This window comes from Pan troglodytes, chromosome 4, assembly GCF_028858775.2.
Source record: "Pan troglodytes isolate AG18354 chromosome 4, NHGRI_mPanTro3-v2.0_pri, whole genome shotgun sequence".
Lineage (NCBI taxonomy): Eukaryota > Metazoa > Chordata > Mammalia > Primates > Hominidae > Pan > Pan troglodytes.
The window spans coordinates 176,361,209-176,489,175 of record NC_072402.2 but is presented as its reverse complement, the minus strand read 5'-3'; the positions used below and the strand labels follow the sequence as shown (position 1 = coordinate 176,489,175).

Genomic DNA, 127,967 nt, shown 5'->3' with positions numbered 1-127,967 from the left:
CCCAGTTCAAGCAATTCTTGTACCTCAGCCTCCCGAGTAGCTGGACGACAGGCGCACACCACTACGCCTGGCTAGTTTTTGTATTTTTAGTAGAGACGGGGTTTCACCATGTTGACCAGGTTGGTCTCAAACTCCTGATCTCAAGTGATCCGCCCACCTCGGCCTCCCAAAGTGCTGGAATTACAGGCGTGAACCACTGTGCCCAGCCCCAAACCCAATATTAAAAGTGGGCAAAAGATGTGATCATACCCTTCACCAAAGAACATACAAGAATAGCAAATAAGCTCATACAAAGTTGCATGACATTATTAGTCATTAAGGAAATGTGAATTCAAACTCCAGTGAGATACCACTTAGCACCTACTGTAGTAGGTTGGAAAAAGATCCCCTCAAATATGTCCAGCTCCTAATCCCTAGAACCTGTGAATATTACCTTATACAGCAAAAGAGACTGTCAATGTGACAAAGGTGAGGATACTAAAAGGATAGTGGACGTGGTAATGGATTAGAGTTGGAGGCATCAGCATGAACTCCTGTTGAGCTTATTGTAGGTACAAATCACAACATAGAAATGTTTCTAGACAGGTGTGTATACATAGGTTCACATACACAAATATGTTCTTGCTCTGTTAGCTGACAGGACCTAAAAGCAAAGATGATCCAGTAGCAATAAGCAAACCTAGGGCAAAGACCTTGTTTTCCAATACCATTTTCCGATAAAAGGAACCACAGCTCCTTGGAGAAATAGATTCTAAAACAGAGACAGGAAATGGACAAGGTGAGCCAGGAAGAACTGGTAATGCCAGAAAGCAAAGAAGTTCTCAAAATAACAACAACATAAACAAGTGATGGGGATGTATCAAGGGACCAAGGAGCCAAATGAGAGGGCTCCTCATGAGCAAAGGTGGAACAATTTGAGCAATAAAATAATGTTGGGTTACAACCCAAAGTACACAATCCATATATGGGAGTCTCCAGCAGCATAAATGAGCAGTGTAATAAATAAATAAATAGGAGAGGACAGGCAAATCTCTCATGCAAAATAATTTAAGGCGGGGTGCCCTGGCTCAAGCCTGTAATCCCAGCACTTTGGGAGGCCAAGGTGGGAGGATCACTTGAGGCCAGGAGTTCGAGACCAGCCTGGCCAGCATGATGAAACCCCGTCTCTATAAAAAATACAAAAATTAGCTGAGCATGGTGGCGCTCACCTGTAATCCCAGCTACTCAGGAGACTGAGGCACGAGAATCGCCTGAACCCAGGAGGCAGAGGTTGCAGTGAGCCGAGATCTTGCCACTGCACTCCAGCCTAGGCGACAGAGATTCTGTCTCAAAACAAAACAAAATAAAACAAAAAGAGAGAGAGGGAATTTAAAATAGTTAATGCGAATACTCTACCCTCCAGGAGGTGAACAGAAGTCTCCATTCCTTAGAGTGGGCTGTGCATAATGACCTCCTTATGAGCACAAGGTGAAAAGAAGAAAAAGGAGTAATTTTAGAGTGTAGCAACATGACGAACGCTTCCTCAGTCGAGTGACTAAAGTTAACATCAGCAGTTAAAGTCCTGCTGCTGAAAACGACGCTTTACCTCCACAGTCTTTCTTCCAAAAATTCATAACTCCAGCCTGATAATGAGAAAAACATCAGACAGTCACAATAGAGGGTCCTTCTACAAGATACCTGACCAGGACTCCTTAGACTGTCAAGGTGATCAAAAACACGGAGAGTCTTGACAAACTGTCCCAACCAGCAGGAGCTTAAGGAGACACAATAACTAAATGGAATGTGGCAGCCTTGATGGGACTCTGGAACAGAAAAAGGACATCAGACAAATACTAAAGAGAGGTGAATAATAAAGTACAGACTTCAGTTAATAATAATTTAGCGATATTGGTTCATTCATTGTCTTGTAGGAGACCAGAAGATGCCACCCCAAAATATGCCACTTTAGCATAAGGCTTGTTTTGAGCTGGAGGCAAATGAGAATTAACAGGTGCAGACAGTTCTGAGAAGGGAAGACTGACACAAATCCCCTCTCCCGGGGAAGTTTTCTGGCCATGAAGAAGACTGGAAAGTCGGCTCTGAGATGGACGATGCGAAAGGAAAAGAAAAACTTGGGACCTGATTCACTATATGCCAAAAGAAAAAAAAATTCAGCTGAGAGCTGAGTCATGCCTCCCTTTTGTTCCTAAGGAGACAGCTACAGAGAAAAGGTTAACTACGTCCACAGGTTACTCCTCCACGCTCACCTTATGTCATGTAAGGTGCGGATGTACTGAGCTCGAGACAAACACATGATTGACTGAGACTCCCCTGCCTGCTCCTTTTCTCTTGCAACATGTGGACTCAGTAATGTGACCATATCCTCCCTCTTTCCCCTCCAGCCCACTTTTCCTTCTTAAATATTCAAGGCCTCAAAATCATCTGGAGAAAGACACAGACCACAGACTATTTGTTCCATATTTATTTCTTCCAGGCATGTCCTTAACCTAGGCAATATAAACTTCTAAATTGATTGAGACCTGTCTCACATACGTTTTGGTTGACAACCTGCACAGAGAAACCTTACTCCATTGGTTTCCTCCAAATATTGACCTTCTCAGAGTCTGCTGCTCCTGGAAGCCTAAAGCCCTTTTCCTTTGTCTTGCCACTTCTCTACAAATGTGTTGTTCTTTTTTGAAGAAGCTGCATAAGCTCAAGTTCTAACCACCCCCTTGAGTGACCGTCGCTGAGTTCGCTCGTGTGCGTGCAGTGCACGTGTTAATAAACTCCTGTTGTTTTTCTCTTGGGAATTTGTCTTTTTTTTTTTTTTTGAGATGAAGTCTCACTCTGTCACCCAGGCTGGAGTGCAGTGGTGCAATCTCGGGTCACTGCAACTTCCACCTCCCAGGTTCGAGCAATTCTCCAGCCTCAGCCTCCCGAGTAGCTGGGACTACAGGCACGCACCAACATGTCCAGCTAATTTTTGTATTCTTAGTAGAGACAGGGTTTCACCACGTTGGTCAGGCTGTTCTCAAACTGCTGACCTCAGGTGATCTGCCCACCTCGGCCTCCCAAAGTGCTGGGATTACAGGCATGAGCCACCGCACCTGGCCGAATTTGTCTTTTGTCTGTCTAATTTGCAGGGCCCCAGCTGGAGAACCCAGGAGGGCAGAGGGAAAAATTTCTCCTCCCCTGCAGTGTGAAATGCACTAGATTGATGTGAGATGTTCATAATATGAGTATGGGTTATAAGGTGACTGTACACTTTTTGTAACTTTTCTATAAATTGGAAATTATTCTAAAATTCAATTTTTATTAAAAATCATGGCTGGGTGCAGTGGCTCACATCTGTAATCCCAGCACTTTGGAAGGCCGAGGCAGGCGGATCACGAGGTCAGGGATCAAGACCATCCTAGCCAACATGGTGAACTCCTGTCTCTACTAAAATACAAAAAATTAGCTGGGCGTGGTGGCGTGTGCCTATAGTCCCAGCTACTCGGGAGGCTGAGGCAGGGGATCGCTTGAACCTGGGAGGTAGAAGTTGCAGTGAGCCAAGATTGCGCCACTGTGCTCCAGCCTGGGCAACAGAGGGAGACTCCGCCTCAAAAACAAAAAATAAATAAATAAATAAAATAAAAATAAAAATGAGATTTGGCACAATGTGAGGAGTTACTGTAATTTTAAACAAGTATTATATATGTATGAACATTTTATAGTATAATTAGCATTTCTTTGATTTATAAAACATTATCTCATATGCTTATTTTCATTTATTTATTTATTTAAAAAAATTATTCTTTCTTTTCCCAATTATGTCTTGAGGCTGTAGGGAAAAAATGAGAAAAACTTTAATAGGGACCAAAAAATTTACTGGATATCCGGCCTGGAAAGCCCTCAGGGACTACCTCAACCTTTTATTGTCTTTAAGCTATTTACAACCCTGGAAATTGTAGAAAACCTCTTTTTTTCTTTTTTTTTTTGAGATGGAGTCTCGCTCTGTCACCCACGCTGGAGTGCAGTGGTGCAATCTCGGCTCACCGCGATCTCCGCCTCCTGGGTTCACGCCATTCTCCTGCCTCAGCCTCCCAAGTAGCTGGGACTACAGGCGCCTGCTGTCACACCCGGCTAATTTTTTGTATTTTTAGTAGAGACGGGGTTTCACTGTGTTAGCCAGGATGGTCTCGATCTCCTGACCTCGGGATCCGCCCTTTTCGGCCTCCCAAAGTGCTGGGATTACAGGCGTAAGCCACTGCGCCTGGCCAGAAAACTTCTAATTAAGCAACTGCTCTTGTTTATAGAAATGCAGATTGATTGTGTCTGGTAGAATGCAATTGCCACTTCTCTACAAATGTATTGTTTTTTTGTTAAGATGCTGTAAAATATCTTGTTGCCCTATGAATAGAACCTTTGTGCATCTATTTGTAAATTCATTTCAGCTTATATATGTGCGGTTCTTTGAGTTTTCGTTTGAACTGATTTTAAAAATCTTACTGATTCCCTCATTAGTTAGATAAAAATCTTGCCATCTGTCCATTTTATATTTGTAAGAGAGTCATAATATTACCTATTTTCCTTTATTCTATAACAAGGACTTAGTGTTTTCTTTCGATATTTGTTATCTTTTTGTTACAAATATTATACTAGTTTTAAATTTTTCTTACAATCTTTCATGACATGCTGAAATTTAAATGCCTTTGTAATTCATTCATAACAATATCTTCTGTGTCATTTATTCAATTGAGGAAAGTATAGAAAAAGAACTTGCCCATCCAGAGACCAGCTCTGTCTGGCATTTTATTCTAGCTATATTTTTCAGTGAATTATCTATATCAAAGAAACGCATGCACGTAGTATATACACCAATTGGTAAGGGAAAGTTCCATTATCAAACAGCAGGCCTTTGTACCACTCCTCCCCAAAGAGGCTACCACAGCTAGAAGGTAGCTGTTTCAAGCTTATTTGTTTCTTCTGGAATTTACATCCTTATTTCCAAATTAAGAAACAACAACAATTATGCTGCCTTTTTTCTGCTTTCATGTATTAAATATTGACACTGTTTACTCTGTGGTTTATTATTTTTTAATTAGGAAACATTCGATGCAATGCTTGAGAACGATAAATCAGTTTCTTTTTCACCAATAGAAAAAGTACAAGTAACTGCTTAGAGGCTTGTTGTGAGGATTAACTGAGGTATAAAATATAAAAGTGATAGAGGCAGAAGGCAGGGAGGGGCAGGCTCCCGGAGTAACCAGTCCTGGGTAAATCCTTGGACTGAATTGAGAATCCTGCTTCCCATTTGGCATGCCCTCCTCTGATTGATCTCCATCCTTCACCTGTTTTACATATACCTACCCTTTCCTAATTGGTTTTCTACACTATCATGCCCACCTTTGAGTAGTATCTTCACTTTAACCTTTTGTGCATACTCACAAACCAATCAGCACGTGCTCCCTATTCTGAGCCAATAAAAAGCCCCAGGCTCAGCCATATGGGGAACATTCCTGCCTTCAGGTAGGGGGACCACCCCCATGTTACCTCCCCATTAAAAGCTGTTTCAGCGCTCAGTAAAACTCCCCACCTGACTCACTCTTTGAGTGTCTGCATGCTTAATTCTTCCTGGTTGTGAGACAAAAACCCAGACTTAGCTAAGCTATGGAGCAAAAATCCTGCATCAAAAGCACTTTGGACAGTGGCAAATAGCAAACACTAAATATGTATTAGGCATTATCATCTTATTATTATTTTCATTATTGCTTATTATTGTCCCCATTCTCCACCACCACCAGTGGTAACCATCCTCCTGGATTTGTTTTTCTCATTCCACTGATTCTTAAAAAATAAAATTTCCAAATATGTATCCATAAAATATCTGTCTAATTTTCTGCAGCTCGCTGTTTTGCTCATCATTGTGTTTGTAAGATTCAACTATTTTGATAGATGTCACTGAAATTCTTAATTTTGATTGTTCTTTAGTATACATTGTGCAACTACACAACAATTTATTTATTCATTATTCTGTCAGTGGTCATTGTGAGTTTTTTCCACAAACAACACTCATTGAATCCTGGTGTCCATATAATGAGAAATTTTTTTGGGGGGTGGCATTTGCAGAAGTGGAATTGCAGGGCTTTGGGTATATGCATTGTGAACCCCAAATATCTGAGACAGTTCTCCGTTAATTTAGAAAGTTTATTTTGTCAAGGTTGAGGATGCGTGCCTCAGGAGGTCCTGACAACATGTGCCTGACATGGTCAGGGCACAGCTTGGTTTTATACATTTTAGGGATACATGAGACACCAATCAATATATGTAAGATATACATTGGTTCCATCCAGAAAGATGGGACAACTCAAGCAGGGAGGGGGCTTCTGGGTTATAGGTAGGTGAGAGACAAAGGGTTCCATTCTTTTCAGTTTCTTTTTTGTTTGTTTGTTTGTTCTGAGGTGGAGTCTCACTCTGTTGCCCAGTCTAGAGTGTAGTGGCATGATCTCGGCTCATTGCAACCTCTGCCTCCTAGGTTCAAGCAATTCTCCTGACTCAGCCTCCTGAGTAGCTGGGATTACGGGTGCTTGCCACCGCACCAGGCTAATTTTTGTATTTTTAGTAGAGATGGAGTTTTGCCATGTTGGCCAGGCTGGTCTCGAACTCCTGACCTCAAGTGGTCCACCTCAGCCTCCCAATGTGCTGGGATTATAGGCATGAGCCACCATGCAGGGCTGCATTCTCTTGAGTTTCTGATTAGCCTTTCCAAAGGAGGCAATCAGATATGCATTTATCTCAGTGAGCAGAAGGATAACTTTGAACAGAATGGGAGGCAGGTTTGCTCTGAACAGTTCCCAGCTTGACTTTTGCCTTTAGCTGAGTGATTTTGGGGCCCCAAGATTTATTTTCCTTTCACAGCATCTTCAACTTGACAATATAATGCCAAACTATGATGTGATTAAACCAATCTAGAGTAAAAATGTTTTATGAGAGTTCTTCACAATTCAATCAGGTGGAACAAAAAAATTAAATGGTAACTCCTCATTGATGTTTTAATTTTAATTTTATTGATTGTTAAGGAAGTTGAACTTCTCCTTTGTTTACGGTCAGTTTGAGTTTCTTCTTTTGTGAAGTGCCCTGAAGTGTTCTGACAATGTTTCCATTCCGTTGTTTGTGTCTTTCTCACTGATGCATGTCTTATACCTATTATGCATATTGATTATTTGTCAATTATCTGCATTGCAGATGTCTTCTGGCAGTTCGCGGCAACAATTTTCATTCCCTTTATGGTGTATTTTGGTGAACAAAAGTTTGTAGTTTTATAGGCAATTTAGTAATTCTTTTCCTTTTGGGCTACAATGTTTAGTGTTTCTTTAACCATATTTAACAATCACTATACTTAGTTCAAAGAACATATTCTCATACATTGAAAAATCTTTTAATTTTCTTCTGATATTTGTCTTTATCCATCTAGAATTAATTTTATGTATGGTATGAGGTAGGGATCCAATTTCATTCTTTTTCATTATGGTTACCTAAATTACTCAAAATCTTTTATTGATAATTTGTCCTTTTCCCTATAATTTGAAATGTCAGTTTTCCATATATATGGATTTCCATTAATAAATTTTCTATGTATATGTGTAACTTATTTTTAGGACTCTCTATTCTATACAGTTCATCTATATGTCTAAATCTGCACCATTATTGCTTATAAATTAATATAGCTTTGTGATACATCTTGATACATCATCTTGTTTTATCCTTGAAGAGGCACCTGATTATCTTTAGTCCTTTGATTTTCTACATATATTTTAGAATCAGCATGTTTCCCTGTGAACGCCTTTGGGATATAGTTTGGGGCTACATTGAATCTGTAGATCAATTTGAAAAGCAGCAGAATTTTTATATGACTGAGTCTTCCTATCCATGGACATTTTAACCACCTAATTTATCTAGTTCTTCTTTAAGTCTTTAAATAAAGTGTCTTAAGAGTTTCCTTAAAGATTTTTGCCCACCTTTGTTTAGATAATTCCTAGTTATTCTATATATTTTTGTAGCTCTTATAAATGTAATCTTTTTTAAGATTACGTTTTCTAACTTTTTGTGGCTGGTGTATAAAAGGCAAATGATTTTAGAATTGCTCTTATATTTATATATTATTTTCTATGTAGGTATCATGATTAATTTTATGTATCAACTTGACTGGTCCGTGGGGTGCCCAGACATTTGGTCAGACAGTATTCTGAGTGTGTCTGTGAGGGCATTTCCAGATGAGCTGACATTTGAATCAGTAGACTGAGTGAAGCAGATTGGTTTAATGCAGTGTAAGTGGGTCTTAGCCAATCAATTGAAGCTCTGAACAGAACACAAATGTTGACCTTCTCCCAAGTAAGAAGGAACTCCTCTTGCCTTGACTGCCTTGAGCTGGGACATCAGTTTTTTCTGGCTTTGGGCTCAAACTGAAACATCAGCTTTGCATGGGTCTCAAGGCTACTGGCTGGACTGAAACTTACACCATGGGCTCTCCAGATTCTCAGCTATTTGGACTCAGACTGAAACTACACTACGACTCTCCTGGGTCTCCAACTTGCCAACTGTAGATCTTGGAACCTTTCATCCTTCATAACTGCATAAGCCAATTCCTTCTAATAAATCTGTATAATATATCTGTCTATATAATAAATAACTATGTACTTACATAACTCTGTATGTTACGTCTATCTATTGTATCTATCTATCTATCTATCTATCTATCTATCTATCTATCTATCTATCTACCTATCTATTCTCTGTGTCTTTAGAGAACCCTGACATAGTAAGCAATCATATCACCTGCAAATGATGAAAGCTGTGTATTTTCCAAATCAATCATTTTATGTCTTTTTTTCTTGCACTGACTAGTGCCCCCTAGAGGGAATGATAATTGGAATTATTGTCTTGCTCTGATTTTAACTTCAAATAATTCATCATGGAGTGCAATATTTTCTGTAGGCTTTTAGTAGATAACTTCATCAGTTTAAAGAAGATCCTTAGATTATGAAACATTTAAAATTATGAATGAATATTAGATGTTATCAAATGCTTTTTCTGCATCCATTTAGATAATCATGTTTTTCCTTTAATCTGTTAATGCGGTGAATTAGATTTCCTAAGTCATTAATCTGCTAAAGTGCATTTCTGGGACAAACCAGACTTGGTTATGACATTGTATGTATTTCAGTTTGCAAATATTGGACTAGGATTTTTGTATCTGTATTCCTCAGTTTGACCTGTAAATTTTATTTCTTGTACTAAGTATTAGCCTCACTAAAGGCATTGTCAAATGTTTTCTTTTCTTCTATTCTGAAATTGTTTGTGAAAAAATATATTTTGTTGCAGCACATGTTTCTGTATTGTGGATTAGTTTGATGATATGTGGAAAGTGTCTTGGTTTGTGCGGGATTTTCCCCCCAGCATATTAATATTTTACACTCAATGTAAGAGGATCTGAATGCAGGCAAAACAACACAGCTGAGAGAGTACAACTTGAGAATATGGGGCTGTGCCTGTTGTAGCTTTGACTCACAGTCTCTCTCAGCTTAGTGTGGCCCCTTGTTCTCTCACAAACACTTCTGTTGGGTCTTCATAACCCAGTGGCATCAACCCTTCATCACATCCTTTCCCTCCAACATGCTCTCATCTTTCTTAAAAGGTCAAGTTCTCAGTTTACTATAGTATGTATGTATAAATATGCACATATGTACTTATGTTTTTAACAATTTATTATGCCCTTTTAACTTTGCTGTTATTTTTCATTAAGATTGTGGTTTTCATTAGTGTTCTGGTTCCAAACCTCCTTATGTTTTGAATGGTCTGTTACAATCCTATTATTCCAATACCTCTGTTTATTTTTTGTCTGCAGTACAACACAAGAATTTTCAGAAATACCTATACTGTGGTCTAGCAGAAACACCTTATTCATTCCTTGATTATTTTTTGGCATTTGTCTGAGCCTGGATCTCCACTTGCTGTACCGTCTGCCTGGTAGCCATCAACATTGCTTTTTTCACACATTCCTTCCGGTGTCTGCCCAAGTATTTCCTACCATAAAGGCCTTCTATATACTGAACTTGGTATCCACATGCAAAAGAATGAAGTTGGACCCCTACCTTACATCATATACAAAAATTAACGCCACTTGTATCAAAGACCTAAATGTGAGAGCTAAAGCAATAGAAAACTATATAGGTGGTGGTTCCCCAACACTGCGAATGCCCTAGGATTACAGAATGGAAAACTACAACAACCAATCAGGTAGGACTACTCATGGCCAAGCCCTTTTAGGAATAAAAATTTGGGTAGCCCCACCAGGTTAAGATCCACAGCCAGCTGAAGTGTGTGCTGAGGGCAACAGGAATATGGAATGGGTAGTGGAAGAAGATAGTAATAAGTACTACCTATGACTACATGACCAGTGATAGAAATGAGGACTGTACTTGAGTATTTTTTCCTTGTTTGGTTATGAATATGTTTTGGAAATATTTTTTCCCTCTCTTATCCCTCATCATGTAACAATGTGTTTGACTTTATGTCATAGTATTTAAGTATGGTTAACTTTACATCATAGTATTTAAGTTATGGCACATCAAGCAGAAGAGCAAACATCACCTAAAGACTTTTCATCTTCTGGGGAAAGGATTAGTGCACTTTCAGTTGTATGCAGGGGTTTATCATGTTAGGCAGAAGTATGACCTTTAGTTGTCTTGGTTTGGAGATTGAATATGGTTTAAGCAGATACATATGCATGTCAAGTTGACATAGACTTCTGATGATTAATTCTATGTGTCAACTTGTCTAGCCCACAATACTGATATTTAGTTAAATATTATTTCAGATGTGTCTGTGACAGTGTTTTTGGATGATATTTACATTTAAAACAGTGGGCTTTGAGTAAAGCAGATTGCCTTCCGTAATGTGGGTGGGCCTCATTCAATCAGTTGAAGGCCTGACTAGAACAAAAAACAGACCTCACCAGAGCAAGAAGGAATTCTGCCAGCAGATGGCCTTCGGACTTGAACTGCAACACTGACTCTTCCTGGGGCTCCAGACTGCCAAAGTGGCTAGGCTCCATAATCACACAAGCCAATTCCTCAAAACAAACCTCTCTCTCTCTCTCTCCCTCTCTCTCTGTGTGTGTGTGTGTGTGTGTGTGTGTGTGTAAGAGTTCTGTACAAATTATAAATGTTAGACCCTTATCAGATGTATAGAATGTATCAAATGTTTAAAAATATTTTCTACTGTTCTCTGGTTTCCTTTTTTAGTTTCTTGATAGTTTTCTTTGATGGCAAAAGTTTTACATTTTGTTTTTAATTTACTTTGTTTAATTAAAAGTTTCCAATTTATTATTTCTTGGAGTGTTTGTGCTTTTCATACCATATCTAAGAGATTGTTGTCTAATCCAAGGGAATAATGATTTACATCTATGTTTTATTCTAAGAGTTTTATAGTTTTAAATCTTACATTGAAGTCTTTGAAACATTTTGATTAAATTTTGTGTATGATGTGAGGAAAGAGTCCAGATTCATATTTTTGCATGTATATCCAGTTATCCCAACACCGTTTGTTAAGAGACCATTTTCTTCCACATTAAATGGTTTCACCACCCTTGTCAAAAATCAATTGGCTGTAGATTTTGATCCCTTCCTTGAAAATCAATTGACTGTAAATATGTTAGAATATATTTTTGGACTCCTAATTTTATTCCATTGACCTAGATATCCTTACGCTTATACCACACTGTTTTGGTCAGGGCCCCTTGCAATTCCATATATATGTGAGGATTGGCTTTGCCATTTCTGAAAAATATTAAATCTTCCAATCCATGAACACAGGGTATCTTACTATTTATTTTTTCTTTCATTTAATTCAGCCTTACTTTATAGTTATTAGTGCCCAAGTCTCTCACTGTCTTGGTGAAATTTATTGCTAAGTATTTTATTATTTTGAATACTGCTGTGAAAGGAATTTGTTTTTAATTTACTTTTGAGCTTAATTTATTTAATTTACTTTAATTTACTTAATTTAATTTTTATTTACTTTTGAGCTTATTGCTGATGTATAGAAATATATCTTATTTTCATATATTGATCCCATACACTGCAAATTTGATGAATTAATTTATTAAGTATAGTAGGGTTTTTTGTACATTCTGTGTGATTTTTCCAAATAAAGGATCATTCATCTCTGAATAGAGAGTTTTACTTCTTCTTTTCCAGTATACATGGCTTTTATTTCCTTTTCTTGCCTAGTTGCTCTGGATAGAACTTCTGGTACAATGTTGAATAGCAGTGGTGAAAGTGGGCATTCTTGTGTTGCTTCTGATTTTAGGGGGAAAGCTTTCATCTTTTACCATTGAGTATGTTAGCCATGAGTTTTTCATAAATTCCCTTTATTGTGTTGAATGAGTCCCTTTTTTATTCCTAGTTTTCTGAGTGTTTTTATTCTAGAAGTATGTTCAATTTTTTAAAAATGCTTTTCCTGCATTGATTGAGATTGATTGAGATGCTCATGTGGCTTTTTTCCTTCATTCTACTAATGTGGTGAGTTATAGTGATTGCTTTTCATATGTTGACCCACCTTTGCATTTCTGAGATTAATCTCGCATGCTCGTGGTGCATAATCCTTTTTATATGCTGCTGGATTCAGTTTTCTAGTATTGTGTTGATGATTTTTTGCATCTATATTCGTAAGTGATAGTGGTCTATAGTTTACTTGTATATCTTTGTCTGGCTTGGTACCAGGTTAATGCGGGCCTCATATATAGAATGGTTGAGGAAGTGTTCTCTCTTCTTTTGTTGTTGTTCTGTTTTTTTGTTTTGTTTTTGTTTTTGTTTTTTTTTTGAAGAGTTTGAGAAGGATGGGTGTTAACTGTTTGCTAGAACTCACCCAGTGAAAGAAAGATTTTTCCTTTCTGGGAGATTTTTGATTACTGGTAACAATATAGGTCTGTTAAGATTTTCTTTTTTTTTTTTTCTTTTGAGACGGAGTCTTGCTCTGTCACCCAGGCTGGAGTGCAGTGGCGTGATCTCGGCTCACTGCAAGCTCCGCCTCCCAGGTTCACACCATTCTCCTGCCTCAGCCTCCCAAGTAGCTGGGACTACAGGCGCCCGCCACCACGCCCGGCTAATTTTTTATATTTTTAGGAGAGATGGGGTTTCACCGTGTTAGCCAGGATGCTCTCGATCTCCTGACCTCGTGATCTTCTCGCCTCAGCCTCCCAGAGTGCTGGGATTACAGGCATGAGCCACTGCGCCCGGCCAGGTCTGTTAAGATTTTCTATTTTCTTCTTGAGTCAGTATTGGTAGTTTGTGTGTTCCCAGGAATGTGTTCACTTCATCTAGGTTATCTAATTTGTTAGCACACAATTGTTTGTAGTATTTTCTTATAACTATTTTTATCCCTCTAAGGTCAGTAATAATGTCCCCACTTTTATTTCTAACTTTTAGCACTGGGGGAGCACTGAATTAGGTAAAATAAAGACACCTTTCAGGTAGGGTCTTCCAGTGAACCATCACATGGGTCTGATAGGGGCAACTTTGCAGCCTTATGTTTTAGGGGAGTCTCATAAGCAACATTAAACTGGATTTTGTTTCACAAAAACTTGAGATTTTTGTCTCTTAAACTGAAACATTTAGCAGAATTACATTTATTTGAGTTACGAAGTTACTTCAACTTAGTTCTCACATCTTACTTTTTGTTTTCTAATTGTCATACTTTTTTATGTTTTAAAATAGTTAAATTGTGAAAAGTAACACATAAATTAAAAAAAATGCAAGACCATGAATGTTCAGTGTAATAGAAGAGTGTAAATAAAACACCCACATAGGTGGGGCACGGTGGCTCAGGCCTGTAATCCCAGCACTCTGGGAGGCCGAGGTGGGCGGATCACGAGGTTAGGAGATCGAGACCATCCTGGCTAACATGGTGAAACCCCGTGTCTACTAAAAATACAAAAAAATTAGCCAGGCGTGGTGGTGGGTGCCTGTAGTCCCAGCTACTCGGGAGGCTGAGGCAGGAGAATGGCATGAACTCGGGAGGCGGAGCTTACAGTGAGCTGAGATCGCACCACTGCACTCCAGCCTGGGTGATAGAGCGAGACTCCGTCTCAAAAAAAATAAATAAATAAATAAATAAATAAATAAAAACACCTGCATAATCCCTCACAACCCACAAGTGCTCTCACAAGTCACCTCCCAGTCATGATCCTTCTTTGCATTTCTTTGTGCTTTTACTACGGAAGTGTGCATCTCTACATACTGTGATTTACTTTGCCTGTTTATGGATATTATGAAAAATGGAATTACAGTATGCGTGTTCAATTATATGGACGATTAATCTGTGCTATTACTTGTCACTTTGGCTCACTCCTTTTTCTATATAATATTCCATTTCAGTGCATGGAATACCACAAGTTATTTATTCATTCTACAATGTACCTTTCATTTGTTCCATTTTTTTCTCTAATAAATAACAGTACCTTGAATGTTCATATGCATATATCTGTGCATTCATTTCTCTAGGGAATATACCTACAAATATAATTGCTGAGACCTAGGGCATGTGTATCTTCGACTTTAGTAAATAATTCAAGACTGTGTTCTTGCAGATTGCACCAATTTACCCTCCCACTGGCAGTGCATGAGGGTTCGTATGTTTCATCACCCTTAACACAGAGAATTTTGAATCTCTTCAATTTTAGCCTTTCTGCTGGATAGTTCATTGTGGTTTAAATCTACATTTCCCTAATTTTAACAAGGCTAAATTTTTTCATATTGTTATAGATATTTTGATACCCTTTTTTGTGAACTGACTGCTCAAATCTTTTGCCCATTTTTCTAATGTGTAATTTTTGTTTTTATGATTGATTCGTAGAAGTTCCGTCTGCATGCTGTAGCCTAGCGCTTTGTTGGTTATATGAGTTATAAACATCTTCTCCCACTTGGTGGCTTGCCTTTTCCCTCTCTTTATGGTGTCTTTTCCTCTCGTTTTGTTTTCTAGAAAAATACTGTTATGAACTCTTATAAACCTATCATCTAGCTTTGATCATTATCAACATTTCATCCTTATCCTTATGCTGTCTGTAAGAGAGTTCTTAATTTTAAGGTTACCAAATGTATAGTTCCTTTCTTTTATGATTAGTTTCTTGTGTGTTCAGTTTAAGATATCTTTCCCTAAGGTCAAGAAATACTCTCACCTACAATCTTTGACCTATCTATTGGTTTGTGATATGGTTTGCCTCTGTTCCCCATGCAAATCTCATGTTGAAATGTGATCCCGAGTATTGGAGGTGGGGCCGGGTGGGAGGTGACTGGATCATGGGGGCAGACTTCCCCGTTGCTGTTCTCATGATAGCGAGCGAGCTCTCACAAGGTCTGGTTGTTTAAAAATGTGTAGCACGTCCCCCTTCTCTCTACTCCTCTTGCTCTGGCCATGTGAAGACACGCCTGCTTCTCCTTCCCCTTCTGCCATGATTTTAAGTTTCCTGAGGTCTCCTCAACCGTGTTTCCTGTAGAGCATGTGGAATTGTGAGTCAATTAAAACTTTTTTCTTCATAAATTACCTAATCTCAGGTAGTTCTTTATAGCAGTGTGAGAACAGACTAACACAGTTTGCATTTCCCATTTAGGTAAATAATGCATCTGAATTGATTTTGGTGTGTGGAATGAGGTAGGGGTGTAGTTCCTTTTATTTTCATAGGGGCACCTAATTTTCCCACTTCATTGATTGAAAAGACTGTCTTTTATCCACAACTCTGTAGTGTCATCATTCCCAGGCTTTTTCTCTTGCTGTGTGTGTGTGTGTGTGTGTGTGTGTGTGTGTGTGTGTGTGTGTGTGTTGCTGTGGCCTCCAGCTGGCCCTCCAGAGCCCTGTCTCAGGTTTAGTGGTTGCAGTCGTTGGGGATCCTGAGCTAAGCCGATGCTGATCATGAGAATCCCAGTCACACAACTGCCAAGTGGCTTCCATCCCTGGCCGAGCCCGCGGGGCTGACTCTGGTCACACGGCTGCCGAGTGGCTTCCATCCCTGGCAGAGCCCGCGGGGCTGACTCTGGTCACGCGGCTGCCGAGTGGCTTCCATCCCTGGCCGAGCCCGCGGGGCTGACTCTGGCTATTGCCTGTGATGGTGTCTGTGCCACAGGGGCAGAGGTCAACAGTTATGACAGAGGGGCAAAGCCAAACATGTTTATTCACTGGTTTTCTATTGGTGCTGTAACAAGTTACCACAAACTCAGTTCATGACAACAATGCAAATTGATTCTCTCACAGTCTGAAACCAGTTTCACGGGATGGAAATCAGGGTGTCAGCAGGACTGCCCCCGTCCAGGTGCTCTCAGGGAGATCCACTTCCTTGCCTTTCCCAGGTGTCAGAGCTGCATTCCTTGGCCCTTTCTGCATCTTCAAAGCCTACATTTAGCATCTTTGCATCACTCCCTGCTGCCATCTTCATGGCACCTTCTCTTATTCCTAAGGGCCCTACGACTACATGGGGCCCACGTGACAATTCAGGATCTCACAACCTTAATCTGATCACGTCTATAAAGTCCCCTTTGCTATATAAGGCAGCACTCACAGGTTCTGGGAATTAGAACTTGGACAGAAGCAAGGGTATTATTCAGCCTACACATGTCCCTTTAGGAAAAAGTTTTCTTGGCTAGGCATGGTGGCTTGTGCCTGCAATCTCAGTACTTTGGGAGGCTGAGGTGGAAGGATTGCTTGAGCCTAGGAGGTGGAAGCTGCAGTGAGCCATGATTGGGCCACTGTACTCCAGTCTGGGTGACAGAGCAAAACCCTGTCAAAAAAAAAAAAGCCCCAAAAAAGTCAAAAAGAAAAAGTTTTCTGAGCCATGTTGTGAGTAGATGTTCACTGTAGATCTGGGATGACTTCTCGGAGATATATTCTATGGCCTTGTTGTATAGTACTTTGATTTCTCTAATTTTGAAGAAAATTTGTGTTCTGGTTAAAGATCTTCCTGTTTAAAAACAAAACAATATCCCCTAACTAATGGGTTCCTTAAAATGAAGTTTCTCAAATATATTTCATGTTTGAAATCCCTCATTGCCCTGTGGAAAGGCAGCTTAAATAAAACACAGCCTTTATAAACCAGTGTCTGGTGCATTGTGCACTTAAACATTTCTGTTTCAAAACGGAGGCGGTTCCTCCATTATCAAAACTGTGAGCCCAAGAGTTGGTGTTCATGTTGAACTTCAAGCCAATGCCAATGACAAGCAATAAAAACCACATGGACTGGTATCATGAAAATGATGAATTCTAAACCCCAATATGATGCGTTCAATTCCTTTGGAAAGCTGTTTGGGCCTTTTACTTAGGATAAGATTCAGATTTGATCAAATTACTTTATGATTTTCCTTTTGAAAATACTCCCTCTCGGCCGGGCGCGGTGGCTCACGCCTGTAATCCCAGCACTTTGGAAGGCAAAAGCAGGCGGATCATGAGGTCAGAAGATTGAGACCATCCTGGCTAACACGGTGAAACCCCGTCTCTACTAAAAATACAAAAAATTAGCCAGGTGTGGTGGCGGGGGGCTGTAGTCCCAGCTACTCTGGAGGCTGAGGCAGGAGAATGGCATGAACCCAGGAGGCGGAGCTTGCAGTGAGCCGAGATCGCACCACTGCACTCCAGCCTGGGCGACAGAGCGAGACTCCCTCTCAAAAAAAAAAAAAAAGAAACATTGAATTGAAATTTTAAAACACTAGAATTTGCCATATCAAGTTTTCCACTTAAAAGATGTGGACACTGATGGCCGGGCGTGGTGGCTCACACCTGTAATCCCAGCACTTTGGGAGAGCGAGGTGGGCGGATCACGAGGTCAGGGGTTCGAGACCAGCCTGGCTAATATGGTGAAACCACGTCTCTACTAAAAATACAAAAATTAGCCAGACTTGGTGGCGGGCGCCTGTAATCCCAGCTACTCAGGAGACTGAGGCAGGAGAATCATTTGAACCGGGGAGGCGGAGTTTGCACCACTGCACTCCAGCCTGGGCGACAGAGCGAGACTCTGTCTCAAAAAAAAAAAAAAAAAAAAAAGATACGGACACTGAGGCTAAATAAAGGTACAGAGACTTGCTCAAGGTCACCTTGATAAAAAGTGACCGGGCCAAGATTTAGACCTGGGCTCTGTAGCCCTGAGTGTGCACTGAACCACCCCCCTATAGTCCCACTGGGTGCCCTTTGCTCTTTCCCCCGGATGCCTCAGGCCCAGTCAGAGGGCTATGGAGGGAGTTGTGTCCCCAAATTCTTACGCGGAAGCCCTACTGGCAATGTGAGTGCTGTAAGAGCGGATGGAGCTGTAACAGGGGATGAGGTTAGATGACGTCGCGAGGGTGAAGCCCGAATCCGATAGGACTGGTGGCCTCATGAGCAGAGGACAAGAGGACTCTCCCTCCTCCTGCACACACCAAGAAAAGGCCACATGAGGACGCAAGGAGAAGAGGATGGTCTGCAAGCCAGGGAGAGGCCCGCCCCAGAACCCACCACGCTGGCACCCTGATCTCAGACGCCCAGCCTCCAGAGCAGTGGGAAGACAAATCTCTGTTCTTTAACCCTCTGTCTGTGGGGCTTTGTTATGGCCGCCCAGCTGAGGAAAACAGCCACAGGGTCTGCAAAGCTATGGGGTGTGACCACAGGGCAGTGCGTTTGTGGCATTCAGACCCACACTTGTGCCGTGGTGAAGTTCAATGAACAGAAGCTTGTGACAGGCTCCTTTGACGACACTGTGGCTTGCTGGGAATGGAGTTCCAGAGCCAGGATCCAGCACTTTCGCGGGCACACGCAGGCAGTGTTTAGCGTGGACTACAATGATACCTTGGTGAGCGGCTCTGCGGCCTTCACTGTGAAAGGATGGACTTTATCTACTGGGGCATGCCTGAGCACACTCACTGGGCACACGGCATGGGTCACCAAGGTAGTTCTGCAGAAGCGCAAAGTCGAGTCTCTCTTGCACACAGCCCTGAAGGATACCTCCTCTTAAGTGCAGACAAATATGAGATTAAGATTTGGCCAACTGGGACAGAAATCAACTGCAAGTGCTTAAAGACATCATCTTGTCTCTGAGGTTAGAAGTATCCGCCTGCAGCCAAGACTTCGTGTTGATGGCAAATACATTGTTTGTAGTTCAGCCCTCGGTCTCTAGCAGCGGGACTTTGCCAACAGTTATGATATTCTCAGGGTCATCAAGACTCCTGAGATAGCAAACTTGGCCTTGCTTGGCTTTGGAAATATTGTTGCCCTACTGTTTGGCAGCTGCCACCTTGTACATCATGGACTTGCAGACCCAGAGCCTGATTAGTCGCTGGCCTCTTCCAGAGTACAAGAAATCAAAGAGAGGCTCAAGCTTCCTGGCAGGCGAAGCATCCTGGCTGAATGGAGCAGATGGGCACAATGACACGGGCTTGGCCTTTGCCACCAGTATTCCTGACCACAGTATTCACCTGGTGTGGAAAGAACACAGCTGACACCATGAGCCCCCACCACCGACTGACTTTGGGTGCTAGGGCGGGGGTTTTGGGGTGCAACCTCTATGCCAGCTGACTGCATGAACCAAAGTTCTCACCTATGGTATCATCATGCAGTGCACGTCATTTATCTGTTTGCCAGGGGGCCAGGGCTTGGGGTGGGGGAGGGCTTGTTTTACTGACACACATGTAGCATGCTAATGGGGTACATCATGGACTTCATTTGTACTCAGTTAGGTTGGTGAGTGTAAAAGGATCCATTTTGGTTCATCTTTCTTGAGTGGAATATTGGTTTTATATAAAGAAAGTTAAATGATTTGTTAATCTGCTGATTGGTTGCGTATGAAATCACATTGTCTGTTATTAAAGCTTTTCACCATAAAAAAAAAAATCTCTGTTCTTTGACTGTCTGTGTGGAACTCTGCCATGGCAGCCCAGCTGAGGAAAACAGTCCCAGGGTCAGGGAACAGCAGGACTTCTTCTTCGGGCAACCTTTTAAATGACGTCCTGTGCATTTTGTAAAAATTCTGTGCTACCTCATCGAGCCTGAGCAGCTGTATCAGGATGCTGTAAGAGGGCCCTATGGCCTGTGCGAGGTGCACTTTGGCCTTCTGCCCCTGCACGGGGCTGAATAAATTATGCTGAATGTTCCCTCCTTCCTCAGTCCTTGTTTCTGGGCTCCTCTGGTGCCTACGCTCCTGCTTCTCCTCTAACTCCTCGGCCACCCCCTCCCAGTCTCCTTACTTCTGCTCAGACCCGCATGTTGGGGTTCCTGGGGCTCCAACCTCACTGTCTGTCCACACTCTCAGCCCCAGGGAACTCCTGTGTCCCACGGCTTTAAACACCACCGTGGCGATCCCACCTCAGCTTTCTCTCCCGCCTGGCCTCTTCCCTCAGTTCCAGGCTCATGAACCACGAAGCCTCCACTTTCCTGCCCAAACCCGAACTCTTGGCTTCTGCCCTCCTTGACCTGCTCAGCTGTGTCTCTGGTCCTCATATTCTCAGGGAATGCCCCAGCAGCTATGCCATCCTCCACCCCTCCAAGAGCCAAATCTCCATCAGGACTAAAATCCTGCCACCCCCCTCCCCTTCTCCTCCAGCCCCCTGCTCACAGGTGTGCGTGCCTCCCTCCTACAGGGCGAGGACCCCCTGCCAGTCCCCCAGCTGCTGCCCCCGCTTCCTGATGGTCTGTCCTCCAGACAGGGGCAGTGGCTGCCTTGGTCATGCCAAGCAGGAGGCTGCTGTGTGCTGGGAGCTGTCAGGCTCGTCCTGAACAGGGAAGGGCCCATCCCCCTCCCAAGCCCAGTTTATGCAGTCCTTTGCAATGTCAGGCTCAGGGCCTGGCACCAGCCAAGCTCCCCAGCCTTCCCACTGTTAAAATGGATAGGAGCAGGGCTAGGCCCAGCCTGTTGACTCTGGGCTTCCACCAGGAGAAGTGGTTCTGGCAGTAGAAACTATCGGGGCCTGGGAGAGGCGGGGGAAGAGAGAAAGGTGGCATGTTTCTTGCTTGCTCCCTCTACCAGCCTTGTCCAAATCCCCGCAGCCACCCTAATCCAGCCTGTCTAATGGAGCCCAAGCCGGCTCAGGCCCTCGGACGACGAGCCTGCTAATCCCTGTGGCTAGGAGCTCACCACCTGTCTCCAGGACGCCCTTTGCTCTCTTGGCATCAGAGAGCCAAATCCTGGGCCTCGGATGGGGGGATGATAAAAGCATCTTTTGGCCAAGCCCCCTCACCTTGGCCTCCACGATGAGATGGGGAGTTAGGTACAGAGAGCGTTGGCACAGTGAGCACCGCAGCTCGAGCGGCTGCCTCAGACCCAGAGCCCGAGGAGACTTTATACGGAGCCAGAACGACCCCGCGGGGTTCCATCCTCCCAAGCAATAGGCGGGAGTGCGAGCTGCGAGGAAAGCCGGCCCCTCCCCTCCCTCCCTCCAAGGCAGTGTGGGCTGTTTGTTTCATGCCATTCTGGGTGTGAATCCTGATGCCCACACATGCCAGCTGCATGCACTTGGGCAACTCAACTCACTCCTCGAGGGCTGTTTCTCGACTGCAGGGTGTTGTAAGTTCGCTAATACTAAAGGCTTCTCCCTCCTGGCCCCTTCCTGCCCCTCGCTCTTCCTCCTCTTGCTCAGGCCCTCCCAGCTCAGGCAGCCCCTGCCCCCTGCAGGGTTCTGCAAGGAGAAAGCTGGGGAATACCTTAGGCAACTGCAGTCAGGAGCACTGGTGGCCAGGACAGAGACAGAGAGACAGAAAAGGGGTCAGGGACAGAGAGAGATAACCGCAGGGAGAGGCAGGAAGGGACAGAGACAGAAAAGATTTCCAAGAAGAGGACAGAGGCAGAAAGCCAGAGACAGAGACTGAGAAACAGAGACCTAGAGGCAGAAGAAGACTGACATAGAGATGGACAGAGACTGTGTCAGACACAGCCCCAGAGAGACAGCCAGACAGTCTGAGTCAGACGCAAACCAAAGACAGGAAAACAGGAAAACAGACCCAGAGATTAGGAGAGGGAGGGGAAGGAGATGCGGGGAGAGCCAGCACCGCCACCCCCCACACTCAGGAGGGGTCTCCACCCTCGGAGCGGTCTCTCATCCCTCCCTAGAATCCTTAAATCCTCTCTCGCTCAGGGCCTCGGCCGCATCTGTCACAGACTTGTCCTGAACCGACAGCGGCTGGCGCAGGTGACTGGCTTGGAGGGGAGCCTGGGTGTGCGCTGGGGATGGACCCCGAGGAAGAGGGGCCAAGCTGTCGGGAAGTGGCAGGGCTGGAGGGGTGGAGGCAGTGGTCGGGCGGGACCCCGGGCGATAGGGTTCAGCGTTTGTAAGAGCGAGACGGAGGCCGGGGCAGGCCGGCTGAGCTAACTCCCCAGAGCCAAAGTGGAAGGCGCGCCCCGAGCGCCTTCTCCCCAGGACCCCGGTGTCCCTCCCCGCGCCCCGAGCCCGCGCTCTCCTTCCCCCGCCCTCAGAGCGTTCCCCGCCCCTCTGTCTCCCCGCAGCCCGCTAGACGAGCCGATGGCGCGGCCCCGGAGAGCCCGGGAGCCGCTGCTCGTGGCGCTGCTGCCGCTGGCGTGGCTGGCGCAGGCGGGCCTGGCGCGCGCCGCGGGCTCTGTGCGCCTGGCGGGCGGCCTGACGCTGGGCGGCCTGTTCCCGGTGCACGCGCGGGGCGCGGCGGGCCGGGCGTGCGGGCCGCTGAAGAAGGAGCAGGGCGTGCACCGGCTGGAGGCCATGCTGTACGCGCTGGACCGCGTTAACGCCGACCCCGAGCTGCTGCCCGGCGTGCGCCTGGGCGCGCGGCTGCTGGACACCTGCTCGCGGGACACCTACGCGCTGGAGCAGGCGCTGAGCTTCGTGCAGGCGCTGATCCGCGGCCGCGGCGACGGCGACGAGGTGGGCGTGCGCTGCCCAGGAGGCGTCCCTCCGCTGCGCACCGCGCCCCCCGAGCGCGTCGTGGCCGTCGTGGGCGCCTCGGCCAGCTCCGTCTCCATCATGGTCGCCAACGTGCTGCGCCTGTTTGCGGTGAGGGCCGCGGGGCCGGGCTCGGTGTCCAGCGTCTCTCTCCCGTCCTCGCCCTGGGGTGGCCCAAGTCTCCTTCCTTTACTTCTTCTGGAAGAGTCTCCGTTTTAATCACTCGAATTCACACAGCGTCAAAGAAGCCCTGTCAGTTGAGCCCGACGCTGGCCTGAATCGGATCCACCCAAACACTCCAGCCGCCCTTGTCTACCCCGCCCCGCAAGGGCGCCCCTTCCCGGGCGGGTGCCACCTACGCCTCTGGCCGGTTGGCTGGGGAGGGCGGCCTGACTTCAGTCCCCATTTGCCAGCCTGCTCGGGTGCCCTTGTTCTGGGCACAGCCCCTGCAACCATACAAGGTGCTCCTGCGCCCTGGGCCTGCGGAGCGCTCGAGTGATGTTTCAACTTGGAGTTTTCTTTGGAACCCGGGCCCTTCTTCCAGAGCAGCAACTGGGACGTGTCCCTGGGCTGCTGTGGGGGATGGATAGGCCTGAAAGGTCTGGTCTTTCTCTTTTTTGATCATTTAAATTTATTTTCAAAATGCCTTGAACTCTCCCTCAAGGGGCATCTGAGAGCAGGGCGGGGCGTTCCCTTCTGAGCTCTGGTCTCCTGCACCCTGCCCTGCGCAGGTGCCCGGGCTGGCCCTGCTCTGTCCTCAAACGTAGGGAACTGTCCCGTGAGGGGCAGCGTGTTCCTTGCAGTCCTAGGGGCCAGCAGAATCGGGATTAGGAGGGCTTTGGCATACAAGTTTGGGGGTTTTCGATTTGGTCATTCACCGGGGGTTGGTTGTGGGACAGTTTTTCTGGGGTTCTGTGGCGGGAGGGGCCTGTGTGCATGCGGCTCTCTGTGAAGGAGGAAGGCCTAGCCTCCATCTACCTAGGAGAGGAACTTCTGTTTCCTGAGAGCTTCTCCGACTCCCGGGCGCAGCGTCTGTGTTTGTTCCAGGTGTGCGGGGCCGCTCCCTGTCGTCTGCGCACATGAAAGCCCCCATCCCTGTTTCCTCGGATTGGCAGTGTTGATGTGACATCTCCACGCTGGCACCAGACAGGCTGTGTGGCCGCCCAGGGGTTTTTCACCCACCTGTATGTGTCCCCAGCCCTGCCTAGAGCTCTAGTTTCTGTCTCTGTCCTCTAGGTCGAATGCAGAGATTCCAGACCCCAAGGCCTTCAGGGGCCCAGTTGGGGACTCAGGCGGGCAGGACTCTGTGAGCCCAGGGCCCGCTGCTGCCAGCTCAGCCCAGATTGAGGTTGTGCTGCCCGGCTAGAAATGCAAACATTAATAAAAACTGTGCAAAACACAGCCACAGGCAAGAAGCTGCAATTCCTGGTCTAAAAGAACTACATTCATTTCCCAGCCACATGACCGTGCGGGCAGGCATTTTACATTAACTTCCCTCGGGAGGTCCAGGGGGCATGGGAGGGTTGTTCCCAAACTCAAGTGTCCAGGAGAGCTGGGAGGACCACAGCATTATTCACTGAGTTGTGGCCACTGGGCCTTTCTCGTCTCTCGGTCTCCTCAGTTGTTTCTCTCTCTCTCTCTCCCTCTCTCCTTCTTGTTTCTCTCCAGCCCCACCTTCCCTCTTTCTTTCTCTCTCCCTGCCACTCCCGGCTTCCTTTTCATGCTGTCTCTATACTTTCTATCCTGCTTCAAACAACCCTGGACCAGCCCCCCTCCCTCCTTCCAGAAACTCCCCCTCTCTGGCCTTCACACCAGCTCCTGCTATAGCCCCTCTTGCCCTGGAGCCCCATAGCCCCCTCTTGGCGGCCTTCTCAGCCCCGTCTCTCTGCCTCCACACTCCCCGGTCAGTTCAGCCTCTGGTCTCTGCTGTTAATCACTCTAATGCATGCAGAGAAACCCAGTTTCCAACAAACCCCATCCTAGGCCAGACACAGCTTTAAACCGAACACCCCCTGCTGCTCCCCTGTCTGCCCTAATCCCTCCTAGGGCTGCCCGTCCCTGCAGACCACCCCTTGGTGTGAATCAAGAAAACATGCTTTGCCCTGGGGCTGACTAGGACAGGCAGATGTAGCTGGATGGGCTGCAGGCCCTCTGCTGGGGGGTTTTTGTTCAGGACACAGCTTGTACCAGTATATGTGGCGGTCCTGCCCTCTCCCCAGCCCTGCATACCTCCCACCTGCACAGCATTCACGGAATTCTCAGGCCCACTCGCAAAACACAGACCTTGCCCACAGCTTCCAGCCTTTCCAGGTGGCTGCTCCAGCCGGCCCCAGGTCCCCACCCCAACCCTTCCATCTCCCATCTGTGTCCCAGGTCCCTGCCACACACCTTCTGTGCCCCGTCCGTGTCCTGGGCCCCCCTTGCCCTCCCTCTCTCGAGTTACTGACCTCCATCCACAGCCCAGCTGTCCTTCCTGCCCCACAGATACCCCAGATCAGCTATGCCTCCACAGCCCCGGAGCTCAGCGACTCCACGCGCTATGACTTCTTCTCCCGGGTGGTGCCACCCGACTCCTACCAGGCGCAGGCCATGGTGGACATCGTGAGGGCACTGGGATGGAACTATGTGTCCACGCTGGCCTCTGAGGGCAACTATGGCGAAAGTGGGGTTGAGGCCTTCGTTCAGATCTCTCGAGAGGCTGGTAAGCTGGGGGCTCCGAGGCACCAAGGAGTCTACATAGTGTGGGCCCGGGGCCCTCAGTTGGGGCAGAAGCAGAAAGATGGGGGGCCCAGGTCCATGCTGGGCCGAGGTTGCCTGGCTGGTGCTCCATGTGGGCGGGACCTCTTTCTTTTGGACGACTCAGCCCTGCCTCAGGCTTGGCGGAGGGTGCAGGCCAGACTTCACCCCTGCAGACCCTTCAGCCAGGCTACACAGTCCTCTGCAGCGGTGGCCAGGTGGGTGTGTGGGTGGGTGGGACAGAAGCTGACTCTGGCACCCCCAACGCCCAGGGGGGGTCTGTATTGCCCAGTCTATCAAGATTCCCAGGGAACCAAAGCCAGGAGAGTTCAGCAAGGTGATCAGGAGACTCATGGAGACGCCCAACGCCCGGGGCATCATCATCTTTGCCAATGAGGATGACATCAGGTGGGACAGTGGCACAATCACCGGGCCCCTGGGGCTCTCCCTGAGGGTCCCACCCCTCCTCTTGCACATCGCCGCCTTGCACACTCTCCCTGCCTCCCTTTCCCCCGCTCCCCGCACCCCCCACCTTCCCTGCTGCTGCCTCTGAGTCTGGTGCCCAGGCTCAGAAGCAGCCTGGTCTGGGGAGACGCCACAAGCCCAGACTGAATAGCGCACAGAACATGTGTCTGTGTTTACAGCTCCTGGGGGTGTGGGGAGGGACCTCTGGGCAGACCCTAGTGCAGAAAATGAGCTGTGAGGGAAGGAGCCCAGGGTCCATACAGAGGCTGCGGACCCCAGCCCGAGACCCACCGGCCGGAGTTCATCTCCAGCCTAGGAGGCTGGGTGTGACACTGGTGGAGGCATGTGGGGAGGGGCTGGCTTCCAACTGGATTTTCCCCCAAGGAGTCCCTCTGAGCCCCCTGAACAGTGGGTTACAGTGGGCAGAGCAAGTGGGCAGGCCTAGGGTCAGAGGAAAGCCCAGGGAAGGTGCCCTAAATGCCCCCGGCCCCGTTTTTCCTGAGAAACAAGGATCTGGTGAGTGATTATAGAGCAGGGGAGATGGATAGAGTGGGAAGGGATGGGGGCCGAGCTGGAGGAGGCTCCCAGGCCCTCCCTCACCCCAGCCCTGCTCCTACCAGGCGGGTCCTGGAGGCAGCTCGCCAGGCCAACCTGACCGGCCACTTCCTGTGGGTCGGCTCAGACAGCTGGGGAGCCAAGACCTCGCCCATCTTGAGCCTGGAGGACGTGGCCGTCGGGGCCATCACCATCCTGCCCAAAAGGGCCTCCATCGACGGTGAGTCCAGGGGCACTGCATCCCCCACCCCACGCGTCTCCCCAGCACCCCCTCTTGGGGATGCTCATTTTCTGCATCTGTGTAATTGGTGCCATAATCCAGATCCCTTCTCAGATCCCCAGATCCTATGAGTCCGATCATCTGTGGACGCGTCCCTCCAAGCAGCGCTTGACTGGGATGGCGTGCGAGGAAAGCACGCTCCACTCACTGGACGGGGAGGAATTGTTGGGTTTTTGGTTTTGTTTCTTAATTTAGTGCCTGTATTTCTAGTGCTGCCAAAGACATTCTAATCTGAGGGTGAGGGTGGGAGGGAGAGAAACCAAGGATACGGAATATACCATCCTGGTGATCAGAGTGATGAGGCCCCTGCACCCCCAGTCCCACCTGTGGATCTGGATGAATCCAGCAGGAACAGATGGCTCACTTTACAATAGGATTGCTCATTTTCCCCAAGGCTGGACCGAGGACACCTTGATGACATCCTTCAGGGCTATTTTATGAAACACAGACCCTGGAAAGGCTGAGCCCTGGCTGCTAGGGCCTCTTAGCCTTAGGGGGATATATACCATCACACCTTTTATTTCAGCTACGTTGCATCTGGGTGCAGGTGGCAGCCTGGACTGAGAGTAGTTTTAGCGATAAAGGCATCTCATCACAAGACAGGAGGTCTGAGAGTTGGTGACTTTAGGCGTGGGGCAGTGAGTGAATGCGCTCTCAAAGCCCTGGGCTCTGTCCATTCCTTTGTTCCACCATTCCCTGTGGTTGCCTTGGGTCTTCCTGCTTATGGTCTCATAGTCACAAGATGGCTGCTGAGGCTCCACCCATTACATCTTCACAGCAGCATCCTAACAGGAAAGAAGGAGCAGGGATAAAAGTCTTTCAAATGGTGAGGCTCTGAGTTTGCATCAGCATGTAAGTGCTACCCTGGAACCTCCAGTTGGCTCTGAGTCCACCAATCAGAACTTGGTCACCTGGCCACTGCTAGCTCACCTGGCCACTCCTAGCTCACCTGGCCACGCCTAGCTCACCTGGCCACGCCTAGCTGAAAGTGAGCAAGTGGCAGAGAGACACAGGAGAAACACAGCTGGCTCAGGTCAGCGCCACCCTCCCCCTTCTTCCCTGTCTGTAGGATTTGACCAGTACTTCATGACTCGATCCCTGGAGAACAACCGCAGGAACATTTGGTTTGCCGAGTTCTGGGAAGAGAATTTTAACTGCAAACTGACCAGCTCAGGTACCCAGTCAGACGAGTCCACCCGCAAATGCACAGGTGAGAGCTGCCCAGGGTGGGGAGGGTGGGGAGGGTGGGGAGGGGGAAGGCGGGAGGCCGGGTTGGGTGCATGGGGGCCGGGCACACTTTCTCTGGGCATCCCTAGGACAGGCGAGGAACGCATCGGCCGGGACTCCACCTACGAGCAGGAGGGCAAGGTGCAGTTTGTGATTGACGCGGTGTACGCCATTGCCCACGCCCTCCACAGCATGCACCAGGCGCTCTGCCCTGGGCACACAGGCCTGTGCCCGGCGATGGAACCCACCGATGGGCGGACGCTTCTGCAGTACATTCGAGCTGTCCGCTTCAATGGTGAGTGGGTGCCTGCCCCCCTGCAGCAGTGAAGGGCAGCTGGGGGGCTGGATTTTTCTGTGAGGCCTGGGACGACCTCAGGGTGGAAGGGCTGGGTGAGGCTGAGCGGGGGCGCCTGGGGCTGAGTGCCAAAGACATGAGACAAGTTCCGGTCCCCACTTTTTAACACTGCTCCCTCCCCAGGCTTCAGTGTTCCCTGCGCTGGTTTGCACAGTTCAGATGCTGGGGAGCTTCTCTGATCCCTTCTGCCAGGAACCCCCAGTGGGTCACACCACACTCCCCTCCACTGCGCAGAGCTTGAGGGCATCTGGACCCTGGGGGTGCACGTGGGGCACAGTTAAGACTGCGTGGGGCGCCTACCCAGGGACATGCCGCCCACTCTGAGTCATGCGCCGGGCACAGGCGTGGGTCCGACCTGTCCCTTGGCACCAGGCTTGGTGTATGGTCAGGGCTCAAAACTGTGTCTTCTGAGGAGACCCCAGTGGACTCAAGCTCTGTCCATGGTTTGTGGAGAGATGACTTTCTGTTCAATTACTATCCTTTACACAATTCAAAACTCCGCTCTTCCGCTGAACACTCACTCACCACCTTCTCTCTGCCATGCTCTCTGCTAATCAATTCCATTTAATATGACTCCAGAGCATCTCTGCAGGCTGGTGGAACAAGCTTGTAAGAAAAATAGAGCTCACTCTTCAAGTCATTCCAATTTCATACTGTCACTCAGACCTCTCTCCATGTCTGAACTCATCCTCTCGCCTGGACAGTGAAACTTTTTTCATTTTTAATTGTGATAAAATACATATAATATAAAATGTATCACCTTAACCATTTTTTAGGTGTAGAGTTCAGTGATATTAAATACATTCAGTCTGGGCGCGATGGCTCACTCCTGTAATCCGAGCACTTTGGGAGGCCGAGACAGGTGGATCACTTGAGGTCAGGAGTTCGAGAGCAGCCTGGCCAACATGGTGAAACCCCGTCTCTACTAAAAATACAAAAATTAGCTGGGCATGGTGGCGGGTGCCTGTAATCCCTGCTACTCGGGAGTCTGAGACAGGAGAATTGCTTGAACCCGGGAGGCAGAGGTTGCAGTGAGCTGGGATTGTGCCACTGCACTCTAGCCTGGGCGACAGAGTGAGACTCTGTCTCAAAATAAATAAATAAATAAAAATAAATTCACAATGTTATGCAACCATCACCACCATCTATCCCCAGAACTCTTCATCTATGAAACCATAACTCTATGCATTAAACACTTCCCCATCCCCTCCTCCCGCCAGCACCTGCAACCGCCATTCCACGGCCCCTCTCTATGAATTGTCTACCCTCGGTACCTCCTGTGGTGGCATCAGACGGTATTTGCCCATGTGTGACTGGCTTGTTTCACTGAGCATCATGTCCTCCAGGTCCATCCATTTTATAGCATGGGTCAGAACTGCCTTCCTTTTGAAGGCTGAATCGCATCCCATCGTGTGAATGGCCCCGTCGTGTTCGTCCATTCTTCTGTCAGTGGACGCTCGGGTTGCTTTCATCTTGTGGCTATGTGAATAACGCTGCTGTGAACGTGGCTGTACAAGCATTTCTTTCCACCCGCTTTCTAGTCTTTCGAGTATCTACCCAGGAGTGGAACTGCTGGGTCATGTGTTTAATTTTTTGAGGAGGCTCCACACTGTTTTCTGCAGCGGCTGCAGCCTTTTCCCACCCACTGTGCACAAGGGTTCCGATTTCTCCGCACGCTCACAACACTCGTTATTTTCTGGTTCTTGGCTAGAAGCCATCCCAATGGGTGAAGGGGGATCTCCCTGCGGCTTGGATTTGCACGTCCCTTATGAGCAGTGATGCTTGTTAAGCTCCTCCTTTCTCCTGCTGGTCCTTGGGGCCTCCCCAGGAGGCCAGCTCTGCTGGGCTGGAGGACCACCGAGGATGACAGACTCTCTCTCCAGGCAGCGCAGGAACCCCTGTGATGTTCAACGAGAACGGAGATGCGCCCGGGCGGTACGACATCTTCCAGTACCAGGCGACCAATGGCAGTGCCAGCAGTGGCGGGTACCAGGCAGTGGGCCAGTGGGCAGAGACCCTCAGACTGGATGTGAGTGTGCAGACCGAGCCCCGGGTGGGCATGGGCCCAGGATCCCGGAGGCAGACGCCCCAGCCTGTGTTTTGTGCGTCCCAGGTGGAGGCCCTGCAGTGGTCTGGCGACCCCCACGAGGTGCCCTCATCTCTGTGCAGCCTGCCCTGCGGGCCGGGGGAGCGGAAGAAGATGGTGAAGGGCGTCCCCTGCTGTTGGCACTGCGAGGCCTGTGACGGGTACCGCTTCCAGGTGGACGAGTTCACATGCGAGGCCTGTCCTGGGGACATGAGGCCCACGCCCAACCACACGGGCTGCCGCCCCACACCTGTGGTGCGCCTGAGCTGGTCCTCCCCCTGGGCAGCCCCGCCGCTCCTCCTGGCCGTGCTAGGCATCGTGGCCACTACCACGGTGGTGGCCACCTTCGTGCGGCACAACAACACGCCCATCGTCCGGGCCTCGGGACGAGAGCTCAGCTACGTCCTCCTCACCGGCATCTTCCTCATCTACGCCATCACCTTCCTCATGGTGGCCGAGCCTGGGGCCGGGGTCTGTGCCGCCCGCAGGCTCTTCCTGGGCCTGGGCACGACCCTCAGCTACTCTGCCCTGCTCACCAAGACCAACCGTATCTACCGCATCTTTGAGCAGGGCAAGCGCTCGGTCACACCCCCTCCCTTCATCAGCCCCACCTCGCAGCTGGTCATCACCTTCAGCCTCACCTCCCTGCAGGTGGGTCCGTAGGCTCCCAAGGGCCAGGGCAGGGAGGGGGACTGTCCACAATGTTACAGAGCCAAAAAAGCCAGGCACAGTGGCACACGCCTGTAGTCCTAGCACCTTCGGAGGCTGAGGTGGGTGGATCACCTGAGTCCAGGAGTTCGAGACCAGCCTGGGCAACATGGCATGACCCTGTCTCTGCAAAACATATGAAAATTAGCCGGGCATGGTGGTGCGTGCCTGTAGTCCTAGCTACTTGGGAGGCTGAGATAGGAGGATCACTTGAGCCCAAGAGTTGAAGGTTGCTGTGAGCCAAGATCGCACCACTACAATCCAGCTTGGGCGTCAGAGTAAGACCCTGTCTCAAAACAAAAAGATAAATGCCGTTTTTAGAGTCACTCTTTTCTATTTTGGTTCCTGTGTTTTTTTGTTTTTTTGTTTTTTGTTTTTGAGACGGAGTCTCGCTGTGTCGCCCAGGCTGGAGTGCAGTAGCGCTATCTCAGCTCCCTGCAAGCTCTGCCTTCCGGGTTCAAGCCATTCTCCTGCCTCAGCCTCCCGAGTAGCTGGGACTACAGGCGCCCGCCACCACGCCCGGCTAATTTTTTGTATTTTTAGTAGAGACAGGGCTTCACCGTGTTAGCCAGGATGGTCTTGATCTCCTGACCTCGTGATCCGCTCGCCTCGGCCTCCCAAAGTGCTGGGATGACAGGCGGGAGCCGCTGCGCCCAGTGAGTTTTTTTTTTTTAAGGCCACAGGAAATGGAGCCCCTCCCCTCCGGTGACAGCAGCTCAGTTAGGGCCGCCATCTCCCCTGCTGGGTCCTTGAAGGAAAACGGGGCAGTAAGGTGGGGAGTGTGGGCCTCCAGAGATCTTTCTGTACAACAGTGAAGTTATTTTCTAAACCAAACATGCTCTTCTATAATTTGGCTCACATATGGAAACAGGACAAAGAGCTATCTGACCGGTTTTCCTGTTTCCACAAGGGAGTCTCTGCTGCCCTGTTCCCTGGGGCAGTGTGGATGAGAGGCACAGGGTCCAACATTTTACTGTGGAGTGGAGCGTCGAATTCCATCCAGTGGCCAGCGTTTCGTGCTGGCCATTAAATAATGGAGCTCCTTTGGGGGATTTTCCTAAGACAGTAAAGTTATTACAGCCTTGGAGACAACTCTTGGAGTCTGGGGCGCCCTGGATGTTTTCTGTGTGAAGAGTATGATAGACAGATGGCTTGGGGAGGGTGACCTGGTGTGACACTGCAGGGCCAGCTGGGTTCTCAGGGCCAGGTGGAGGGTGGCCTCAGTGCGAACACCTGCTCACCCGTTTGGAGCACTCCCGGTGCTGTCCACTCCCGGCGAGCCCCTTCTCTATTCGTTCCACACACGCCACGTGCCTCGGGTCATGCAGTTCTCCGTGACTAGGAGGTGCTCCCGTCTTCCTCCACGTAACAGGGCCTGAGTGTCCCCTGGTCAGGCCCAGGGTCTCCGTGTGCCGCACATCCTGAGAAGGTGCCCTCTACGTCCCGGCCTGAGGTGCTCCTGCTCCCCCACCCTCAGGTGGAGATGCTTAGACCCCGTTGGGGACCCCCAGCTCTCCTCCCCAGCCTCAGCCATTGCCCACCCCACACTGTACCCTCTTTTCCAGATACAAGGGATCTTTAAAAACACACAAGCCTGCAACTGGCCTAGGTGTTTTGCCATGACTACCACGTCATGACGGGCTGCAAAATGGCATCTCACTGTGGCTTCAATTCGCCTGCACTTAGCACCAGTGTGCCGGCCATGGGGCTTTCCTCTCCTGGGCTCAGCCTGTTCCTGTCCTTTGCTCATTTGCTGTTATTTTGCAGGAGTCCATTCTGAGTGAGGCGTGCTCGCTCGCTCCCCACTCCACGGGCTGCGGCATCTGTGGGCCGCTTTGGTGGTTACCGCTGTGCAGCCCTGGGCTTGCATTTTTGTTTCTCATGAGCAACTTTTTTTTTTTTCCCACCTGGAGCCTTGTTCTAGTAGGAACTTCCAAACTTATTTTGGAAGTTGGTCTCGATCTCCTGACCTCGTGATCCACTTATTTGTAAGGTCCTTTGTTCAGGGGTCTGCTGCCTTTGGGAGAAGCACAGAAAGCTGCTTCTTCTGGGTGGGCAGATGACTGCAAAGCATCCCTTCCAGCAGGATCACATGGCCCTGCTCCAGGTGCTCAGCATGGCACTGGCACGCAGGCTGGATTCCAGCTCTACCCCTGCCCCCAATCAGGCGCTCTTGTACAGTGAACAACCTGCACGAACGTGTGGGGCAGCCCTTCCAGGGTCCCGCCTTTATGCAGGTGGCTTTGTTCCTGTTTCCCAGCTTTCCTTGGCTTGAGGTTGTGCTTCCTGTCATGTGAGGGAGGGGTAACTCCATCTCCTCCCTGTGAGGGCCTGCACAGACTCCACTACTCCTCGGCATCAGCTCCCATTCCTGCTCCTCCCCACTGAGTGCTCCTTTGTTTCTCTTGCCTGTGGCGTGCCCTGATTTTGAAGCTCAGTACACGTGAGGAGGCTAGAGAGGCGATGCGAGTAGGGCCTCAGTTCCAGAGCTTCTGGCCGCAGCCATCTACCTTGAAGGGGCACAGTAAATGGCATTGGTAATGGCTAGAATGCATGAAGAGGACACCGAGCTGCCCCTTATGCACACTGCACTGATGTTGCCAACATATACGGGCGGCACAGCCCTTCTCCGCAGCTGCCAGGTCACGGGCCTTTGGAAGGACCCCTCTTGGGCTGCCCCTGCCTGGGCTGCCATCCCCTCTTCTCCACTGAGTGCTCCGGAGAGCCACCACGAAGAGGTGGAGCATCCCCTCCATAGGCCAGAGCCTCAAGGGGATCCTGACCTGCAGGGGCCTCTGTCAGGGCTGGAATGGATTTGTCCCTGGAAAATGCTGTGTCTGATGCAGTGTTGGCTCCTGCAGGTGGTGGGGGTGATAGCATGGCTGGGGGCCCGGCCCCCACACAGCGTGATTGACTATGAGGAACAGCGGACAGTGGACCCCGAGCAGGCCAGAGGGGTGCTCAAGTGCGACATGTCGGATCTGTCTCTCATCGGCTGCCTGGGCTACAGCCTCCTGCTCATGGTCACGTGCACAGTGTACGCCATCAAGGCCCGTGGGGTGCCCGAGACCTTCAACGAGGCCAAGCCCATCGGCTTCACCATGTACACCACCTGCATCATCTGGCTGGCATTCGTGCCCATCTTCTTTGGCACTGCCCAGTCAGCTGAAAAGGTAATGAGGTCCCCAGGAGGTCTCGCTGCCTGTTTCCTGCCTGTCCGGCTGGTCGACTCATTCATGAGATTAAATGCTTCTTCGTGCTTTTGTTTATCTGGCTGCTTGTTCATTCACTCATTCCCTTCTTACTTTGTTCATTCATTCACTTTTCCAAGCTTCTAACCCCTCTTCTTAACTTTCACTCTTCTTTTTTTCTTTTTTTTTTTTTTTATCATTTTCATTTCTTTGAGAGATATTGCCTCACTCTGTCACCCAGTTACAGTTAGCTTGTTTTTTTTAATTCAAGTTCTTCATATGCTTTTTTTTTTTTTTTTTTTTTGAGACAGAGTCTCACTCTGTTGCCCAGGCTGGAGTGCAGTGGCGTGATCTTGGCTCACTGCAAGCTCCGCCTCCTGGGCCAAGTGATTCTCCAGCCTCAGCCTCCCCCGTAGCTGGGACTACAGGTGCCTGCCACCACGCCTGGGCAATTTTTGTAATTATAGTAGACATGGGGTTTCACCATATTAGTCAGGCTGGTCTCAAATTCTTGACCTCAAGTGATCCATCTGCCTCGGCCTCCCAAAGTGCTGGGATGATAGGCGTGAGCCACTGCGCCCAGCCTTCATGTGCTTTATAACTGCCAACCCATTAATGCGTCAGCCCATTGCTGCATCATTTATTCATGTATGCAGCAGAACATTTTATGCACCTGTCATCCATTTATTTGCCCATCTGCTCCTGAAGTTTGTCTCTGCCCATTTATTCATTTGTATGTATTTGAAACGTGCTCATTCACTGACATGCCCCGGCTTCCCCAGGTGTCTCTCTGTTAATAACCCCTCCTCACCCCTCCCTCCTGCCCACACCAGAGCTGCATGGAGGCTGCCAGCCCCTCAGGCGCGGGGCCCCTGCTCATACTGTTGTCCTGGTCTAAGTGCTCATTCCCAGTTCCCCAGCTGAAACAGACTCAGCTCCAGAGTATGTGGTGAGGACTGTGTGGAGTGGGGCAGGGAGAGCGGGAATGAGTCCCATCTGGTCCCCTCTTCCATGGCCTAGATCTACATCCAGACAACCACGCTAACCGTGTCCTTGAGCCTGAGTGCCTCGGTGTCCCTCGGCATGCTCTACATACCCAAAACCTACGTCATCCTCTTCCATCCAGAGCAGAATGTGCAGAAGCGAAAGCGGAGCCTCAAGGCCACCTCCACGGTGGCAGCCCCACCCAAGGGCGAGGATGCAGAGGACCACAAGTAGCAGGGCAGGTGGGAACGGGACTGCTTGCTGCCTCTCCTTTCTTCCTCTTGCCTCGCGGTGGAAGCTGTATAGAGCCCGGGTCCACAGTGAACAGTCAGTGGCAGGGAGTTTGCGAAGACCATGCTCCGTGTCAGTGGGGCTGGCCTTGAGAAGGAACTGGACCCAGCTCTGCCCCGATTCCAGCATGTGAGCTTCATGCTTCCTCACCACAGACCAGACTCACTTCCCATGGGCGAACCTTGGCCAGGCATGGTGGCTCACACCTGTAATCCCAGCACTTTGGGAGGCCGAGGCAGGTGGATCACCTGAGGTCAGGAGTTCGAGACCAGCCTGGCCAATGTGGTGAAACCCTGTCTCTACTAAAAATACAAAAATTAGCCAGGTGTGATGGTGGGTGCCTGTAATCCCAGTTACTTGGGAGGCTGAGGCAGGAGAATCGCTTGAACCTGGGAGGTGGAGGTTGCAGTGAGCTGTGATTGTGCCACTGTACTCCAGCCTGGGTGACAGAGCAAGACTCTGTCTCAAAAAAACAAAACAAAAAGCACCAAAAAACCCCCCAAACCTGAAGAAATTCAGATACACGTGTGTAGTGTTAGTGATGTGAGAACAAGGAGCAGGGGTGCATTTGTGTTGTGTTCAGGTTGGGGATGGGTTTAGGAGCTCCAGGTTGGGAGCAGTGACAGAGAGTCATGGCCGTGGTGAGGGTGAATCCCAAGTGGATGGCTCAGGACGGGTATGGAAACCCTTCCTTCCCCATAGGTACTGGGAAGTCCATTTGCAAGCTGAGCGCCAGGCCTGGGGAGGAAGAGGCTTGGGCGGCAGATGCACGCACATTTGTTTTTCACTGATAGTTTTTACAAAAAGCTTGGTTTAAGTTATGGGATTTTATGTCCCTGGGAGTAGAATTTACATTTGTTAAATTGACCACTGTTTAAGATCAGTATACATTCTCTAGTCTGTGATGTCTGGAGCTAGTTTTGAGGGTGAACCACGCTTTATCCAACATACAAACTTTCCCATACAGCTTCTCTGGTGCGCAGTTGGTTTTGGCCTTGGGACTAGGTGTTGCTGCAGGTTGTAAGTAATTAACTTAAAAGCTTCTCCTCTGACGAACATTTTTGTTGCGCTACTGACTCTCCTTCTCCACATTTGTTGTGTTCCTAGGGCTTCTCTATAGTGCAAATGAGGACGTTTCATTTGTTGCTGAATGCTTTCCAGAATTATTTATTCCACAGGGGTTCTCTCCTGTGCAGCTCTCTCATGGGTAATGGGGCGTGTTTTCTTGCCAAAGGCGGTTCCACCCTCGTGATTGTATAGGGCTCTTCTCCTGTATGAACTCTGAGATCAGTGAGCTCTGATCTCCAAGGGAAAGTTTTCCTGCATTTGCTGTTTTCTCATGTCTCTCCCAGTGTGAATTCTTTGGTGTGCAGTGCGCTCTGGCTTCTAGCTGAAAACTTTTCCACAGTTTTACATTCATGTGGTTTTCTCCACTGTGAACTCTATGATTCAGAATCAGAAGCAGTTCTTAGTAGAGGCATTTCTACACTGATTGCACTGAGGATTTCTCCCCAGTGTGAAGTTTCTGGCGTAGAGTCCTGGCTTCCCGCAGACGACTTTCACACTCTGCCATGTTCATGCCTGTGGGCCTCTCTGGCAGGAACTCTGATGCACCGCGAGGCCCATGTACTCCTGTGGCTTTCTCACATTCGGTCTACTTGCAGGGTATCTCCACAGCATGCACCATTCTGGGTACAGGGGCACATCCTCTGTTACTGAAGATGTTGTCATATTTAGTACCTTCACAAGGTTTCTCTCCTTCCAGAGTTTTCTGATGTACACAAATAACTGACTTCCACAAGAGGGCTTTTCCACACTCGGTGTGTGCATACGGTCTCTGCCTGTGATCATTTCTTTATGTTATTATTTTATTTTTTCGAGATAGGGTCTTGCTCAATTTCTTAGGCTGGAGTGCAGTGGCACGATCATAGCTCACTGCAGTTTCGACCTGGGCTCAAGCAATCCTCCCGCCTCAGCCTCCTGAGTAGCTGGTGCGCACGACCATACCCAGCTAATGTTTTATTTTTTGTAGAGACGAGGTCTCACTATGTTGCCCAGGCTGGTCTCGAACTTCTGAGCTCGAGCGAGCCTCCTGCCTCCACCTCCCAAAGTGCTGGGATTACAAACGTGAGCCATCGCACCTAGCCTCTTTGATCATTTCTGCGGTGTTCAGTGGAGGTTGACAGCTCCCTAAAGATTTTCCTGTTTTTTTGCATGCATGGGTTTGAATTCTTTGAGGTCCAATCAATTTATCTGGACCCCTGAATAAAGTTTTGTGGGTTTTCTTCTATGTGTGGAATTTATAAGGCATTCTTCCAGTGTGGTTTCTCTTATGTCGAGTGACAGCTGACCTGCACCGAAGGTTTTGTCCCATTTGTTGCCCTTGAATTATTTGTATGAATTATATGTTCCAGTGAAAATGGAGTTCTGGGTTGGATGCTTATTCCATGTTTACACAATTAAAATTGCAGTGTTCCTCTCTGGGATGAGAGCTCTAAAGCAGAGTAAGATTACGTTTTGATGTAAGCTTTACCCACCTATTTATAAGGTCTCCCCTGTGGTCCACTGTGTTGAGACTTCTACAGAAGAGCTTCTGTATAGTAACCATATTCTTAGGCTGTCTCACTTGTGTGAATCTTCTGACACATTTATTATAGCTTTGTCCCCTTTCTTATCCTTTTTGCTCTTTAGAAATTTCCCCTTAATTTATTACATTCATTGCTTACTGTAAAGAGTCCAGGTAACTGACTTTATTCAGTTACTTCCTGTTCAATAAATTTAACTTTTCCCAAAAGTTTGATTTAGGTCTTCGATTGCTTCTTTATACAGATATTGTTTCATAAAACTTCGTCAAAAATGGAATAAAATGCACAATTCCAAGTGAATCTTCTCATCATTTTATAGAATGAAACTGCTTCACACATACTCTTTGTTATATTGATACCTTTGTTTCTAAACATGAAAAATTCCAAACTAAATATTTTCTATCTCTTGGGCTTTGACGGGGGAAAAACTGCTGTAGTATGGACAGCCAGAGTGGAATACTGATGCTTATTACAAGTAGCTTGGGGGGTTTCAAAAATGACATTCCACCCTGTGGAGAAAAGGCTGAAGAAATGTAAGGGATAGGAACCAAGAAGGAATAAGGCTCTGATAAGAAGAAACTGACCAGTTGGATAGAATTCTAAAAGGCACGCCAAGGGTGTAGAGAAGTAAATTAGTAAAAGGACTGGATTTGGCTGAGTGCAGTGGCTCATGCCTGTAATCTTGGCACTTTGGGAGGCTGAGGTGAGTGGATCACTTGAGGCCAGGAGTTCAAGACCAGCCTGGCCAACATGGCGAAACACCATCTCGGCAAAACACCATCTCTACTAAAAACACAAAATTAGCTGGGCATGGTGGCACATGTCTGCAACCCAGTTACTCGGGGGGCTGAGGCTGGAGAATCGCTTGAACCCGGGAGGTGGAGGTTTCTGTGAGTTGAGATCGTGCCATTGCACTCCAGCCTGGGCAACAAAGAAAAACTCTGTCTCCAAAAAAAAAAAAGAGAAGACTGAATTTGAAAATTTTAAGCCTCATCACTTCATTTGTGGATTACTGTTTTACTCTACTCAGGCTGCTATAAAAGAGTACCATAGACTCAGTGGCTTCTAAAAAACAGACATTTCTCATAGTTCTGGAGGCTGGAAAGTCCAAGAGCAAGACACCAGTGGATTTGGTGTCTGGTGAGGGCTGCCTGCTTGTTCTTAAACAGCACTTCCTTGCTGTGTCCTCATATGGTGGGAGGTGTGAGGGCACCCTGGGGTCTCTTTTATAAGGGCTCTAATCCCATTCCCGAGGGCTCTACTTTCATAACCTCCCAAAGGCCCCAGCTCCAAATACCATACAATGGGGGTTAGGATCTCACCATATGTATTTTGGAGCAACATGAATATTCAACCTAAAGCAATTATTCTGTCAGAATACTAACTAGTCTTTCTGCTTCTTGTATCTTTTCCCTCTTATTCATCCTACATAGTATTATAAAAATCACCGTTCCATGGCACCGTGGTGCTGTGTCCCATTGCTAGGGTCCCAGCCCTCTCCTGTCACCTCCATCTGGCTGTGGTTTATTCTCAAATTTACCTGCAGACTCTCCTAACAGAAACAGCAGAGAGGGCACATTAGTCTAGGGGAACACGGCCCCAGGCACTGTGCACTGATACAATCTGCCAGATTGGGTCTGATCAGAGCTCTCAAATACTGAATTTACCTGTAGTATCAACATCTGAGTTATTTTTCCCATTCTGGTCTGCAGACAGGTAAGACAGGTAAAACTTCCAGGGCACACAGACCTTGTCTTGCCCATGCCCTGTGTACTTCTTTAAGTCAGCTTTCACAGCTTGACCTTGCACTGTGTCATGGTTAAGTCTTCTTGAGGTCAACTCCAGCTCTGCTAGATGAGTGACCTTGGGCAAGATACTCATTCCTCCCACAGTCACTAAAAGCCAGAGTCTCCTTAATGCACCCTGCAGAGGTGCCCAAATTGCTGGCCCCATTAGCCTACCATTGATCCTCCCAGTCCTACCAATCACTGCCCACACAGACCCCACTCATTAACCCAGCCCCACAGCTGAGCAGTCCCAGGACCCCATCTCACTCCCAGCTAGCCCCTCCTCACTGCCCCCCACAGACTGCTTATTCATTTTGGTCCCACAGGTACCCTTGGGTGCTTACTCTGTGCTAAGCACCTGGGATACATCAGCAGACAAAATAGACAGGAACTGCTTCCCTCATAGGACTTGCACCCTAGTGGTGGAGACACACAATAAACAACATACAAAACTAACCAATAAATGACACTGTATGTTAGAGGGTGATGTGCTGTGGACAAAAGAAAACAGCAGAGCAGGGTACAGAGAATGGGGCAGCTGGCGGGGGATGGCTGCAATTCTGAATAGGGCAATCCAGTACAGGCTTCATCTGAAGGAGGTGGGGAGTGAGCCATGGGGATATCTGGGGGATGGGGTCCTGCAGGCGGAGTGGCAAGTGCAAGGCCCAAGGGCAGGGGTCGGCCTGGTGTTTTGGGGACCCAGCAAAGAGAGTGGCATGGAGGAGTAGGGAGAGCGGGGGAGAAAATGTGAGGAAGGCAGCAGAGTGGAGCAGTCAGGGCTCTCCAGAGAACAGAGCCCAAAGGATCAACAGATTAGACGTAGATATAGATTAGATAAAGATATAGAGAGAGAGTTTTGCTCCGAAGGCCTTCAACTGATTGGAAGAGGCCCACCCAGATGATTGGGGGTAAATCTCCTTTACCTAAAGTCAGCTGATTGTAGAGGTTACCCACATCTACAAAACACACCTTCACAGCAACATCTAGATCAGTGTTTGATTAAGTAACTGAGTACCATAGCCTGGCCAGGTGACACATCAAGCTAACCGTCACCTGAGGCACTGGGGTATGTATACCATGTGTGGCCCTGTAGGCCAAGGCCACTAAAATCAAGGACTTTAATTTACTCTGGGTGAGAAGAGGAGACACTGGAGGGTTTTAATAACAGTTAGAGGGTCTGACGAACAAAAGGACCACTCTGGCTACTGTGTTGAGAATGTTTTAGCAACATCTTTTGTACACATGTCTTTCCAGAGTATATTACATGCAGAATAGTGTAGTGGACACCTTTATTCATTGAAACAACACATCTTAATCACGCACCAAGCTGCACTCTTGAAACATCTTCTATACATGTGTTTTCAAAAAGTGTTTCACATGCAGACTGGTTGTAGTGGTCACATTCATTCACTGGAGTAATACTGCTCTCAAACGTGCACCACTGGCATTCTTAGAAACATCTTTTTTTTGTTTTTGAGACAGAGTCTCACTCTATACCCCAGGCTGGAGTGCAGTGGCGTGATCTCAGCTCACTGCAGCCTCCACCTCCCGGGTTCAAGTGATTCTCCTGCCTCAGTCTCCTGAGTAGCCCGGCTAATTTTTGTATTTTTAGTAGAGACGGAGTTTTGCCATGTTGGCCAGGCTGGTCTTGAACTCCTGACCTCAGGTGATCAGACTGCCATGGCCTCCCAAAGTGCCGGGATTACAGGCATGACCCACTGCCCCCGGCCAGAAACATCTTTTGATGTGTCCTTATATTTTGGGAAAAGAATAAAAAGGAAGAGAGAGAAGAGGTGAGCAGAAATTTGGCAGCCAGAGTGACCAATTCCTGAGATCCGTGGTGGTCCAGCTTATTGGGTAAGGGTTTGGGTTCTATCACAAAGCTTCACACTTAAAACCCTTCTCTTAACTCTCATGTTGTGATCTTGGACAAGCTACTTAAGTCAAAGATTCCTTGTCTGTCAAGTAAGTATGATACTCATATCTAGCTGATAGGTAATCATCCATCCCTACAAACCTAAAGGTTTTTATAGAAATTTCATGGCATAATGTAGGAACAATGCACAGTGTCTGGCTCATAACGAGTGCTCAATGAACCTCTCTCTCATGCAGTAATGGTAAGTACAGAAACCATTAGAGGCCGGGCGCGGTGGCTCACGCCTCTAATCCCGGTACTTTCAGAGGCCAAGCTAGGTGGATCACGAGGTCAGGAGATCGAGACCATCCTGGCTAACACGGTGAAACCCCGTCTCTACTAAAAATACAAAAAATTAGCCGGGCATTGTGGCGGGCGCCTGTAGTCCCAGCTACTCGGGAGGCTGAGGCAGGAGAATCGCTTGAACCCCAGAGGCGGAGACTGCAGTGAGCCAAGATTGCGCCAGTGCACTCCAGCCTGGCGACACAGCGAGACTCCATCTCCAACAACGACAACAACAACAACCACAACCACAACAACCACAACAACCATTAGAAAGGCTAACACAAGTTCATGACTAAAGAAAACCTAAAAGACAAGAAGGACCAACCATGACCTGCTTCTCAAGGAATAAGCATTGATGCATCCTTTACCTATCTTATCGCCAACTCGGATGAATTCTTGTACCAGCTGCATAACTATACTCCCAAGATCCAGTTTCTCTCTAACTTCAGGCATCCACGTTTTCCTGCCATAGACTCTTGTAACAAACCTCTTTCCTAATAAATCTGTTTAGTCATGACATCATCTTCACCGCACCATCCCAGCCCAACCCCACTGTCTACTTCATAAGTTTAAACTATGACCCTGGTGACAAAAGCCTCCAGGTTTCATTCTCTGCCTATGTACACACTGATATATAAAGAATGGCAGAAGTAATATAAATGGATAGGATTTTTTAAATTCTTCAGTCGACCTCTTTTTTTTTTTTTTTTTTGAGATGGAGTCTCGCTCTGTCGCCCAGGCTGGAGTGCAGTGGCGCGATCTCTGCTCACTGCAAGCTCCGCCTCCTGGGTTCACGCCATTCTCCTGCCTCAGCCTCCCGAGTAGCTGGGACTACAGGCACCCGCCACCACACCGGCTAATTTTTTGTATTTTTTAGTAGAGACGGGGTTTCACCATGTTAGCCAGGATGGTCTCAATCTCCTGACCTTGTGATCCGCCCGCTTCGGCCTCCCAAAGTGCTGGGATTACAGGCGTGAGCCACTGCGCCCGGCCCAGTCAACCTCTATTTTTTTTAATCAGTAAAGACACTAAAAACTGGAGGATAAAAGATTTGCCACTAGGTGTATTACTGAGGTGAATTAGCAATTGAACTTCAGGTGGTTAAATACTTTTTCCAACTTTGGAATTTCTTCTTCACTGCAAGGAAAATTAATTGAGAAAGAAAGAAAAATAAATGGAAACTTTTCCATTTTTTAATGCTCTGGTAAAATGTACATTATTATAGCAATTATCTGCAGCTTGGAAATTTGAAATACAAAGCCCCAAACCAGACAATAGCTTCCTCCGTTTCAAGTCCTGCCAAGGCCCCCTGCATGAACTAATGGGCCTGTGTGGTCTTGCTGCTTCAGCTGACAGAAGAAAGGAAAGGAAAGGAACGGGAGGGGAGAGGAGGGAAGGGGAGGTGTGGGGGAGAGAGAGAGAGAGGGACAGAGACAGAGAGAGACAGAGAAAGGAAGGAAGGAAGGAAGGAGGGAGGGAGGTGGGGAGGGAAAGGAGAGGAACTGCAGCCGGATCTGCTGTCAGCCACCACGATCAGAAAGGCCTCTGGGTTTTTTTGTTTTTGTTTTTGTTTTTTACCTATTTACTATTAGGAAAGAGGTTTGTTACAAGAGTCTATGGCAGGAAAACGTGGATGCCTGAAGTTAGAGAGAAACTGGATCTTGGGAGTATAGTTATGCAGCTGGTACAAGAATTCATCCGAGTTGGCGATAAGATAGGTTAAAAACTGCTGCCTTTCCAGGGAAACAGGTCCTCGGGGTCAGCACTCCGCCTGCCCTTCCCCCACATCTTCCCCCTGCTCCTGGTTCTCTCACCCCCACGTGGCTCAGCCTCAGGCCTGGCCCAGAAAGTGTGGATCTGAGAAGGGGGTGAGCCACCAAAGGCCGCAGCCTCAGCCTCAGCTGCGTCAGGCCTGGGGTCATCTGTGGTTTGCCTGCGTGGGACCTTACCACACCCTCTCTTCTTTGGAGAAAGACCCTGGGTTTTTCTTGTGGACCCCTCACTTCTACTCTTGGATCATGTGGTGTGGGTGAACCTCACCTCCTTAGGTTCCAGGTGAGCACGTGGCCCCAGCCCTCCCCACCCACCAATGCCAGGCAGCACCGACTTGTCCATTAGGTACAGTAGGGACAGTGCCTGGGGCCCAGAATGCTTCTAGAGGCTCATGGAAATGTTTTAAGCTCTCCCCAAATTGGAAAGAAAAATGACCTTTTAGGGTCAAAGATTTTGTCTTTATACCAACACAGTTGTAAAATAGATTGTAAAATGTTGTATAGTCATAAAATAGTTGTGAAATATATTGTGTATATATTTAAAATTTTTCTGTATATTATGTTTTAGCCAGATGCGGTGGCTCACACCTGTAATCCCAGCACTTTGGGAGGCCAAGCTGGGCAGATCACTCAACATCAGGAGTTCGAGACCAGCCTGGACAATATGGTGAAACCCCATCTCTACAAAAATACAAAAAATTAGCCAGGTGTGGTGGTGCATGCCTGTAATCCCAACTACTAGGGAGGCTGAAGCAGGAGAATCACTTGAACCCAGGAGGCTGAGTTTACAGGGAGCCGAGATTGCACCATTGTGCTCCAGACTGGGTGACAGAGTGAGACTCCATCTCAAAAAACAAACAAACAAACAAAAAACAAACCTTTTGGCTGGGGACAGACAGAGCCGCCCTTCCTGGGGCTGGCCAGTTCTTCTTCTTTTTTTTTTTTTGTTCAGATGGAGTCTCGCTGCCCAGCCTGGAGTGCAGTGGCGCCATCTCGGCTCACTGCAAGCTCCACCTCCCAGGTTCACACCATTCTCCTGCCTCAGCCTCCCAAGTAGCTGGGACTACATGTGCCCGCCACCACACCCGGCTAATTTTTTGTATTTTTTTTTTTTTAGTAGAGACGGGGTTTCACCGTGTTAGTCAGGATGGTCTCAATCTCCTGACCTCGTGATCCGCCCGTCTCCGCCTCCCAAAGTGCTGGGATTACAGGCATGGCCACTGCGCCCAGCCGGGGCTGGCCAGTTCTTAAGAGACAGCAAAGACTGAGCTGGGCACGTCTTTGATATGTAGTAACCAGCCAGAGCCAGGCCTCCTCTCTCAGGCCCACACACACCAGAAGCAACATTCCTCTGCCTTCATCACCCCAGGGCCGAGCACCAGGCACCTAGGGACACCCCCATCCTTATAGCTTAGAGCTTACTGAAATGACACAAACTAGCCAGTCTAAACAATTCACCCACCCTGCCTTGCCTTTCCCTCAGACACCCAAAGAAAGGCCCTGGCTTCATGCTTCCCCCTACTCCCCGCCGACTCCTGTCTTCTGCCTCCTGAACACTCAGGTGCCTCGCCCACATGGCCTTGTGTGGCCTGCCCTGCCTCCTGTCTCTAGGAATAGTGAGTACATTTGTTATCCCGAGCCTCTCCTCTGCCTCTTTTGGCTCCATCTTAACTGACTACCTCATAACAATACAAAACAGGATGGACGTAACGGTTTCATGCAATTGTGAGGATTAAATGAATGAATATACACGAAGTTCTTACAACAGCATCTGGTGCCAGGCGTGGCCTCACATGTGAACTGCTGGCCCCGGTGATGGGAAACAGCTCTTTACATTCCACAGCATGAACACGCTGCTTTCCAGGACCACGTGGGGCTTCGATGGTCATTGTGGGGGGCTCGGGCCAGGCTGGCTACAGAGAGAAACACTTGGAATGCTTTTGGCCATGCATTAGTGTCATCTAGATAACCAGGTGACAAAAATGCAACTTGTACATCTTAGAAACTGGGCACTTTTCTCATTTTATTTTCAGAAAGACACACTGATGAATAATTATTGTCAACAATTTCTTAAGGATAGTGACGCGGCCAAGGCAAGTGGATCACGAGGTCAGGAGTTCAAGACCAGCCTGACCAACATTGTGAAACCCCGTCTCTACTAAAAATACAAAAATTAGCCGGGCGTGGTGGTGGGCACCTGTAATCCCAGCTACTTGGGAGGCTGAGGCAGGAGAATCGCTTGAAAGAAAGAAAAAAAAACAGTGACATGTGGTACACAGGGTGGCAGACGGAACACAGGGAGTGTGAGTACCACCCAGTGCTGGCACCTGCAGAGGAGGACCGTCAGCACTGCTGAGAGGTCCTTGAGTGATCAGAAACAACCAAGCCTCACGTTCTTTTCCCTTCACAAACTGTTATAAAAATATTTAAATTGCCAAAGATATATTTAGCAAGAGTTGAGGTGGGCCAAGAAGCAGGGAGCCCTCCCACTGCGAGACAGAGGGGGGTGAGAGATTGACGTCTCCACGTTGTACTGCCGACTAAGCCAGTGCTACAGGGGAGGGTGGGGCGAAGTGCGAAGGAAAGGAGAGCAATCAGATAGGGGGAGGCTATGGTGTTCTTGGATTAATTTTGAATTAAATTGTTTTCTCCATCAAAAGCACTCAGTTTAAAGCAATTTTGTTCCAAGACTCTGAGGCTCGGCCACAGTAACCTGGAAGCCTGAGTCTGCTGCAGGGACAAATGCTGTTCTAGAAGCAGTTAGTGAATATGGAGGAAGGTAACGTCTTAGAGAGGGCGCTGTCAAAGCCAGGCAAACAGGCAGGCAGGGAGAAAGAACCCAGATGACAAATCAGTCAGCTGGAGATGAGGGGCACCCGGCAGGAGATGGGCAGAGGAATCTGAAAGGGGAAATCCAAAGCAACTGTTTTTTTTCGGTAACAAGGAGGCAGTTTCAGTGGCTGTTCCCAGAAGCCCATAGAAATGAAGAAACTATCAGTCTAGATGCCAATTCCCTCCTCAAACTGGGCAGAGTGGAGCTGGCACTGTGATGGGTCTCGGAAGGCTCCGAGGTGGGAGGAGAGGCCAGGAGCTGCTTCTCAGGCTCTTACCTTTTTCTATGGCCCAGGTGAGGGGCGGGGAGACTGGCCTCATGTGAAGGTCATGGTCGTGGTGTACCAGAGCAGTCTTGTGTACTACATGAAGCAGGCGCAGGCTGGACGTGTGAAGACAGAGCTGCTGAAGGTGGCACATCACCAGGTGGCCAAGTCTGTCCCTGAAGAGTCCCAAATCGTGGTCCTTCATCTTGTCACAGCTGGGTATGTCGACATGGCCATTAGGACTACAAAAGCAAGGTATGGAATGAACTGCTCTTCCTAGGAAACACAGGTTCTTTGGGGATTAACCCAGCTGAAGGTGGGGCACAGAAAACTCCCTCTCAGTAAGTACTGAAATGTCTAACACCACACAGATCAGCTGGTAGAGAAGATTGTGGCTGAAAAAGTCTTACTGCAGGGTCCTCAGAAATGTACTTTTAGGGGTTGAGCTGGGGCAGGTCAGAATGCCCAGGTAGAGAGAAGTATCATCCACGTGAGAAAAGTATGACTAGGACCCAGGCAGTGTCCCCTCCCCTAGTTGAGAAGGCCATGCAGTGAGCTCGTAATCCTACAGTATAATACAATAAAGCCACTGCCTGGCCAAGTACTAGTACCATAAATATATTCAAGTCCGCCTGGGCGTATCTAATAGGCCAGTGACTTACTTTTTGCCTTCCCAGACAGGGATGAGTGAACAGGCATCTCGGAGGACTGATTTCATGAAAACCCAAGCCTGATGAGAGGTGAACTCAGGGAGAGTGCACTGTCTTCTCAGATGGGGGCCTTCAGCCTGCACTTAATGCTGCTGACGCATAGTTCCTGGAGCCGCAGCTGAGGTGAATGAGACTCAAGTGGCTGCAGGCCTTGGCCCTGGCTCAACTGTAGGCACATACCAAGTAGTGGTAGTTCTCATGCGTTCATTACAAATAGACAAAACCACCAACCAACTCAGCTTAGAAACGTGCTTCTCAGGCATTCAAGGTAAGGGGGTGGTAGTTAAGACCTGGCACATTACATGGATGGGGTGAAGACAGACATCTGTAGCAGTGAACATGGTTTTTTCAGGTTTACTCCGGAATCTGAGAGTGTCAGCTGCGTGAAGCTGCAGATGAACTTCTGAGGACGTGGGACACAGGCAATCCCAAGAAACCTCTTGAAATACTGCTTCACATGCAGCTTAATAGGGAAGAAAGTCTGAGTTGCTGATCAGCTAACAGGAGATGCTGGCCCACAAAGGTGGCCTTTATTAGATGAAGGCTGAATTTAGATTACTTGGACTTTGAAGCTGCTGGAAGCTTCCAAGTCTATGTTGCAACCCAGAGCCCACTGAGTTCTACCATGATATAGAATATCCTCTTCTGTAACATGGGGGTGAGGTGCTCCATTCTGAGGGGTCAGGGGGTTGCTCAACTTGACGGACAGCACTTCCACATACCAGGAACTTGCCACTTCACTTTCCAGAAAAATTTGCTTGGCCTCCCATCTTCATTGCATGATATATTCCAGCTTGCAGTAGTGCAGGCTCCTCCATTCCTTGTGGTAGGAAAAGGGAGAGGGCCCTCAGAGGCTGTGTGCGTGTGCGTGTGTGTGTGTGTGTGATGCACAGATGTTACTTATCTGTGTGATTTCTACTGAAAGCACTGAAGATTAAAGACGGGGAAGGTGGCCGGGTGCGGTGGCTCACGCCTGTAATCCCAGCACTTTGGGAGGCCGAGGTGGGCGGATCACGAGGTCAGGAGTTTGAGACCAGCCTGGCCAACATAGTGAAACCCCAACTCTACTAAAAATACAAAAAATTAGCTGGGCATGGTAGTGGGTGCCTGTAGACCTAGCTACTCGGGAGGCTGAGGCAGGAGAATCACTTGAACCCAGGAGGTGGAAGTTACAGTGAGCCGAGATCACACCACTGCACTCCAGCCTGGGTGACAGTGCAAGACTCTGTCTCAAAAAAAAAAAGAAAAAGAAAAAGAAAAAAAAAAAACAGGGTAAAGGAACCATACTTGCAGGACGACTGTACCACTCAAACTTTTGAACACGGACATGGCCCTTGCCAGAGAATATCAATGGTGCTAGTGACGACTTCTTGACTCATGGAATTACTCAACATTTTTCTCACCACTGTCAGCATGAGTCTTTAAATAGTGGAAGGCCCAGATGGAGGAGAGGAAATGACCACTTCCAAATGCAAAAGCAGAAATTCAAAGCTGTCTGCTTTCCTATGAATATAGAATTACTACCTCCAGAAACCTAGAAAAAGCAGGGGAAGGACCAGGATGCAGCAGTTTATCCTGGGAGTAGTAAATGTACTCTAATGCAGTGGACACAGTGGACTGTCCAGCCGGGGGAAGACAGTGGGTCAGAGCAATCTGAGAACTGGCCTGGGGGCTTTCACCTCTTATATCAATTGCACATAGAGAAACGGGCAGCGACAGATGGAGGTGACTGGGAATAGTACAACGTAAGTGGGTGGGATCATTGCACCTGAAGCTGAGCAAGTCCCTGACTGATGTGTAGAGTCACTAAGTACAGAACAATTGGAGGGTAAAGGCGGCACAGGCAAAGCCCCTCCTTCAGGTGCCATCCCAGGATCAGTCAAGCTGAAGCCCAGAGGAAACGTATAACTCAAGAATTTTGATCAAGTTGTGCCTTCTGGATAGAGATACCAAGTTCTGAAGGCTGGATTTGGGTGTGATATTCAACATCATGGACTGTGTCTGAGACCAGACCACCACACTCCCCATAGGGGCAATGATAGGTGGCACCATGCAGACAGTTAGGCGTTGCTAAGTCAGAAGAGGGTCATTTGGGGCAAATGAATCATCTCACAGGGATTCTACAGGGATGAAGCCAGCAGACAGACCAGAGAGATCCGACAATGGATGGTTTGAAGCAGAAGGCAGGAAGCATGGTTTAAATAAGTGTGGGTGATGCACTTTCTCTACACTGGGTGTCGGTGGTGTGGGTGAGGAGAGGACTAAGGCTTCCATTAAAGCTGGAAACTCTCTTATGTAAGAGAATCTAGTAGAGTGAAATGCTTGTAGGCCATTTTACCTTTTTGTTCTTTTGCTTTTCAGCTTTAATTTTTACAATTTCAGTTTCTGTAATAGTCAAAATGTAATTTGATAAACCAATTTTAATGCTGTTAATGAAGCTCCATTTTGGTTCTGATACTTGGTAATTCAGACAAATCAAACAGTACTGCTATTTGAGGCAGTATTAAAGAATGAGGAGTGTTTGCCATTCTTTTTTTTTTTTTTTTTTTTTTTGAGACTGAGTCTTGCTCTGTCGCCCAGGCTGGAGTGCAGTGGCGTGACCTCAGCTCACTGCAACCTCTGCCTCCCGGGTTCATGCCATTCTCCTGCCTCAGCCTCCTGAGTAGCTGGGACTACAGGCGCCCGCCACCATGCCCGGGTAATTTTTTATATTTTTAGTAGAGATGGGGTTTCACCCTGTTAGCCAGGATGGTCTCGATCTCCTGACCTCATGATCCGCCCACCTCGGCCTCCCAAAGTGCTGGGATTACAGACGTGAGCCACTGTGCCCGGCCGAGTGTTTGCCATTCTTAAATGCCCAAACCCCATGACACTGTGAAACCTGACCCTCAGTAAATAAAGTGACTATCTTGATGCAAGCTTTCATAGTTATTCTCTAGAACGGATTATCTCACATTCAATAATTCATCTACTCAGTCTCAAAGGTCTTCCATACAAACTGCATTCATATCACTTCTCTCCAATATGATGTCTCTGATGCTGAATGAGGTTTGCAGTCTGGTTAAAAGCTTTCCCACATTTATTACATTTATAGGGTTTCTCTCCTGTGTGAATCCTCTGATGTTGAGTCAGGTGAGTGCTTCGGATAAAGGCTTTCTCACAGATTTTACATTGGTAAGGTTTTTCCCTAGTATGAATTCTCTTATGTTGGGTAAGGGCTGAATGGTCACTGAAGGCTTTTTCACATATGTTACATGTATAAGGTTTTTCCCCAGTATGAATTCTCTGATGTTGGGCTAGTGCTGATTGGTCCCGAAAGGCTTTCTCACACAAGCCACATCTGTAAGGTTTCTCTCCAGTGTGAATTTTCCGATGTCGTGCAAAGGATGAATTATCCCTGAAAGCTTTCCCACATTCATTACATTTATAAGGTTTCTCTCCAGTATGAATTCTCTGATGTTCAGTAAGGGAAGAGTTCACCCTGAAGGCCTTCCCACATTCATTACATTCAAAGGGTTTCTCTCCAGTGTGAATTCTCTGATGCTGAAGGAAACTTGTACTCTGATTAAAGGCTTTTCCACATTCATTGCATTTATAGGGTTTCTCTCCACTGTGGATATTCTGGTGTTTGGTAAGGTGTGCCCTGCACACAAAGGCTTTTTCACAAATGTTACATTTAAAAGGTTTCTCTCCAGTATGTATTCTATGATGATGGGCAAGGTGTATATTTCGGATAAAAGCTTTTCCACATAAGTTGCATTCAAAAGGCTTCTCTCCAGTATGAATTTTCTGATGGTACGTAAGTGAGGAGCTCACTGAGAAGGCCTTGCCACATTCCTTACATTCATAGGGTTTCTCGCCAGTGTGAATTCTTTGGTGATGGATAAGGTGCGTACTCTGGTGAAAGGCTTTCCCACATTCTCTACATTCATATCTTTTCTCCTTAATATGAATTTTCTGATTTGCATTTTTTTCAGTATGAATTTTCTGATGTTTATTAAGAGTTGAACTCTTAGAGAAGACTTTTCCACACTCACTACACTCAAAGGCATTTTTGCTAGGTTGAAATCCCTGACTTTGAGCACTGTGAAGAGATGAGCTCATAGTGCTCCCAGATTCATCACATTCCTGTGATGGGGTGTTGGGGTGAGTGAGTACCACTCGCTGCAAACTGATCTCCTGGCCTCCACATTGCCACTCCAGCAGGCTAGCACACTTCCAGTGACTACTGCTACTGAATCTTTCCTTTATTGTCCATGGATCTAATTCTTCTTCAGGAATCTCTGCCTTGAGAGTAGATTTCTTACTGGCAGGCATAGTCATCCAGTCTGAAAGACATTAAAAATAAAAATGTCTGTTTTACCCTAGTAAAACATTTGGATGCGGCAAGATGACGAGCCTCTTCATAATGTTAACAGAAAGATTTCAAGTTTGAAGATTTTCTGAAGTAACAACAAGAAAGGACAGAAAAGAGGGGTGAACAGGGGACTACAGCAGGGGTTGATCTCATGTATAATGTATGAGGCAGGAGAGCTTTGAAGCATGATCTTAGAAGTCACAGGCGGCTGGGCGTGGTGGCTCACACCTGTAATCCCAGCACTTTGGGAGGCCAAGGCGGGTGGATCACGAGGTCAGGAGATCGAGACCATCCTGGCTAACACGGTGAAACCCCGTCTCTACCAAAAATGCAAAAAATTAGCCGGGCGTGGTGGTGGGAGCCTGTAGTCCCAGCTACTCAGGAGGCTGAGGCAGGAGAATGGTGTGAACTCGGGAGGCGGAGCTTGCAGTGAGCCGAGATCGCGCCACTGCATTCCAGCCTGGGTGACAGAGTGAGACTCTGTCTCAAAAAAAAAAAAGTCACAGGCCTGGGTTAGAATTGAGTACAACACATATTTTCTTTGTTATAATAGAGAAGTTATCTGATTTTCTAAGCCTCAAAAAAAAAGAAAAACCTGATAAAGACCACATGATGCTAACAGACAAGAAGAAAAGTACCCTGTCGATTCAAATGAGATGATTTTTAAAGCCAGCCAGATGTGGCCTAAAGAAACTGCTGAAAATAGCAGTTGACACTTGGTAGGAAAAACCTTGACTCTAGAGTGAATACTAAAATCAAGATATAGGCTCATTTGAGCATTCAGATGAATAATAAAAAGCTAGGCCGCTGTACAGGCTGTGTGAAATGCTCATATCTACTAAAAAAATAAGGACCTCCTATTGCTTGTGAGGAAGCAATGTCTCCAAACCCATATGAATAATGTGACACCCATGGGAGGGAAATGTGCCATGAGATATTTTGTGGCAAAGTTATCTCAGGATAAACGCTGCAGCTGCAAGCACTGCCGGCAAGTATTCTCAGGGCAAACAGCAGAGGGCCTAAAATGTAAAACTAAGGGCTAGATTCCAAACACAGACGATGCAGAATTCACGAGAAATCCCATCAAGAACAAGCCATCCTTATTACCTCCTTTTCCCACTCGCTGCAGAAAATCTTCTACAAAAAGGCACTCCTGGTATCATTTTAGATTCAAAGAAACAAACCTCTTTACTTACTAGGAAAAGAAAGGTAAACAGGCACATTTCAAGACTAAAATCCTGTTGAGCTCGGAATAATATATCCTTGTTCAAAACAAAGAATGGTCAAAGTTAAACATCGGTATTGCCAAATGTCAAAATGTTAAGGACTGACTTCCACTTCTGGCCCAAATAGAGTAGCCTGTGGCAGACTAACATTTCTGCAGAAAACAACTAGAAAATCTGAATTGGAAAAAGTTATCTGTCTGAAGGCATCAGATGTCACCCAGGCAGACTTTATAGTCTAATATTTGGGAGAGAATGAAAATATAGAGAGGTGATCTCAATACTCAGTGGCTTGTTACTCAAACATTTTATTGAATTCTTAAGCTTTACAGGGCAAAAGATTAAAGTTAAGCAGAAATCCAAAATTTTCTAGTCTTTTAGTACAACAGAACCAGGACCTTCCAAGGAGAGGTCATCATAACATGTGAAGCTCTCAGCTGGGACTCCTGCAGGGCTACAAAACTAGTAGTACGGGCAAATGAGCAGTTGACATAGCTTTACAAATATTGTGACCAACCTCCAGCTATTACAGGCCTTGGCTGGACTAAGATGGTTTGCCTGCACTCTAGCTGCTACCAGGGAAGTTAAATCTTCTCTGGAAGAACAACATCTAGAGCCTCTGCTCTCCTTCACACATAGTGTCAGGGATACAATAAAAAAGGCCAGCTGTGCTAAGAAATTCAATGAAGAGGGAAAAACAGACAATAGAAAAAGAACCATAGAACACAGATACCAGAGTTATCAGATGTGAACCTTAAAATAACTGTGATTAATATGTTCAAGGAAACAGGAATGAGAATTACAACAAAGAATTAGAACCGAATAATCAAATGGAAATTCTAGAACTGAGAAATACAATAACCAAAATTATGAATTCAATAGTCTTTAACAAGATATCAAATATAGCAGAAAAGAGGAATAGTGAGCTACAAAAATACATAAGCAGAAAATATCCATAGTAAAACATGGCTAAAAAACTAAACATTATTTAAAAACAAAAAGGTTGAAAAATGAACTCTGAGAAGGGCTATAAACTCCAAGGATAACTACAAAGAAAATTCACCTGGGCACCTCAGCTAGGCACTACTGAAAACTGAAGATTACCTTGAAAGTTGCTTGAAAAAAAAAAATGATACACTACCTTTGAAAAAGCAAAACTAAGACTGGCAGTGTCTTAATGAAAACAATGGAACCCAGAAGACAATGAAGTAACATCTGAAGCGTTGAAAGAACCGAACTGTCAAGCTAGAATTCAACACACAGAGAAAATATCTCTAAAAATTAAACATGAAGTAGATATTTCCATACAAATAAAAACAGAGATGGTGTCACCAGCAGATCTACATTAAAAGAAACACAGATGTGTTCCAGGCAGAAGAAAAATAATTCCATGTGGAAATATGAAAATGTAAGAAGGCATGAAAAGCAATGGAAAAGTTAAATATGTGGATAAACAAAAATACAATTGATTATATGAGACAATAATTATAATGTCTTAATGGATTGCAAATATATGTGGAATTAAAATACATAGCAAAAATAAAGGTAGAAGGAAGAAAATGCTGTTAATTTTTTTTTTTTTTTTTTTGAGACAGAGTCTCACTCTGTTGCCCAGGCTGGAGTGCAGTGGTGATCTCAGCTCACTGCAACCTCTGCCTCCTGGATTCAAGCGATTCTCCTGCCTCAGCCTCCCGAGTAGCTGGGACTACAGGCGCATGCTGCCATGCCCAGCTAATTTTTTTTGTGTGTTTTACTAGAGACAGGGTTTCACCGTGTTGCCCAGGCTGGTTGCGAACTCCTGAGCTGAGGCAATCCGCCCGCCTTGGCCTCCCAAAATGCTGGGATTACAGGCGTGAGCCACCACACCTGGCCAAAAATGCTGTTAATTTTTAAGATTGTAACAATAATTTTAATTTTATTAAAAGTAAAAATTTATTTTGGACAGTAATAAGCTGGTTTTATTTATTAACAATAAAAGACTAAGTAAAGAAGGTTAATTAACAAGCTAATACAGAGTGAAAATGGCACAATAAAAGTATGTAATCCAATAGAAGGAAGGAAAAAAGGACAAGGAATTTAAAGCAAGTAAGTGAAATATAAAATAAATAATAGGATAGTAGATATAAAATCCCATACATAGTAACTTACCTAAGTTATTTTTAAAAACTAAGATTGTGGGCCAGGTGTGGTGGTTCTTGCCTGTAATCCCAGCACTTTGGGAGGCTGAGGCGGACAGATCACGAGGTCAAGAGATTGAGACCATCCTGGCCAACATGGTGAAACCCCGTCTCTACTAAAAATACAAAAATTAGCTGGGTGCGGTGGCACGCACCTGTAATCCCAGCTACTTGGGAGGCTGAGTCAGAAGAATTGCTTGAACCCAGGAGGCGGAGGTTGCAGTGAGCTGAGATCGTGCCACTGCACTCCAGCCTGGCGACAGAGTGAGACTCTGTCTCAAAAAAAAAAAAAAAAAAAAAAGATTGTGAGATTGGATGAACAAATAAAACATAATTGAATATCATTTAGAAAAGAAATACCAAAAATGTAGACACTGAAATAATAAAATAATTAAAAAGGATATATCATACAAAAGAAAAGTGCTATACCCATACTAATATCAGACAAATCACACAGTATTGGAGAAAACAGACTTTAAGGTATTTTATATAGACAAAAGGGTCAATTCTCCAGGAACATACAACAAATTTTCATTTGTATGCACACAACATAACTTTAAAAATGTATAAAGTAAAAATAGAATAAAAAGGAAAAATAGATAAATCAATAATCATAGTGAAAAATGTTCATTTGGCACCCTCAATGACTCAGAAATCAAACCATTAAGAAAAGGAATGGGCTGGCCAGGTGTGGTGGCTCATGCCTGTAATCCCAGAACTTTGGGAGGCCAAGGCGGGTGGATCACCTGAGGTCCAGAGTTTGCAACCAGCCTGACCAAGGAGAAACCCCGTCTCTACTAAAAATACAAAATTAGCCGGGCGTGGTGGCACATGCCTGTAATCCCAACTACTCCAGAGGCTGAGGCAGGAGAATCGCTTGAACCGGGGAGGTGGAAGTTGCAGTGAGCCAAGATCTTTCCATTGCACTCCAGCCTGGGCAACAAGAGCGAAACTACATTTCAAAAAAAAAAAAAAGAAAAGGAATGGGCTGGACACAGTGGCTCATGCTTGTAATCCCAGTGCTTTGGGAGGCCAAGGCAGGAGGACCGCTTGAGTCTAGGAGTCCAAGACCTGCCTGGGCAATATGGTGAAACCTCGTCTCTACAAAAAATTTTAAAAATCAGCCAGGCATGGTGATGTGTTCCTGTAGTCCCAGCTACTCAGGAGGCTGAGGTGGGAGGATCGCCATGAGCCCAGGAGTTCAAGGTTGCTGTGAACTATGATCACACCACTGCACTCCAGCCTGGGCAACAGAGCAAGAACTTGTCTCAAAAAACAAAAAAAAAGAAAAGAAAGAAAAAAAGAAAAGAAAAAAAGGGGCCGGGCACGGTGGCTCATGCCTGTAATCCCAGCACTTTGGGAGGCCGAGGAGGGCAGATCATGAGGTCAGGAGATCGAGACCATCCTGGCTAACACGGTGAAACCCCGTCTCTACTAAAAATACAAAAAATTAGCCAGGCGTGGTGGTGGGTGCCTGTAGTCCCAGCTACTCGGGAGGCTGAGGCAGCAGAATGGCATGAACCCAGGAGGTGGAGCTTGCAGTGAGCCGAGATTGCGCCACTGCACTCCAGCCTGGGCAACAGAGCGAGACTCCGTCTCAAAAAAAAAAAAGGAAATTATCTCAACAACCCAATAAACACATTTGACCTCAAATTCTCAATTGTCCCCCATTAGTCTACACTTTCAGCCCAATTCTTATCAAAATTCCAGCGGGAATTTTGTGAAAATCGAATAGCCAATTCTAAAATTCTAAAAGAAAAGGACAAAACTGGAGAATTTACGTCAGCAAGTGTAAGGCTTATTATAATGCTCGAGTAATCTAAAGCAATGTTGTGTTGGCACAAGATTAGACAGAAAGAATGAAAGAGAATAGAGTCCAGAAACAAATCTGTACGCAAACAGACCAATGGAACAGATTATAGAACCCAGAATCAGACCCACGTACATGCAGTCACCTCATATATGACAAAGGTGACAGTGCAGTACAATGGGGGAAAAGATGGTCTTTTTAGCAAGTGATCCTGGGTCAACTGGATACCCCTATAGAAAATAATGAGTAATCAATCTTCCATATGGACTGTAGATTTAAGTATTTAAGACAAAATACTACAGCTACTATAGGAAAACACAGATCTTCATGTGCTTAAGATGTCCTAAATAGAACACAACAAGCGTTAACCATAGGCAGAAAAAGAAAAAAAAAAAGACCTCTGATGAATTCAGGTATCTCAAAATTCAGAATTTCCATTTATCAGATGACATCATTATCCAGAGTGGGAAACAATATTTGCATATATATGACAAGATTCTGCATTTCAAATATACAGCCCTATAAGCCAATAACAAAAGATCAGACAACAAAATAAAAGTGGGGCAAAGATGTATAGATACTTTAAAAAGAGGGTATTGAAATTCTAAAAGTAGGAAGATCAACTTCAGTTATAGCCATACATCCTCTAGAATGGTAGAAAACCTTTTGTAACCATAATACTACGTGTCTAGGAGTTGCTATGGAAACCTTGCATTTCGCCGGTAGGAGTATAAACCAGTATAACCACTTCAGAAAACTATTTGGCTATGTCTGTTAGAGTTCGCATATGCATAATCATAGCACTCCTAGCTATTTAATCAAGGAAAATGTGTACCTATGTTTTCTAAAAGTTGCACAAGAAATGTTCATAATGGTACTATTCGTGATAGCTCTAAGCTAGAAATAAACCAAATGTCTAGCAACAGTAAAATGTACAAATAATGACAGGTTTATATGGCGAAACATTATATAGCAATGAGAATGAACCAACTATTGTTCCAAGTGACAACAAGCATGAATCTCAGACATACTGTTGAAAGCAAGAAGCCAGACACAAAAGAGTACATACTGTATGATTTAAAGTTTAAAAACAGGCAAAACAAATCTATTGCCAGAGTAGTTGTTACCTTTACGACAAAAGAAACTGCGAGGGGTTACAAGGTGTGCTGGTAACGTTCTATTTCTTGATGTGAGTGCTGACTACACAGATATATTTAAACAGTAAAAATTCACTGAGTTGGACATTTATGATCTATGTACTTTTAGTATAAAGATGTATATAGAAAACAGTTTCTGTATAAACTTCAAAAAAGTTTGCTTTAAAAAATCTAGGGGACGGCTTTCAAAAATAATAAAAACACCAATTTCTAGCTTTCTTTTCTATCAGCTATTGGATACTGACATCTATTAAAACCTTTTATTGATTGTGATTAAAAACACATCATCTATGTATAAGAGAATACATGACTTGAAATATTTTTTGAGGGTAATTATTTGACTTTTTAAATATTTTATATTACATGATAACACTCATCTTCAAATAGAGTTTACCAAGAGGGGAGTCAGATGCATCCCGGTTTGACCACACTGAAAATTAATTGAGGTGTGAATTAATCCAGTTCAGTAAGACTGGTCTTACTGGCACTGATTTCGCCTGCAGTACGAAAGAGCACTCTGGTGTGAGCAACTCAGGCACACTCACTGGGTCCCAGGTCACTTCAGGGTAGGCTAAATTAAGGAGACCTACCCCTACCTACATTGGAGGTCAGGAGATCGAGACCATCCTGGCTAACACGGTGAAACCCCGTCTCTACTAAAAATACAAAAAATTAGCTGGACATGGTGGCAGGCGCCTGTAGTCCCAGCTACTCGGGAGGCTGAGGCAGGAGAATGGCCTAAACCCAGGAGGTGGAGCTTGCAGTGAGCCGAGATCGTGCCACTGCACTCCAGCCTGGGCGACTGAGTGAGACTTCATCCCAAAAAAAAAAAAAAAGATGGTTTTAAAATCCTTAATGTAGGCTTTGAAGTGGCATGCAAGTAGTATGTTCCAAGCCTCCTATATAATGTTGTCAAGAGGTCACACCCAGGGAGGGACCAAACGCTAGACCAATTCACTCCTCAATCACCTAAAGTTTCAAGGATTGGTCCCATCAATTTTATCTCGAAGTGGAAGTTAGGACGAATAAAATAAGAAAGACTGGGCCGGGCGCGGTGGCTCACGCCTGTAATCCCAGCACTTTGGGAGGCCGAGGTGGGCGGATCACGAGGTCAAGAGATCGAGACCACCCTGGCCAACATGGTGAAACCCTGTCTCTACTAAAAACACAAAAATTATCCGGGCGTGGTGGCAGGCGCCTGTAGTCCCAGCTACTCGGGAGACTGAGGCAGGAGAATCGCTTGAACTCGGGAGGCGGAGCTTGCAGTGAGCCGAGATTGCACCACTGCACTCCAGCTTGGTAACAGAGTGAGACTCCATCTAAAAAAACAAACAAAAAATACAAAAAATTAGCCGGGCATGGTGGCGGGCGCCTGTATTCCCAGCTACTCGGGAGGCTGAGGCAGGAGAATGGTGTGAACCCGGGAGGCAGAGCTTGCAGTGAGCCGAGATCACGCCACTGCTCTCCAGCCTGAGTGACAGAGCGAGACTCCGTCTCAAAATAAATAAATAAATAAATAAAATAAAATAAAGACTGGTTTAAGGTCAGTTTACCCTGACCTTAGGTGCCCAGATCCTCTTCCCATCCTTTTCCCAACTCAAGGGAACTGGGGGATTTGCCCTTTCTCAATGTGGCAAAAGACTCGAGGCTTTTTTTTTTTTTTTTCTTTTCAGGAGAGCAAAACAAAGTTGCTCTGGACGGAAGATGCCTGGGGCGGGAGAACTGTGTTGGGGCGGGAGAACTGTGTTGAAGACTGAAGCCCCACTTACCCAGAACGTCCAAAAAGGACGTTAGTCTTCCCACTGTCTGGATAGGCAATGAGGGATTACTAGCTGTAACTGAGGAAAGCTTCTCACAAGAAAGAAATACCAAAATCATCAAACAGAAAACTAGAGAAAATGGACCCAATGATGGGAGAAGAAAATGTCTTTGAAAATCATTATCTTTAAATGTAAGATATTTTAACTGTAAAACAGGAATAAGAGCTTATTTTTGAAAAAGGCAATATTCAGAGAAACAAGAGTTCTTGGAAATTAAAAATGATTAGAGGATTCAAAAACAAAATAGAGTTCCTTTTGTAAACAATTAGAAAACCAGAAAAAAGTAGGAAATGACTGTTTTGAGGTAAATGACAAATGTGGTGGAGGACAGTGGTTCCTGAGAGAAGGGAAACAAGCCAGGTAAGACCTACAGATGCCCCAGTTTAGTCCCTGGAGGCAGACTCCAGGTCATGGCACAGGAGCAAAACAGAGCCCAGGGGTCTCAATAAATTGAGGGCACAGAGATCAGGGTTTGGGAAGGCCATGGCTACAATCTGTGAGCCACCAAAGAGAAGAAAGCCACAGAAACTGAATTTGCAGTTTAAAACTGTCCCACAAGTCTTCTGCTCCTGGCCCAGAAGACTTCACTAGTTCTGTCAAATATTTAATAAAGAAATAACAGCATTTTGACACAAATTTTCCCAGAAAACAGAAGGAGAAATTTCCCAATTCATTTTGTGAGACTAACATTACTCTGAGAGCAGAGACAGAGATGTTATAAGGAAAGGAAACTATAGACTAATATCACTCATGAATATCAATGCAAACTCTTTAACAAAATGTTCACAAATTCGATTCAGCAATACTTAAAAAGGATAGTAAGTCGAGACTAAGTTATGCTTATCCCAGTAATACAACTTTGACTTGGTCCTTAAAAACCAATGTAATTCATTTTATCAACCACAGCATCATCTTAAGGACTGAGAAAAACAATTGACAAAAATTTAGTATCTATTTGTGATAAAACTCTCACATCAAACCAGAAATGGGCATAAACTTCCTCAACCTAATAAAGAGCGTCTACAAAAAGCCTACTGCTAACATCATAGTGATGGTGAAAGGCTGAATGCTTTCCCACTGAGACAGGGAAGAAGGCAAGACCACCCCACTACAGCTCCTATTCAACTTTGTGCAGGAGGTCCTAACCAGTGCAATAAGAAGCAACCAGATAGATCCCATATACATGGCTGTGGGAATACAGAATGGAATGGTTGCTTTGAAAATAGTTTCACAGTTTATTACGGAGTTAAACACACACTTAGTATACAACCAGCAATCCTACTCCTAGGCAATTACCCTAATGAGAACATATGCCCACAAAAAAACATGTAAACTATCCACAAAAACTTACACAAGAATGTTCATAGTGGCTTTAGCCCAAAACTGAAAGCAACTCAAACCCTCACTGGTGATGAACGGATGAGCAAACCGTGGTACATCCATACAGTGGGAGGCTACCCAGCAATGGCAAGGAACTGCTGACATGTGAAACAACAGGGATGAGTGTCAAAGACATCATGCCAGTAAAGAAGCCAGACAGAAAGAGCACGCACTGGGCAACTCCATTCACATGAAATCCTGGAGAGGGGTACTCGCAGTGGCAGCAAGTAGGTTAGTCGCTGCCAGGCCCTGTGGGCAGGGGAGGGAATTAACGGCCAAGGAGTAAGACAGAACTTTGGGGGATAAGAAAAATGTTGTCTTCCTTGATTTGGTGATGGCTACAAATTGTATAAATTTGTCAAAACTGATCAAATTTTACACTTCAAATTGGTGAATTTTATTCCATGTAATTGTAATCTGATGAAGCTGAGTAAGAATTATTTTAAAAATCTCAGTAGAAGAGTTGGAAGACAAAGTTGTGGAAACCTGTCAAAAAGCACATACACAAAAGTGCATAAAAGATGAGAATTTTGATAATAAGAAAATTAGAAGACCAATCTAGGGTGTCCATTATTAGTATGAAGTATTCCACAAAGAGAAAAAGAAAAAAACTGAAGGTGGAAATCAAACAATAATAGAGAAAATGTCCTAGAGTCAATGGGCAGGAACTTTATTTTACTTATTTATTTTTATTTTTTTAAGACACAGTTTCACTCTGTTGCCCAGCTGTTGTCCAGCCTGGCACTCCAGCCAGGCTGAAGTGCAGTGGTACAATCTCAGCTCACTGCAACCACTGCCTCCTGGGTTCAAGCGATTCTTGTGCCTCAGTCTTCCGAGTAGCTGGGATTACAGGCTCCCACCACCACACCCGGCTAATTTTTGTATTTTTATAGAGATGGGGTTTTGCCACGTCAGCCAGGCTGGTCTCGAACTTCTGACTTCAAGTGATCCACCTGCCTCGGCCTCCCAAAGTGCTGGGATTACAGGTGTGAGCCAACATGCCTGGTTGGGCAGGAATTTTAGACGGAAAGTTTCACTAAATGCTCAGCCAAAGGCTCACCAATGCTCGGTGGATAAAAATAGAACCACAGTAGGGAACATCACTGGGAAATTTAAGATCACTGGAGTAAATGAGAAAATCTTGCAAGTTTTCAGAGAGGAAAAACAGGTTACAAATGATTAAGAAACAGAGTGATTTTGGATTTCTTAACAGCAGCCTGAGGTCCAGAAAACAATGGAGTAATGTCAAATTTCTGAAGGAAAATGATTTCCAGTGCTGAATTCTATCCAGTTGAATGATCCATAAAGTGTCAGGGAGTAAAAAAGACATCTACAGACAGGCTAGGGTAGAAAATATGCATTTCCTTGCATTCTTCCTGAGGAAGCTACAAGGAGATGTATGCCACCAAAAGGAGAGAGCAAACCACGAAAGAAGACACGAGACACAGTGAACAGCGTAGTGAACGGCCAAGGATAGAAGGGGATTCTCAGGATGCCAGCTGGGCACCAGATGCAGAAGGCCAAGCCTTCTAGAATGGAGGTCAGAAGGCTCCAGAAAAGATGAAGACAATGAGAGAAATAATGAGATCAAATTAATGATCAATATAAACTAAACTAAGAACCAATGAATTCTAGGAATACATTGCTTAGGAAAGCAAAAGTGGTCATAATTTCCGACACAGCTCAGTTATGACTAGTGTTTAAGAATGTAAACACTGACTACTGACCAAGTCAAAGCTACACTACAACCGAGAGGACAGCGAATGGAAATCCAACAAGCAGGAGTCATTGAAGGGGCAGGGGCTGAGTTTAAGTCATTGAAGGGGCAGGGGCTGAGTTTAAGCCTCACTTCGCATAGAAAGAATTCAATACATAATGTCTAAGACTGAAAAGTCAAGAGGTAGCAACACAAACATGTCACTTGGAGAAATGGAAGCAAATATATCAAATAATCAGCTAAAAGAAGAGGGAGTGGCTACTTCTAGAGAGGGGAAAATGGGGAAGTGGGGGGAAAGAGCCACCATTGTTCACCACAAACCTCATACAGTTTCATTAAATGCTTGTATTACTTCAATTAAAAATAAATGCTTAAAATAAAGAAAAGGGGGAAAAAACAGAATAAACTCCAAAAAAGTTGAAGGAAACAGTGAAGAACAAAAATTAATAAAATAAACAAAAATAGAAAGGATCAGCAAAGTCACATGTTTATTCATTTAAAAGTCTAATAAAAGACAAACTTTTGACAACATTTACACAGAAAAAAAAAGAAAAAGGTAAATATTATTAGAAATTAACTTCTTCAACAAATACATACTGAGACCTAGTATTGCCCAAGATACAAGAGCAAACAAGACAAAGTCCTTCCCTCATGGATCAAAAGGTAGGAAAGATGATTTAAACAGGACACCGAAAGCACTAAGAATAAAGATCATAAAGACAAAGACTAATAGATTTTACTTCCTCAGGTAAGAACTTCTGTTCATAAAGAGACACGGTAGGCTATAGACTGGAGAAGATAACGGACATTCATACAAACTGATAAAGTAGAGATTCCTAAATACAGACAGAGCTCCTATAAACGAATACAAAAAGAAACTGTCATAGAAAAACGGGCAAAGAATAGGAATGTGTAAGTCGTAGAAAGTAAATAACCAATAAATATATGAAAAGATGTTCAACCTCACTAGTAATGAAGGAAACATAAATGAAAAGCACAAGATACCATTTCTCAGGAATAAGACTAACAGAATTTTTAGAAACTCTGATAGTTTCCAATTTGGGCAGGGATTTAAGTAACAGAAACTTGCATCAACTGTTAGTACAATTTGGAACAACTAATTTGATGATCAATCTGAGAATATCTAGTGAAGTTGAAGGAGCATATAACCTTAAATCCAGTACCTCTACATCTATGAATACACGCAAAGAAACTCCCAAACAAGGTCCATGTATATAAGGAAACATATACAAGAATATTCAGGTCAGCATTATCCATAATAGTAAAAAGTCTGGAAATAACTTACACAGCCAGCAGCAGGAGACTGGATAAAGTAAGGTATATCACTGAAGGAAAAGTGCAATTTCAGAAATGACCTAGAGCTACGTGCCTCAACATGGATCTGAAAAAAGCCAGTTGTAGAAAGGTTTCTACAGTAAAGTACATACATGTTAAGTTTTAAAGCACGCAACGGCAAAGCAAATATTGCTTAGATCTATAGACGTCTGTGGCAAACCCATAAAGAGAAGCACAGGAGATGCTGGTATAAAATTCAAGCTAGTAGCTCTCTTTGTTATAAGAGGAAGAAAACACAAAGAGAGGCACAGTGGACTTCAAAAGTGCTGCAGCGCTCCAGTACCCAAGCTGGATGGTGAGGCACGGGCCTTTCTTCCTTATCATTCTTTAAACTGTTCAAAAATACAACATATTATTTTGTGTATACATGATGTACGATATTCAAAATAAATTTATTTTATAGTGAAACAAAGAAATGATAATGGTGTATGTAGAAATTACATGTAAGAGCAATAAATAAGAAACAGTTCTTTAAGGCCGGGTGCAGTGGCTCATGCCTGTAATCCCAGCACTTTGGGAGGCCGAGGTGGGCAGATCACAAGGTCAGGAGATCGAGAGCATCTTGGCCAACATGGTGAAATCCCATCTCTACTAAAAATACAAAAATTAGCCGGGCGTGGTGGCAGGCACCGGTAGTCCCAGCTCTTCTGGAGGCTGAGGCAGGAGAATCGCTTGAACCCGGTAGGCAGGGTTGTAGTGAGCCGAGATCACGCCACTGCACTCCGGCCTGGACGACAAGAGCGAAACTCTTGTCTCAAAAAAAAAAAAAAAGAAAGAAATGGTTCTTTAAAAGAAAATTCCAAGCAAATTTAAGAGAAAAAAGTTCAGATAAAATTGGAAATAAGAAGACATAATATACAATATTAAAATAATAGATAATACATAGTTGTAATCTAATACATTTTATAACTCAAAAAAGATAAAGCTAAAGAATAAAATGTACAATCGATGTAGCAAAAATAAACCTCAACAGATTAATAAATAAGGAAGAAATTATAAAAGGTATTAGCAACTCCTCAATTAAGGAATCACCGAGCATTGGTGAGCCTTTGGCTGAGCATTCCTTTACGTTTGGTGAGTGGACAATTTATATGTAATTAAAACTATTTTGGAGAAGGGAAAAAAGTGCAACACTTGAAGGGTCGGGCGAGTCTCCTGCTGGCTTCATGCTAACCCTGACTTGCCTCTTAAAAGCAGCATTCCATCAGCCCAAATTAATTCAGCAGTTGAGGCTCCATTTTCTGCGAAGTGGAGTCAGTCATCCTTGCCTCACAGGTTATAAGGATGAAAAGGCGCAGCTAACACAAATCCCCCCAAATCTCTCAGCACGGTGCTGATCCACAGGTGCTCAAATGTCAGCTGTCTCCCCTTCCCCTAGCTCATGGCACAGAGAATAGAAAAACTAAGAAGGAAAGCTATTTACCAAGGACTTTTTCATATTATGATTAAAAATAAGTGTCAGCCAGGTACGGTGGCTCACACCTGTAATCCCAGAACTTTGGGAGGCTGAGGCTGGCGGATCACTTGAGCCCAGGAGTTTGAGACCAGCCTGGGCAACATAGTGAGACCTTGTCTCCACACACAAAAAAAGTGTGCATTCTAAACCATGACTAATTAGTGCAACAATGGAAAATTACTAGATCCAATTCCTTGAAAACCTATTATCATTGCTCTCTATGGTCTTTGATGTCTTAGCCAGTCATTAAGAAATGAAACAGAGGCCGGGCGTGGTGGCTCACACCTGTAATCCCAGCACTTTGGGAGGCTAAGGTGGGCGGATCACAAGGTCAAGAGATCAAGACCATCCTGGCCAACATGGTAAAACCCCATCTCTACTAAAAATACAAAAATTAGCTGGGCATGGTGGTGCACACCTGTAATCTCAGCTACTTGGGAGGCTGAGGCAGAAGAATCACTTGAACCCAGGAGGCGGAGATTGCAGCGAACCAAAATTGCGCCACTGCACTCCAGCCTGGTGACAGAACGAGACTCTGTCTCAAAAAACAACAACAAAAAACAAAAAAAAGGAAATGAAACAGAAATAAGAGAAAAAAACTAAAAATGAATCCAACAAATATGTTGAGAATGAACATGAATTAGGAACTGACAAGTGACAATAGTAGCTATTTGAAAATGACCAGCACGTCATCATAGCAGAAATTCCCAGTGGACAAAAAACAAAATAGATCTATTTTTTAAAAATATAACTTTATTAGGAGGCTGAGGTAGGAGGATTGAAGTCCAGAGTTTGAGATCAGCCTGTGCAAACTACTAAAAAAAAAGACCAGGCACAGTGGCTCACGCCTGTAATCCCAGCACTTTGGGAGGCTGAGGGGGGCGGATCACCAGAGGTCACGAGTTTGAGAACAGCCTGGCCAACATGACAAAACCTCATCTCTAGTAAAAATACAAAAAATTAGCTGCGCGAGGTGGCAGGCGCCTGTAATCCCAGCTACTTGGGAGGCAGAGGCAGGAGAATCGCTTGAACTTGGGAGAATGGAGGTTGCAGTTAGCCGAGACTGCACCACTGCACTCCAGCCTGGGTGACAGAGTGAGACTCCAACTCAAATAAAATAAAAAATAAAAAATAAATAAAAATTAGCCAGGCAGTGGCAAGCAGCTGTAGTCTCAGCTATTTAGGAGCCTGAGGTTGCAGTGAGCCATGATTACACCACTGCACTCCAGCCTGGGTAACAGAAGGAGACTGTGTCTTCAAAAAAAAAAAAATTTTGTGTACATATAATTTATATAAATTATACATTATGTAAATTTATTATTTATTTTTAAATATAAATTATATAAATTCATAGAATAATTTATATAAAATATATATTAAATTTTACATAAATTAGATCTACATATAAAATTTTAATAGGAAATGGGAAAGGTATAAAACTTTCTTGAGACATAAATTAAATCTTCTCTGACGTCTGACTGGCTAACTGCTAATCACCCTTCCCAAACCAGCCTCGGTGCGGCATCTCCACGAAACTCAGAAATCATGCCTGCGGGAACAGAGTGTGGGGAGGGGCCCAGATGCACTGAACTGTGGTTGGCTGTACCTTCATGTCATCACCCACACCTGACTATGAAATCTCTGTAGGCACAAAAGTCCTCTTCACCTCCATACTCCTCTCTCAAGGGTGCAATGAAGAATTAGACTCCATGAATCATGAATGAATGGATGATTGAATGATTTAGGTAAAAACAGTGATGCCAAGGTGGTAGAACTGTGGATGAATTTCTTTTAATTGCCTCCATTTTTGTTATAAGACTATTTGTATAATACAGAATAAAACATTTAAAATGCCTTAGTTTGGTAATGGAATATACAAATTCATAGACTATTCAGAATATTATTGGGTATATTAAAAATTTTTTGTTGACAACTGAGTTTTAGAGTTAAGATATTTAATTTCTAGCCACATGAGGTGGCTCACGCCTGTAATCCCAGCACTCTGGGAGGCTGAGGGGGGCGGATCACTTAAGATCAGGAATTCGACACCATGCTGGCCAACATGGTGAAACCCCATCTCTACTAGAAATACAAAAATTAGCCAGGCGTGGTGACACACGCCTGTAGTCCCAGCTACTCGGGAGGCTGAGGTAGGAGAATTGCTCGAACCCAAGAGGCGGAGGTTGCAGTGAGCTGAGATTGCGCCACTGCACTCCTGCCTGGGCGACACAGCGAGGCTCCGTCTCAAAAAATAAAAATAAAAATAAATAAAGAGATATGTAATTTCCATAACAAATTGGGTTCTAGATATTCCAGGTACACAGTTATTTATTGTAGGATATAAATTCCCACCTACTGCATTGGGTTACCATGAAGAATCTGTAGCAAAAGGTTTATAAAAATACTCCACAGCCTGCAAAATGCTAGCTGACAGGGAAACGCTACAGTGCTTGGATAAGGCACTAAGCTCTCTCGAATACTGGGGATTAAGGGAGAAAAACACACCACTGCCCTTAAGCCACCAGATACAATGAGCTTCTCAAGACAAGTAACCATCACCAAACTGTCATGTCTTTTGTATCCCCAGGCAACAAGTCTGTGCCACTTACTAGGTGCCAAGCACTGTGCTAGGTGTGAGCAACACAGCAAAATATACAATAACCTGGGCTCCATGGCACTTGCAGTCAAAGACGATGGCCAGCAAAACGTAGAAGATAAATAACCCACGTGGACAAACACATATGGAGGTAGTTGAAGACAAGTGCAACGTGTAGCTAGAGGAGACACCTTGCAGGCACATGAGAACTGGCTCTTAAGACCAGAAGCCGCCGTGCTGTGGCTCCTCACGAGAGAAGGGCAGGCAGAGACTGCACTGTCAGATGCTGAACAGGACACCCATGAATGGGGGTGTGGGGAGAACTGCCCAGATGAAGTTGAGTCTTTTCTAGACCAGAGACTCTACTAATCTATGCCAAACAGGGAGAGAAGAAAAACCATTGCGGGGAGGGTCCAGGCCTGCTACATGCTGGCAGTGCAGGCTGGAACAAAAGTAGCAACAAGGTATTCAGGTGAACGAATGTGAAACAGGCTCTTTCTCAATCCTCAGGCTGGTGCATTTGCGAACCTCCCTGCCTTCCCTACGGAGCCTTCCCTACCCAGCAGGGCTCCTCCTGGTGTCTCCCACACACATGATTCTTACCAAGACAGAAGCCTCCAGGGGTGTCCTCTGGCATCCACGCTTCCCTTTTTTCTAGCTGGGAAAACGTATCTGGTTTGGGTCCTAAGAGTCCTGTTTTTAAGGGGAGACAAAAATGAACCACATCTGTTTATACAAGAGATAAAAATCACTGCAAAGACAAAGCCTGGTCCTCAGAGCTTGCTGGGAAATGGGACTTGATAGGAAAGCCCAGGGTCAGGTGTGTTCCCAGAGGGAGGAAAAGATGACTCAGGCCTGACACAATCTTTTCCCATGTTCCCCTCCTTGCCAGAAAGAAAGCATTTGACCCTAGTCACTTTTGAGGCATCCGCAGTGGACTCCAAAAGAGGCCTGTGCCCAGGACACCAAGGACAGGTAAAATTAATGGCACCCTTGAAGACAGCGTCCTCAGTTGGTCCAACCGACTCTTCTATATGGTGTCAATGTAAGGGTCCCAAAGAGATCCCCAAAAGTGAAGAGAAACTTTGCAGGGGTCCCACTTACCCAGTGAGACCAGGTTGCTGTAGTTCTCCAGCATCACGTCCCTGTACAGGGCCCTCTGGGCGGGGCTCAGCTGCCCCCACTCTTCCTGGGTGAACAGTATAGCCACATCCTTGAAGGTCACCGATTCCTGCAACAGCAAATTCATTCTCCTTGACCAGGGGCTACCCCTGCACATGGTTCTCTGGAAAAGAGACTGGCAGCCCCTAGGAGCTCGTGCACATTCACAGGACTGCTGGCACACAGGGAGCTGGCGTTCTGTGACAAGTTCATCACTCTTCAGGGTCTCCTAGGGGCCTAGCCTTGGACTAGACACTGCTCTCCACGCTGAAGAAACATATATGGTGGCGAAGATAGGCTTTCTCAGCACTGGGACTTCCAACTTGCCATTCATTTAGCCCAGAACATTTTCTCCATCTCCCTCAAACCGCCTAGCCCCGCCTCTCCCCTCACCCCAGGGGACCAAATCCTACGCAGGTCTCAGCATAGACACGGCTCGCTCAACACCGCTCGCTCAGCGCAGCCTTCCCTGATGGCTCCTACAGTCGCCTATGAGGGCCCATCAAGACACTGTCCCATTTTATTGTGATGTTTGGTTTACCTTCAGTCTCCCCCGCTGGACTGTTAACTCCAAGATGTGGACTGTCTGTCTCTACATCTCTTGGCCTTCCCTGCATCTGGAACACGGCCCATGTACTCGACACCTATCTGTGGCTGCTCAGCAACTCCTGCTTTTCTTCAGTGTGTACCTCCCCATCCTCAACACACACACACACCCATACCCACACCCCCCCCACACAGAGACACACACACACAAGCATACATACCCATACCCTTCCACATACACACACACACAAAACACACACCCATATCCACACCCCCTACACACAGAGACACATACACAAGCACACACAGACACACACATACACCTATATACACAGACCCATACCCACACCCCTCACACGGAGATGCACACACACAAGCATACACACCCCTATCCCTCCACATACACACACACGACACACACCCCCCACATTCACATACACACACAAGCATACACACACCCATATCCGTACCCCTCACAAACACACATAAACTCACACACAGAAGCACACACAGACACAGAGACACACACACACAACCCATATCCATACACCCACATACACACACAAACATACACAGACACGTACCACACAAGTGCGCATGCACATACACACAACACATACCCATACCCCCCACATACAAATACACACACAGAGACACACACACAAACACACAGAGACACATACACACAAACTCACATACAAAGACACAGCCCTACACATCCCCCCAGACCCTCAACACACACACGACACACACGCACACATGCAAGCACGCACACACACCCGAACACACACCCCCCCCCACAAATACCCCCACACACACCCTGTGACACACACCCTCAACACACACACACACACATGCACACGTGTGCACATGTGCATACACACACATGGGTCCCATGGAACCAGTCATTCTGCACAATAGGAAACTTGTTCCTTCTGATTAGAACTAGTCCCTTTCTTAGAAACTCTGAGAGGGGGTCACAGAGGAAAGTCTCTCGTCCTGACACACAGGTGTAGCCGAAACCTAACCTAGCATGTAAAATCCAGTAGCTATCACAGCTCTTGTCTTCCCAGTTGGCTGAGAAGTTAAGGGAGCTGGTGTTCACTGAGAAAAAAGAGGTAAGCAGAAGCCCAGAGAAGGAACCAAAGGTCCAAGAGAAAGGATTCTCAGGTTATTGTAGATCCCACTTCCACAGTCAACATCTAGCTGTGTCTTTGCCTTTGCATTTGGGGGAACACCTCCGTAACTTTCCAGTCAGTGCCTGCTTCTGCCTGAGGCAGTCTGAATTAGGTTTCCGTTACCTGCACCCAGAGACTTGGCCCATGACAGGCAGTCAAGAAACACTTGGATGGAAGCCATGAACCAATTTGTCAGGGCCCATTTATCGTTCACTTTGTATTTGTAGCCCAGATCATAATTCCTGGCACATTTTACAGCCCTAACATATGTCTGCTGAATGGCAACCAAATCAAGGCAGCCTATAAACACAAGATAAATTGTATGACACCGACAGTGACTTTGAGGAAAAGGTTAAGGAAGGAAAATATCACAGTAGACTGGCACTGTGGGTGCGGACAGGTTTTGCAGAAAAAGTGGTGCATGAGAAGGGTCCTAAGTGACAAGTCAGAAGCCAAGAGGAGGAGGGGAACAGCCGGTGAGCTGTGCTATGTTGAACATGGCGCTCCCACCTAGCTGGTCATCCTTTCCAGTGATTCCTGCCACACATCCCAGTCCTTGGGGAGGTTTAAATGTGAAGGAATTAGAACAATTTAACCAAATGTATCAGAATGTATATGCCCAAATGAATGCTGTCTCCTTCAAAGCACAGTCCATATTCTTTTTTATTTTTTATTTTTGAGACGGAGTCTCGCTCTGTCACTCAGGCTGGAGTGCAGTGGCACAATCTTGGCTCACTGCAAGCTCCGCCTCCTGGGTTCACGCCATTCTCCTGCCTCAGCCTCCCGAGTAGCTGGGACTACAGGCGCCCACCACCACGCCCAGCTAATTTTTTTTGTAATTTTAGTAGAGACGGGGTTTCACTGTGTTAGCCAGGATGGTCTCGATCTCCTGACCTCGTGATCCGCTGGCCTTGGCCTCCCAAAGTGCTGGGATTACAGGCGTGAGCCACCGCGTCTGGCCCATATTCTTATTCTAAAGATGCTAGGACTGCTCAAAGCGTTTTAGGAATTTATAGGACTTTTTGGCAGAATAGTCTTTTGAATAATTTCATTGGTAAAAAAGCCAAATGTCATAAAAGAAAAAGAGTCTAGTAAATCACACCTCCCCAAAAAAGTGTTCCCACAATGCCCTTCTTTGAGCTCTGTGTGAGATACTGCCCTGATATAGTTTGGATGTATGTCCCTTCCAACTCTCCTGTTGAAATGTGACCTCCAATGTTGGAGGGGGGGCCTGGTGGGAGGTGTTGGATCATGGGGGTAGATCCCTCGTGAATGGCTTAGTGCCGTCCTCTTGGTGATGAGTGAATTCTCGCTCAGTTGGTTCACGTGAGATCCAGTTGTTTAAGAGTCTAGGACCTCCCACTTCTCTCTCTTGCTCCCTTTCTCACCGTGTGATACGCCTGCTCCCCCTTCACCTTCTGCCATGATTGGAAGCTTTTAAAGGCCTCATCAGAAGTGGATGCTGACACCATGCTTCCTGTACAGCCTACAGAACCGTGGGCCAATTAAACTTCTTATCAATTCCCCAGCCTCAGATATTTATTTAGAGCAATGTAAAAAGGGACTAATACATGCTTTTACCACTTCAGATCCCTAATCTTACTTGCTAGTGAAAAGAGTACAGGTTTTGATTTCACAGGGACCTGGGTTCCAGTCCCAGCTGTGACATTTATGTGACCTTTAGCAAGTTATACAGCTCCAACACCCACCAGGATGAGCCGGATATGGGGCGGGGTTGGAGGGTGTTGGTTGGGGAGAGGCAACTGAGGTCAGTGTCTGGGTGGGACTGGATTGGGAATAAAGCTCCCGGTCTGAGGAAGGAAACATGCCACACTCTTCAAATCCAGAAAGCAATTTAGGGGGAAGAAACCCCCACTCACCTGGACCATGGTTGGCAGGTGGCTGACAGCCATTCTTTCTTCTCCGATGAGCCCTCTTAGGGACAGGCAAAGTGCTATGGAGGCAGGTGTGGAGCTTCACACCTGCAGGACTCCTCAGGCTAGAAGGGTCCACACACCTGCTATTAGGAGAGGACTGGGTCAAAAGCTCTCATACAGCAGTCCAGAGCGAGGCAGTGAGCATTCACATCCTGGGAGGCCTCCAGTACCCCAAGCAGTGAGTGTTTTGGTTCCTGTTTGCTCCCCATTCTCTCTCCTCCTTCTGAGGGTACTATACATTGACTTTTCCCTGCAGAAAGCCTGCTCCAGGTCCAGTTCTCATGCCTTCCACCCACCCTCTGGTCTTTCCCTTCAGCCTCACTGAGCGATCTCAAGAGAATTCTTTTTTGTTTGTTTGTTTGAGACAGAGTCTCGCTCTGTCACCTAGGCTGGAGTGCAGTGGCACGATCTTGGCTCACTGCAACCTCCGCCTTCCGGGTTCAAGCGATTCTCCTGCCCCAGTCTCCCGAGTAGCTGGGATTACACGCACCCGCCACCACGCCCGGCTAGTTTTTTATATTTTTAGTAGAGACCGGGATTTCACCATGTTGGCCAGACTGGTCTCGAACTCCTGACCTCAGGTGATCGGCTCGCCTCGGCCTCCCAAAGTACTGGGATTACAGGCGTGAGCCGCCGCACTCGGCCGAGAATTATCTCTTTAACTAAAGTTATTCAGCTCCAGAACCCACCAGGATGTACCCGAAAAGGTGGGAGCGCTAGGGAGAGGCAACTGAGGGCAGTGTCTGGGTTCGACTGGATTGGAAGACCGCTCCGCTCTCCCTCTGCGGCTTTGGAACAGCTGCCTTATCTGGCAGTGACAGGAGAAGAGGAAAAGGAGGGTGGTCTTCCTCCTCCTCAGAAAGGAGGCTAAGAAGGCTCTTCACTGTCGAAGCCTCTCAGGCAAACCCGTCTCTGGCCTCAGTGTTCTCACTCTCTGGGGCCCAGTTTGGGTGGCCTGGAGTCACGGGTGGGCAGAAGCGGCGTTTGTGTGACTTGGGCGGGAGGGGAGAGGGAAGGGTTAGGAACCCTAATCACACACAACCCCGTCCCGCCCCTGCCGCTTCGCCAGGTCCCTCGGGGGCTGTGGCAGGGGCTGCGCAGCGGCTGCCTCCGGCCTTGGCGAGTTCCTGGCGCAGGACTCGGAAGGAACCACGCCAGGCGTGTATCTATCACCTGAGAGGAAACCTTGGGCTTCTCGGAGTCCGCTCCAAGACACATGCCAGAGGCCCTGGCTCCATCTCCTCCACAGGCACTCACAGACTCGACCCTCAGCCCAGGATGACCACCCCTGGCCGTCCTCCCTCTCTGTTTGGGATCAAATCTCAGACATACATTCCGGGAAGTTTGGGGCATTCGATCAGCGTCCTCCAGAATGGACCACAACCCGCACCTCCTCGGCTTTGCCTCCGCCCTTCTCCCCAGACGACCTCACGACCGCTCCCGCTCTCCCTCTGCGGCTTTGACCACCGTGCCTCGTCAGCCCCGTGTCGCTCTTCGAGGAGCCTCTGCCGGCGGCGAGAGATCGCAAGCGCCACATCGCAGTCAGAACACAATGAGCTGGAGTCTGCAGCCGGGAGCCGAACTGCGCTTGCGCGTTGCCCTGGGAACCCTTGGGCCGAATTCCCACAAGTCTCAGGGCTGCTGCAGTTCCGCCGGCCAGACTCCACTTCCCAGAGGGACAATCGGCGGAGACAGTGCGGCCTTGCGCCTGCGGGAACAGGGCCCCGCCCCCGGCGCTGTAGGCGCGGAAACTACCTTTCCCAGAGACCCCTCCACGCCGACCTCAGCGCGCTCATTGCAACTTACAGAATCGGTTCCGTTCCGTTCGCTTTAGAACCAGGTCTCTGCCTTGCACTAAGGCGCAGGAAGATGCAGATCAGCGAAAAGCTGAAGATGGGGCAAGGGAGGTTAGTCCAGGGGAGCGACGCCCGATCGCTGACGAGAGAGGATCGGGAGGGTCCGGAAGACGGAGTAGGAGGCGACAGGGCGCGTTCCTGACTGGGACCGCGCCGAAAAAGCCTGGAAGGCAACAGAATTGCCCCTTGGCCTGGCAAGCGCACGACACTTCCAGCCTGGCGCTGCGGGCGGGCCAGCGTGTGCTGGGGTGGCGACGCCACAGCCGCTAACGCGGGTGCGGTGCGGGAGGACAAGGATGTCGGGCAGGGATGTCCTGCTTGGCACCTCAGGACAGAGCCCATGGTGGCTGGCGGCCCCTGGAATGTTCGGGACGCAGAACACTTCGTGCTTGGGAACTTCTCAGAGGTGGGGACGAGGGAGAGGAAGGCGCCTGGATGCCAGGAAGTCTCCATCTTGGACAGCTGGGTGGTATTTAAGAAGGTGGTATTTATTTTTGTCGACCATATTTTGCAGAGACTGGCAAGGATGAGATGATGCCTAAGAATATCCAACTGGAGATGCTTAGTTGCTTTTGAATAGGTAATTTGCATGGAGCTCAGGAAGGAAAGATGAGAGGGTTTTAACTTTGTTGGTCGTTAAAAAAAATCAATGTGACCTGTTTGTCACATACGGAATTGTTGGCCACGTTTTAGGAAGCAGTGTCAGTGACTACAGCATTCTGTTTGGAGTTTTATTGAAGATTTCATTCTATAGACACTTTGGAGCACTTATGTGTCAAGTGCTTGACAAGGTCAGGGTCAGCCGCTGTGCAGCCCATGTAGCAGTTCCCAGGGACCCGGCAAAGCACCAGAGGGGGAGGATGTTGTGTGAGTATCGCTGGTAACCCTTCTCTCTCGCCTCCCTCGTGACTCCAGGTCACTCAAACTGGGCTCCAGAGGGTAAGAACCCCGAGTCCAGGGGCTGGAGAAATAGCTAGGAAAACCCTGCACTCATGGAGTTTTAATTGTACTAGAGGAGGGGTCAGACAAGTAGAAAATATTTATCTGGTAGTGATAACACTACTGTTAGGGGTTAGGGTGTGATGGGGCGGGGAATTATTTCAAGCAGCAGTTTTGGAAGTTCTCTTTGAGGAGGTAACACCTGAGCAGAGATTTGAATACATTGAGGGAAGAAACGATGTGACTGTAGGGTTAAGTGCCTTCTAAAGGGAGGGAACAGAAATGCTGACCAGAGAGAAGTATGCTTGGTGGACTCCAGGCTTGGCAAGGTCAGTATGACTGGCGAGGGCCTACTGAACAAGGAAGACTGCGAGATGCTGTTGCAGGAGTAACTACAGGCCTTGAAGGAAGGAAATTTGGATTTATTTCTGTGCCTGGAAATGATTAGATTCGAAAGAGTGACATGGCTGGGCACGTTTTGATGGAAGCACTGGTCAGCTTCAAAGAAGGCAGACAGTGGTGGGGCTAGAGGGGATACAGGAAAACCAATGAGGAGGCAATGACAGCAGTCCACAATTACAAGTAGCCTCCCACAATTATATAACCTTTCCACAAGGCATTTGCTTTGAGAGCCTAATGATTCTAAGATATTGAAGGGTTTTGGGTGCTATGCTCAGGAGTTTGGATATTATTGTTTTCAGGAATATAAGAATGATAATATGTATTGAGCACTAACTACATGTTGGGAGTTTTTTTTGTTTTGAGACACAGTTTCACTTTTGTTGCCCGGGCTGGGGTGCAATGGCATGACCTCAGCTTACCGCAAGCTCCGCCTCCCGGGTTCAAGCAATTCTCCTGCCTCAGCCTCCCCAGTAGCTGGGACTACCTGCATGCGCCATCACGCCTGGATAATTTTGTATTTTTAGTAGAGATGGCGTTTCCCCAGGTTGGTCAGGCTGGTCTTGAACTCCTGACTTCAGGTGATCCGCCCGCATCGGCCCCCTAAAGTGCTGGGATTACATGTGTGAGCCACTGCGCCTGGCCATGTTGGGCACTTTTATAAGCACTTTACATTATCTAATGCAACCAAAAACTGAGGTTTGCCCTATTAATAAATGAGAAAACTGAGGCACTCATCTGTTAAGTGCCTTGCTCAGGTCCCATGTCCTTGGAACCAGGAGTCCTTCTGTTGATGTTGGAAGGTTCAAAAGTGCTATTACTTGTCACCCAGATGGCAAAGAAATGACATACAAAGGCCCAAGTCTTCCAGAACTGAAAACGGTAATAAAACCTTCATTTATCTGACCCATTTGTCCTGGTGATGCTGTAGTCTGTTAGGAGTACCTAACAGGTGCCCTTCCACAAGCAACTAAAAAACAAAACTATTCAAGCTGAAGAGAAGCAGTGAAACCTCTGATATGAAGCCTGACACACCCTTTGACTTTAGCCAGGACTCACACACTATATTGTTCTGAACATTCACTGAGGAAGCCCCCGCTTCTGTCAAGGATTCTCATCAGGAACCAGTCTCCTCGGAGAAAGGAGGTTAAAACGTGGTCTGGAGAACCCCTTTCCCTTCTGCTCTATTAACTATGGATATGCAAATGAACACTTACATTTGACCAAGACCTCCATCACCAGTCTGCTTACGCTTCCCCAGGACAGTGGCTACGTGCCAGTAATTCCTGGTGTCCATTTGCTGAGCCCTGTTGGGACCCTTGAAGCGTGATATAATAAGATCTTCCTTTAGCCTCATTTCTTCCTGCTTCTTGACTTCTACTCTATGCTTAAATCATACATCTCTTAGAATTTCCTGAATATACACTATGCTCTCTTAGCCTCTCTTGCCATTACTCCTATTCTTCCCTGCACCTTCTCATTTCCTCCCGTCTTCTGTTCACCCAACTAGTTCACTCTTATGGCACTGTGTGCTAGGAGCTACTTGACAGCAGAGATCAGGCGTCATTTACCCTGGAATTCATAGAAGCTGACTTACGCTAGGAGCTCAATAAATGTTAGTTGCTTGAATGAACTACACTATGAGTAGGAACAAGGTCTTACTCATCCTTGTCACAATAACATGCAGCACAGGCCAATTACTTATGAGTCTCTTGACCACAGACCATCAGATCATGCCAATGTGTATATAGGCAGGGAAATGACCTACCTCAATTAAGTTATAAGCATTCATAAATTTTCAGAGACCCTTCTCCTCCAGATCTGTTGTGATATTTTTCAGGAGCCAGAGGCAGTTGGAAGCTATGCAGTATCTAGGAGAGGGGTACTGGCACCATACTCTGCAGCTCCACTTTTATTCGTTAAAGAACCCTGACTGGTAACCTCTTTAAATGCCCAGAGGCCCATTTCACAGAGCTCAAGTGGAGGGAATGGCCCTATTTGAGTCTTTTGAATGATGATCCAGCCATAGAGGAAATACCCTGGTCACCCAATTCTCTATAGTTCCAGAGGGCGCTGTGTTTCTTGCTACCTTCAAAGTTACCCTAGTGCATCCTAACTCCTGGTTTATTTCGGACTTCCCTACCTTGAGCTCTTTCTGAGCTCTAAATCACTAGCAACTACTGAGTAGGTGCTCAGTAACTATCTCATGACATATAGGTCGTATCTGTCAGTTTGCTGCACGCCGGCCCGACTGCATGGACAGTGATCACATGGCGGGCCTCCTCCCACCAGCTGACTGGATGGGTACTTAGCCAGAAAAGGTGACTTGTGAGGCTTGTCTTAAAAGGATGATCTGGACCAAATGGTTTTCTTTCGTGGAATTTTAGAATTAGGACAGAGACGCTTGGGTGTTAGAAGATGAAAGTTCACTAGATAGGAGAGCTGATGCTGACATCTTGGGTCATGTGCAAATTTAATCGTAAACAAAGGAATCCAGCCACCAGTGAGGGGATGGACAAAGCAGTAACAGAGCCCATGTGGTGGTGGTAGCAGTGGCGAGGGTTGGGGGACGAAGACGGAGGGAGAGAGCATGCACACGTCCTCGGCTGCTGGTGATTCCCAGGTGCCACAAGGCCTGGCTGTACTGTACTTTAAGTTACCAAAAAATCCTCATATATTACTGAAACTTCAGTTCTGCCTGAGAACGGACACTGAAATGAAGGGCCCTCTCTCCCAGACCCTTATCCTCCCAGTACTCCTCCCAGTTGGATTCCTTTGCTTACAATTAAATTTGCACATGACCTAAGATGTCAGCATCAGCTCTCATATCTAGTACTTTGATCTTCTAACACCCAAGTGCCTCTGTCCTAATTCTGAAATTCCACGAAAGAAACCCAATTGGTTCCTTTATTGTTTCACAAATAAAGAGCACCCTTCCCTTCATTCCAAGTGTGGAGGCTGGAGGAGGCTGGGGCACATCACTGACACTGAGATTCTCCACTCTTCTGCCCTCGCCTCCTTCCACACACACACACTTCTCAACTCAGCATGCAGATCCTGGGTCTCCTTGCCTATACTCAAATACAAACCATTGGAGTTAGAACAGAAAGAAGGGGGAATAAAACATCAAACTAGCCGTATCCTCAGGAACTTAGATTTTTAATAATCTCTCTCTTCTACAGGGTCTCCTCCTTCCTCTTCAGATATTTTTTTTCTTGTTCCCCACATGATCTCAAGAGAGAGAGCTAGAGGGGAAGAAAGGAGGCACACAAAAGAAATGGGTAGAAAATAGATGGAAATGATAATGACAGCAGCAAAATAAAGGCTCAAAAGGCAGGCACAGGACAAGAGAGAAAGGGAAAAATGAAGGGTTTTGAAGCCTAGGATGGATGCAATGACTCAAAACTGGTAAAATATTAACCTTGAGAGGTCACCTAGCCAAGAGAGACTGGATGCTGAAGGTTCAAACAGTTAAGAGTTCACAGGAACTTCCTCCGTTGCCACCCACGAACATCTTCTGTACCCATCATTTGTGGCGTCACATCTCTCCCAGGGAAAAGTTTCCTTCCTCCTGTTGAAAGCGATCCCTGCAGCCTCCACCTGTGTTCCAGATCTTCCCACTTTGAGCTGCGTGTCCCCTCCTTTCTGTACCTTCACTCTTCCACACCTCTTTTTTCAGTTATGAACTTGCTCAATCCTACCTTAAATCATACAAACACTTCCTGGCAGGTTGTTGGCTGGCTAAATCAACACCATTCTCAACCCCCCTTTTTTTGTGCCTGCCTCCTCTATAGAGGCTGGAAGGGTTAAATACTTCTTTCCACAGCCTTCCTTGTGCTAGGGGTGGCCATGCAATGCAGCTGTGGTCAATGAGATGTAAGCAGGAGTCTGCTGAGTGGCTTCTGGGAATAACTCTCCTGATCAAAGGCACTAAATGTTGCTGGTGCTCTCCTCCCCCTTCCCTCCTGCCTTGAATGCAGATACATTACTTGATACTATGGCCATCATGATGTAACCATGATGGAAACCACATTAAACTCAAGACACTGAATTGTTTTATCTGTGAACAAGTGACAGCCACTTCCAGATTTGTTATGTGAGAAAACTAAATCTCGACTTTCTTACACCATCACGGACTGGGCTTCCCATTGCTTGCAGCCCACAGCTCTTCTGCTATGCTCCAAGCCCCAGCCTCCCTCTAGTTACCTTTCCGAGTTTCTCCCACCTCAGTAAGGCTGCTAAGTTCTTTTTAACATTTAACTCACTCTTCAACCCACTCAAACAGAGGTGTTAAGCCATCTGTCTTAAATTGATAGCCCAAACAAAAGGACATAGTTCTGTATTTTTTTTTTTTTTGAGATGGAGTCTTGCTCTGTTGCCCAGGCTGGAGTGTAGTGGCACGATCTCAGCTCACTGCAAGCTCCACCTTCCAGGTTCATGCCATTCTCCTGCTTCCTCAGCCTCCCGAGTAGCTGGAACTACAGGCATGTGCCACCATGCCTGGCTTTTTTTTTTTTTTTTTTTTTTGTATTTTTAGTAGAGACAGGGTTTCACCATGTTAGCCAGGATGGTCTTGATCTCCTGATCTCATAATCCGCCTGCCTTGGCCTCCCAAAGTGCTGGGATTACAGGCGTGAGCCACTGCGACTGGCCGACATAGTTCTATTTTTATCTTTGCCCTCCATAGCATTTCACAGTATTAACTATTCCTATCGCTGTGTTAAAGCTATCTTTTTACCTTTGTGGCACCAACTTTTGATTTTTCTATTTTTCTTTTTGCTGTTTATTCCACTTAGCGCCTACTGCTTCCTCTTTTTACCACCTACCCCATCAATGACAGTCCTGCAAATGTGTCTCCTTTATCACTTACTCTGCTGCCTATCAGGACCCTTCCCTTGGATGTCCCACAGACTCATGGAAATGTACCCAAAGTGAACTCATCATTGCCCCACAAAATTGGGCAACTATAGGTGTTTTTAATTATGGCAACCTTATCTACCAAAATAAGAACTCCAAGTCATCCTAGACTCTTCCTTCTCATTCAAGTGGCACATTTAGTCATTTACCAAATTTCCTAGATTCTGCTTGTGATTGTATTCTTCCTCTCCTTTCCCATTATACTGCCACTTTTTTAGTTTAACCCTTATAAATCAAAGAATATATCTTACTCATTTTGATTTTCTAATCATGTCTAACACATATTTAGGACTTGGTATATGTGTGTGAAATAAACAAAGCTATCTTAACTACCACAATAACTATAGATCTATAAAATCTCCCTATATTGTTTTGAGTATGTTTTTGAGGTGCAACGTTTTTGTTTTTTGTTTTGAGACAAAGTTCTTACTCTGTTGCCTACGCTGGAGTTCAGTGGCACAATCACTGCTCACTACAGCCTCAACCTCCTGGGTTCAAGTTATTCTCTCACCTCAGCCTTCCGAGTAGCTGGGACTACAAACATGTGCCACCATGCCTGGTTAATTTTTTGAGAACTTTTTGTAGAGACAAGGTCTCACTATGTTGCCCAGGCTGGTCTTGAGCTCTTGAGCTCAAACAGTCATCCTGCCTCAGCCTCCCAAAGTGCTGGGATTACAAGCATGAGCCACCTTGTCCAGCCTCAGCATTTTGTTAATAGGTCAGATGGCTATGTCTGTTAGTGTTCAGCCCCCCTGTCTTTTCTTTTCTACTTTGATAGCCAGAATATGACACAAAGATATGTGATTCCTTTGTACTTATAGGACTATGTTATTTTCTAAATGATCATTTAACAACAGTTTAATAACTATTAATTGAGAACTCAAAACAGCATGCTATTGCATTAAGATTTGCATACTTGGCCGGGCACGGGGGCTCATGCCTGTAATCCCAGCACTTTGGGAGGCCGAGGTGGGTGGATCACGAGGTCAGGAGATTGAGACCATCCTGGCTAACATGGTGAAACCCCATCTCTATTAAAAATACAAAAAAATTAGCCAGGCATGGTGGCAGGTGCCTGTAGTCCCAGCTACTTGGGAGGCTGAGGCAGGAGAATGGCATGAAGCCAGGTGGTGGAGCTTGCAGTGAGCTGAGATCAAGCCACTGCACTCCAACCTGGGCAACAGAGCGAAACTCCATCTCAAAATAAATAAATAAATAAATGAAAAAATTTGCATACTTATTCCATTAATTTATGGAAACCAGCCTGTAGTTAGGGGACAAAATAACAATGCAGGGGAAGATTAGGGACATGGAAGGGTACTAGGAATTCGTAAAGGTAAATAATTTTGACTAAAAGCATCCAAGGAAACCAGATTGTGGAACAAGAGCATCTAGACAGCATACAGACAGCATAAGATCGTAAAAGAACAAAGATTTCCCAGCATTCATTACATTTATAGAGTTGTAGCATTTTAGAGCTAACAGAGCTCCTACAAGATTTCTAACTCCAAAATCATTCATTTACCAAATAAAGAACCATAACCTGGTGGAAGTAGGCAAGTTGTCCAAGGCAGTGGCAGATTAGGACTACATACCAGGTCTCTGGGCTGTCCAGTTAAACACTCTCACATTTTTCTCTCCAGTGTAAAGTCTCTGATGGCCAAAGGAGAATGTGCGGTATGATATAACAGAACTTATCTTCTGCATGACTCTTCATTGTTTATATTAGCTACTTAAACCTTCTGACATAAAGGAAATTATACATTCTGAATCAAGATTTCTCTACTTTTAGATGGATTCTCTGCAGTGGTATTATCTGATATGATATATTGTACTTCAACTGAAAGATTCCCACAATCATTACATTTATTAGGTTTCTACATTGTATGTCTCATACGATTATTACTGAAGAGTTAATCATGAGGTAAGGGCCAGTGAAAACATTCCTCACGTATGAGTTCTTTGATGTCGTGTAAGGTTTGTACTCCGGCTGAAGGCTTTTCCACATTCATTACACTGATAGGGTTTCTCTCCTGTATGAGTTCTCTGATGCACTGTAAGGGATGAATTCTTAATGAAGGCTTTTCCACACTGATCACATTCATAGGGTTTCTCACCAGTATGAATTCTTTGATGTTCAATAAGGTAAGCACTCTGGCTGAATGCCTTTCCACATTCATTGCACTCATAAGGTTTCTCTCCAGTGTGAATGACCTGATGCACGGTAAGGGATGATCGTCCAGTGAAATGTTTTCCACACACCATACACTCATAAGGTTTCTCTCCAGTGTGAATTCTCCGATGTTGAGTTAGAGATGAATTCTTACTGAAAGCTTTTCCACACTCGTTACATTCAAAAGGTTTTACTCCAGAATGAAGTCTCTGATGTTCTATAAGATATGTACTTTGGCTAAAGGATTTCCCGCATTTGTTACATTTGTAGGGTTTTTCTCCAGTGTGATTTCGCTGATGTAGGGTAAGAGTTGAGCTCTTACTAAAGGCTTTTCCACATTGACTACACTCATAGGGTTTTTCTCCAGTATGGCTTCTCTGATGTACAATAAGATGCATGCTTTGACTGAAGGCTTTTCCACATTCATTACATTCATAGGGTTTTTCTCCTGTATGAGTTCTCTGATGAACTGTCAAATTCATGCTTTGGGTAAAAGCTTTACCACATTCATTACATTTGTAGGGTTTCTCTCCAGTATGAATCCTTTCATGTTGAATAAGAGACGAATTCTTATGGAAGGCTTTGCCACACTCTTTACACTGATAGGGTTTCTCTCCGGTGTGAGTTCGTTGATGGACAGTAAGATTCATGCTCTGACTAAAGGCTTTCCCACATTCATTACATTTATAGGGTTTCTCTCCAGTATGAATTCTTTGATGAACAGTAAGGGAGGAGCGTTCAATGAAGTGTTTCCCACATACACTACACTTATAGGGTTTCTCCCCAGTATGAATCCTCTGGTGCTTAAGAAGGGATGAGCTCTGGCTGAAGGTTTTGCTGCACTGATTACATTCATAGATCTTCTTTCCTACAAACATTCTTTGAGTTTTAATTAACTCAGAATTTTGTGTGGCATCTTCTCCATGTGAATTACAGTTATGGGGCCTTTTTAGCATAGGAATGCTTTGCTGTGTATCAAGGATTGAATCCTGACTGGAACATCTTTCAAATTCATTACCTCCACATACTCTCATCTCAGTGAAGGTTTCCTTATGGGTAACTCCCACTTGGCTCAGATGACTATCCTGTTGTCCCTCTAACCAATTATTAGGTTCCCAGGTTTCCCCTAGAGTAGAATGCCAGATACCTTCCCTTTCCATTGTTACCCCATGGCATAAATCTTCAGTAATACCGGGCTTCGGAGTTGGCTCTTTGGTTTCAAGTCTTGTCTCCCAGTCTGAAAAAAAAAAAAAAATTCAAATGCACATTGGTTTCTGTGCTAGGAGACTGGAAACTGCATAAGGTAGGAATGAGAGAATTAAACTAGCTATCAACTAAAATAACTGCTGAGCACATTTGAGAGCTTTCAAACATGTACCCAAAATTAGGTAGAGAAATAGGAAGGGAGAGAAACAACAGTGAACTGATCCAAAGATAACAGGGGAACTGAAAGCAGGGGATGGCAGATGTACTGCATAAGCAGAGAAAAGAGTGAGCCCATTCAGGAGGGATGGACAGTGAAGGCACTGACCACTGGAGTAGGCTACATAATGAAGATGGAACTAAGGAAACACATGCAGAAGAGCTGGGATTGGGAAAGGCAGATCAGGAAACTCTGCACACTGTACCTGGTATTCCTCCCAGAAGTTTCTTTCCTCCTACGAGGCCACCTAGAATCCTACACCAAATTAATCTTCCTAAAATGTCACAGTGTGACACAGTGTAAAGATTGCTGACCCAAAGTCAGACAAACTTGGATTCAAACCGTGGCTCTTAACACCATCTTAACTAGTTACTTGTCTCACTGGGTCTGAGGGTCACAGATATAAAATGAGGATTAAGAAATATGGTCAAGCCCGGGTGTGGTGGCTCACGGCCGTCATCTCAGCACTTTGAGAGGCCAAGGCAGGCGGATCACTTGAGGTCAGGAGTTCAAGACCAGCCTGGCCAAAATGGTGGAATCCCATCTCTACTAAATACACAAAAATTAGCTGGGCATGGTGGCAGGCGCCTGTAGTCTTAGCTACTTGGGAGGCTGGGGTGGGAGAGTTGCTTGAACCCAGGAGGTGGAGGTTGCAGTGAGCTGAGGTAGTACCACTGCACTCCAGCCTGGGTGACAGAGTGAGACTCTGTCTCAAAAAAAAAAAAGGAAAGGAAAAAAAAAAGAAAGAAATATGATATAGGAAGTAAATAAAATGAAATATGATAGGAAGTAAGTAACATAATCTAGGTGGTATAGTTTGGATGTGTGTCCCCACCCAAATCTCATATTGAAATGTAATCCCCAGTGTTGGAGGTGGGGCCTTATGGGAGGTGATTGGATCATGGGAGTGGTTTCTTATGAATGGTTTAGCACCATCCCTCTTGGTACTGTCCTCCCTATCATAAGTGAGTTCTCGTGAGATCTGACCACTTAAAAGTGTGTAGCACCTCCCCCTGCCACTCTCTCTTGCTCCTGGTTTTATCATTTGATGTGCCTGCTCCCCTTTTGCCCTCCACTATGACTGTAAGCCTCCTGAGGCTTCCCTAGAAGCAGATGCTGGCACTAATGCTTCCTGTACAGCCTGTAGAACCATAAGCCAATTAAACTTTTCTTATAAATTACCCAGTCTCAGCCAGGCGTGGTGGCTCACGGCTGTAATCCCAGCACTTTGGGAGGCTGAGGTGGGCAGAATCACCCGAGGTCAGGAGTTCGAGACCAGCCTGGCCAACATAGCGAAACCCCATCTCTACTAAAACACACACACACACACACACACACACACACAAATTGGCCGGGTGTGATGGTGTGCACCTGTAATCCCAGCTACTAAGGAGGCTGAGGCAGGAGAATCACTTGAACCCGGTAGGCGGAGGTTGCAGTGAGCTGAGATTGTGCCATCACACTCCAGCCTGGGCGACAAGAGCGAAACTCTGTCTCAAAAAAAAAAAAAAAAAAAAAACCCAAAAAATAAATCAATGAATGAATTACCTAGTCTCAGGTGTTTCTTTATAGCAATGTGAGAACAGACTAACACAGTATGTGAGCTACCCCTTGAGAATATACTCCTCTGAAACTGAAACTCTTAAAGGAGGATGACACGATCTAGGGGTTTCTTCCCCTTAAACTTTAAGCAGGTGTCATGTATTCACAGGGGTAAGACAGGCCGAAGGGATACTACCATTTCCTAAACACGCATTCCTTAAAGATGAGAACTGGTGGTGGGGACAGGCCAGGGGATCTGCTAAACTGTTTGAGAGGAGGCTGGAAAAGGACCTTGTAGCTACTCAGACTTGAATTTTCTTAGATGCTATTTCTTATCCCAGACAAAATAAGGGGTAGAGGACTGGCACAGCAACCTGAGAATCAGCTTTCTGATTGCTGATCAAAGTCAACAGAGACAGATCAACACTGAACAAACAAACCAAGGCCTATGGGCACAGGCTTTCCTGTGAAGCAAGAAATGAGCATTAACCAGGCCTCTTTCTTCCAACCTGATCTGCTTAAGTGAGAAGAGAGAAAAAGTGGAAAGACAACCAGGCTCCACCTCCAAAACACATACAACCAAGTAACCCCAAATAGAGGACCTGTCAAACTGAGTATGAAAATACCAGCAGGTGGCCGGGCGTGGTGGCTGATACCTGTAATCCCAGAACTCTGGGAGGCCGAGGTGGGCGGATCACGAGGTCAGGAGATCTAGACCATCCTGGCTAACACGGTGAAACCCCGTCTCTACTAAAAAATACAAAAAAATTAGCCGGGCGTGGTGGCACACACCTGTAGTCCCAGCTACTCAGGAGGCTGAGGCAGGAGAATGGCGTGAACCTGGGAGGCGGAGCTTGCAATGAGTCGAGATCGTGCCACTGCACTCCAGCCTGGGCGACACAGCGAGACTCCATCTCAAAAAAAAAAAAAGAAAATACCAGCAGGTGACATGTGAATTGGCAGCTCCCTGTTGCCTCACCTCTGTACAGGGGTCAGCCAGCCAACTCAAGTTCTTTGGGAACATTTAAGGTGCTATGTATTAAACAACATAACAAGCAAAGGAGAATCCATTTACACTATTAGACAAATACAAAGTCCAGACAGAACTGCTTCTATTCAAAGATAAATTATACACAGAAAATATTAAGTTTGGAAACTATGAAGAGGTTCAGGAAATAAATTTTAAAAATAATTAAAACAGAGAATGAGAAGAAAAAAGAAGTATAAAGACCAAAAGAAGAAAGAAAAATGTTGGGAGAAAATTAAGTGCTTCTAGTCATCAAAAGACATCATAAAAAAAGATAAAAAGCTGAGTGCAGTGGCTCGCGCCTGTAATCCCAGCACTTTAGGAGGTTGATGTGGGAGGATTTCTTGAGACCAGGAATTTTAAATCACCTAGGGCAACATAGTGAGAGCCCATCTCTACAAATAATTCAAAAACTACCAGATCATGGTGGCGCACACATGTGGTCTCAGCTACTCGGAGGCTGAGGTGGGAGGATCGGAGACTGAGGTGAGAGGATCGCCTGAGCCCGGGAGTTCAAGTCTGCAGTGAGCCGTGATCATGCCACTGCACTCCAGCCTGGGAGACAGAGCAAGATCTTGTCTCAAAATATAAAAATAAAAATAAAAGCTAAAAAAATAGAAACTACCTACTGGGAGAAGATATTTGCAACACATGACCCACAAAAAACTAGAATGGAGACTTGGAAAATAATGCTTATGAAACACCAAGCCCACTAGAAAAATGGGCAAAATACTTGAATAAGCACTTAAGGAAAGGAAGCCTGAATGGTCTGCAAACGTAAGCAAAGATGCCCAATCTCAACAGTAACCAAGGGAAAGCTGATTAAAGCCGCAACAAGATGCCATTACCACGTCCGCCCAAGTAACAAAATGTAAAAATTCAAACTGACAGCTTCAGATTTTGGAAAGATGCAATAGTGGGAACTTCCACATACTCCTGGTGGAAATCCAATCTGATTCAAGCACTGGAAAAATAGTTTAGTACAGCCTAGAGCAAGCACATTGGCTGATACAGCAAATCTACCACTAGGTGCATGCACTTAGTAACTCCACCTTGCAACAGTGTGAGAATTCATGATTCTTCACACAGCACTGTGTACAGCAGCAAAAGCTGGAAACATCACAAATGCCCATCATCAAAAAATGGATAACAAGATCGTCAAGTGTTCATACAATGGAGTAACTGACAACAGTGAGCATTAATAAACTAAAGCTACACATATCAATATGAATGAATAAGCAAAGGCACATAATATATATGTGTATATATATATATGTATGTGTGTGTGTGTGTGTGTATATATATATAAAGATTCAATTTAAAGTTTTAAAACAGACCAAAACCAGATATATTGTTTAGAGATTCAATGATAAATGGCAATAGTATAAAGAGAGGGAAAGGAGGTATCACAGAAGTCAGAATACTGGTTATATCTTGGGTAGAGAGAGGTAAGAGGATGTGAATGAGGAGATGCACACAAAGCATTTCCATGGCACTAGCAATGTTCTGTTTCTTGATCTGGGCTCTGGTAACTGGATATCTGCCTTATTATTATTATTATTATTATTATTATTTTGAGATGGAGTTTCGCTCTTGTCGCCCAGGGTGGAGTGCAATGGCGCAATCTCGGCTTACTGCTACTTCCGCCTCCTGGGTTCAGGTGATTCTCCTGCCTCAGTCTCCCAAGTAGCTGGGACTACAGGGACTACAGGCATGTACCACCATGCCTGGCTAATTTTGTCTTTTTAGTAGAGATGGGGGTTTCACCATGTTGGCCAGGCTGATCTTGAACTCCTGACCTCAGGTGATCCACCCACCTTGGCCTCCCAAAGTGCTGGGATTGCTGGTGGGAGCCCCTGTGCCTGGCCTGCTTTCTTTTTTCTTCATTTGTCTTTATCATTATTAACTAAAAAGAGAAGCAGAAGGGCACAGTGGTTACGATAACACTAAGATGAAACTTCGGACTTTTGAGTTAATGAACTCAAAATGAACTCTGGAGCTCCACCACTATTAGCTGTGTGACCTTGGGCAGGTTTCTTTTTTTTTTTTTTTGAGACAGAGTCTCTCTCTGTCGCCCAGGCTGGAGTGCAGTGGCGCGATCTCGGCTCACTGCAAGCTCCACCTCCTGGGTTCACGCCATTCTCCTGCCTCAGCCTCCCGAGTAGCTGGGACTATAGGCGCCCGCCACCATGCCCGGCTAATTTTTTGTGGTTTTAGTACAGACGGGGTTTCACCGTGTTAGCCAAGATGGTCTCGATCTCCTGACCTCGTGATCCGCCCGCCTCAGCCTCAAAAAGTGCTGGGATTACAGGCATGAGCCACCACACCTTGCGTAGGTTTCTTAACCTCTCTGTGCTCTATTGTCCAAATTTGTTAAATGGTACCTATCTTATAGTGCTGATACAAGAACAAAAGTTAGTTAATAAAGGGCTTAGAAGAGTATGTAGGTTTTTGTTGAACAGTACAGATTTTACACATTCTTCTGTGTATGTATTTCAAAAATCAAATTACAAAAAGAACAAAGTATTTGCTATTCTGGAAAATATTAATCATTTTAAGTTCAAACATATTTTTGTACTACAGAAAACTTAATAGTAGGATTCAGTATACCTTCATGGAATTTAGACTTAAAAGTTAGTTCTGAGGAGTTGATGCTTATGAAAGAAAAAAAAAAGATTACCTACAAATTTTTAAAAAACTGGGAGAAGAGATTTTCTCAGGAACACAGGATGCCGAAAGACAATGGGGCCATGCCTGCAAGAACGGATGTGACTCAAGAACTCCACATGGTCAGCACTCCACACATGTGCAGAGAAAGGCAAAACACAGTCTTAAATATGAAGATTCAGTAATAACGGTACTCCTAAACCATTTCTGCTATTATTTAAATATTCAATTTGAATAAAAAATAAACATGAATGGGGAAGTTAGTTTGGGTATAAAAAGACTGGCAGTGACATGCTGAATCCACTTCAAGGATGAACCTCGAAGACATTATGCTAAGTGAAATAAGCCAGTCACGAAAAGACAAATATTGCATGATTCAACTCATATGAGGTATCTAGAGTAGTCAAATTCATAGAGGCAGAAAGCAGAGGTTACCAGGGGCTGGCGGAAGCGGGGAATGGGATGCTATTGCTTAAAGGGTATAGAGTTTTCATTAGGAAAGATGAAAAAGTTCTGGAGATGGATGGCGGTGCTGGTTCCACAACAATGTGAATGTATTTAAATGCCTCCAAATTATACACTAAAAATGGCGAAAATGGCAAATTTTATGTTACATATATTGTACACATATACACACAAACACAAAACATTACAATTAAAAAAAGACACCTAAAGAATTACATTTCAACTATCTGGGAAATCCTCATGTTTGAAAATTAAGCAGTGAATTTGTAAATTCTGAGAGGTCAAAGAGGAAATCACAATGGAATGAGATAATATTTTATGTGTTACAACCAATGCTTAGAGGAAATTATATAGCTTTCAATATTTGTTTTTCTATTATAAATACTTTATTTCAACTAGAAGGTACAATCTCTCAGGGGTTTCATAGTTTAAAAAGCTACAATCACATCATGTTGTAACTACATAAAAAACAGAGCTGTAAATGGAACTGCTTGGCTTTGACCACACACATTTCTGCACAGCCCTTACAGAATCTGCACAAAGAAATATCTCCCTTTGCTCCAGTTAATTGTCCTTGTATGTAAGTTGCTTTCTATTCCAGTATATCCAGAGTGGTGAAATAACAAGGCCAGCCACGTGGACAAAGGTCGCTCCAAGTGTACAGGAGATGGGCCATACCTGCCATGCTCTTGCCCAGTCAAGGAATAGGAAGTGCTCCAAGCCATGCTCCTACAAAACTAGACATTGTAGTGATCTGGAGACTATTCTCCCATATGGATGTAACTCCATTTCTACTGAAAATTCTTAGCCATGCTTTGAGGTTTGGTCCTAACAAACATAAGTAAGGCACAATAGTAAAAGTAGACAAAATAACTGCAAATAAAAAAAAATGTTTCCAATGCCAACTCTATTAGTGGTGCTCCATATAGAACAAAAATTACATGAAAGGAGAAACAAGACATAAGAAAGTAGATACAGCATTTCAAAAATCTGGTTACCTTGTGTGATAATGAACTTCTTTTAGAGGATGTATTTGGTTTCACTACTAAATATAGTACTAGACTGACAGCAGTTACAAAACCAAAACAGACGCACAACCATGTCAAGTGTGTTTCCAATACTGAGGAGTTCTCCAAGAAGAGTGATGGAATGAAGACACTTAGATAATTGAAAATACACATAGAAGATGGGTATACAGTAGTCTCTTGATATCGGTATCTTTCGTGATGTTTTCTTGGGTGGCTAGCTGACTCTCCTGCCTGCGGAAGGAGCTTTAAATGTTTTTACAGTAAATAAGAATGGCCCATAATCTGTGACCTATGTTTCCACCTTAAGAAGTTAGACAAAGATCAAATTAAAACCAAAGTAGAGGATCCTCTTCCTGATAAGGTGGAGTAGGCCTATTCCAGCATGTCTCTTCCACTGATAAACCTGAACAGAGAGCATGAAGCAATTATTTGAAGGCCCTGAGAAGTAAACAGTAGCAGGTGAATTGGGGAAGAAAACCAAAATCCAAAGTACCACTGAACCAGTGGTGAGCTTCCTTTTTTTCCTCAGCTGTCTTCTGTTCTAAACTTATACAGCCATCTGAAAACAGGCACTGAGGCAGGAGAAGCCAGAGGAGGTTCTCCAGGAAAAGCTCTAGGGCCGGTTCATGGAGCAGGAAAAGGACTTCTAATGCTTAGAGAGAGCAGGGGGAATTGCCTATTTTTTCCCCTTTCTCCGTTCTATTGCACCCCAGCACTTAAGCAATCCTCTGGTGGCTGCTGCAACAGCAGTGCCACTGCAAGCTGACAGGAGCTCAAAAACATGAGGAGAGGGTCCTTCTTCCCCAAGCAAGGGATCTGTGGTCCCAAGAAGGGTAGCAAGAAGCCCCACTTCATCATCTTTTCTTTATCCTCCTGCTGCTTGGCTCTGCATAGGGACAGTCACTGGAAGTCACAGCAGAGCGGGGCAACTACAGGCCCCTGCCTTGTAGCCAGAAGAGTCAAAAGGACAGCCACAGGGAAGCTGAAACTACTGCGGACATAGACAGGGGAGAATTCGGGAACATGACCTTGGAAGTTATTTAAGAACACCTGGGCTCACTTGCGAGATACATATGCATGAATCTGACCCCCTAAGCAGCACATGTGGACTTTGAGAATAAGAGGGACTGCTGCTTAAATTCCATACTGGCCACAGAGCGACACACATGTGAGCAAGATTCAAGCAACAATGTGAAGTCTCTGACAACCAAACTGACAGAGAAACCACAACCCACAGAAAGCTGGTTGGACTTTGTAGTCTGAGCTCAACCAGGTTGACTGCCCGCTAACACAGAAATATCAACATTTTCTGTTGGATTTCAAGAAGACATAGAGTTTTATAACATAATATTCTAAATGCCCATGATACCTTTTGAAGTCACTGAGAATATAAAGACCCAGGAACATTTCAACTTACATGGGAAAAGATAACCAACAGACATCAAGTGAGATGATACAATTATCTTACAAGGACTTTAAAGCATCTGCCTTACTTGTTCCAACAAGTCAGAGTGAACACACTCTAAAGAAATGGAAATAAAATCTCAGCAAAGAAAATGAGCATATAAAAAGAACTAAGTGGAAATTTTGGAAGTGAAAAATATACAATTTTTTTTTTTTTTTTTGAGATGAAGCCTCACTGTGTTGCCCAGGCTGGAGTGCAGTGGTGCGATCTCGACTCACTGCAACCTCCACCTCCCGGGTTCAAGCGATTCTCCTGCCTCAGCCTCCTGAGTAGCTGGGACTACAGGTACGCGCCACCATGCCCGGCTAATTTTTGTATTTTTAGGAGAGACGGGGTTTCACTATGTTGGCCAGGATGGTCTTGAAATCCTAACCTCGTGACCCACCAGCCTTGGCCTCTCAAAGTGCTGGGATTACAGGTGTGAGCCACCACACCTAGCCCTACAGTATTTTCAATATACAAACACTTATTTATTGATATAGAAAACAGAAATCTTGCTAAATAGGTCCAACAGCAGAAGGGTGAAAAAAGGAAAGAATTAACTTGAAGACAGATTAAAAGAAATTATTCAATCTGAACAACACAGAGAGAAAAGATTGAGAAAAAATAAAGATGAAGAGCACCTCAGGGATGTATGGGACAACACAGGATCTCATATTTGTCTCACTGGAGTCCCAGAGAAGGAGAAAATGTTTGGTGCTGAAAAAGTATTTGAAGAAATCATGGTTAAAAGCTTATATTTGACAGAAGGTTTCAACCTATAGGAACAGGGTAAACCCAAAGAAATCCACGCCCAGATGCATCATAATCAAATTTTTTTTTTCTTTTGAGACAGAGTCCACTCTGTCGCCCAGGCTGAAGTGCAGTGGTACAACCTTGGCTCACTGCAACCTTCACCTCCTGGGTTCCAGCGATTCCCGTGCCTCCTCAGCCTCCCAAGTAGCTGGGACTACAGGCAGGCACTACCACGCCCAGGTAGTTTTGTATTTTTCGCAGAGAAAGGGTTTCGCCATGTTTTTCCCAGGCCGGTCTCAAACTCCTGGCCTCAAGTGATCTGCCTGCCTTCACCTCCCAAAGTGCTGAGATTACAGGTGTGAACCACTATGCCCAGCCATAATTAAATTCTAAAAATGGAAGAAAAAAACAATCTTGAAAGCAACCAGGGAAAATTGATACACTACTTGGTGGCGGGGCAAAAATGTGAATAACTGAATTTCTCATCAGAAACCATGGATGCCAGAAGGAAGAGGATTAATTATTTCAAAGTGCTGAAAGAAGTAACCGTAAACCTAGAGTTCTATATTAGCAAAAGTCTTTCAGGAATGAAGGTGAAATAAAGACGTTCTCATATGAAAGAAAACTAAGAGAATTTGTCACCAGCAGACCCACCCTGCTAAGTCACTGTAATATCAGAGCCAGAACTCTTCATGTTTTTAAACAATGCTGGTTACTTAGACATCAAGAGTATAACTAGCACGAAGAAGGATTTATCCAGGAAATAAAGAATGGTTCACTATTAAGAGTCTATTACTATCATATTAATAGGTCATATGATCAACCTGATAGATGCTTCAGAAGTATTCAACTGGTATCCTTCATCCATTCGTGATTCAAAAACAAAAATATTAGCATTGCACCAAGAATACAAATAAAGCCCTAGAAGAATTCTAATAACAGAACCAAGGAAAAGGTGCTTACTATTACTACTACTATTTAATGTTATTCCAAAAGTGTGACCAATATGGCCACTGAGATGGGGGGAAAATTTTAATTTTTCCCAGATTATATAACTGTCTACCTACAAAATGAAAAACGGTTAGGGTGGCTTTACTCAGAATTGATGAAGTATTGTGGGCTTGGAACCTGAGCAGTATAGGTCAGAAACTGTAGCTCTTCCAGGATTAAACAATGTTTCAGATCCTTGACATTTTACTATCTCATTAAATAAGGACTTTATAAAGCACAAAGCATTATGCTTGGATGTAATAAGGATCCAGTGATTATTAGCTGTTATCATTACCATCATTACTATTTTACATTAAGCAACATACAGTTCTCTCTGCCTTTCCTTTTTTCCTAAACAAGACTTCTGAGTAATAATACTGGAAATACTCAATACTCCCTTAACGGCTTGGAATGCTTTTTCTGCCTTCACTCATTAACTTATAGGATTTATATAACTCTGATACTCACCAGGACATGAACTAGAGTCTCCAGACCAAGGTGTCTGGTCTGTCACAGACCCCTTAGTACACACGGCTGGCACAAGCCATAGCAGAGGCTGGGAGCTTGCACAGTATGGGTGTGTGGGATGGGACTGGGCAGCAAGCAGGTCCCATGCTTCTTGAAAAGGGCAAGTTGATTTATTTATTTTCTCCTTTTATATTTCTTCCATCCTCTGGGTAACAGTTAGCTACTCCTAACACCCAACTAGACTATTTCTATACCCACCTGTCTGGATTTTCTATTTAAACTCTTGCTACCCTACAATGCATTCTCTCCATATAGCAGTCAAACTGGTTTTATGAACACGATAAATCATTCATTCAATAAATATTTATCAAGCCAGGTACTGTTCTGGGTGCTCAGGATATAGCAATAAACAGAAGAAATGTCTGCCCTTATGAAACATATTTTAGCAAGAGAAAGGGAGACAATAAGTAAAATCCTTAGTATTTAAGTGGTATACCTTACAGAAAAACAATAAAAGCATTTAAATGGATATAGGGAACATGATGGGTGAGAGAAAACGTCTGCAATTTTAAAGTGGGTCATAAGAAAAGGCCTCACTGAAAAGGTGACATTTAAACCAAGACTTTAAGGGACTAAGAGAGGAAGTCATAGGACTATCTAAGGGAAAGCTTCCCAGACAGGGTAACAGCCAGTGCTAAGGCCCTGAGGCAGCAGTGGGCCTGTCTTATTTAAGGAAGAATGAACTTTTTGAATACTTCTACATTCATTATAGTATTTTAGATCAGTTTTCCTAGTAACGAAAGCAAAGATATGTGTACGTATTAAACATCAGTGAGGCTCATGTGAGCATGCAGGTAGATAGAGACTCTTAACTATATAAATTCTCTGTGTATGTTTCTGTATATATGTACACATATATTTACATGGACAGACATACATATATGCAGAAGTAGTTACCCAGTACATCTCTGAAAAAAAATTTTTTTTTTTGAGATGGAGTCTTGCTCTGTTGCCCAGGCTGGAGTGCAGTGGCATGATCTCGGCTTACTGCAACCTCCACCTCCTGGGTTCAAGTGATTCTCACGCTTCAGCCTCCTGACTAGCTGGAATTATAGGTACGTGCCACCATACCTGGCTAATTTTTGTATTTTTAGTAGAGACGGGGTTTCACCATGTTGGCCAGACTGGTCTCGAACTCTTGACCTCAAGAGATCTGCCCGCCTCAGCCTCCCAAAATGCTGGGATTACAGGTGTGAGCCACGACGCCCGGCCACATTTTTAAAAATCATGTGTGAAACACAGACAGCAGGCTCCTATGTTTAGGGATGGTTAGGGTGGCTTCCTGGAGAGCTAAAAAGATTATAGAATCCCCAACTGTATTTTTACACATAATCTTTGATAGTAGGTTTCTAATACTTTATGCATGTTCTTAATTTTTGTCTCCTTCATAACTGAATATGATTAAATGATTTAAATCTAATTGCTGTTGATGAGAGGCTAAAAGACACTGCTTTCCACATTACTAAAAATTTCTATCTTTTCTCAAAATTAGTCAGTTTACAATGAAAATACTGGCACCAGGGACAGCACTTCTGGATTTGCAGTTTCTATTCATCTTTTGTAAAACAGGAGCAAAAATCTAACAACGCTTTCAACTGTACAAAGCTTTAGTACAGAGAAAAGAAATGATGCTGAAAAGAAAATTAGGCCAGGATACAGAAGTTTCTAGTTTTACTAAATATACTAGGAAATAAGAACACAGCAGGGCAAGGGAAGAAAGCAAGAATTACCATTAAACTCAAAGTAAAAAACCAACAAAACAGAAGATATGTGTTCAGATTCTGACATGTTATTTCACCTTTCAGAGCCAATTTCTTCCACCGTAAGAGGAGTACCAGTACTTACCTATAGATGTTTTGTGTCAAGTAAGTGAGATGCTGGCTGTGGAAGAGCTGAGCACAGCACTCAGTCAATGCTTTCTCCCCTTGACTGGGACAGGATAATGAGAGGACTCAATGTCAGATTAATCTGACAGCAATATCCAAGAAAATCTGGAAAGAACAAGATCTGGAGTTTGCAAATCATCATGTTCTATGGGCTCCTTTCCATTCAACTTTCGCCTATCTTTAGTTTCTCCCACTGCAATGGACACCTCTCTGCTCTTTCAGATACACTCAAGTCTTTTCCTTGTTAAAAAACAAACCACAGGCTTCTTCTGAGTTCTTACTCTTTCTTCCTTTTCCTTAGAAGCTGACCTTGTTGAAACGACAGTCTGTACTTAAAAGTCTTCACTTGCTTGCTTCCTCTTCACTTTTCTGCCCACAGCGTATTTCTCTCAGCACTAAATGGGCTCTTCCCTGGGTCCCAGGCCACTCCCTCATCACCAAGTCCAACAGGCATTTTCATTCCCTACTTGGCACTGTCATACTCTACCTTGGCTCTCCTCTCTCCCTTTGACCATGTTCTCTGCTGGGCCCTCTCCTCCTCCTTGGACCACTCACCTTCACCAGAGCATCCTTGGCCCCCTCACTATGTTATTGTCCTGAGGGTCCCACCTTTGCTGTTTTGCCCTGCCCACTCATTCATTCATCCCAATAATTATCCAATCTGTATTGATATGAATTTCATAAATTCAAATTTATATTTTCACCAGATTTATGAAAATTCTAATTGATGTCATTAAATATTCACTCAACAAATATTTAAGTACTTACTCCAGCAGGCAATGTCGTAGGCAGGGAATGTAAAGAAAAACATGTTCAATGACAATTCGGTGAGCCTACATATTAGTGGGTATTACTCCGCTGCCCAGGCTGGAGTGCAGTGGCACAATCTCGGCTTACCGCAACCTCCGCCTCCCAGGTTGAAGTGATTCTTGCACCTCAGCCTCCCGAGTAGCTGGGATTACAGGTGCACGCAACCACACCCGGATAAGGACAGACAGACATTGAAAATGATGAGTAAAATACAGTGTCACATGCAGTAAAAAAAAAAACAAGTGGGCTGGGTGCCATGGCTCACACCTATAATCCTAGCACTTTGGGAGGCTGAGGTGGGCAGACTGCCTGAGCTCAGGAGTTTGAGACCAGCCTGGACAACACAGTGAAACCCCGTCTCTACTAAAATGCAAAAAATTAGCCGGGCACGGCAGTGTGCACCTGTAGTCCCAGCTACTCAGGAGGCTGAGGCAGAAGAATTGCTTGAACCCGGAAGGCGGAGGTTGCAGTGAGCCAAGACTGCACCACTGCACTCCAGCCTGACTCCATCTCAAAAAAAAAAAGAAAGAAAGAAAGAAAAACCTTTAGGTTCTAACCCAATAGGGAAGCACGAATGGGGTAAAGAAGTGGGAGATGAAAACACAGTATCAAAATATATGTGTTTGCTTCTGCTGCTTCCAGAAAACCCACCAGAATGGCAATAAGCAATGAAAATGGCATCAATAAAATAATCTAGGGAGCAAGGAAAAAACTGCTGCACATACATACCAGAAAACCAGAAACAAAAAACAATGAAATACTCCCAAACAGATGAGTGAAGTTAGTGTATGTGTTAGAAAGACTGCTATTTAAGAAGAACACTCAGAGAATGAGTGGCTCACAGAAATTTAAAAAATGATAGTACAAATAGATCTTTTTACAGAAGGACTGAAACGTAAGGTTTACAGAAATCTTCGTATCTGCTAGCACTGTCCCCTTCAAACAATGCCACACAATCTCCTACCTCAGGGCCTTCGCACCTGCTGTTCCCTCTGTCCTCAATGTTCTCCCATGTGGCCCATCACTTTGAGTATTTGCTCAAAAGTCTCATTAAAGGAGAAGCCCTCCCTGTAAAATCACACTCCTGCTAACTAATGTCGTTCCCTTATGCTGCTTTATTTTTCCACACCGCACCTATCACTGTGTTATATTCATTTCCTCCCTTCCTGCCTCCTTTCCTTTCCCTTCTGTCCCCACCTCCCTTCTTCCTTTATTGTCACCCCATTAGAATATAAGCTCCTCAAAAACACTTTGCCTGCTGTGCTTATTGCTGTAGTCCCAGTGCTAAGAATAGTACTCAATAGATATTTGTTGAATAAATAGGTTATTTACATAAGAATAAATACAAATATCAATAGTAATAAAATCCATAGAAATCTGTAATAAAAGTAATTAACACTACCTTTCATTTTATACCAAAGAAATTATCATTAAACACAAAATAGTATCTAAAGCAGTGCAATATGTAGCAAGACCATAAAAAATGGATATATCCTTTGACCCAGTGATTCCTCTCCCAGAATCCCATTCTTTAAAAAACTTGTGGGAAACCAGCAGTGATGGTTACAGGCAATGTTTTTCCTATAATTGTGTTCCTTTAATGATTTCTTTCATTGTTTTATCTTAGATAGCTTTACATTATCTAGAGATTAAATATTTGCCTATTTCTTTAATTAAAAAATATATATATAAAGAAATGATTAGGGCCAGGCACGGTGGCTCACGCCTGTAATCTCAGCACTTTGGGAGGCCAAGGCAGGCGGATCACGAGGTCAGGAGATTGAGACCATCCTGGCTAACACGGTGAAACCCCGTCTCTACTAAAAGTACAAAAAATTAGCTGGGCGTGGTGGCGGGCACCTGTAGTCCCAGCTACTCCGGAGGCTGAGGCAGGAGAATGGTGTGAACCCGGGAGGCGGAGCTTGCAGTGAGCTGAGATTGTGCCACTGCACTCCAGCCTGGGTGACACAGCGAGACTCCATCTCAAAAAAAAAAAAAAGAAATGATTGGTACTTTTGCACATGGTAGAGAAGATAAAGATGTAAAATGCATTTTTTTTTTTCAGAGAAAAGTCAGTAATAACACCTAAAACAGAAATTTCAGTTGTGATAAGGATTAGAAACCAGATAACAAAGATAAAGGAGCATTCAACATTTTGAGGTAAATGGCATTGAATGGGTAGTAATGCAGATTAGAATTTTGGGAATGAGAAAGAAAATATATACAATGTAAGGCTGCTAGAAATGAAAACAAGGCTAACATCATTTTTCATGTTTTTAAATGAAGACTGTCTAAAACTCTCTCACACAATGCAGAGGAAGAGAAATGTTAGTTTCCTTTGAAGGAGAAAAAGCTTACAAATATTTACATGAATGACAGAAAGGAAGCTATGGATATATGTTATGGTTGAGAGGAAACACTCATGAAAGACAGTAAAAGCCCAGAGAAGATGCATAAAGACAGGGTTTCAATTCAGAATGCAGAAGAAGACAGAAGAGGACATAGTGGTTGCTAACATTTACCAAATGCTCAGTATGTTCCAGGCAGTGGGTAAGTGCCATAAATGTAACAACTCATTTACTCCTCATAATCCACCACCTCCCTGCAAGATGACATAAGTGAGCCCTAGAGAAAAGAGGCCCATCAGTAATGCGGAGGTGTCATCTGAGAACACACATCCAGTGGCCCTAGTCTCTCCAGAGACCCAACAATCTCTGAAGTGATTTTCCCCAAAGACACACTCATGTAACAAGTCTGCACAGCCTGGCACTTACCTCGAAAGCCACCCTCAGGCGGTTCTTTTTGCATCAGACTCAGTTCTTCTCGTTCCAGCTGGGAAGTCCCATTGGGTTTGGAAAGGTGATTTCCTGCTTAAGAGGAAAGACATTAAATTTGGGTTCTGAACTGATCCTAAAAACCAATCCTAGCAGAGTTCTGATCATTTCTCCTTCAGGGCTTCTGAAACAAGGAAGGTGTGGCTTATGAAGTTCCCCATTTTCCATTCTCTACAGAAAATTTCAATCTTCTGCCTTGAAAGAGAGGACACCAAGCAAACACCCTAAAACAATGCCTTATGATCAGGGATTTCGAGTCCAAATTCATAAATTTCACAGGTCACACAGGATTGAGGGGGAAAGGTGTCAAGAGGTGGGTTTTGAGTTATAAGAAGTCCTTACCCAGTGAGACCAGGTTCCTGTAGTTCTCCAGCATCACCTCCCCATACACGGTCATCCTCTGAGCAGAATCTGCTTGAATCCACTCTTCCCAAGAGAAATCTATGGACACATCCTTGAAAGTCACTGATTCCTGAAACTAAAAATTCCTCAATAAGGGATTATGCCAACCAAACCCTCTGAGGGGAGTGAAAATCCCAGCAGCACTGAAAGGACAAAGATCTGCCTGAGAAAACATGCTGCCTTCCAGATGGAAGAAAATGTCTGCCACCAATCACGAAATAACCAGAGACAAAATATAAAAAGTGTTTTGGGAGGTAAGGACAGGAAGAGTAGGTATAAGTGAGAAATAAGGAAAGGCACTAAAGGCGGCTCTAGATTCCCATGGGAGAGGAGGGAGTGGTGTTGTGATCACCTCCTATTCACCCCATTGGTGAAGGAGGGAATCCCTGCCCTAAATGGTACATGATGACCAAACACGGGACACTTGACACTCAACAGATGAGGTCGATAGCAATTTATCAGCCACATACAGTCACAGCCCAGCCCTCGTTCTTTTCTTTTCTTTCTCTTTCTTATTTTTTTGAGACCGAGTCTTGCTCTGTCGCACAGGCTGGAGTGCAGTGGCACGTTCTCGGCTTACTGCAACCTCCACTTCCTGGATTCAAGAAATTCTTCTGCCTCAGCCTCCCGAGTAGCTGGGATTACAGGTGCCCACCACGCCTGGCTAATTTTTGTAATTTTAGTAGAGATGGAGTTTCACCATGTTGGTCAGGCTGGTCTCAAACTCCTGACCTCAAGTGATCCGCCCGCCTCTGCCTCCCAAAGAGCTGGGATTACAGGAGTGAGCCACCGTGTCCAGCCAGATAAATTACTTAAAACTTTTTGTAAAGAAAATGAGAGTAAGACCATGGAAATAAGAATAGATAATAGAAATAAAGCAATAGAAAAGGTTTTCATCATTTCAGGACAGAGAGCGTTTTGATATGTAAATAAGGAAAAGGGAGAAAGCACAACTGACCCTTGAATACATGGGGGTTAGGGACACCAACCTCCCTCACAGTCTAAAATCCACGTGTAACTTTTGACTCCCCCAAAACTTAACTCCTAATAGCCTAGTGTTGACTGGAAGGCTTACTAATAACATAACAGTTATTTCACATATACTCATTAAATGGAAGTGGATCATCATAAAAGTCTTTCTCCTTGTCTTCACATACAGACGGCAGAGGAGGAGGGAGAGGAGAGGTTGGTCTTGCTGTCTCAGGGGTGGCGAAGGTAGAGCAGGTGGCAGGAGAGGCAGGCACACTCAGTGTAACTTTTATTGGAAAAAATCCACATCAAAGTGGGCCTGTGTAGTTCAAATTTGTGTTATTTAAGGGTCAACCGTAGTGGAGAAAGAAGGACTGAATACGAGAGACAGAGGGCAAAATCAATTTCCAAGAAATCTGTGTACTTCACATCCAAGACTAGGAACTCCAGAAAAAGTGTCAACACTCAGGCACAGAGTTCATTGTCTACCTTTCTTTCTACATCATTTTCTCCCTAATTTTTATTTAATCAATATTTCAAAGTTACAAAAATATATTAAAAATCACTGACAAATATTTTCAGGAAAAGTGCAGAATTTCCATTTTATCCAAGGAGAAAGGGAACTAAGAAAATCATCAGATGTTCAACAAACGTAAAGAAAGGAGAATAAAGGAAATAAGACCGCATAATAACCAGAAAAATACTTAACACACATATAGTGACAAACACCAATGGTTCGCTTTCGCTATTAAAAGGAACCTTTTTTCCCTATAAAAAGGTTCAGTCCCTAAAAATGAACCCAATGGTTCATTTCCCTTGGCAGATGAAGGAGGCGGTGGCAGTGGTGGAAGAAGAGGCGGCGGCGACAGGGGTAGGGAGCCTGGAAACCCCAGCGGGGATGGTAGGTGGTTTGGACCCGCCATGCTGCCATCGTTTCCAGAAAGGGTTTGACTGGAGGAACCTCTGGAGCAGCTGTTGGCTAGCTCCTCTGACTGATGACATGTTGAGGTGCATGGGCCAGTGGCAGTGAGGGCAACTGATCCAGAGGAGGCCATTCTAGAGGCCGGGACACCAGTACCATGGGCCAGTGTGTCACCAAGTGTAAGAATCCCTCATTGACCCTGGGCAGCAAGAATGCAGACCATGACCCCAGCAACAAGTCACACAGCAGGCAGGGTGCAGGCCACTGTGAGGAGCAAGTACCACCCTGTGGCATGCCAAGTAGAGATAGCCTTGTCAATAGGACCAAGAAGGCCGAGGCTGCCAGCTGCCAACATCCTCAGGAGATGGTGGGAGGGAGTCCAACTCCAGTGCCGAGGAGTCTTCCTTGCAGGGGTTGGAAGAACTGTTCAGGTGCTACAAGGATGAGTGGGAAGATGCAATTTTGGAGGAAGGCATGGAGCACTTTTGCAATGACCTATGTGTCGACCCCACAGAATTCCGAGTGCTGCTCTTGGCTTGGAAGTTCCAGGCTGCAACCATGTGCAAATTCACCAGAAAGATTTTTGATGGCTGCAAAGCATTAAATGCAGACAGCAGTGACAGAATCTGTGCACGGTTCTCTAGCCTCTTAACAGAAGCCAAACAGGAGAATAAATTCAAGGATCTCTACCAGTTTACATTTCAGTTTGGCCTGGACTCTGAAGAAGGGCAGTGGTCAGTGCATCGGCAAATAGCCATCACCCTATGGAAACTAGTCTCTACCCAGAACAATTCTCCAGTATTGGACCAGTGGCTGAACTTCCTAACAGAGAACCCCTTGAGGATCAAGGGCATCTCCCGGGACTCTTGGAACATGTTCCTTAACTTCACTCAGGTGATTGGCCCTGACCTCAGCAACCACAGTGAAGATGAGGCCTGGCCAAATCTCTTTGACACCTTTGTGGAGTGGGAAATGGAGTGAAGGAAAAAAGAAGAGGAAGAGAGAGGTGCACTCAGCTCAGGGCCCGAGGGCTTGTGTCTTGAGGAGCAGACTTAGTGGCTCTGTCCCAGGAGCAGCGGCAAGGATCTGCCCGCTGCCCTGCAGCCAACTGAGGAATTGGACCTTTTGGGAAATTACTGAAGATCAGGATAGTTTCTACTTCACACCTTTGTTGGGGTGATCAGACTCAACACCAGGCCATGGGGGCTACAAAGTCCAGCAGAGTCAAAGGAATGAGCAAAGAGAAGTCAAGAGTGAAAGTGGGACCAGGGGGCCAATGCTAGTATGGAGGCTGCAAAGGCCCCAAGCTCTGGAAGCAAGCACTATTTACTGGTGATCAAACAAAGCAGCAGGTGGTGAGGATGTGGGGGTTGAAAGAAAGCCATTTATTAAGCAATGATCTACAGCTGAGATGGTTTACCATTTTCTTTGAAGCATATGGAACATGTTCTGCTGCTTGAGATAATGGGAAACACGTTCTTCTAGTTTACGATACAATCGAACTATAAGCCTGGGAGTGCTAGAAGCAAGGAGCCAGCAAGTGTAGACACATTCCAGAGGCCACAAGGGGTTTCACGCCCTGAGCCCTGGATTCCATCCAAGCCATGAGGGGTTTTACGCCCTGAGCCCTGGATTCCATCCAAGCCACGAGGGGTTTTACGCCCTGAGCCCTGGATTCCATCCAAGCCACAAGGGGTTTTACGCCGAGCCCTGGATTCCATCCAAGCCACGAGGGCTTTTATGCCCTGGGCTTAGATTACGGTGCGGCAGGGCAGCCTTCCACCCTTTAGCACTAAACTTGGTGTTCCAAAGGCCATGAGGGGTTTTAGACCCCAGACCCCAGACATGTTCCAAGACTCTTTTACACTATGTCAGACATGCAAGCCCTGCCTCAGCTTTTTTTCCCAACAGTCAGCTTTTCTCCCAACACACCTTTCTCTGCTTTGTATCTGAAAGGGCTCTAAAATGCTGTACCATGTTTTAGGCACTTTGTTCATTTTTTGGTTATTTTGGTTATTTCTTGTTTTGGGGGAATCTCCAAAAATATTTGAACCTGGCTACATGTTATCTTTTTTTTGTAGCCTTCAGATAGAATAAGCCTGCCATTTCTTGCACAAATTAGGTTTTTTTTTTTTTTTTTTTTTTTGGTAGGGGAAGGCATAGAGCAGGGAGTGGGGGATGAGATGGTTAGGGTGAATTCACATTATAAAATGATACAGTGCCAGATCTGTTTTGCATATCGTTTCTAAGGGCAGGTCTGTACTGTGTGTAGCACTATTTACATGGTTGAAATTAGGTTGTAATAATTATTATTATTATTATTTTTTGAGATGGAGTCTTCCTCTGTCACCCAGGCTGGAGTGCAGTGGCGCAATCTCGGCTCACTACAAGCTCCACCTCCCAGGTTCACGCCATTCTCCTGCCTCAGCCTCCCAAGTAGCTGGGACTACAGGCAACCACTGCCACAACAGCTAATTTTTTGTATTTTTAGTAGAGACAGGGTTTCACCGTGTTAGCCAGGATTGTCTCGATCTCCTGACCTCATGATCTGCCCACCTTAGCCTCCCAAAGTGCTGGGATTACAGACGTGAGCCACTGCGCCCAGCCAGTAATAATTATTTTTAAAGATTTACACAGATTTGAATAGGAGTGTTAACTTAATCACACTGCATTAATTTCCAGGCGATTTAGAGCTCTTGGAGAGCCAAGGCCAGCCAAGAGCATTTGTAGTCTGGTGACAACCCCCTTTTAAGCTAATTTATCCAGAACTCTGATTTCCCTCACTTCTTGCTCATTCCTTCTTTGACCTATGGCATTTCATGTTGAGTTTATCCATCAACATGCTGCACCTGTCAGTCAAGTGAGCATTTTTTAAGAACACGTTGTACTGAGAACCACTTAAGCATTGAATGCAGAGAAAGCAGTGCTACCTCAGTTTTGCTGGAAGTAGACTTCTTTGATAGTTTTCTTTCTTTGATGAAGTTTCTGTATTTTCATGTTGTAAGTGGAAATAATTTTTTTTGTTTGTTTCGTTTGCCTTGGAGCCAAAGTTTCTGTTCCTGGTGGTTTGGAAACTGTGTGCCGGCCAACTGACTTTAAGGAAAACTGTGGTATGCAGCTCTGCTTGAATTGTTATTTATTTATTTATTTATTTATCTCTTTGAATATCACGAGCTTACTTGTCTGGCAAAGGCAGAAGCCTGGAGTGCGCCTGAATTGTGCCAAACAAATATCAAAGTATATTTAATAGTTAAATTTGTGCCCTTTCCCTTCTTGCTGCACCCATGTTGTCACTTAACCCCCAGGAGTCATCTTTTTGTTAAAGTCAGGCTCATTTGGGGTAATATGATGACTGTTTAGGTTTACAGGACCCTCCTCTCCTTTCCCTACCCCCAAATATGTGTATATACACATATAAAATGTGTATATATAAAATATGTGTATTTTATGTGTATACACATATAAAATATGTGTATATATAAAATGTGTATACATACATAAAATGTGTATATACATATATAAAATATGTATATATTTTAACTATATAAAATATATATGTGTACACATATATGTATCTATATTCCTTTGTTTCTTTGCCTGCTTATACTGGCCATAAAAGAGGGAGCTGCCTTCAATGTATAAAGTATAGGAAGAATGCCAGGGAATGCCATAATGGAGGCTTTTGGGTCTGAATTTGGACCACTTTCACTAAAGAGAACATGAGCTTGTTCAGCCCTTTCCTCACAAGAGGGTCCAGTTCCCCAGACTTCTCCACACGCTCGCTCCATAAGGCCAGCTTTGGCCAGACTGCCTCAGGGGCTTGAGGAGCTGACTCTGGTCCTACCTGGTTTCAGTTAGAGGATCCTCCTGTTATTTTTCCATTTAAAAAGTATGTCCTCAGAAAACTTTACTGGAAGGATGGGTGGCTGAACTATACGTTCAGCTTCCAACACTTTGGAACAGATTAAAAAGGGAATATTTTAAATAAAAACTTATTAAAAAAAAAAGACAAAAACTCAGCCGGGCATGGTGGTGCACGCCTATAATCCCAGCACTTTGGGAGGCTGAGGTGGGTGGATTGCTTGAGGTCATGAGTTCGAGACCAGCTTGGCCAACATGGTGAAACCCCATCTCTACTAAAAATACAAAAAAATTAGCCAGACACAGTGGCGTGTACCTGTAGTCCCAGCTATTTGGGAGGCTGAGGCTGGAAAATCACTTGAACCCGGGAGGCGGAGGTTGCAGTGAGCCGAGATCGGGCCACTGCACTCCAGCCTGGGCAACAGAGCGAGACTCTGTCTCAAAAAAAATAAATAAATAAAGACAAAAACTCTAAAATTGATTTAAAATCCAGCTGTATGGTACCTACAAAAGATATACGTAAAACAGAAACCAAAAAGTTTAAAATTTCAAAAGAGGAGGGCAGACACAGGATATGGCAGGCAAATGCAAATGTAAAGAAAGCAGTGAGAATAACGTTATCAGATAAGGGAGAATATATGTGAAAACAAAAATAAGCCTCTTTTTGGTGAAAGAAGATTATCAAATCAGAAATACAAGATTCCCCTTCCAAAAATCATCCACTTTTTTCAACAAATTACCTTGTTAGCTGAATACAGTAGGCAAAATAAAAGTCCAAATCCAGGTTGCTATGTGCTGGTCTTCCTTGCTTCCCTAAACCCTCACCACCTTAAGTCCTGGCTCTGTGCTCAGCATGCGCAGAGCTTCTATTGTGAAATGCACTGCAGATCCCCGTGCCAGCTGTGGGCTGGTAAAGTGCTGATTTAGGTAACTACAAAAGGCTTCTTAAAAGGTGAACGTGGCCAGACATGGTGGCTCAAGCCTGTAATAGCAGCACTTTGGGAGGCCAAGGCAGGTGGCGGATGGCTTGAGCTCAGGGGTTCAAGACCAGCCTGGGTAACATGACGAAACCTTGTCTCTACAAAAAAGACAAAAATTGGCTGGGCGTGGTAGTGTGCACCTGTGGTCCCAGCTATTCGGGAGGCTGAGGTGGGAACATGGCTTGAGCTCAGGAGGCAGAGGTTGCAGTGGGCTGAGATCACACCACTGTAGTCCAGTCTGGGCAATACAGCCAGGCCTTGTCTCCAAAAAAAAAAGAAAAAAGAAAAAAAAAAAAGAAAGTGAACATGAAACTTAGTAATATACATTTGTCATCAATTCCTTAAGATGTTTTATTCCTTTCCTCCTTTCCATTTAGTATGAGTCATTTTCCCCCTAGCACTACATTCAGTACAGAATACCTCATAGTGTTTAAGGAGCTTCATGGGTTTATCTTACTCATACAGAGGTTTTCTTAAACCTAAAAACAAAGGCTTTTTGATACAGTTATTGTTTGAAAAAACTGCATATCAAATAGAATAAGGACATTATAAATGATGAAAGTATAATTTATAAGTAAAATATGATAGTGATGAAGTTTCAGGCACTGCAGCAGCAAAGTGTCTTCAGATACAATACTGAGCAATCCAAATTTTTTCTTTACAAAATCACAATCATATTAAACTCCAATTACAACAGCAACAAAAAATGAAACACCTAAGAATACATTTAAGAGAAATACGCAAGATCTTCATGATTGGTCTGTAAAGAGTTAAAGGCCATAATGAAAGATCTGAATAGAATAAAGTATCATTTTTTTACTTAATATGAAGAATAAACATCGTAAAGATGGCAATCTTCCTCAAATTGACTTACACACTTTGAAATTCAAATCAGAACTGCATAATTTTACTTTTTTACTATTACTGTTGGAACTTCATAATAAAATTCGACTATTAAGGATAAATATATGAGAACAGTAACGAAACTTTTGCAACGAAAAATGAGGGAAGAGTTGCTTTACGAAATACCAAAATGGGCCGGGCGCAGTGGCTCACTCCTGTAATCCCAGCACTTTGGGAAGCTGAGGCAGGCAGATCATGAGGTCAGGAGTTCGAGACCAGCCTGGCAGCATGGTGAAACCCTGTCTCTACTAAAAATACAAAAAGTTAGGCAGGCGTGGTGGCACGTGCCTGTAGTCCCAGCTACTGAGGAGGCTGAAGCAAGAGAATGCCTTGAATCCGGCAGGCAGAGGTTGCAGTGAGCCAAAATCATGCCATTGCACTCCAGCCTGGGAGACAGAGCAAGACTCTGTCTCTCAAAAAAAAAAAAAAAAAAAAAGCAAAATGAATTCTGAGACAACAAATACAATAGTGTGGTACTACAACAGAAATAGAACAATGGAATAGAATCCAGAAAAATAAACATATATATAAATTTTATATATATGTAATATATATAAATATATGTAAACTATATTATAATATAAACTCATATATATTTCATATATATGTGACAATTTGGCATATTTTAAAGGTTCCATTTCAAGTCCACGGAGAGTGAGCAGATTATTTCAGTAGATAACATCAGCTCCAATGCCATCTCCTGAGAGGGGCCACTCCTCTGCTGAGCTAAAACAGCCCTGAGTGACACTCTACCATGTTCCCCTGCTGCGTCCTCATCACAGCACCTAACACTATCCTCAACCATATTTCCTCTTTATTGTCTGCATCCCCTGTGGAAAATAAGAGCTCAGAGAAGGAGATCTTGCCTCTCTTACTCACTGCAACATTCCCAGTATCCAGAACACGGCACACCACATGGCAGAGAAGCGCTAAATATGTTTAATGAGTGGATGGATGGATGAAATGCTTCACCATATCATGTTAAATGAAGTTAGATCCCTACTTCACATCACAGACAATACATTCCAGACAGCACAAGGATGTAAATTTAAAATTATAAAACTAATAGAAAACACAGAAAAAGATTTATATTATCTTGGGGTACAGAAAACTTTTCTTTTTTTTTTTCTTTTTTTTTTTTTTTGGGAGATGGAGTCTCACTCTGTTGCCAGGCTAGAGTGCAGTGGCACAATCTTGGCTCACGGCAACCTTCACCTCCCGGGTTCAACTGATTCTCCTGCCTCAGCCTCCCGAGTAGCTGGGACTACAGGCACGTGCCACCACGCCCAGCTAATTTTTGTATTTTTGTATTTTATTTTTGTAATTTTGTATTTTTAGTAGAGACGGAGTTTCACCATATTGGCCAGGATGGTCTCAATCTCTTGACTTCGTGATCCACCCACCTCGGCCTCCCAAAGTGTTGGGATTACAGGCGTGAGCCACCGTGCCAGGCTCCTTTTCATAGCATGATCCCAAAGCCAAGTAAAGAGAAAGGAAATTTAACTGCATAAAACTTCAAAACTTTTTTGTAGCAAAAGATATTATAAACAAATTTAAAAGAAACATGATAGAATACTGGCAACGTATAGCAAAGGAATACTATCCACTTTATAGAAAAGACCTCTTTTATATGTAAATAACTCAATATAAAAATGGGCAAAGGGTGTAGACAGGTATTTTAAAAGTCTGGAAGAATGTACATCATAGTTGTTTCTGAGGGTTGGAAACTTGGAATTCTCTCTCATTGCCTTTAAATTTTTAAAAAGGGATAGTAGATATGATGAGTCTATATGCCCAATATTTATAAAATATTAAATTTAAAGGCAAATAAAAGTAACACCTAGACAATTCATACTACCATCACTGGCCAATATGGGAAAGATGAAACTACGGAGAAAGATGAAAAAAGGAAAACAGCTCTAATGTTGCATTGATATGTCCCAAGTCTATTACCGTACTTCATAATTGCATTCCATTTACAGGTTATAAACACATCTAGTTGACAATTACACTTTATTTCTCAACATCTGAGTTACTCATTTCTCATCTACTGTACAGTTCCAAGTGATTCATCAGTAATTCAGAGAAGCAGCAACAAAAGTGACGAAATGCCTGTCATCAGCTGCTATCAAGTGTCTAGACTAATGTCCCTTAAGGCAGACTGGTTAACTAAACTATGATATGCCCACATAATCAAAGAAAGAAGCCCCGATGTACTGATATGGACAGGTCTCCAAGATACATTGTGAAATGCAAAATAGCTAAAAATAGAACAGGTGCAGACTCCTGAGTAAATATTATCTGTTATCAACTGGATTAAATATTGGGAAAATGCATACTTTTATGGGCTTTTGTAGTCATCTCTGGAAAGCTACATAAGAAATGAGAATCATTACCTTTTTATGAGGAGAGATAATAGGGAGCTTGGAGACAAGAGTAGGAAGAAGATTTATTTTAAGTGAATGCTTATTTTTGAATTCTGAACACTGTATCAGCCATTCAAATTTTAATTCATCACAATCTGAATCAAATTATCAGCAAACATCAAACAAACCCACATTGAGGATCATTCTATGAAATAACTGGCCTGTACTCTTCAAAAGTATCCAAGTCATTGAAGATCAATAATGAACTATTCTAGATAAAAGGAGACCAAGGAGATACGACAGCTAAATACAATGTGTGATGTGGATTGGATTCTGCACCAGATAAAGGACAGTTGTAGGACAGGTGGCAAAATGCAAGTAAGGTTTGGAGTTTGGCTAATAGTATTGTATCGATGTAAGTTTTCCTCATGTTGATAACTGTATTTTTGTTATGTATGATAATAGAAAGCACACACAGACACTTAGAGTGAAATGGGCATGTCTGTAATTTATTCTCAAATGGTTCAGAAATATATATACACATACATATACATAAACATGTGTGTGTATACAGGAAGAGAAAAATGGCAAAATGTTAATTCAGATGAAGACTATCCAGAAATTGTTTTATTTTTGCAGCATTTGTTGTTATCTCACTCTGTCTCCCAGGCTGGAGTGCAGTGGAGTGATCTCACGTCACTGCAACCTCCGCCTCCTGGGTTCCAACGATTCTCCCACCTCAGCCTCCTGAGTAGCTGGGATTACAGGTGTGTGCCACCACGCCCGGTTCATTTTTTGTATTTTTAGTAGAGACGGGGTTTCACCATGTTGGCCAGGCTGGTCTCGAACTCCTGACCTCAAGTGATCCACCTGCCGTGGCCTCCCAAAGTGCTGGGTTTACAGGCATGAGCCACCGTGCCCGGCCTTGCAGCAGTTTTTAAAGTCTGAAATTATTTCATAATAAAAGTTAAAAAAAAAACAAACCAAAAAACCACAAGATAGCATTTTCCACCCTTGAAAATAACTGAAATTTAAAAAGCTTATAATACCTAGTGTTATGAACTGTGTCCCCCAAAAAAGGTATGTTGAAGTCCCAGCTTCTAGTACCTTGCAATAGGACCTCATCTGAAAACAGGTTGTCTCAAATATGACTGGTATCCTTATAAGAAAAATGGCTATTTGAAGACATGAACACATAAGGATAACATCAGATGACAAAGGAGGTAAGGATTAGAGCGATGCAGCCATGAACCAAGGAACACCAAAGAGTGCCAGCAAACCACCAGAAGCTGGAAGCTAGGAAGAGGAAAGGAAGGATTCCCCCACCAGTTTCAGAGAGCAAGGCCCTGCAAATGCCTTCATTTCAGACTTCTGGCCTCCAAAACTGTGAGACAATAAATTTCTATTGTTTCGAGCCACTCAATTTGTGGCACTTTATTACAGCAGCTCTTGGAAATGGATACACCAAGTATGGAAGAGCATGTAGAGCGACTGGAATTCTCAAATACTGCAGGAGGGAATGTACAATGGTACATATACTTTGGAAAACAGTTTAGCTGTTTGTTACAAAGTCAAATGTACACTTGACCTAGGTATTTACCCAAGAGAAATTAAAGTATATATCCACAAAAAGACTCATACATGAATGTACAGAGCAGTTTTATTCATAATAGCTAAAAACAGGAAACAACTTGAAATGTCTGTCACAAGTGAATGAACAAAAGGTGGTATATTCAACTGTGTACTACTTAAGACAAAAAGGAACAAACTATTACTACACACAATATCATGTAAAGACCTGAAAAACATTACGTTGAGCAAAAAAAGCCAGGCATAATATATACTGTTTGATTTCATTGACATGAAGTTCTACAAAGGGTAATACTGTAGGGACAGAAATCAAATCAGTGACTTCCTGGGGTGGGGGACGTGGAGTAGAAGTGGCACGAGGACACTGTCTGGCTGGGGTGGGGGACGTGGAGTAGAAGTGGCACGAGGACACTGTCTGGCTGGGGTGGGGGACGTGGAGTAGAAGTGGCACGAGGACACTGTCTGGCTGGGGTGGGGGACGTGGAGTAGAAGTGGCACGAGGACACTGTCTGGCTGGGGTGGGGGACGTGGAGTAGAAGTGGCACGAGGACACTGTCTGGCTGGGGTGGGGGACGTGGAGTAGAAGTGGCACGAGGACACTGTCTGGCTGGGGTGGGGGACGTGGAGTAGAAGTGGCACGAGGACACTGTCTGGCTGGGGTGGGGGACGTGGAATAGAAGTGGCACGAGGACACTGTCTGGCTGGGGTGGGGGACGTGGAGTAGAAGTGGCACGAGGACACTGTCTGGCTGGGGTGGGGGACGTGGAATAGAAGTGGCACAAGGACACTGGCTGGGGTGGGGGACGTGGAGTAGAAGTGGCACGAGGACACTGTCTGGCTGGGGTGGGGGACGTGGAGTAGAAGTGGCATGAGGACACTGTCTGGCTGGGGTGGGGGACGTGGAGTAGAAGTGGCACAAGGACACTGGCTGGGGAGGGGGACGTGGAGTAGAAGTGGCACGAGGACACTGTCTGGCTGGGGTGGGGGACGTGGAGTAGAAGTGGCACAAGGACACTGGCTGGGGTGGGGGACGTGGAGTAGAAGTGGCACGAGGACACTGGGGTGATGCAAAAGTTCTGTACCTTGACTGAGGTGGTGGCTATGTTGGTGCATAAATTTGTCAAAACTCAATGAATTCTATGCTTAAATTGGGTTATTTTATTAAACTGTGCCTCAGAAAAAGCTGATTTAAAAATTAACACTATTTTGGCTACATACATTAAAATGTAGGTTACTGACAACCAAACCACAACAGTCATCAACCAAAATCTTCTGAATGCTTCCCCTTTCAACATTTCCCTCTTCCAGAAACTCCCTTTGTCCAATACCCCCATTTTAAAAGTTATTTTGCCTTTTATAACTGAGTTTGATAATACTGAAGAAAGCAGTACAAATGGAAATCACAACAGTTTATACTTGCCTCCACGAAGCTTTCTTTAAACTGGTCTCTAATAAATAAACAAGTGATCCTAATAAATCAACGACCCCTAATATATACTTTTATGAGAAGAGAAAATGCCGTTAAGTCTTCAGTATTCCAGACAACAAGGCTAAGTAAGTTTAACCTTAAAAAAAAAAAAGTTAGGGCCAAGTCTTCTGATGCCTTATTTTCTTTTTCAGAGAAGCCTGGAATCCTCACCTACTATCCCAGCTCCATGCTTCCCTCCATCTCACGGACACTACTTTTTCCTAGAAAAGTTTTGATTGTGCGAACTCCCTTATCAAAATTCCTCAGACTGACCTCCACCCCCATGGCCACCACCCTGCCAAACACACAAACTCCTCCTTCCCGACACTTGGTCCTAAAATTTTTATCCGATTTCTTCTACTCCAGCAGAGCATTTCTCACTATCAGTCACTGCCCCCTTCAGTCCACCTCTAAAAGTCCATACACAGGCTCTTGGCTGGGATGATACTAAGAATGCCTACAACTTACTGAATAACTTCAACATTCCAGGAGCCACGCCAGGCATTTTTTACTTTTATTATTTTATTTGAACTTTCAACAGACCTATGAAGTAGCTATTACTATTAAATGAAATCAGCCAGGCGACATTCTTCATAATGTCACCTATATGGCAGACAGGTAATGCTGTAATTCCTATTACGACCACGAGAAAATAATGTTTCAGGAAAGCCAAGCCTCTTGCCAAGACAATGTAGCTATTAAATGGTAGAGTTGGGATTTAAACTCTGGACACACTGACTCCCTTATAACAAATCCTCTCCAGTTATCCCTTCCCAACCCCTGAGATGGGCAAACACTACCTACTTCTCCTGGCCACCACCCTGATCCTCCCCTTCACTCAAGCTTGGAATACGGATAAACTGGGTCCCTAACCACACTTGTTCTTATTACCATATTCAGGTGCAATTATGACTGTATACCATGCAGATGTGCCCTCTTTTATGATCCCTGAGAGCCCATAAGCCCTATAAGCACCAGCACCGGCTTGCATATAACTTTTTTCCCTTTCTGACCCTTGAACAGCACCAAGAACACAGCAGGCCAGGGTATCCAGCTGAGTAAGTGGCAGCTAGGAACAGAGGTCAGGAACACAGAGGGGGCTTTGTGAAAAATATCCAGCATTCTGCTATTTCAATAACCCTGTCCTGAGCAGTGAGGCCCACATGCAGTACAGGAGGAAGGGGGAGGTTTGAGAGGGAAAAATGAGCTCACCCGAGCTCCCAATGGCAGAGGCCAAGCAGCCATTGCCTTCTCCTTCCTTCCTGTGGGGTTCTTCCTTGGGGAGGGACAGAAGCCAAAGGAGGCAGAGCTGAGCGAAGGGAAAGAAGCCATGAGAAACAAGACTCCTGCAACAGCAACAATGAAAATGCCTATAAATAAACTAAATAAGACCTGGATAGTAGCTACATAAAGAAAATGATTTTCATGTATTAAGTTCACTTCATTATGCCTATTTAGCTATACAAAGACGAAAGACAGAGAGACATGACATATTCTTGCACAATATGTCTCAATATACCAGGATGTCATTTCTTTAATTCATAAACTTAACACATTCCCAGCCAAGTTATGCCTAAGTAACAATATTTTACAGTTAATATGGGCCATGCGCGGTGGCTCACGCCTGTAATCCCAGCACTTTGGGAGGCCAAGGTGGGTGGATCACTTGAGGCCAGGAGTTCGAGACCAGCCTGGCCAAAATGGCAAAATCCTGTCTCTACCAAAAATACAAAAATTAGAGAGTGGTGGTGGGCGCCTGTAATCCCAGCCACTCAGGAGTCTGAGGCAGGAGAATCACTTGAACCGGGGAGGTAGAGGTTGCAGTGTCGAGATCACACCACTGCACTCTAGCCTGGGTGACAGAGCAAGACTCCGTCTCAATAAAAAAAAAAAGAAGTTCACTAATTATGGAAAAAATATTTAAGTTGTGTGTTACAACAACTAAGACTTTTTTAAAAAAGAATACTGATGAGAGACAACTTGCCCACCAGTATTCATAAAGCTACAAGAATTGGAACACAATATTACTGACTTATTTACCAGATACATTGTTGACCACCAACTGTATACTAGGCACCATTGCATGGGGTAGGGGTGGATACAGCTGTAAATAAAACAGATAAACTCTCCGCAATCATGGATGTTATAGCCGAACAGGGAAAAGCATCAATGGAACAAATTAAAATTCTACCAACCTAAATGGTTCAAATACACATGTATTTATATATGTGTGCGTATATATATATTTCATTCAAGATATGAAATAAGTGACATTTCATATCAACAAAGAAAAAATTACTAAGTAACTTGTAACAAAGGCTTACCATTTGGAAAAAAATAAAAATGTACACAAAAAATGAAAGTACTAAGAGAAACTACAAACATTTTTGTAATCTCGTGGGACAGACAGCTTCTCTGCCAGTGATGTCAAACACCCAAACGTGAAGAAAAGGTTTTCATGTGTGACCATAAGAACCTGTGACGTTTCTGCAGAGTCAGGAAACATGCTTATGTATCAGATACAAAATTAAAATACAAAATGCAAACTGCGTGAAAATATTCATTAGTGTTCAAAATGCAAATGTAAACAATCCTATCTTTTGCACCTCTCAGAAGTTCAAGAGAATGCTAACATTCACAGTTGGTGTGGGTAAATCTGGCACTCTTACACTGCAAGTGTTTATATAAACTGCAACAGACAGGAGGTATCAAAATCCTTACTTTACCCTGGACCTAGAAATTTCACTTTAAGAGATTTATAGAATAAGACAAAATGCAAAGATGTACGTAGCCAGATGGCCTATACTGTTTATAATACTGAAAAAAAAAAAAAAAAAGAAAACCCTAACACAAAAACCTAAGGAGAGGATTCAATACGACACATCCATACTTTCCCTCACGCTCATTAAAATGACGACGTAGCTGTATTTAAAATCTGGTATAAGTAGACGGTGTTAACATATTCCAATGTTTTTTTCAGGTGTATTCTCTATCTTCATTGGGTGTTTAGGCCAGTAAAAAATTACAAGGCTTAAGATTTGTACACTTCAAACCCCTTACCAAATGTATCTCATGACTCAGTTTTAAAAGATAGATGGAGAAAAAGCTGCTAATATTCATATTTCTGTTTAAAAACAAAGTACAAAGTGTTTCTATGCTTATACACATATCCACGCTGCCATGCAGATGGAGATAGATTTTGAATGATTGTTTTAATCTCAATTTTCTAGTTGTGCTACAGTGAAATCGCTTAAGGAAAAAAAAAAAAAAAGATTCCCCGAGGTCGAAACCTGCACCAGGTTGGCCTCCCCATTCTTATTGTGAGATGGGAGGGGAGCCCATGCCAGCGCTCTCGGAATGAGAACCAGAGGGCGGGTCCGGAGACCCGGTTTACACAAAGGGCAGATGCTGCACAGGGAGACCCAGCCTCTGGCCCAGAATCCCCGGGATGTCCGCGGGTTAGGTTCGCTCCACGGTCGCAGCGTGTCCCGGGACAAAGCTGCGCGCGGCTGGGGAAAGCCAGGGAGGAACCCGGGTCCGAGCGACTCTTGGAACCTTGGGCCCCTCCCTGACCCGTGGTGGCCGGCGTGGCCCTTGTTCCAGCCCCCATCCCCGCTGCTCCGGGGCTGTGATTCCACCTCGGCGCCTGCCCAGGACAGCGCCGAAGGACACTCAGCTGCCAGTGTGCTCGCGCCGCCAGCTCCTGGGGAAGAGGGAGCGCACCTGGAGCTGGAGGCCCGGCGCTCCACAGGCGCAGTGAGGCCGCACCCCCGGCCCATCTGCTGCGGGCCCGCCCCTCAACCCTCAGGAAGCTGGGGCCTCGCCCCGCAATCCTGAGCTCCTCCTGCGGGGGCCTACAAGACTCACGGATGGCGCGCGCCCCCGCCACCGGCCCCGCACTCACCCTCTCCCAGCAGGAGCGGGAGCAGCGGCGACCCACACAGCCGCGACCGGCGCTTACAGCCCGGAGCGCCAGACTACATTTCCCACAAGGCTGCGGGGCTGCAGTGCGGCCAGGCCGTCGGCGTGTGCGAGAACGGGGCCCCAGAGGGCAAGGCTGTGCCAGTGGCCAGCTGAGGTGGCCCACGGTGTGGCCGCTGCAGGTCATCGGTGTGTCCAGGCGGGACGCGGGGTTCCCAGGCGGCCCCTTACCCCGGCTAAAGTCGTCTCTCTGGCCAGGCCTGCAATCTCAGCACTTTGGGAGGCGGGTGGGTGAATCACCTGAGGTCAGGAATTCAAGACCAGCCTGGCTAACATGGTGAAACCCTGTCTCTACTAAAAATACAAAAAAAATTAGCCAGGCGTGGTGGCGGGCACCTGTAGTCCCAGCTACTCGGGAGGCTGAGACAAGAAAATCACTTGAACCTGAGAGGCAGAGGTTGCAGTGAGCTGATATTGCACCACCTCACTCCAGCCTGGGTGACAAGAGCAAGAGAGTGTCTTAAAAAAAAAAAAAAGGCATTAATTTACCAGCAAATAAAATATTTTAAACTTTTATGTATTTAATAACATAAGATACAAAATACATAAAGCAAACATGGGCAGAACCCATTTTTAATTTTGTTTCTTTCTTTTTTGTACAGATGGGATCTTACTCTTGCCCAAGCTGGTCTCAAACTTCTGGGCTCAAGCAATGCTCCTGCCTTGGCCTCCCAAAATGCTGGGATTATAGGCGTCAGCCACCACCCTGGCCTCAGAGTTTTTAACCTACCTTCTCAGTAACTAATAGAAAAGCTGACAAAAAGGTCACTATAGATATGAAATATTTGAAAAGCAAAATTAGTTTTATGTTAATGAATAGACATGTAGACTACTCCACCCCAAAACTGAAGAAAACACATGGAAAAGCATATATTCATTTAAGAAATGATCTCATACTAGTCTGTAAAGTAGCCTCAACACATTTCAAGCAATTGGTATCACACAAGACCATATTCTTTGACAATGTAATTAAGCTAAACATTTTTTAAAAGACTAGAAACTTTTTAGAAAAGATTTAGGTAAAGGGAATATTTAGAGGAAATTTTGCAGCCTTCAAAGCATACAGTAAAGAAGAAAAGAAGGCAGATTGGGTAGAACACATCTAATTTTGTTCCCTCCTAACACGTACTGATATAGTTCAGGACACACACACACTGCCAAAATATGGCACCTCATCATTTGAGAAAACAGCAGAAACAGGAAGGACTTTTCCACACATCTCCCACGAAGCAGGTTGTAAAACCTAGGAAGAATTTCCTAACGTCCCCTGAAGCAGGTCATAAGATTCTCATGTGAGATTTGCACTCCCTATACCTGGAGGAAAGTAACATCTTTATTGCTGAAGACACACAGTCACAAAGAAAACTCTTGAACAAACAGGCCTTGCTAAGTTGCCCCCAGTGTATTACTATTAGATCATATCCTCTTTGTCCATTTATATTTCTCTGTGACTTCATCAAATTTAGCATAAAAATACACAACTTTAACTGTTTCTTTGGGACTTCATTTCCTTATGTAGGCTGCTGTGTCATGTAAAACTTGTATTAAAGAAACTTGTATGTTTTGCTCTTGTTAATTTGTCTTTTGTCTTAGGGGTCTCAGCCACCAACATAGGATGCGCAAGAAAAATGTATTTTGCCTCCTCTGTACCACTAAAAGCAAATGTAACAGATTGTTTGAAAACTTGTTAATTCACAAGGTCAGGAAAAACAAGTAAGGACACACCAGCAACATTTTAAATCTTGGAAACAGATGGATGTTATTTTCTTGGCAAACCTGAAATAATGCCAAATCCCAGAGAGCTGTAAGAAAGGTAAAGGCCAGGCTGGGTACAGTGGCTCATGCCTGTAATCCCAGCACCCTGGGAGGCCGAAGTCAGGGGATCACTCAAGACCGCAAGTTCCAGGACAGCCTGGGCAACATGGCGAGATGCTGTCTTTACAAAAAATAAAGGTAGGAAGGAATGGAGTCTCTCTACTGTTTTGTGCAAATGTAGTCGGGTTTATGATCAGAACTGCTGTTATGTACAATGCTGCTAACCTCCAAGCCTTGGAGGGAAAAGGTTAAGTATGAACTTTCTGTTCTTGGGCACACAACCAAAAGGCCTGGACAATGAGAAACTTTTTCTGGACTGGTTCCACTAATGCTTTTGTCCGTGAAATCACGAAGTACCTTGCCAGTAAGGGACTGCCCTTGAATGTTCTTTTGATATTGGACAATGACCCTGGTCACCCAGAATCCCATGAGTTCAATGTCAAAGGCACTGAAGTGGTCTACTGTATTAATATCAGATAATGTGGACTTTGTAGACAAAGAAAATTGAGACAGGAAAATTACATAATGATAAAAGGGCTAATCTACCAAAAAGTTATAGCAGTCAGTTTTTAATTTTTTTAAATGTTTCGTAGAGACAGGATCTACCTATGTTGCCCAGACTGGTATCGAACTCCTGGCCTCAAGTGATCCTCCCACTTCAGCCTCCGAAAGTGCTGAGATTACAGGCACATGCCACCATGCCCAGCTTTGTTGCTGTTGTTGTTGTTGTTTTTTGAGACAGTCTGTCGCTTTGTTGTCCAGGCTGGACGCAATCTCGGCTCGCTGCAACCTCCGCCTCCCAAGTTCAAGCGATTCTACCTCACCTGAGTAGCTGGGATTACAGGCACTAGCCACTGTGCTCGGATAATTTTTGTATTTTTAGTAGAGACAGGGTTTCACCATGTTGGTCAGGCTGGTCTCGAACTCCTGACCTCAAGTGATCCACTTGCCTCAGCCTCCTAAAGTGTTGGGATTACAGGCGTGAGCCACTGCGCCCGGCCTAGCTTTGCTTTTTTCTTTCAAATTCTACAGCAGGCTTAAAAATGGTTTATGTTCAAACATTACAATACTAAGGGATTCTTTATCTATGTATTTTTTACCAGAGTCTTTATATTTTCATAGTTTCATGTTATTACCTTTCAATTTAAAGAATTCCCTTTAGCATCTTTTTGAGACAAGAGTCTGTCACCCAGGCTACAGTGCGGTGGTGTGATCTTAGCTCACTGCAACCTCCACTTCCCAGGTTCAAGGGATTGTGCCTCAGCCTCCCACCTAGCTGGGACTACAGACGCCCACCACTACACGTGGATAATTCACATATTTTTAGTAGAGATGGGGTTTCACCATGTTGGCCAGGCTGGTCTCAAACTGCTGACCTCAAGTGATCCCCCCGCCTCAGCCTTCTGAAGTGCTGGGATTATAAGCATGAGCCACCTTACCCGGCCAGATCTCCATTTCTTTAGGGTTGGTTTCTGGAGGTTAGTTTCTTTTTATTGGGAAGTGTTTCACTCTTTCTTTACAGCCTTGTGATCTTTTGTTGAGATTTGGCCACTTGAAAAAAACAGTCCCCTCCAGCAGTCTCTAAGGATTGGCTTTGTATAAAAGAAGACCGTCATCATTTAGCACAACTAGAGATTCTGGGATTGTCTCAAAGTTTTTCTGGGGATGCTACTTCTCTGGGCTTGTGCACAGAATGAGGTTTTTGCCTGCTTCTTCTTTAGAGATTGTAACCTCTTGTTCCCCTTGCTGTTTGCAGTATTACAGTCTCTCTGGTGATGTAACAAGCTCCAGTGCTCACCTTTGTTCTCAGCAGCCCCCAATCTAGCATCCAAACTAATTCCAGTCAGTACTCTGAGTCTCATGAGACAAACCATGCCCTTGGAAAGCACCATGAAAAGCTAAAACACTGGATGCACAGCCCACTCTTCTTCCCTCCTGAGGGAAAAACTGGCAGCTGAGTGTTTTTTTCCTGATCACACCTTGCCACGCTAGGCAGTGGGAGTGGCTAGGGTGGGTAAAATGTCAAAAATTTTCTACCATTTTGATGTGTCTCTGTCTTTGCACTCACCTGGCGTGCTACAACCTCTTAGTGTCTAGAATTCTCACAAAAGCAATTTGTAGTTTGATGTTTAGCTGATGTCTCTGCGGGAGAACAAGGGACTAGGGCTTCCTATTCTGCCGATGTCATTTCCCTGGGTTAAAACTTATTTTACTTCAGTACTTGAAAAATGATGTGCCTCTGTCATTTCTAGTGAAAAATCTGTTTTCATTAGATTTTTATCCCTATAGGTAAACTGTGATTTTTCTCTCTAGCCTCCAGTGTTTTTTTTGTTTGTTTTTTTGTTTTTGAGACAGTGTCTCACTCTGTCCCCCAGGCTGGAGTGCAGTGGCGCAATCTCGGCTCACTGCAAGCTCCACCTCCCAGGTTCACACCATTCTCCTGCCTCAGCCTCCCGAGTAGCTGGGACTACAGGCGCCCGCCACCACGCCCAGCTAATTTTTTGTATTTTTAGTAGACAGGGTTTCACCGTGTTAGCCAGGATGGTCTTGATCTCCTGACCTTGTGATCTGCCCGCCTCAGCCTCCCAAAGTGCTGGGATTACAGGCGTGAGCCACCAAGCCCAGCCTAGCCTCGATTTTCTTTTAGTTTTCCGAAGTTGAACTGTGATATGTTTTGGTGTGGACTCCTTGGATTCATGCTTCTAGAGGTTTGCTCAGCTTCTTGAATGTATAGGTTCATACCTATTGCTAAACTTGGGAATTTTCAGCCATTAATATTTCAAAGATTTTCTAGGCCCACTTTTTCTTCTCTCTCTCCCCTGAACTCTGATTATATTGTTAGATCTTTCATTACAATTCTACAGATTCCTGAGTCTCTGCTTTTCTTCCAGTCTGTTTTCTCTCTGTATTTAAGACTGAGTAAATTCTACTTTATCTTTAAATCCACTGATACTTTCCTCTGTCCTCTCAGTTCTGCTGCTGTGCCTATGCAGTGAATTTTAAAATTTTTGGTTACTGTATTTTAGTTCTAAAATTTCCGTGGTTTTTTTGTTTGTTTGTTTGTTTGTTTTGAGACAGAGTCTTGCTCTGTTGCCCAGGCTGGAGTGCAGTGGCACCATCTTGGCCCACTGCAACCTCTGCCTCCCGGGTTCAAGTGATTCTTCTGCATCAGCCTCCCGAGTAGCTGGGACTACAGGTGCGCACCACCACGCCCAGCTAATTTTTGTATTTTTAGTAGAGACAGAGTTCCACCATATTGGCCAGGCTGGTCTCGAACTCCTGACCCCATGGTCTGCCCGCCTCAGCCTCCCAAAGTGCTAGATTACAAGCATGATCCACCACGCCCAGCCTAAAATTTCCATTTTTTCTTTCTCACTTCTTTGCTGAGAGTCTTTTTATTTCAAACATTTTCATAATTGCTCATTGAAACATGTTTATGATGGCTACTTAAAAATCTTTGTCAGATAATTGTAACATGTCTATCATTAACTTGTTAGTATCTACTGATTGTCATTTTTCATTCAAGTGATCTTCCTGGATCTTGACATGATTTTTTGTTGAAACTTGAACATTTTTAGTATTATGTTATGAAACTCTGAATCTTATTTGACCAGGTGGACTAGCAGCTCATGTTCCTCATTTGACATATCTAGATACCGCATAAGGGTCTCCATTTTACTTGTGTGGGTGAAATTTCTGGGAGCTTACTAGGCCTACACTGATATAACTATGGTTGGGAGGTATTAAGTGTGACTTATTCCTGCTCCCTATGTAGCCTCCAATGACACTGTGGGGTTGGAATGTGGTCTGATTACTGCTGGGCAGGGGTAAATGGTCTTACTCTGCACTAGGCCTCCACTTAACATCAACCTACCAGAAAAGGGGAATGATGCCTTCTTCCTACTGGGTGGGGATAGCAGCCCTTTCTGCACATGGTCCCCGCTATTATTGCTGGCATAGGGCAGGTGCTCATTACCAGCCAGTGTGGATGAATAACCTAGCTCTTGGCACTCTCTGATACCACCCAGCAGGGGTTTTATGAGCCTTCTTTTCATCCTTACAAGGGCAGAAGTTTAGACTTCCCACTTGGCTTTTGCTGGTGTGTATAGTCATGGGAGCAGCTTTATCTGGTTGTGTGACCAAAGTAGAGTGGCTGTCTAAAGTTTTCTGTCTTGCTAGACTGCCCAATTCCTGGTCCTTTGGGTAGAGACAGTAGACTTTTCTTTGAGCTTCCTTTTTTGGTGGGTCTCTGTTGGTGTTTCTGGGTTTTCCATCTTCTTCAGCTCCAAGTCTGGGATATATGAGGCAAAAAGAATCACCACTGGCCAGGCATGGTGGCTCACACCTGTATCCCAGCACTTTGGGAGGCCAAGGCAGAAGGATCACTTGAACCCAGGAGTTGGAGCCTGGGAAACATAGGGAAACCCACCCCTACAAAAAAAAATAGCCAGGCACAGTGGTGCATGGTACAGGACTGTGGTCCCAGCTATTTTGGAGGCTGGCGTGGGAGGATCACTTGGGCCTGGGAGGTCAAGACTGCAGTGAGCCGTGATCACATCATTGCATTCCAGCCTGGGAACGAACAAGACCGTCTTGAAGGAAAAAAAAAAAAAGAATCACCAGAGTCTTATGTTTATTTATAATATACAAGGTTTCAGATGTACGGGATAAGTAAGGAAAGGTACATCTGTCTATTCCATCTTCCTGGAATAATCTGATTTTTAGGTTGAAAATTTAATTCGTAATACATAATTATTTTATTGAACAATATATACCAATATAGTGTTTTATTGAACAATATATACCAATATAGTGTTTTATTGAACAATATATACCAACAGGAAAATAGTAAGATTTCTTTGGAGTTCTTTTTGTTCTCAGATCAACTCATCTTGAAATCTCTACACAAAAATTCATACGATGAAAATTTTAAATTTTGAGTTGATCTATACCATATACCACCAAGACCCATAAAGCAGGATATTACATAATAATGTAGAATTTCTAGAGCTGAAAAGGCTAGACACCATGTAACTTGAAGCAGAATGGGGGCTGGGAAACATACAAGTTTCTTGACTGTTCAATGCTCTCACAGAAAGTTATATAAGAAAATAAAATATTTTCATTTTTTATAGATCTTAGAAATTACATTACTGAAATAACTGACTTTACAGCTTGGAACAGACTGAACTATGATACTAACTAAATATCTTCTGATCTTGAAAGACTAATTGCACCTAAATTTTTAAAAATATAACCATGTCAGCTTTAATTAAGAATTTTACTATCTGTAGTATTTGGCAAAATACCAGAACAGTTTCGGACACCAAGAACAGAAATAACCTTTTTAGTTCTCATTAAGAACTCTTCTCACAGACTCGCCCAAAGACCTACTCCCAACAATCAGTCCTTCAGTTTCTCAATGATCAAATAATCTTTGAATCATTTGATCATAATCAGAAATGATCAAATAATCTTTGAATCATCTATTCTATCAGATAATTCTTCCTAAAATAGTCTCAAATTGGTCATTTGCTCCTCAGAAATATAGTGAATTAATATGTCCATCATCATATCCAAACTCCTACAGTCTTAGACAGCATTCAAAGTCTCTGACAGGGTAACTGTAGCTTTCATTTCAAATATTTTTATTTTATCCTACCAGGAGCCCTCTACACCAGCAAAGCCAGTCTCCCTACAGGTCCCTACAAATGCTAGATTTATTCTTCCTCTGAGCCTTTTGCTCCTGGGCCTTGCCTTCCAAGAGTACCTCATTTCCATGTATTATTACATCTTTCCTTGAGACTTGGATAATTTCCTTTTGCTCTAAGTTCTTAGAACACAACGTTGGGCACTTCATCAGGCTTCTGTTTACTAAGGAAGAAACCTGATCTTATATACATATACACATACATGATGATATATCATGACCAAGTAGAATTTATTTCAGGAATGAAACATTGGTTAACACCAAAATTCAAACAATTATCTATTAAAAGAATGAAGAGAAAAACAAAATGATCATTTCAACCAATGCAGAAAATGGACATGACAAAATACTACTCCCTTTTATGATAAAAACTCACATCACACTAGGAATATGAGGGAATGTCCTTATTCTGATAACAGGGATCCACAAACAATTTTTTGGCAGGGGCAGGGGTTGGGGGGCGCATGTGGGGGAGGCAGAGTCTTGCTCTTTCCCCAAGCTGGAGTGCAGTGGTGGGATCACAGCTCACTGCAGCCTCAACCTCCTGAGCTCAAGCAATTCTCTTACCTCAGCCTCCCAAGTAGCTGGGACTACAGATGTGCACCACTATGCCTGGCTAATTTTGTTGTTGTTGTTGCTCAGGCTGGTCTCGAACTCCTTCCTGGGCTCAAGCAATCCTCTTGTCTTGGCCTCCCAAAGTGCTGGGATTACAGGTGTGAGCCACCATGCCCAGCCTGGAAAGAAAGCTAACATAATATTAAATAGAGAAATATACTTATCATTTCTATTCAACAATGTACTGGCCTGTACTAGTGCTATAATGTAAGAAAAATAAAATGTATTATGATTGGAAAAGAGAAACAGAATGGAAATTATTTAGATTATCGTTATGTGTAAAATATCCAAAAAAATCTACAAGCAAGCTATTAGAAATAAGTGAATTTAGCTAGGTTGCTGGATACAAGGTCAATATACAAAAACCAATTATACTTCTATATACTAGGAACAAACAGGAATGAAGTTTTAAGATACAATTTGCAATAATACCATGAACACGTCATGCCTCCTTGCCTTGCACAAGCTTTTCTCCAATTTGGAATGCCTTTCCATCTACCTCCACATGCCTGTTGAACTCTGACATTTCTTTCCAGTCTCCTCAGATTTACCACTTTTTAAAAAGCATTTTCTCTCCCTCCCTGAGTAGTTTTCAAACTTTAATTCACCAGCAAATTTTTTCCTTATGATTAAAACTATCAAATACATGAAACTGACAAACATGGAGCTTTCTTATAGAAACAAGGGTAGGAAATAAAACTCAAGAGCCTTGACTTCCCAAAAAACCTCCAGGACAAGGATTGAAACTCATTAATTTAATATCATTAAGCACTCAAATATCCAAATTGAGACTCTTAAAAAATGAAGTCTTTCTCCTTAGAGAAAATGAGTCAGCAGGCAGAAAATTCCTTCACCTCCAAATCACTTATCTGTATTCCCTTCTTTATGTGGGCTTTTCCCTCCCTGAAGTTAAGGTTAATTCC

General features: G+C 44.9%; 3 protein-coding genes and 3 pseudogenes across 20 annotated transcripts; 3 read left to right on the top strand and 3 right to left on the bottom strand.

Moving 5' to 3' along the window:
* The first annotated feature begins 18,583 nt into the window (after window positions 1–18,583).
* LOC471769 (F-box/WD repeat-containing protein 2-like) lies at window positions 18,584–19,472 on the top strand (annotated as a pseudogene).
* A 3,012-nt stretch (window positions 19,473–22,484) lies between these two features.
* On the top strand, window positions 22,485–35,698 carry GRM6 (glutamate metabotropic receptor 6). Its single transcript, NM_001164699.1, is given in 10 exon segments — window positions 22,485–22,988; window positions 25,362–25,578; window positions 25,886–26,021; window positions 26,699–26,853; window positions 27,983–28,123; window positions 28,235–28,435; window positions 30,379–30,524; window positions 30,609–31,232; window positions 34,151–34,462; window positions 35,501–35,698. Coding segments are annotated over 10 exon segments (2,634 nt in total).
* Window positions 25,976–80,034, bottom strand: ZNF454 (zinc finger protein 454). Of its 12 annotated transcripts, none has more exons than XR_008548167.2 (6): window positions 75,111–75,390; window positions 73,722–73,861; window positions 70,061–70,187; window positions 69,560–69,649; window positions 47,210–52,235; window positions 25,976–27,698 (listed from the first exon to the last, which is right to left on the bottom strand). XR_008548167.2 is itself a non-coding variant. In XM_016954406.3 (5 exons), the coding sequence occupies exons 2-5, from the start codon at window positions 73,752–73,754 to the stop codon at window positions 50,917–50,919; spliced, it is 1,569 nt and encodes a 522-aa protein (XP_016809895.3). In that variant the 5' UTR covers window positions 73,755–73,861; window positions 75,169–80,034; the 3' UTR covers window positions 35,904–50,916. The 12 variants fall into 12 exon arrangements, 9 of the variants coding, with proteins under 9 accessions (XP_016809895.3, XP_063667049.1, XP_009448573.4 ...); XR_008548169.2 differs by lacking the exon at window positions 25,976–27,698 and adding an exon at window positions 35,904–46,012; XR_008548168.2 differs by lacking the exon at window positions 25,976–27,698 and having other exon boundaries at window positions 35,904–47,439; window positions 47,860–52,235.
* Window positions 80,035–83,323: 3,289 nt separating this feature from the next.
* Window positions 83,324–127,086, bottom strand: ZFP2 (ZFP2 zinc finger protein). 7 transcript variants are annotated; one of them, XM_063810974.1, is made up of 5 exons: window positions 118,828–118,889; window positions 101,805–101,940; window positions 101,403–101,495; window positions 97,778–97,923; window positions 83,324–85,299 (listed from the first exon to the last, which is right to left on the bottom strand). In XM_063810974.1, the coding sequence occupies exon 5, from the start codon at window positions 85,220–85,222 to the stop codon at window positions 83,837–83,839; it is 1,386 nt and encodes a 461-aa protein (XP_063667044.1). In that variant the 5' UTR covers window positions 85,223–85,299; window positions 97,778–97,923; window positions 101,403–101,495; window positions 101,805–101,940; window positions 118,828–118,889; the 3' UTR covers window positions 83,324–83,836. The 7 variants fall into 7 exon arrangements, 6 of the variants coding, with proteins under 6 accessions (XP_063667044.1, XP_063667046.1, XP_063667043.1 ...); XM_063810976.1 differs by having other exon boundaries at window positions 101,403–101,498; window positions 118,828–118,884; XR_010157062.1 differs by having other exon boundaries at window positions 85,212–85,299; window positions 101,403–101,498; window positions 118,828–122,336.
* Window positions 91,788–93,621, bottom strand: LOC104006658 (phosphatidylinositol-glycan biosynthesis class F protein-like; annotated as a pseudogene).
* LOC471766 (DCN1-like protein 3) lies at window positions 103,666–104,896 on the top strand (annotated as a pseudogene).
* Window positions 127,087–127,967: the final 881 nt, after the last annotated feature.

What these genes read in the sequence shown, in the direction of transcription:
- ZNF454 (XM_016954406.3), bottom strand. Translation starts at nt 73,754, where the DNA reads ATGGCTGTCAGCCACCTGCCAACCATGGTCCAG. An exon ending in ACCTGCCAACCATGGTCCAG is followed by an intron (nt 70,188 to 73,721) that starts GTGAGTGGGGGT and finishes TTGCTGTTGCAG; the next exon opens with GAATCGGTGACCTTCAAGGA. An exon ending in CCCTGGAGGCTTCTGTCTTG is followed by an intron (nt 52,236 to 69,559) that starts GTAAGAATCATG and finishes AATGTCTTTCAG; the next exon opens with ACTGGATGACTATGCCTGCC.
- ZFP2 (XM_009450293.5), bottom strand. Translation starts at nt 119,031, where the DNA reads ATGACCTGCAGCGGCCACACCGTGGGCCACCTCAGCTGGCCACTGGCA. An exon ending in CCCGCTCCTGCTGGGAGAGG is followed by an intron (nt 101,941 to 118,827) that starts GTGAGTGCGGGG and finishes AGGAATTTTTAG; the next exon opens with TTTCAGGAATCAGTGACTTT. An exon ending in CAGGAACCTGGTCTCACTGG is followed by an intron (nt 101,499 to 101,804) that starts GTAAGGACTTCT and finishes TTTCCTCTTAAG; the next exon opens with CAGGAAATCACCTTTCCAAA.